The sequence below is a fragment of the Myxocyprinus asiaticus genome, chromosome 6 (assembly GCF_019703515.2).
Source record: "Myxocyprinus asiaticus isolate MX2 ecotype Aquarium Trade chromosome 6, UBuf_Myxa_2, whole genome shotgun sequence".
Lineage (NCBI taxonomy): Eukaryota > Metazoa > Chordata > Actinopteri > Cypriniformes > Catostomidae > Myxocyprinus > Myxocyprinus asiaticus.
In genome coordinates, this window is record NC_059349.1 from 44573973 (window position 1) to 44702257 (window position 128285).

A 128285-nucleotide genomic window follows, 5' to 3' on the forward strand; every position below is an offset into this window, starting at 1 on the left:
AGTGGGTGTACATTTGAGGGTACTGCCCCAGCAGTGACAAGCTGTTGTACCCCTAAGGTATTTTTTCTGACAGTGTACATACATACTTGTGAATTTATGTAAACCCCTAAAACCTTTTTTTTTTTTTTTTTTTACATTCATTTCGAACGGAATATAAATGTTTATTTTTTCTAAAACCTATTTAAATTATTTTGAAAAATATTTAACTTGAAAAGACTGCTTTCTATCTGTCTTTTAAATTAATTAAACTTGGTTTGATATTTTTTCTATCCAATGCAGATTTTGCGGTTCCATTTTATGTTTTAAAAGTGTCTTCTCGGTGTGTGATGATTATATAGAGTGTCTTCCATCTCTCGCCTCACAGTGGCGTCCGTATCCTGTCAATCATCCCTGCTAGAGTCCCAGGGTTGTTTACAGGCACCGGCCAGTCAGGAACGCGTGGGAGCAGGAGTGCGCGTGGGCAAAGTAGGCGCGAGCGTGCCGGAGGAGTTCGCTCGCGCTGCGTCTCTGGAACAAGGAACTTTGACACACAACTCCTCAACAACACCACCAGTGACCCTCACGTTTAGCATTTTTCACCCAGTTTAGTACACGGAACACCTGGGATATCGCTTCAGGTATGTTCATATCTCGGTGATATGTGAAAATACGGACGGTTAAATGTGTTTTCTCGGGGTTGAGTAGATTTTTGTAGCGCGTTAGCAGTTTAGCAGGTAGGAATGAGAGCGGACCTTTTTCTTAGGTCTCCTCACCTTTCCTCTCTTTAAATAAACATATTTATACAGCATTTAACGCCGCTTTTCCTGGACAAGAAGTCTTTTATTGGCTTTTATGGTGCAAGGGAAGTTTGTAAGAGCACTTTTTGTCGGGAAACGCAAGCTGAGAGCTGAATCAGTCTCACACAGGTGAGTTTTAAGGAGTGTTGACTCACCTGAGGGGAGGAAATTCACCACCGATTATATAGTCTCTTCATTTTTGTGTCAATCTGGTTTTTATTTTATTGAATGGAGTTTGGACTCCTTTTGTGTAATGTTTAGGTTTGGGTTATTTTGGATTGTTTGACATTTTTCATTTGACATTGATCTGTCATTGCCTGAGACATTATTCTTCAGTTTTATATGTCATGCAAAAGGAAACGACAAGGTAATTAAAATATTTTTATGTCATATATTGATGGAAATGGTAATCGGCAATGACAAACTGTACAATTTCTATGTGCTGTCATTTAGCTAAACACTATGTACTTATGCATTGTGTTAAAACTGCATGACATCACACAACTGTAGCTTCCCAAAAAGTGAGAAAATGACAGCAAGCATTTTTGTTGTCATGCTGACCGGAGGACAGTGTGTTTGTGAGTGATTGTGTTGGAGATAGGAGGTTTCTGTGTGTGAGTGTAACTACTGTCACATGCTTTGGTCCTACTGTCTTGTTAAACTTGAATTTAGCATTATTTTGTATTAATTGACCTGACTTTCCTGTTTTTTCATTCACTGTATCTTTCCCATGACAAATGTCTGTGTTTTAAAGGCAGCTTTATTTACGTGTGTTTGTTCATATTCTTGTCAGTGTGACAGTAAAAGGTAAAACTCTTGACTCATCAGATCTCTCAAGAGAAAATCTGGGAAGTGTGTGTCTGGTCTGGCTCTTGTGAATGAAACATGGTTGTTCTTCTGGTCCAAAAACATGAAAGAAAGACTCTCTCTCTCCTCCTAAATATCCTGTGCTCAGACTGTTCACCACAGGATTTACACTTCCTGATGTCTTCGTTCATTGGATCAGGCTTGTGTTCAGTAAGCCAGTGTTTAGTTGCTGTGTTCAGCAGTCTCTGGCTATAATGCAGGTGTCATGATGAAATGAGTCCGCCCGTGAGATTGTAACCAGTTAAAACAATGTGTATTATAATAGGCACTCTGCATATTAACATAACTTGACTGGCTTCACATAAATAGCATATTTATAAACAATAAAACAAAACAAAAAAACATTCATGCATTAAAGGCATGTTGTAGGTTGGGATGTCCCGATACCATTTCTTTTTAGTACGAATACTGATACTTCATTTTTGGTATACCTGTATTTTTAAACTCCATAACAGTTTATTTCAATGTTATCATCAAAATGGTGTTTAAATAAATTTGTAAAAACTTAATCAAATGAAAATATAACAATGAATTTACAACATAATATTGTATTATTTTTTGTCAAACGAACTGCGTATATACAGAACCTCACAGCACAATCCATAAAACAACACTGGATTTATTTTTGTCAAATAAAGTGCTGCACTACTGAGATATTGCTTTAAAGGTGCACTCAGTAATTTTTTTTCCTCATCAAAAAAGTGTAACTCCTAAAGATAAGAAATGTAATTTTGCAATATATGTTGGATATCATGACCACTCACATTAAAATGAAGACTCCAGTCATATCAGTAACCTTATAAAAGCTGTCATGGCAGAATCACCATGTGTTGTTCAGAACACTCTCTATTGATGTTTTGTGGTAAAACAGAGCTTGATTCGGACCACTGAGATGAGACAAAGCAGCCAGTACCATCCGATGTGAGAAGAACACTACCATGAGGCCCACTATTGAAAATAATCATGCAACAAAAGCCCAGAGACAGATTCTAAACAGTTCAGAGTAATTCAGTCCAAAAATTAATTAGTCCTGGCTCAATCCCCAGGATACAACCCTCTATAAAGGTATCAAATTGAAGTCTAGAAGTGAGAGCCTTGTGGTCAGTGTAGATTTGACATATCGAGCTGTGGTGCTCATGTTAGAGACCTAGGTTTGAGTCCAGCCGGGGTCATGTTCCAATTCCAATCCTCGCTATCCCTCCTCTTGATTTTCTGTCCTCTCTCAACTATGTCCGTCAATAAAAGTGTTCGAATCACATGACCAACCGACTGCTACTTGCTTAATCTCAGTAACCGTCCTGTTATTTGACACTTATTGATTAAAGTAATCATGGCTGGCTGTGAATACTACATTTCTACAATGGCATCTGAAATGTAAAACTATTGATTTTAAATGATGCTGCATCCAAGCCGCTAGGTGTCAGTGTCAGTCCAAGATGACACAAAGTCAAAAGTTACTGAGTGTATCTTTAAATATAATACAATTACTATTGATTTATTATTATTATTAGTAGTAGTAGCAGTAGTAGTAATACAGTGAATATTACATAACTTTACAATAGTGATATTTCTGTCATACACTTAATTTCATTTAAATTAAGCTTTTATTTTGAAGTGTTTCTGTGTAAAGACGGTCGCTACCTAAGTGATTATTAAACCGCAAAAGGCTGCTATTTAATTAAATAAGTATGTACTCTGTATGTGCCTTGCACTACAAAGTGAATTTGACTCGATGCCAAGGAGCTCTAAAATGCTCGATGCTCATGACGGTGTTTTCCCTGTATGAGCTAAGGAGGAGCTTTAAAAGGTACGTGCTGCCAGCGTCAGCACAACACTGTCTCCACACATTCACAATAGGGCCGGGCAATAGGACGATGTAATTGGATATCGACGATGTCTTACAAAGATCCCGATGCTGATTGCGAACAGACGATGATCGACAATATCGGGAAATGGCTAAACCATGGATCTGGGAAGTCGGCAAATATATTAAACAGTGGCCAAGGTGTGAAACTAGCACCCGCCACCCGCCAAATGCAATGAGGCTGAAACCAGTTCGCGAGCTCCTCATCCAAATGTATTTCATGCGCAGATAATTTTGCTCATCTACCCACAACAGGTGGGCAACCTGTCTCAGAGTCACACATGACAAGAAATGCTGTTAGTCACAAAGACGCGCTTGAAGAAACACACTTCATTATATTTTTAAGAACAGACAAAAGAAAAGCCGTAAATGCTCGTGTCTAATTAGCTGTTTGTTAAGAGGCGTGCAGCACGAGCCTGTCATGTGGAACATTCTCGTGGACCACGTACATGTAAAGAGTTTTCACTCTTTTTTTCTCTGTTTCATTCATCTGAAAACTGTTTGCAAGAATAACGTCATCTGTGAGAATGCTGCAAATTATCTCTGATCATCTCGGGAGGTGCTGTGAGTTTAGTTTGCTTTATTTCCATGCTGTTGGCATGCATTGTGAACGCAACTCTGCAGGTTCAATAATATATATCTTTGTATTAAAGAAACATAGACGAAAGTGATTAAATCATAAAATAATACAAGACACGTTCACCTTGAACCTAAAATTGAGTTTTATTTTCTTTTCTTTAGGCAGCATTAACTGTATTGCCAAAACACAATACAAACACAAATTTGATAAGAACACGCATTTAGCAGCAATATTTTGGGAACACAAGGGAATTTATTAGGCTTTATTATTATGATTATTATTGTCTTTACATTTGTAATTGTCTTTAGTTCTTAATCTGTAGGCTATTAGTAATTTTCCACCTGTTGTCGTTGACGGATGCTTGCGTGATGGCAAATGGGGCTGTTGGAGCTGGTAAATGTTTGGATTTGGGGAGGTGGTTAAATAAGATTTTTTGATCACTTCATTATTTTATTGCTTTTTCATTTAAAGTGCAATTTGAATTTAGAAATGTCTAATGTTTATGTTTTTCGTGTTTCAATAAAATAATTACATTTTTAAAGTAAAATCAATAAAGCAAAAAATTCACCGACCCTCGGCAGGGGGGTTGACGTTGTAATCGGATATTGCAATGTTTATTAAGGCGATTATCGATTAAAAAAAAAAAAAACATTTTACATATCGCCCAGCCCTAATTCACAAGTGCTCACAAGTTGGTTTTAAATGTACACAAATCTGCTCAGGACACGTTTATTTTTTGAAAAAAAAATATATATATATTTATACTGCACAGAAATATTGTTGTCAGCTGTTTCCTCATAATTGCTGGTGTGCATTTAAGAGTGTGTGTAAATATGTAATATATTTTGTAATATTGTATTGTATTATCGGTTTGCTTGCAAAATGTAAGAACTGAAAAACACAGAATAAGAAATGTTTAATATCACGATATGTTGCTTAGGTTTTATTCTATTATGTGTAATAGTTATTAAAAGTATTTACAAATTTATATCGACACACATCATAAAAGGATTTTTCTAGGATTTCTAATCAGGCAGTGAATAGAGTACCCATTAAAAGTTCTATGAGCCAATGGAATTGCTATGAAGTCACATGGGAACTTGATTTCACCTGTGGACTCATTTGATCATGACACCGGAATGGCATTGAGTAACCAGTGAGTAGGGGTGGGCGATATGACTAAAATATTATATCATGATATGAATAATTTTATATCACGATAATGATATATATCAAAATTTAAAAAAAAAATTCTGGAAAATCAATAAAAATTGGTTTATAGATTAAATAACTATATTGTAATGTCTATTTTTGGATAATCCATTCAGTGAATTAAATACTTTATAAATGAAAACTACTCTTTTATAATTTTCTCCTTATTTGGATCTTGATTAATATAGTCAAAGAAAAAAAAAAACATACACTCAGCTTGGTTTTAAATCAACCTTACCATAATGCTAAATTTCACATTTTGCCACATTTCAGTCTATTATGTTGTTTTCCAATATTATTATTGTTATTATAAACTTTCCTCATGAAACTCAACATCTTCTCAAAGCAATGCAAAAAGAAAATCAAACATAAGAAAAACAATCCAACGAAAATAAACTCTTATAGGCTCTTAATTATTTCTCAAGTCATCTCTATAGAGAATATATAAATATCTGAAGGCAAACATGGTATGTTTCTTTTCTAATATCTTACATAATTGAACAGAATTTTAGTAAAAGGGATGATGTTTAGTTTAAAAACCATTTATTTTGGCTTATGACACAGTTTTGTTGCTGTTAGAGTGTTGGGCTGTCTATCCTTTTCAGATGTTTGATATTCTCCATAGCGCTGTGAGGTAAAAACAAAACAAAAAAATCTGTAAACTTCAAATGGTTCACGTAAGTTTTGTGGTCTTCTCCAAGATTGTGAGTAAACAAATATTGGGAAGCCTGTTGGACTCGCACGCACTTGCATGCTCCAGAGATAGCACGCTCGCGTGAAGCACAAATGAGTGTGTCAGATGAGAAGCATCTTTTGTGTTTTTGAAGCGCCGAATGCAAGATGAATGTCATAAAAACCTCTTCAGTTCTCTCAGTCTGACGTGAAGCCCTGCCCACTGATAGAAACGCACACACCCCACACATGGATGTTTAATTTTTTTTTTTTTGGGGGGGGATTTTTCCCCCTTTTTCTCCCATTTTTGGAATGTCCTCGTGGTCGCATAGTGATTCGCCTCTGTCCGGGTGGCGGAGGACGAATCCCAGTTGCCTTCGCGTCTGAGACAGTCAACCCGCGCATCTTATCACGTGGCTTGTTGAGCGCGTTGCCACGGAGACATAGCGCGTGTGGAGGCTTCACGCCATCCACCGCGGCAACCACGCTCAATTCACCATGCACCCCACCGAGAACAAACCACATTATAGCGACCACGAGGAGGTTACACCATGTGACTCTACCCTCCCTAGCAACTGGGCCAATTTGGTTGCTTAGGAGACCTGGCTCGAGTCACTCAGCACTCCCTGGGATTCGAACTAGCGAACTAGCGAACTCCAGGGGTGGTAGCCAGGGTATTTTACCACTGAGCTACCCAGGCCCCTTCACATGGATGTTTATTTAAATATTGCAATATACATGATGTATCAAAATCTCAAATGATTGACACTTTATATTGTCGCCATGATATATATATATATATCGTCATTTCGCCCAGCCCTACCAGTGAGTCTTTTTTACCGTGTCGTACTTTTAGTTATGAGCAGACCTACACTGAATCTGTGCCTGGAGAACTTTGCAGAAAATTTGAGCAATTTTTATTATTAATAGAATTTATTTGCTTTTTATAATTATCATGACATTTTCAAAGGCAGACCTCCCTATTGTGTGTGCTCTTGAACATTTAGAAAGAGTGAATGTTTTTTCATACAGAATACTAAAGGTCACAATGTCAGCTGACATACAGAAAATAATATGTAAACTTGGAAGCAAATAAATGATGTTGCCAATTTACATTAACACTCTGTTGGACTTCATAAACACTAAACTTCAAATACAAATGCAAAGGGTAAAGGTAAATATGACTTGAAGTCAGTATTGTGGAATATTAATCATGGGTGACGCCCTGCAAATTGGATATTTTTGGAATGGCATAGATAAACTGAAAACATTTGCTTTTGTATGAGACTGCATTCATGCCCACAGGTGTCATTATAAAGTCCAAGACCACTAACCCATTATTCAGCAAAATATAAACAAATAAATTACTTGGATTGCCTTTAAAGTATGTATGGGCGATAAAGCTTATTTTCTTTTCTATCCGATTCCAAGTACTGTCAAGGCTGATAACGCCGCTACGATACCATATGTCTATTACATGTATTTTTTTGGCGACTTTTCATACACCTAATTTTGTTTATCATTTATTAAAAACAGAACATTTTCAATCTTAACAGATTTTAATTCAAAACAAATGCGTGCTGTTTTCGACTGCTTGTGTCTTTCAGCATTTCTGCATGAACCAAAGGAGAAATGCATCCAATCATATGCAACTATTTGCTTAATTTTTTTTTTTTCACTTTGAATCTTATGAAATTCAATAGTTTTCAAGGTAAATAATGTAGTCACTAGCTTAGTAAAAACCTTTGGTACCAACATTTTTGTGCGAGTATCAATCCTCTCGATACAACATCAGTATCTGATGATACTTTTGGATCTATCTGCCCATCCCTACTTAAGTCAAATTCAGCTTCTCTGCAGCCGTTCCTTGGGTTGAGCTCAGTTACTTTTGTAAGTGGCCTGGTATGCATAGGTTTAATGAAATCAATGTAGAAATTTGCAGTATGTATTGTAAAACTTCTATATTATTTAGAAAATTAGCCTATTCCCAATTTAATATGATTCACAGATTTATCTGGGGTCAAACCCAAGCAGCCTGTGAAAATAAATATAAACTATATTTAATGCAAAACTTATTAAAGATTAAAGATTTCTATAGCTGTTTCATAAGTGTACTGTATGTATGTGGTTGAGAAGAGCAAGAGTGTGGGCTTGTAAAGGTTTGAAGAAAATCACTGCAGTGCCACTTGTACGTGTGTACAATTTATGTCTGACCCCATCATCGTGTCTTAGGGAGAATGTTTAATAGAGTTGCTCATATGCTTTGAGGCAGTCAAAGATACATCAAATGCTCTATACTAGTAAGACAGCATGTAACTCAATGAAATATAAGCAAAATCTCAACATAAACATTAAAAAACTGTCCAAATAACACCATGGCAACTGTAGCAAAACTTCATTAAATGTCGCTTTTCCAACCAGAGCATCTTTGCACAACTGCATGAGGATGAAGTGCACCAAGAGCTTGTAAGTTTCTTTTTCCTTGGATCTTAAAAATGCATAGAATTTCTGCTACTTCATAACCACTTAAGCCGGGCTTACACGGTGCGAGTTTTGACGCTCGGGAGGTCGTGAGCCCCCGCACACTTTAGGAGTCGGTTTATCTGGTAATCGTACAGACGCGACTTAAAGATCTGGAGAATTTCGGAGCAATCGCAAAAATGTTTGCACTGTTTATCATTATAAGACATAAAGCCAGAGGAGGACATTGCTTTCATTCCTTGTAGCTTGCGATTTAGAAATAAAAAAGAAGACTGGCATGGCGGGGGGCTACATTAACTGAAAACTCAACTGCCGATTTAAAAAATATATGGATAATTATTACAAATGCTGTCCGACATTTGACAGATTCAGATTTCGAAGGGAGGCTGTGTGATTTCATGACTGCATACGTCAATCATAATGACAGTGGGTTGCTGCCAGTACTGCATGATAATAAAGCGCACAAAATGAACAAGATTAAAATGAAAGTGCGCAAAATTTAATTTAATCTAAGCGCAAACATAACGTTTAGTGCAGAATTAGGGTAATTTTAGTGGAGTAGGCTACCTGTATTATTTAGCTTTAGATGTAGGCTACATCCTTCTCATCTGTGTCACTGCTGACATGTTGATAGCAGACATGCTGAAGAAATCTTGTACATGTAAATGCACTTTAAAGCCACATGTAGCAAAGTTTAAAAATCTTGTTTTAGGGCTATGGTTGATTTGACAGGTAGAATTAAAAATTATCAAGAGGTCGTGAGCTGCTCGTAAGCTGTTTGGCTCCGCTCGTAATTCCTCTCACACGATGCAAGCCGCAACTACGCGAGCACCAATGATTTCCACGCGATCTCTCCCGACTGGAAAAAATCGGTCGGGAACTCGCACGACAGCGAAATTCACACCGTGCACGCCCGCCTTTACTGAAAAAATGTAAAACTGCATACCTTGTTGACTTATGAACGCTTTATAATGAGACTATCAAACAGCTGCCGGGCCCTGCGTCGATAATCACCAAAATGATATACCTGTAGAAATGTCAACCGCTAAAAATTTTCAAGTATATTTTCTATCGCAGTTATGCAAAATCCCACTGCATGAAAGAGAATGTGCGTTATAAAAACCATTATTTTAAAATCATGATTTTTTTTTATCAGTCATTATACTTGCATTATTTTTGCATTTCTCATGGCCAGGGTTGGGCTGTAATGGAATACAAAATTCAGAATACAAAAATGAAGTAACCATATTCAGCCCTCGTTACGTTTTTAAGCACCTGTATTCAGAATACAGTTACTTCATAACATTTTGTAAGAACACTTTTAGAATACTTCTCTCATAATGATCACAACATAAGACTGTAGGAAAAAAATGATTGTCAATCAAGTTAGAAACTTGATTGTTTTTCTGAACAGTGCAGAAGCGAACGCTGCACACTTGTCCTCTCGCTCTTGTCCTCAAGCAGCTCCAGCGCATGAGCGGTGTTGCCAGGGTCACAATTTCATGCCAAATTGGGCTAATTGGAAAACACAATTGCAGGTTAAAATTATAGCAGAGTTATAGAGAGGTTTTTGGCATACTTTAAAAAAGGACCATAGTTGCCAAAAGGTTCAATGGTAGACACTAGATAATGAAAATACAACATCTTTTTCACAATGATTCTGGATTGAATATCTGGCAACCGCACCAATCAGCGTGCTGTCAGCTGTGCACCAGAATCAACACAGCCAGCAACATTTTTACACAAATATTACATTCCAGCGCATGATACATTGTATTCTGCGATCGTAATTGCGGTGTTAATACATTTATTGAAGATCTCATACGAAGGAATTCACAAACAATTTTAAAAATTCTCCCGGGTCCTAATGTCTGCCACATACACTGCCTGACCAAAAAAAAAAAAAAAAGTCGCTGTTTGGATTTAACCCTAACTGATGCGGTGTGTAGCTTCTCATTTCTTAAACTACCATGTCGGAAGATGTATCCCATGGTCGTGGAAAAGATGTTACTGTGTTTTAGAAGGAGCAAATTATTGGCCTGCATCAAGCAAAGAAAACAACTAAGGAGATTGCTGAAATCAGTGAAATTGGGTTAAGAACTGTCCAACGCATTATTAAAACCTGGAAGGATAGTGGTGAACCGTCAGCTTCATGGAAGAAATGTGATTGGAAAAAAATCTTGAATGATTGTGATCAGAGATCACTAAAACGCTTGAAGTTGCATCGTAAAAAATCGACAGTAGAACTCACAGCTATGTTTAATAGTAAAAGTAAGAGCATTTCCACACGAACAGTGTTTGAGAACTTACAGGATTGGGACTAAACAGCTGTGTGGCCACAAGAAAGCCACTTGTTAGTGAGGCTAATCGGATAAAACAATTTGCTGGGGAGCATAAAGATTGGACTGTGGAGCAATTGAAAAAGGTCATGTGGTCTGATGAGTCCAGATTTACCCTATTGCAAAGTGATGGACGTGTCAGGGTAAGAAGGGAAGTGCATGAAGCAATGTACCTCTCATGCACATTGCCCACTGTACAAGCCTCTGGAGGCAGTGTTATGATTTGGGGTTGCTTCAATTGGTCAGGTCTAGGCTCAGCAACTTTATACCGCAATAAAATGAAGTCCGCTGAGTACCTTAATGTACTGAATGACCAGGTTATCCCATCAATGGATTTTTTCTTCCCTGACGGCACGAGCATATTCAAGGACGACAATACCAAAATTAATTGGGCACAAATTGTAAAAGAGTGGTTCATGGAGCATGGGGAATAATTTTCACACATGAATTGGCCACCACAGATTCCTGACCTTAACCCCATTGAAAGTCTTTGGGATGTGCTGGAGAAGACTTTACAGAGTGGCTCGACTCTCCCGTCGTCAATACAAGATCTCGGCCAAAAATTAATGCAACTCTGGACGGAAATAAATATTGTGACGTTGCATAAGGTTGGTGAAACAATGTCACAATGAATGCGTACCATAATCAATGCTAAAGCCGGTCCAACGAAATATTAGTGTATGCAACTTGTTTTTTGGCCAGGCAGTGAACATTCTCTGGCTGTGCGACTTGCATACGGATGCGACTTATCTGTGTTTTAGTTCTCTCAATAATGTGATTTTGACCTAGTGTGACTTATAGTCAGGTGTGTCTTTATTTCTGGAAATACGGTAAACGCAATCAGCAAGAGGCGCTGATGTAAACAGAAATGGTGCGCAATGGCAAAACCCGTCCATCTAGCGCATGGTCATAGAGTGTCAATGTTCCGCCACCAATATTATACTCCAATATTCATACACAAAAAAAAAAAACTGGCATATTTATCTGATTTACAGCATGTCTTAAAGTTCTAATTTGCAAATTTGAATTGTCAATAACTCACCCTCCAGTGGCCAAACTGTAAGCTTCAAGGTCTGAGCAAGCACTCATTCATTAAAGTACCAGTATATATGTGATTCCCTTCATGCTGCAAAAAAGATTGGCCCTGAATCTAGGCATGATCAGCTGATCTCAAATTACAGATTTAAGATGAAGATCAGCCAATTTAGATCAGTGGCCGATCGATTGGTGCACACCTAATGCCTGTCCACAAATGCCAACATAATTTTCAAGCCTACCCAAAAGAATTTCATGGTCTGTGGTGTCGAAGGCAGCACTAAGATCTAAAAGCACAAAAAAAAAAAAAAAGAGATGCAGCCAAGGTCATATGATAAAAGCAAGTAATTTGTAACTTTGACAAGTGTGGTTTCATAGTTCACTACATTTTCTAGGATTTTAGACATAAATGGGAGATCTGAAATTGATCTATAATTATCCAATCTCCAGGATCAAGCTGTGGTTTCTTGATAAGGGGGTTAATAACTGCCATCTTAAAAGTTCTGGGGACATGTCCTAAAAATAGAGAGGCACGGTAGCTCCCACATGAGTGCGGCTGTAAAAGTGTGGGTATTTAATTGTGGGGTCCAAATTCCTTTCCTTTAATTTCAAGCATATTGATCAAGCAAGGCATCGTTGTTTCTAAGTGACTGCTAGTTCTAAACTGTACATTCAAAAGACACCTCTTGCTTCTACTCTATGCGGCAGCCTACACACTCTAGATTATTTTCAACAGCAGAATAAGAATATCAATTTTGTAATAAGTGACACAGGCCTAGGCTATTTCACAATTACACTTAGCTATATCACAAATATAGCTGGTGATTTTTTTCGTTATTGTCCCGGACATGCGGACAAGCGTTAATGTTGTTGAGTTCTGTAGTAGAGTATGAACAGGCCATAAAATGAAACCCGACCCATACCCGAGACAGTGTGCCCCGACCCAACCTGCCCGAATGGTAACATCAGATTTTAAGCCCGAACCCGACCTAAACCCGAAATTGCTCACTGTCTTGATAATTTTTTCTACTAACAAGTTCTGTTGCAATGGGCTGTATTTTATGTAAGCATCATAGGCAACATTCGTAACAGTATTGTAACACCGTTTTAACGAGGCATGGCAGCCCCTCAGCACACTAGAGCAGAAGGGAAAAAATCATAGCCTTATTATTTATCAAGCGCTAAAACTTTGCCTGGTGCAGAACAATGTGGTATAATGTTAAACAATGTAACAGTCAACTCTTTGTAGCCTGAACTTGTTAAGAACATTGAATCTTTGTTACACCTGTGCTAAAAACAATGTAGACGCAGTGCATGCGAAATGTTCCTCGACATGTGTTTTTGAAACTTGAAGTTCTTTTTGACTTGACACATAGCCATTTTCCACCAACATGGTTCGGGGGTGGGTTTCTGGGCCAGTGCAGATTCTCGAACTGTTCCGTGTGTTTCCACCGCTGTAAAGGCCGTTCTGCAGCAGAAAATCTGGTTCGCACCAGCCCAAAAGGGCATGCTGGTCTCTACAAAGGAACCCCACAACGTAATTGGTGGAGGGAGGGATTATGTTTCGTCACCAGGTAGTTTCCAAACAACAACAGTAGCTACCGTCTGCAGCATGGAGTACTTTTTCACTCAGTAACAACAATAAAACCCCTACAAAAATGTCAGACATCAAAAGATGCGGAGGAAATGAGCACTCTACTTGCGATATGGTCTTCTACGGAGATCCGAGATAAACTAGATTTCATAGGAAAGGAAAAGAAGTCTGTGAAAAGAAACAGCAAGAAATGATGCACACCAGCTTCAATCGGACGACTGACCAAATCTTAAACAAATTGAATACTTTAATGAGAGTACAGGGAGCATAAGAGACCCAAGCAAAAGTGGCAGTGGAGGGAAGAGTCTTGGACTCTTTGTTTGGACGCCATATTACATAACACTGAATTCAGTCTCACTTGATATAAACTCCCGAAACACTGCGTTCTCTGCTGCTGCTCAGTAATTAATTATATTTATATATTTATATTTATGCATTTGGCAGACGCTTTTATCCAAAGCGACTTACAGTGCCCTTATTACAGGGACAATCCCCCTGGAGCAACCTGGAGTTAAGTGCCTTGCTCAAGGACACAATGGTGGTGGCTGTGGGGATTGAACCAACAACTTTTGGCTTACCAGTTCAGTGCTTTAGTCCACTACGCCACCACCACTCCATAATTATATTTGCCAACTTTTTAGCTTTCCTAACACTCTCTTCTCTTCTTATTTTGTGCATTGTTTTGTTTAGAAAGAGGATTAATTATTTAGTTAGGAAGATCGCTGCTATCTGTTATGTAATATGGGTGGGATTCTCAATCAAGATGTAAACATAATATTATATGCTCTGGCTAAAATCCAAATATAACCATCTGCTCCATCAATCGTTAATAACGATTCCACTGTTACAGTTTAAAAGGTTTATACATATGTAATTACGTTACCTGTCATACGGGTGTAGTATCATCTCTGGCAATCTTGATGAGTAATGTAATAACGTTTGATTGCATTTCTCTGTATTTTTAAATATGTCCTCAAAAAACAGAAGTTAAAACTGTAGGCTACAAAAACACTGTGACGCACCATGTTTGTTTATGTTTGAGGTAGTCACGTAAAACTACCAAGCAGCCACGTAACCCTTTGTGTCACCGTTCGGCTCTCATCTCAGTGGAAAGCACGGCCGGTTTACGATAGGCTTCAGATTGCCTGGCCAGCACAAGAACCATGTGTTTATATAAGAAAACAATGCAAAAAAAGAGCAGACACATGCAAAAACACGTTCGTTGCGAAAGGCCCCTAACCTGTCCGTTCGCGCATGTCTTTTGAGTGAGAGCGCGTGTGCGAAACAACAAGTTCGGTAGGCCTGTTTATTTTTTCATTAATTAAAAACCTGAACCTGACCCAAATTTTAAGTCCTACTTCAAAAACTGACCCGAACTTGACCTGAAACCCAACTAGTTCTCGGTTCCCGTCAGGCCTGGGTAATTTTACAGCAGTCAAGGGGAAACCATTAGCAATGTACATGTGCTTGGATGAAATCACTCTTCAGTCATTTACCACATCACTTAGTTAAATAAGCAAGTTAAAGAAATGACCATGTCTGTAATTGCTAAACTGTGATTTGAGAGTTTGTTTTGGACAGGTTTACAACATCACTTTTTGTTTCACACTCAGACATCAGTCACTGGTATTTCTAATAAAATGTCTTCCCTCTCTGTCTCTCTTTCTCATTCAGCTGTATCCATATCAACCCACCACACCTCACTATGCTCCTTTCTTCCTGCTGATGACCTTTGACCTCTGACAGCGATGGCGGACCGCCCGTTGGCTCCTGGTCAGAGGTATATAGAGGTGGATTACGACTATGATTACAAATCCAAAGACCGTTTAATCACCATTAAACAGGGGGAATGTTATCTGCTAATAAAGAAGACCAATGATGACTGGTGGCAGGTGTGCAAGGAGGAGGGCAGTAAGCCCTTCTATGTTCCGGCACAGTATGTGCGAGAAGTGCGACGGGCTCTCATGCCCCCTCCAAAACCCCTCCCGCACACAGGGGCGGGGGCACGAGGGGGAACTGGAAAGATTCGGCCATCTGCCCTGGATATCCAGCGATCAGATGAGAAGAGCCCATCCCCCTCCACTGGGCAAAGCACCATGTTACTGCCACCCAGAGATGACAGGGGCAGCCCGGGCAGCCCCACAGGGCATGTCCCCCACACACAAATAAACACACCCCATGATTCGCTTCCTCAATTGAGAGCAGAGTCCCCAAGTCGCGAAACTGATGGAGAGAGGGATAAAAACAGGGAGTTGGAGAAGCGGGAACAAGGACGGGAAAAAGGTGCAATTCAGGAAGAGTTAGCCAGAGAGCGAGGAGGCTTGGATAAGAAACTAAATGACTCTGAGTCTGGGGAAGAGCTCAGCAGTGGTTCCACTGATAACCTGCAGGTGAGAATAATTTGTAAACCTCCATGCAGAGTACAACAAACACCCCCAGGGCTCCAGACTGCAACTGAAATGGTCGCAAATGCGACCAAAAATAATTGATTTAACATCTAGTCGCATCGGCGACCGTTGGGTTGTGTGCGTTCATATGCGGTTTCGTCAGATATCATCTTGTGAGTTATTAAATACATCTTTAGAGCACGCACCACCAGTGTGTCTCGTGCCGCTTTTCACCCGTTCTGTTGTGATGAGCTCACTAGTTGCCCAGCGCGTGAGGGTCATGAACAAATGACTCCTTTGAATTAGGTCTTTTTTATGAATCACCCGAAAAGAACTGAGGGTTTGAACTCAGGAGCTCAGGTTGGCAGTTTGTATCAGATTCACATCTGGGAGTAAATTTTTTGTTCTGTTTGATACACTTAAATTCTGCAGTTTTTTTTTTTTTTTTTGAGGTTCTATTTGATACTCTTAAACACCTTGTGGCGGTGTGAGCAGGAGACAGACACAGTGGGTCAAGCCTCGAAGAGGCGTTTACTGGAAATAATAAACATAAAATATCCAAGAAGGGTAATAAATAATGTCCAAGGTGAAAAGTGTCCAAAATAAAGGGAAATCTGGCATCCTCGCGGTGAAAGGGACGTTGTGTAGGGATAGGGAGTGTCCACAGGAGGATCCAGGAAGTGGGCCGGGTCAGGCGGCCGCATGTGCTGCCCTCCATGGCACAAGTGGCGGCAGCTCCTTTGGCAGCTTAGCTTCCCTGGGCCGTGGCATGTGTGAGGGGAAGGAAGCCTGCCGCGACATATGCTCCAATCCCCCAGCGTCGCAACTAACTCTGGTCTGGTAGCTGGTACCCTCCTCTCTCTGCTCCTGGACATGCAAGTACATCAGTGTGTGCACACAAAGAGATAGAACACAGTGTTGTAATCAAATGAGTCCGCCCATAAATATTTGTCAGCATCTGACGTCATAGCGATTCTTTGTGATTCCATTGGCTCATAGAACTTTTGATTAGTACTATATTCACTGCCTGAGTAGAAATCCTACAAAATCAAATATTGATGTATGTCAATATAACTTTGTAAATATGACATTTAATTACTTTTAAATCATATGTTACACATAATAGTATATCATGACAGCTATAGATTGTGAAATTAAAATTTCTTGTTCTGTTTGTTTTTCAGTTAGCTTACATATGGCAAGCCATGTGCCATATAATTACTGAACCACAATATTACAAAATAATTAACATATTTACACACTTTACAATCGTATATGCACACCAGCAATTATGATGGAAAAATAGTTGTGTCCTGAGCAGGTTTAAGTACATTTAAGAACATTTAGCTAAAACCAACTTTCCTAAAACATGTCTTTAATGCATGATTGTTTTTTTTTTTTTAAAACATTTTCATCAATTATGTTTAGCCAGCCGAGTTATTGTCATATCTATTGCCTCATTATCCGCTGTCCAAAGTTGCACCTCTCCTTGTCTCCAGCCCGCTCCCATTGTGAGGCTGGCTGAAAGACGGCCCTAAGAGGCAGGGCGACGAAGGTGAGAGGGTTGGGCGGGTCGTTCCGCCAAAACCTAAACAACTGTTTGTAAAACGTTCCTTTCAATGGCTCTGTTTTGAGCCATAGTTACTCAGTCAATTTTAGTTATGGTTATGTGAATAGATTTTCTCTTTTGCTTTAACTCTCTCTCTGTCTTTCTCACACACACACACACACACACACACACACACATACAGGGTCACACTACCTCTCTTCTCTCTGAACCTCTTATTTTTGTAATCTCCTCCCTCTTTTTCTGTCTTTTACTTTGCGTCATCACAGCATTTCTGTTAAGCAGCGAATATTTGCTGTTTTTTCATCATGGCATGTGTAGGATGAGGTGAATGCCTTATTTTAAATTCGCTCTCTCACTTCTCTCTCTCTCTCTCTCTCTCTCACTCTCTCTCACTCACTCTCACCCTCTCTCTCTCACCCTCTCTCTCTCTCTCTCTCTCTCTCTCTCTCTCGCTCGCTCTCTCTCTCTCTCACACACACACACATACACAGGCCTGCTGCAGTCTCTGGTTATCAGGTTTACAATGTGATATGCTGTTGTAGGAGACAGTGCTCTGAACTTGTTTGACACAAACATTCTTGTATATCCTCTTACTGTTTTACTTTCTCTGATGCAATTGTTCCTCTTCTGTGTGCAATTTAGTGAATATATGGGCTGTTTTGAGTCAGTAAGGGATGCAGTGCAGTGTAAACAGTTTTGCTGAAAAAATTGTTTAGTGGCGGCTACAGTACCACGGGACAAAAAACTGTTAAATCTGAGTTGTGAAAATTCTCATCATCATTCTCAAACCCCTATGACTTTCTCTCTCCTATGAAACACAAAAGGAGATGACAGTCACCATTCACTTTATTTTTTTTTAGAAATGAGATTCAATGAAAGTGAATGGTGACTGAGACTGTCATTCAGACTAACATCTTTTGTGTTCCACAGAAGAAAGAATATCATACAAGTTTGGAACAACAGTTCCCATGTATGCTCTTTGTGATATACTACCTTTAATGGAAACTGTAAACATTGAAAATCTCCAAACCAAAATATGGGTCTTTGCTCTTTGAAACTGCTTGAGCAAGGCGTGTTCTGTTTGTGTGAATCTGTCTGTTAATGTGTGCGACCAAAGGTCACTGACAGGGAAGTGGAGAATTTTGTGAACTGCACGCCACACCACAATTCCTCTCTTTTTTTCTTTCTCTTTGTTCATCAAAGTGGTAACTTGAAAGTTTGATGGAAGAAAAACTCTCAGTCTGCTTTCACAACCTCATCAAAACTTTCAGCTGTGAGTGTATGTGTGTGTGGGGGAACCAAAGGATTTTCTCTACGTTGATATGAAGATTTTCTTAATCTCTCTGAGAACAGAGGGTTAGTGAGAAAGTGTTTGGGTCAGGATTTTCAGCATAATGTGACTGTGTTGAATGGGAGGAGTAAGGGAGTGTTGATGTATTTGTGTGTGTGTGTGTGTGTGTGTATGTATGTGTGTGTATTGGCACTGGCTCTAGCATCTTCTATCCAGTGTTTCAGTATCAGTCGATTGCAGCTGTGTCTCCACGTTATAGGATATTCTGCACTGAACAGCACTGCAAAGACACCATGTACCCAGAGGGACCGGTAAGATAGATACAGATACACACACTTTCCATTTGCGCCATACATTAAATTTTTTTACATACTGCAGAATTGAAGCAGATGAATGCACATAGCCCCAATTACTGCACAAAGAAACAATAACTGCATCTGCCAGAGGAAGGAAAAGCATTTTTTCTCTCACTCTCTTGCTTTCTCATGCTCTCTCTCTCTTTGACTTTCTCCTCTCCCTTACTCAAACATTTAAGTCACAGGACCATCGACAGCTTTATGTTTATGATGCACGTTTATGTTTCCTCTCTTAGCGATGCAAGTGCAGTTGAGCTTGAAATTCACACACTAACACGGGACTCTCTGTAGACATGCGTGTACACATACACAGAGAACGGCAGTTTCTATCAAATTAAGAAACAGAGTGGGGACATGTAGTTAAAGTATTGCCGAAGTTGCTGTGACTGGGTGATGTGACCAGGATGTGCATGTGTTTGTGTCAAAGGCAAAGCAAGTGTGTGTGTGTTTGTGTGTGTAAGTATAAGCGAGTTTCTAGCATGTGTATGTAATGTGCATTGTTCTGTTACATAACAGCTCAGTGGACAGCTGGCCTGTGAAAGACACACACACAACAGCAAGAATACGCCCAAATAATAAAAAACATGCACTAATGCAAAAAAAGATACACATAGCTTTTACTCATCACATTTGATCTTAACACAAACAGTTAATACACACACAACACACTACAAATCATTGGCACAAATGTGAGTTTTTAAATGTGGCTTTGCATTACACAGCGCTTCAATAATGTGATTGTAAATAACAGTCTGAATTCTGATTCCTCTGCCCTGATACAGATAAAACGCATAAGCTGTTTTAATCTGTTTGCCCTGTCGAATGAATCTTGGTGTTCAACGGGCCTATTTCATTAGAAATTACATAATGCTATAATGGTAATACTGCAGTGTTACTGTTAATACGACTGACTGTAAACAATTGGATCACCTTTCATCATACTCAGCATCACTTGCGATCTTTTCACAGCTTTATTTCAATCTTCACTCTTCTTGAAGTGAAATTAAGTTTGGGTCATTTTATGTAATGTCCCCCTGGAATAAATGCACAAATAGGATTGTGATTTTAATGCTAATACCTATTCTCTTCTTAGAAGGCAGCTGTCAGCTCAAGAGTTTAAGCTGTCTTAGGCTTTGTGCATATAGTTGACTTTAAACCACAGTTAGGGTCACGATTTTGAAATTTAACTGATGATTAATGGTCAAACACATAATTGCGATTATGACCATTAATTGTCTGTTTTAGGGCTTTCACGATTATGACGATTAATTGTCAAACAAATTGTCATGCTTTTGTCATAGGTGTATGTGTGCTTCGTTAACCTTTACAAGTAGTTTATCAGGCGCGAACCTCCGCAGACGGCGCATGCATCACAGCTTCAAGTCCGGTTCAGAAGTGGTTTCTTTACGCGCTCTTCAGGAGCTGCACTCAGTGCGGACCGTAGTGTTGCTGAGACAGTCGGAGAAACTCAAACGCACCGTTCATTCCCTTTTTTGGGTTATCTCAAATAACCGCGGTTAGATCAAATATCTGCGATTAGACGATTATTTAATAGTCACCACAGTGTTTAAAGGGTACCTTCTTATGTCCCAGTTTAGTGGGACATAATTCTGAGGAATAACTTAATCACAGGATTTTCTGAAGTTTGCCATGTTAATGGCATCACATCTTTAATAGATAATCAGGATTTTTTTTTTTTTTTTTTTGAGGCACTTGAGTAGCAAGTAAAGGTTTATGTTGTATGTTCATTTAAAATAGTTATATCTGAAAAATTGTCAGAACTAATTACTTATGAATGGACAGAAATTATGATTACCAAGTCTACACACATTTCTGCTAAACTTCAGTCAAGCCAAATTCAGATTGTTGCCCTTTAAGAACTTTTAAGACTTTTTAATTTGCTTTATTTATTGTTTTGCCCAGGGTTACTTGCCTTGTAGACTTGCCACAACATCAGTATTTTCACACTGGTGCGGTGTTCACATTCAGACTGACTAACAGAATTACCGCTGGTTGGATGCTAAGTGTTACTATATGGGGTCATTTTTGTTAAGCAATAGCCTACACAATAACGCAAGGCAATTTGATTTCAATCTTTGAACTTTAATTTGTATTTATTTTAACTAAAAATTCAAATGAAACTGAAAACAATGGTGCAATTAAAATGTGTGGTGTTCAACTTTTTGAAAGCTGGCTTTTCAACAGTTGTGAAGGGCAACATCTCTTTGGCAATGAACCTAATTCATCTGTGCATTCTCTCTATCATGGGCTACCGGTCGGGTATTTCGTTGTCCGGGCAAATGCACTTATTGTGGGTTGTTTCGGGTTTAATGTTGGTGTTTTATTACCTTTCATCCCAGGACCCAGTTTAGCTGCTTCAGAAGGGTGATGACTTTGAATGTGTGTGAATAAATTTGTTTCGTTCCCTCCTAGTGATGGGCAATATGCAAGAAATATGTTCACAATATTTTTATAAAATAAAAAAAATATCACAATATCCAATTACATCGTCAACCCCCCGGTGAATATCTTGGTTTAGTGATTTTGCATTGAAAATTAAATTCATTTATTTCAAAAACTAAAAAATTAAATCAAAGACATTTCTAAATTCAAATTGCACTTCAAACAAAATGAAAAGCAATTAAAATAGCGAAGTGGTCAAAAAAAAAAAACGACAACAAAAAAAACATATATAACCAGCTTTCCATTTCCCATTACGCATGTATCCGTCTATGACAACAGGTGGAAAATTACTAATACAAATTACGATCTAAAAACAATTATAAATCTAAACATAATAATTATAATGATGATAATGATCACTAAAATATAAATCATGGTTCGAGGTGAACGTGTTGTTGTATTATTTTATTGTTTAATCACAGATATATAGTCTATATATAGAGTGACCCTGCAGAGCTGCGGTAACAACGAACTGCTCTGTGGAAATGAAGCGAACTGAACTCAAAGCACCTCCTGAGCTGAGATGATCTGAGGTCATTTGCAGCATTCTCATAGACTATACTATTCTTGCAAAAAAAATTCAGAAGACTGAAATAAAGAGAGAGTGAAAACCCTTTACATACTCGCGTTCCACGAGACTGCATGCCTCCGAACAAACAGCGAGTCAGACGTGTACATAGACGGCTTTTCTATCATGTGTTCTTAAAAATATAATAAAGTGTGTTACTTCAAGTGTGTGTCTGTGTCTAACAGCATTTCTTGTTTGATATTTGATACGTTGGTAAAGAACATCTGGCTTTCAATGCGTTATTTAGGTTAATTTATCATGGATCGCAAACTCTTCATTAGGCAACTATTCTTTATTTAAGGCTATTGTATTGATATTGTAAATTCCATTCATAATGTTTCCCCCTTTTACCCGGTATAAAATTTCACACCATTGTTGTCCCTTTTACAGAGTAAAACCGGTAACACAGTACACCGTGGCAACTCTATTACCTAGTGCACCCTGGGTTATATTTTCACATTTACTATTACATTTACTCAGAGTTTAACCTGACCTCTAAGCTTACTCAGCCCAACGTGGCAACACTTTACATGCTCCCATTCAGAAATGCACTGATTAATTCTGTGACATGCATACTCCAGTACTGTTAAGGTTCAAAGGTCACTTTCTCTAAGGACTGTTTAGCTTCATGGGTCACTCTTAAGAAGAAGTGGGATTGAATGGCAAAATCAATGTCCCATCATCGAAGTGACCTCTACCCAGCAACTGACACACACACACACACACACACACACACACACACAGAGGATTATTCTTCATAAAGTGAGGAGCTCTTCATGGTTGGTCAGTTGTGTCTCTGAGTGGATTAAGCTTTAATCATGACGTGTGTGTGTGTGTGTGTGTGTGTGTGTGTGTGTGTGTGTGTGTGTGTGTGTGTGTGTGTGTAGTCTATACATGATCACAGAGGGCCTAATTGTATAGGCAACATCACATACATCAACAAACTAGAAACTGTGTGTTTGTTACCCAGAGACGACCATTTGTGACCAAGAGAGAGAGAAGCACTTAAAAATTATTCTTTCAAACATTAATAGATTACAAGAAATTGTGTCCTCCTCCATTCATTAGAAAAAGTGCACTGATGCATGCTTGGGTACTTTGGCCTGGTTTGTGATATAGATCTGGACTGGCTCCAAATATTTCAATGTAGACATTTTTTGTTTTACTGTGTTTTGAGGATGATATTTAAAGGCATGAATAGAATTTTTATCGCTCTTATTCTCTCTTTCCCTCCATCCCTCCTTTCTCTTTTTCAGTTTGCTTTTCTTTTGAACATTTCTTTCTTTGATTCACTCAGTCCTTTTTGTGGGCATATTAGAGAGCGGCATAGAAACACTCACGCACATACATGTCTGATGCAGTTTTGTTAGGGCATGTTGGTTTTGGTGGGAAGTCTACTAATGTCAAAAACATGAAGAGTGGTGTAGTGGAATGAGGGAAAGAGGAAGACAAGGTAAATGAGAAAGCAGTGGCAGTGGACAGAGATTTAGTGGTAAAGTGAAAGAAACAAATTAAAACACTGAGGTTTGAAATTAGAGAGAATAACTGCTGGCCCTGGGCCAGTGTGAGAGGGTTTCGGGCCAGTTCACGAAACTGTTAATTGCCCAATTGGGCCATTGCTCGTAGACTTTTTTTTTTTTTTTATATCCTTTTAAGGGCACGCTCACACTGAATGCGTTTTTCAGTTTTATTCCTATGCATGCACTAGATGAACATCTTTGACTGTTGTGCCTCATCTTTGACCGTTGTGCCTCGTTTTTTCAGTTTTTTGTGGAGAAGCACTGTGTGTCAAGTTAAAAAGAACTGAAAAGACACCACGTTCTTTTTTATGCAGCTAGCTTTTGATTTTGTGCAAGAATGCATTCTGCCTTGCAGATGCCTTTTTTTTTCTTTTTTTTTTTTTTTAAGAAAACTTAACTTTTATGAAAAATCTTAAGTATTATTGTCAATATATGTCAGGAATAATACTCAGATAAAGATAATATTAATTAAACACACAGCTTCACATGTTTCAGGCAAAGCCTGTTTGCCGGCAACAGGCTTTGCCTGACACTAGGTAAAATAAAATAGCTTTTTTTTAAAAATATATATATATATATATATATATATATATATATATATATATATTTGTGGTGTTCCAATGATAATACAAGGCAAGTAAACATCGGAACTACAGGACCGACTGTGCCAGCAGAAAACATCCTTACCTTTGAGCCCTATGCAATTAAAATTGAATTGATGTTACAGAGGTAGAGAACAGAGAGGGAAAAATAGAGGTAGACAGTGAAAGAGATGTATAGGGAGAGGAAAAAAGAAGTGATAGAGGTGGAGAGAGAAATGTAGTTCTAGACTAAGAGAGGCAAACTGGAGGAGTTAGAGGTAGAGAGAGAGAGAGAACAGAGAGTTGTAGAGGTAGCTTTGCTCTCTTCTGCTCCCCAGGGTTTCTGTTCTGACATGCCGCTTGAGCACATACGCTTCCTCATTCCAGCACTCGCATTTTGCTCGCACTCCTACTGACACACTCATAAAGATACATGCTCATTCTGTGTAGATGTCTTCCTGTAGCCACGGCTTTGCACACACAGCACAAATGAATACTGCACCTTATTCTGCTATTGACTTTGATTGGGGGAAAAAACAATTACAAAGATTAAAAAATGTTCACTTACAGCTTGCCATTGTACCAGTGTTGCCTTAAAAAAACTTGTATTTTATCAGAGTTATGAGTATGAGAGCAGTCTGAATTAAATGTGTTGAGATCAAATGACTGGGAATGGTGAAATAATACAAAGGCAACACATTGTTCTCTTGCATTGTCTCCGCTGGCTGCAAACAAAAACAAGCAATGTATGAACCAGTGGCTCTTATGAGCCAGATCTTTTTAATCAATCGGTCAAAATGACTCATGAAAAACCCCCAGTCATGCCTAAACATGAACCAGTCAAACTTAACATGCTCCTTCGCTGCAAAAGCAGAATTATGTGGGAAATACTGTATTATACTCAGTATTTGAAATATTCATTAAATGCAACTAGATTTTCTTTTCTAATGAAAGACTGAATTAATTATACATGAATTATCTCCATATGTGGTTGAGACTACTCTTTAATAGTTGCAATAAAACTGTCAGACAACATACTGCTGTTCAATGGAATGGGAATATCGGCCAATCAAAGAAGGACAAATTTTAGGAAGTTATGCCCAATAATTTAAGTAACATAAAACCTTTAGAGAGGGGTGTGTTTTTTTTTTTTTTTGTCATCTGAGCGCAGTTCTTCTTTTAGGTAATTGTTCTCATCCACTGCCCTAAAGGGATAGTTCACCCAAAAGTTAAAATTATGTCATCACTTACTTAATCCTATGTTGTTCCAAATTCATATGACTATCTTGTTTCTGGGGAACACAAAAGATGTAAGGCAGAATGTTAGCCTCAGTCAACATTCACTTTCATTGTATGTAAAAAGATTCAGTCATCGTGAATGATGAGTGAGGCTAACATTCTGCCTAACATCATCCCTTTTGTGCATGTTCTATAGAAGAAGTAAGTCATACGGGATTGGAACAATATGGGGATAAGTAAATGATGACGGCACAATTTTTTTTGTGAACTTTTCTTTTTATAATAAAATTCACGCAATACAGGGTGAGCATTGCGCCCCCTGCTGGATGTATTTACATTTAGTCATTTAGCAGACACTTTTATCCAAAGGGACTTAGAAGTGAGGCACTTAGCAAGCAATTTGTCATACAAATGTCAACAATATCTGCAGTATCGCACTGCCAAGTTCTCAGAGTAGCTGGAGTAGTGTAGAAGCTAGCACAGAAGAAAGAGACAGACAAGGAAAGGTGTTTTTTATTTTTATTTAATTTAATTATTTATATTAGTAGTAAGTACAAAAAATTGATTTACACCATAATCAACATCAGGCTGGTTTTATAGAAGCACAGGAGTGCCATTTACAAAAGAATGAAGGAATAAATTATCAATCTATTAATTTTAAATATGTGAATAAATAAACCAGTTTATAAATGGACGAATAGACAGACACATTTAAATGTGAATAAATAAAACAATTAAAAAATGTACAAATAAAAAGACATTTAAATGTGTTTATTTAATTCATGTTTTAAAATGTAATTATATTTAACAATAAAATTGTGCATTAATAAATCATATTTATTTAATGTTTAAGATATCATTAAATGTAGCAATAATTGAGTACATTGAGTCTTTTAAATTCACTTTTTAATGCACTTTAAAAGCACCTTTTAAATTACCTTTTAAAAAGGTATTTGCCAGTTGCTTTTCCTCATCCATTTGCCAGTGGCTTTTCTTTTTCGTTTTGCTTTTCCTTTTCTTTTCCTTATCCTTTTCTTTAACCAACTGAGAATCGAGTTACAAAAATGCCATTGGACTGCTGACTCATGAGAGTAACCAAATGAACTTTCAACTCAGTTATAAGACACACCCCCGCTCCCACATGCCACTCGAAGAGTCGGAATGATGGTCAGCTGATGATACAGAGAAGGCAAGAGAGCTCACTTTTGTGGAGCAAATGGCAGTGTTTAAACTAATGTTGTGTATTACTTATGTGTATTATGAAAATAAAAAAATACATAGATTTTTCCACACCAACCTGCTGTGTACAATACTGTACAAAAGTCTTAGGCACATAAGATGTTTCACAACAACATTGGTCTTAAGATGGTTATTTATTTCTTCAGCTTTAGTGTGTCAATAGGAAATATACATTTTAGACTTCTAAACATTACTTTTGCAAATAGAATAGAATAGAAGAACAGGGAGCCCTGTAATTGAGACAGCTGAAATAGATAGAACTGTGGCCAATTCTCCAAGAACTTGGTACATCCTATCTGCCAACAACCAAGAAAAACTGTGTCCAGGTGTACCTAGGAGAATTGGTGCTGTCTTAAAGGCAAAGGTGGTCACACTGAATATTGATTTAGCTTTTTTATGTTTACTGGACTTTGTATGATGTTAATTGATAAATGAAAACTATTTATGTAATTATTTTTGAAGACATCCTCACTATGCAACATTTTTCACAAGTGCCTAATACTTTTGCACAGTACTGTACATCTGTTTATAATGTCGCAAATAAAGTTTGTGCTTCATCTTTTGTTGTGCTCATCTTCATAAAGATGTTTATTGACTAACAGGCGCTAGACACACAGTGAATACGCAGTGAATACATTCTTTTATCACATTGCTCTTTTACAATCGTCGTTTGGGTTTTATGGATTTAACATTTTGAATTTGAATTTTGAATAAAATATACATTTTAATTGTTCCTGAATTGATTATGTTGTAGGCAAAATGTAATTGACACGGATAATGGCAATTAACATGTCAAAGATGTTTGAGATAAAATGTCCAAGATTTAGGCCAGACATTTTCCAAGAGAAGAAAGCAATAACCAACAAGTGTTTTACCCCTTCACTGATAGAATTGTTTGAAATGAAACAATCACTTAACATGACTTTTACTGGAAGATAAAAAAAGACCTTCTGGTTGTGTAAATGAAAGATAACACTTTATTAAGCGTTATAAACAGAAACAGTTTAGCAAAGTTTCATTGTGTCCCAGTGCACAGAAGGTAGCCTACAGTATATTGTTTAAGACAAAGAAAGGAAAAAGTTATGATTAATCTTTGCCAAAAAATCAATGCTTCAACGATACCAAACACGGCACAAATCAGAAGCCAGCACAAACGATGGAGACAGGTGAGAGTGATTGACATGGGGTTTAGCCTGCTGAATTTCACGGCTCCCAAATCTATCTTGTTTAATACCAAGAATAGAAAACGTTATGATGTTTCTTTTAACAGGACAAATCGAGCACAAACGAACGACATCGGAGTGTTTTGGAGTTGCGTCGCTTCTCCTGAAAATGTTCATGCTATTTCTACGGAAGATAAATATTTACAGTGTTTCTTTTAACAGCACAAACCGGAACAAATCGAGCACAAACGAACGGTACCGGTTTAGAGCAATTTGGACCACATGGGGTGGAGAGTGATGTTACTGCTTCCAAAAAGTTTCTTGCTATATCTAAGGAAGGGAAATAATTAGTGTTTCTTTTAATGGCACAAATTGAGCACAAATTAATGGCACCGGTTTGGAGTGATTTGGACCACAAGGGGTGGAAAGTGATGTCACACAGTCAAAAAAATTATGTCTAATATCTCAAACACCGAACCAGCACAAATGTTCATTTTTGCGGCACAAATGAATGGTATAGATTTGATAATGATTTAATTATATGGGGTGCCAACTTCACGGAGGTTACTAAAGCAATTGCTTCTCTGCACTGCATGACCTTACAGCTATTCACCTGTTTCATTACTGTATGACTGCTCTCTCTGCTATATTTGTGAACAAAGTCCATTTAATGTACCTTCTGTGCACTGTGAGATCATCGATCATAAGCACTGGGAAATGATGAAACTTTGCTAAACTGTTTCTGTTTATAAAACTTAATAAAGTGTTATCTTTCTTTTACACAGCCAGAAGGTCTCTTTTTCTTCCAATAAAGGTCATGTTATGTGACTGTATCATTTCACACAATTCTAGCAGTGAAGGGGTAAAACACTTGTTGGTTATTACTTTTTGCTCTTGGAAAATGTCTGGCCTAAATCTTGGACATTTTACCTCAAACTCCTTTAACATGTTAATTGCCATTATCTGTGTCAGTTAAATTTTGGTTATAACATAATCGATTCAGGTACAATTAAAATGTAAATTCATTCAAAATTCAAAATGTTAAATCCATAAGAACCAGACTACAATTGTAAAAGAGGAATGTGATAAAATAATATGTACATTGTGTATTTACTGTGTGTATAGCTCCTGTCAGTCAATAAACATCTTTGTGAAGATGAGCACAACAAAAGATGAAGCACAAACTTTATTTGAGATGTTATAAACAGATATAGGCTACACAGGTTGGTGTGAAAAAAATAAAAAATAAATAAAAAAATAATAATAATAATATATATATATATATATATATATATATATATATATATATATTTTATTATTAATTTTTTTTTTTTTTAATTTTTGTAATACACAACATTAGTTTAAACACTGCCATTTGTTCCACAAAAGTGTGCTCGCTTGCCTTCTCTGTATCATCAGGTAACCGTCATTCCGACAGTCCGTCTTTTCTCGATCATACACAGGCAATTATTTTTATATACAGTGGGTGCCTGGGTATCTCAGTGAGTATTGACACTGACTAGCACCCCTGGAGTTGCGAGTTTGAATCCAGGGCGTGCTGAGTGACTCCAGCCAGGTCTCCTAAGCAACAAAATTGGCCCGGTTGCTAGGGAGGGTAGAGTCACATGGGGTAATCTCCTAGTGGTCGCTCTAATGTGTGGTTCTCTCTCTCGGTGGAGCGTGGAGAATAGCGTGGGCCTCCGCACGCGCTACGTCTCCGTGGTTACGTGTTCAACAAGCCACGCGAAAAGATGCGTGGATTGACGGTCTCAGACGTGGAGGCAACTGAGATTCATCCTCCGCCACCCAGATTGAGGTGAGTCACTACGCCACCATGAGGACTTGGAGTGCATTGGGAATTTGGCATTCCAAATTGGGGAGAAAAGGGGAGAAAATACATCTAAAAGGGATCACTGAAAGGGGATGTACGTTTTCTTCAGTATAAGTTCTGGAAAGTCCATCGGGTTTCTCCAGCGACGCCGTTGCCCTTGCTCACCTCCGTCGCGTGTTTCAGTTTGGGCCGTGGGTTGGGAGGCTGGTTCTGTTCACAGCATCTCGTTTACCGACTCCCATCCTGGACATGTATCACTGTGCATGCTCAGGTAGGGCCGTGTTCAGTATTTCACAGCAACAGTGAACGAGCCACCATTAACTTCTTATATGTTTCGCATCCATTTCTTGTGCACAGGGTTCACAGATCCAAGTAAACTGCTCGTACTGTCGTCCAATGACAAGCTGTCTTTCGAGTGGCACGTGGGAGAGGGGTGTGTCTTATAACGGAGTCGAAAGTTCATTGGTTGCTCTTATGAGTCAGCAGTCCAATGGCATTTTTTAAACTCTATTCTCAATTGGGAAAAGAAAAAGGAAAAGCAAAACAAAAAAGAAAAGCCATTGGCAAATGGATGAGGAAAAGCAATTGCCAAATACCTTTTTAAAAGGTAATTTAAAAGGTGCATTTAAAAGACTCCTTCATGTACTCATTTATTGCTACATTTAATGACAATTTAAACATGAAATAAATCTGATTTATTAATACATTTATTGTTAAATATAATGAAATTTTTAAACATGAATTAAATAAACACATTTAAATATCTCTTTTTACTTGTCCATTTATAAATTGACATTCAAGTTTTTATTTTCAGATTAATAGATTGATAATTTATTCCTTCATTCTTTTTTAATTGGCATTCCTGGGCTTCAGCTGGTATGAATTGACAAATGGTAAAAGAAAAGGAAAAGTCAAGTAATAAAAAAAAAGCAACTGGCAAATGGATGAAGAAAAGTAATTGCCAAATGCTTTTTAAAACACAATTTAAAAGGTGCATTTAAATATGATTTATTAATGCACAATTTTGCTGTTAAATATCAGAATCAGCTTTATTGCCAAGTATGCTTACACATACAAGGAATTTGTCTTGGTGACAGGAGCTTCCAGTGTACAACAATACAAAAACAATACAAAAACAGCAGCAAGACATAGATAATAATAAAAATAGTTATACACATACGTACATACACACAGACACATACGTAGTGCAGTCTAATACAAATCTGTTATCTGTTATGTACAGTGCAAATACAAATCTGTTATGTACAGTGCAAATGTTTTTTTGTTTGTTTGTTTTTTCCCAGAGGAATGAAATGGTAGAAGAGGTTGGATGTGTTGGATAAATATAAAAAAGACTAAACTGTGCACATAATTATTGCTCAATGGGGCAGTATAACTGTTCATGAGATGGATAGCCTGAGGGGAAAAAACTGTTCCTGTGTCTGACGGTTCTGGTGCTCAGAGCTCTGAAGTGTCGGCCAGAAGGCAACAGTTCAGAAAGGCCTTTTTCCTCACTCTGGAAGTGTATAGTTCTTGAAGGAGGGGCAGGGGGCAACCAATAATCCTCTCAGCAGTCCAAACTTTCCTTTGTAGTCTTCTGATGTCTGATTTCATAGCTGAACCAAACCAGACAGATATTGAAGTGCAGAGGACAGACTCAATGACTGCTGAGTAGAACTGTATCAGCAGCACCTGTGGCAGGCCGAACTTCCTAAACTGGCAAAGGCCAGTTTTCTGTGAAGCACAAGGCAACAGAGGTTGAAAAGTTCTTGTTTGTGCGGGTGAGGAGATGTAGTTCATCCGTTTTGTTAGGAAGAGAGTGGAGATTCGCAAGCTGAATGCTTGGCAGCACTGTTCGAAAGCCGCGCCGACGGAGTTTGACCAGCGTACCGGCTCATCTCCCTTGCCTGTGTCTCCTGAACAGCAAAGCCGCGCCTCCAACTAAAATGTCCAGCAAAACGCCTGAACATTCAAAAACCGGGAAACGATTGTCTGGTATAAGATGTTGAATGTTCAGCAGTTGACTGGAAAAAGATTACTAAACACAGGACAAACAAACAAAAACAACAAAACAATAGGAGCGCTCCACACCGAGGCGGCCATCCGCGGTGCCATCATGATGTCATATAATGACATTTGAAAACATTAATTAAATAATCACATTTAAATGTGTCTTTTTTTTTTTTTTTTTGGTAAATTTGTAAATTGGTTTATTTATTCACATTTAAATGTGTCTATTTATTCGTCCATTTATAAATTGGATTATTTATTCACATTTTTATTTTCAAATTAATAGATTGATATTAATTAATTAATTCCTTCATTCTTTTGTAAATGGCACTCCTGGGCTTCCATAGGTTTCACAAGTGGTTTCCCACCAAAAACACTGTATATGTGAAATACATATGTGTAATGCTTGAATTTCAATTATCAGGAACAGACTTTGTGTTTACATATTTTCTTGAATACTCATTGTATTTGTGTGTGCATTTGTGTTTAATTATAGCCTTTTCCCTTTTGTGTTAGTTTTCCAGATGCCATTGTGATGTGGGTCTTTTTCCAGTGTAGGGTCCTTATTCAGTGTGCATGTGACATGCTTTTTATTTGTGAGTTTCCATAGTGGAAACTAGTTTGTTGTTTTGTTGTTTCATTGCAAAGTGATGGTTGCCTCAGGCTTTATTCCTTGATTTACCATCACTATTCTTCTTTTAACACTCATACAAGTGATTCGTTTGCATATTGGACATCATGATTTGAATGAAGTTGCAGTGTACATTCATCATACAGAGGACATTGCAATAGAAAGTTGTCTATTTATTATTTCAGTGCACATTCGTTCTCTCTTGTCACATTAAATTCAAACTGCAGACTTGGCTAAAATATGATTTATTTTGCCATGGAGCTGTAATTACAGCAGCCCCGCTGCTAAATCGTGGTGGAGGAAACAGTGACTACATTTTGTGAGAAAGTAGCGTTCCTGTTTATATGCACTGTGTAAACCACATACTCTTTACACCCATATACATGCTCAGTCAGTAAGCAGGTTCTTCACATACATTTAATTTCCCTGCGATGCTCATGTAAATAACAATCGTGGCATCATAGGAAGACTTAGCAATTTTATTCACCATTGCTTCGCTTTATTTCCAGATAATCCAGAGTTGTTGCTGTGTTTGTTTTCTTAACTTTCTATTGCGACCTGCAGCAGAATTGTGCTGCAATAGTGGGGCTTACCTTTTACATAAAACTCCCTCAATGTACGAGCGCATATACGTGAACGTGAGGGACCAGTGTAATATTTTACATTGGTGAATGTAATATTTTACATGGGTGAATGTAGTATTTTACATTGGTGTGTGTATAAATGGGTATAGTTTATAGTGTATGTGCTTTTCTCACTGTACAACAAAGAAATGTTGATTTCTTTCCACTTTGTTGACTTGTTGCTCCATCCTGACATTTGTTATCTGTTCTGTTCACACACATGCACACTCTTCAAAAACCTGTCAGAACGCTGCTCATGCATTTACTTGGCCACATAAGCCATGTTTTCTGGGAGAAACTGGGGTGTGTTAAACCACTTTCTCTTAATCCCTTAAACGGCATAAGAAAATCAGCATTCTTGTTTACATGACGTTTCGAAAGTTCCATTTTCTGCAAAAACCATGGAATAAACAGTTTTCTTAAGTGCATTTTCAAATGTGGTCACAGACTCGTACAAACTCACTGCTGGTAAAGGATTAAGGGGTGATCACACAACTTAATGTTCAATTCAAACGCATCCAAACATGGAAGACTGGAAACGCAAGCTCATGCAAAGTAATTTCGCACAATACAGAGGAAGTTCAAGATTGGCGAACTCTGACCTACGAATCTCAGTGAAGAGAAGACGTGTAACCAATAACAGATCGAAACACCACAGACTGACCTCTGGGCTCAATTCAAAGGATGCATATTTCAAAGCTGCGTCTTTTTATTGGTGCTGAAAAATGATTAGATTGTATATTCTAACATTTTAAATATTATATTATTTGTGATTTGTGATTTATTAAAGCCAGAAGACCTTGCACGAAATCATATCCTGGTTTTATGCAATGTTTGAAGTAATTTCACATGCTTGAAGCCTAGTGTGACTGGTGTTCCATATGATGCCATTATCCTCTGTGTGGCTTAAACAGTTAAGGGCCATCCTAGTTCCACACACACACACACACACACACACATACACATGCTCACACTAAACACTTTGAAGCTCATCATCATTACCTTGTTTCAGACTGCAGTGCTGCAATGCTTTTACTCTGGAAGGTAGAACTTGACTTGAGTGGTTCATTTGCATTATAATTTTGATAAACCAATTCACAAGCTCTTGATTCGATCACACACACACACACACACACACACTCCACACTCCCTCTTTCTCTCTCTCTCTCTCTCTAATGTGCTAGTCATAATTTAAATTACCCGGGATGCTGTTGTGTAACAGTACTTATTAAACGACAAGTTGTGGAGTTCATTAACTAGAAACAACTTTTGCATTGCCAAAGCATTTGCTAAGAATAGTGCTTTCTCATAAATCCTCACCATTCATTCTTTGTTTATCACTGTACAGCACTGTTATCGATGGAGTGTGCAGTTTGTCAATTATTTTGTATTGTCCTGCTCTATTGCTTGCAAATCTCATAGAATTCTCTCCTGTGGTAATGGAAGAGAGTGAGGATTCAGGTGTGTGTGTTGGAGGGATCTGGAATGTGATTGTACAGGTTCTTCTATAAATAGTGTCAGGTTTGAATGATAGTCTCTCTGTTCTCTTTTCCTCTCTGAATGTGACTCCCTCTCTATTTTTCTCTCTCTCTCAGTGTAGTCCCATTCTCTTTCATACATAGAAATAGAAAGAAATACAGTTATATTTGTACATATGCTGAAGTCATGTGAACAGTATTAGTATTCTTATTGTTGTTGTTTTTGTTGCCATGTTAGCAGCTATGCATCTGTATTAGTAAAGCTAGGGCAAACTTTGAGGCAGTAGAAAATTTGATTGCCTTTATCACACATTCAATTTCTCCAGACTATGCCATAAAGCGCCATTAGAGGGCAGTGTAATTAAGTAAAGGTGCCCAAATACGAAATAATTTGCCCATTGTACAAAGGGGCCTCTGTTTGTTCCTGGGAGGCAGCAGATGCCCTAACCCCACCATCACCCTAAATATGTGGAGCCTGTAAGGCTGAGTTTCTCCAGACTATGCCATAATGCACCAGTAGAGGGCAGTATAATTTAGTAAATGTGCCCAAATACTAAATAATTTGCCAATTGCACAAAAGGGCCTCAGTTTGTTCCTGGGAGGCAGCAGATGCCCTAACCCCACCCTAATCGTAACTATGTGGAGCCTGTAAGGCTGAGTACCCTGCTAGGATCAACCAGAGGCACCTTTCTCCCATCGCAAACTAATTTACGGTCACTTACACACACGCATGGAAGCAGATGCTGCCTGCGTAGTGCAAACACTGTGTTCATGAGTCATTATGTTGAGACGTTTAAGAGTCAGCTTTCGGCTCTCTCCAGATGCAGAGGATGATGAAGTTTTCACCTACAGCAGCACACAGGTGAGACTGAGTGTTATATGGCCTGCATGGAAAAATGCATGATGTGTGTATATGCATCTTACATGGGGTTGTAACTTTATCGTGTCTGTATATGGCAGTCATGTATCGAGGTCTTTAAAGTATTTATTTATATTTGTATGCATGATTTGCTCACATGCACTATATTTTATATTTCATTAACATTCTCAACAAATAATGAAGAAAGTTCATCCAGTAATACTACATGTTATAAGATATTTTGGAAGGCTGATTTCAGAACAGTGTGGGTGTCATAAATGTTTTGGGCAACAGTGATAGGCTAAATGAAGCTGACGAGCCTCTGTACCTTCACTTATCTCATGTTTTGCTTTGCTCAAAGAATGTAATTTTTATACCTCCACAAAGTGGTTCAACAGTGCCTTGTACCTTTTATGTGGTGTTTGAGTGGATTTGAACTGAATTTGAAGTATATGTTTGCGAAGTTGAAGTTCTCTAAATAAATGATGAAATCTTTATGACATGTCGAAACGGCATGTTTGGACTTCATCTGTGTAATATCTATGATGTTGAAACTTTAGCACATACACTTTAGCCCTTACACTTCTCTTACACACAAACGTTTTCAAATGTGATGTTCCCCTTTCTCTTCCTGTGTTGAGCAAAACATTATGTTTCTTGATTAATTCTGTGTGATAAGAATTGTAAAAATATGTATTTGATTAGCATTTTCAGAAGTATATACCAGTGCTTGCAAAGTGGCAAAAGAATATTGTTAATAAGTTTAAGGTAAGCTTGGGTTTTTGGCTTTTGGTTCGGTGTAAATCATAGGGGTCATGAAATACTTCTTTTTTTATATATATATAATTTTGTTATCTTCCCTGAGGTCCACTGATAATGGTAAAGTTTTGTTCTCCCCCCCCCCCCCCCACCAAAACTATAATTTAGTAATATATGATCATTTTCCACCCTGTCTCTGGCTCGCTGTCTGAAACGCTTAGTTTTGGCCTAAACGTCTCCTTAAAACTCCAATGTTAACACCCACTGTTATGATTGGCTAACATCGTGCAGTCCCTCAAATACACAGTCATATTTTGAAACTCAATCGGTAGAAAAGAACAAGTTCCACAACATAAAACTAAATTTCAGAGTTTACACATAATGTACACCTAACACATTGCATCCGAATAAATTAAACTGTTCACTCAAGCAAAACGGCACCATAAACTATCAGACAGTCATGACTTTTGAAACATTCCTTAATGGAATTGGTTACATATGATTTTGGAGTCGGGTCCAAGAATGTTTTTTACTGCCTCATCTTTCAATAACAGTTCCTTTGCAAAGCTTGAATAATATTGTGACTGGTTCAAAAGCAATCCATGCTGATATGAGCCGAAAGCAGAAGTGGAATGGACCAGAACAGATGCGTTTTTAAACGGATCAAAACAATCAAAGACGTCCATCTAGTGCATGTTTACATAGACCAACAATTAAAAATGGCGCAGATAGGTGTAAAAAAAGCATCCAGGATGCGTTTATACTCAAAACAGTAAGACCCAGAATGGGGGTCACCTTTTAAGAGTTATAACTTGACATCATGTCTTTTAAAAGCGATGCGAGATGCAAGATCAAGGAAAATTTTATTCCTCATGTTATGACCCCTTTAAATTCTGCATCAGAGCTGCTGTGCTGTTGTCATGACACTCAGCGTGGGTCTTGTACAGTGGACTGAAAACATAGTCACTGTGCACTGTGATTTTCAAACTTCAATCTTTATAGTTTCTACTTTAAAAATTTTTAAGTAAACCAGAACCAAAAGTAGACAGGAAACCTTAGACTGAAATTATCTACAAAACATAGTTTGAATGGAGTTTGTATGTTCTGGCTGAATAGATTGCAGAATTAAGCGGTTCAGGATATATTAATTGCAGAATTAATTGTTCAGGCTGAATTTATTGTGGAAGGTTGTTCCTATTCTTGGAAGTAGGGGTTTAGAAACATCCTACCCACAATGTTTGAGGAATATCAATGCAGTTCTGCCTTGCAAACACTGTAATTAGCAATCTAGCTATCTATGAATCTATCTGTCAAACATTCAGTCTGTTTGTCTCTCTGTTTATGTAGCCTGTGTCTGCAGGACGGGGTAGGCCTGATTCTCCTGTCTACACAAATCTTCAGGAGCTGAAGATCTCTCAGTCCTCTGCCCCACCACTGCCGTCCTCTTCTCCACTTCACACCAATGGCGACTGGGAGACTCACAAAGACCAGAATGGCAGACACTTTTACTACAACCGCAGCACGAAGGAGAGGACCTGGAAACCCCCCCGGGCACGGGACAGCCTCACCAGGAAAGAGGAAAGACAAGGGATGACTGACGCTGAGGTACACAACAACACAAATGCACGCACAACTCTCTTAATGCACATGGGAGATTAGACAAAACACCCTTGACACATTAAATTTTTAGGGGTGGACCAACAGTTTTTGAGGCCAGTTATAAGTATAATAATACTTCCTTTCCTCTGGTACTAGGCAATACCGATACCAGTATTTTTTGGCACTGAATATATGCCATAGAAAACATTCATGATAAAACACCAACCCCACACCACTGACATTTTGTTTTCTGCTCCCTGCGTTTCTTTACATGGCAGTGTTTACACAATGATCTTTGTACATATTAACCATGGTAGGTATCAGAGCATTTTTAGAAGTTTCGGTTTTAGTAAATGAGCACAATTTTGTATCGATACCATTATTTTTTCATATAATCTAATCATATTATTGACAAAGGAAAAACACCACAAATATCCTCTGTGGCCTTCGGAAATGCATGATGTGAGATCTCTCTATCTCAACCTGAGCTGTATATATATGCATGCAAAGCATTCTGAGTGATTGATTTCCTCTTGTTCTGTGGGTGAAGCATTGATTTTGGTGATGGTTCAAATTCCTCCTCTGTAAGAGTTATGTCTCCTTTTTATTGTCTGACATATCTCCCTCTCTGAAATAACTCTTTGACTTTATCTCTTTCTCTCTTTCTTTTTTATAATCTTTTTCATCCTTCTTTTCGTGATTGGTTTGGGAAAGACTCTGTCTTCGGAGGAGAACTGTCTGGGCAGCCAATCAGATAGCCAGTATGGTTCGCTCCCGAGAGGCTGGTCTGAGGAAATGGATGAGCATGGACACACACTGTATGTGTCTGACTATACTAATGAGAAGGTACAAACAGACAGACAGACACAAACTGTGTGTGACTATACTAATGAGCTGGTATCTCATTAAAATCTCTGTTTTAATCTACTAATGACAAGATATACTTTACTAACTTTTTATTAACAAATTGAGATAATCAGGTATGTTTATTGCGTTGAAAATAAACATATGTTTTCTGTGGGCATGCTTGGTTTGCCTCCTTTATCTGAAGTTTAACTTACTGTGGCCCAAAAAATTATTTGGACACATATGCCAAACTGACTGTTTGCAGATGGAACTGGGTAAAAATATAGAGTTTCCAATGCTTTGCGATCTTCATTTGAACAATCTCGATATCGGTTCTTAAATTCCAAGATTGATCTTTCACTGGTAACCCTCTATAATGCAAGTAAATCTCATGCTATGCAACTAAGAATGTCTGTGATTAACCACTGGCTAATAAATGTTCAGATTTTACTCACCAGTGATTTAAGTATAATAGTGATGAACAAGTTATTAGCACCTTTCACTGCGTGTTGAGAGTAAAAGTGTGGCTTAACTAGTTCTGTGTCCAAAGACGAGATCCACGGATCCATATGTCATTGAATAATGTCTCTTTTAATACCCTTTAAGTTTTTTACAGTCAGTTATTGATAAAAAAAAAACAAAAACATTTAATTCTAATCACACATGGATGCGCAAAAGAAATTACGCACATTTCTCGTTATATGCGCTTACTGGCTGATGATGCTAGTCTTAAAGAGACAGTACCAGTTAAGCACGTGTTCTACATATCAATGTAAATACTTCTAAATAGGACAAATTATGAAAGTAAACATTATGATGAAAGTAATGATAAAATATAATTTGTAAAATTAATATTTTCGAATTGTACCTTGAAGGGTTGCTTTCAAGATGGTTGTCAAGAAGGTTCAGTATAGTAGCTGAGAGAGAAATTCTTCTTCTAATATGTCAGCAAAATGGACATTGTAACAGAAATGTACCCATATGAATTGATATAGAATTGAATCGAGATCGGAAGTGTGCTCAATATGTTTGGGCCACTGTATGCCCTGTTCTAAGCATTTGTGTGTTTTGTAATTGTATGTAGTGGCTCAGACACACAGATGAGCGAGGCCGACTTTATTACTACAGTGCAGATGGCTCTAGATCTGAATGGGAGCTTCCTAAAATTGGTCTAAAAACACAGGTGAGACTAACAAATGACTCTGCTGCTTATCAGCATTTAAAAGACATCCTGTCAGTTTTAGATCAGTAAATCCCAGAAATTCTGTTAATCCCTTACTGTTATTAAAACTGACTAATCCTGGTTGCAGTGCACTTTTTGGTACTTCAAAGTGTGTGAATGAATAGCTTGTGTGTGATTGAAGTTGTAAGTTCATAACTTTCAGTTATGAATGTATTTAAATGTGTGTTTGCCTGTGTGTTATACATGATTACCAGTTCTAATGATGGCGCCTCTTTTACCTTTTGTCCCCCTCATTTTAGTCTAACCACTCCCTTCTGCTGCCAGGAGGTGGGGACTCACACAAAACTCGCAGTCTTGACCGGAGACTGCCAAATCCCATTCCAATCAGCAGGACAAGACACAGCACATATTCCCCGGAGTCCAATGATAAGGTAGACACACAGGTATATACATATATACTAAAAGAGACACTAATAAAATAATGACATCACACAACTATATGGGAGACAACACAAATACATGAATACTAACATAAAACAAATAACCAGATACATTGTTTTAAGATTATTTTTTCTTCAGTTTGTGGTTAACCTCTTATTTTATAGTCTTGAAGAATGTATGGTGTTCCCATCATAATAAAACTGCTGTGTGGATGTTTTTTTTTTATCCGAGCTGACAAAATGTATACAGATACTGAAATCAGTTCTGGGTTATTGGGTACTGTGTGCTTTAACTGACTCCCACCCTGATTTTGGTGATAATATTCACAAGTTCACAATGTGCTTTATGTCTGACCGAAGATTAAAAAGAAGTCCACCAAGGACCGGCGAATCTTTCCACTGCGGCGCAAAGGCACCGCCCGCTCTCACCCCTATAAGCCACAAGTCAGTGCTGCCCCACCCTTATGTCCCGGCTACCAATCACATCAAATGAGATTCTGCATGCACACTTCCACCAATTGCAACTCATTTCAGTGAACATATTCTGTACAATGTGTGTGTCCACCGGCCATATTGCATGAAAATTATACTCACATTTACAGTTGAAGTTTACATACACTTAGGTTAAAGTCATTAAAACTAATTTTTTAACCACTCCACAGATTTAATATTAGCAAACTACAGTTTTGGCAAGTCGTTTAGGACATCTACTTTGTGCATGACATGAGTAATTTTTCCAATAATTGTTTACAGACAGATTGTTTCACTTTTAATTGACTATATCACAATTCCAGTGGGTCAGAAGTTTACATACACTAAGTTAAGTGTGCCTTTAAGGAGCTTGGAAAATTCCAGAAAACAATGTCAAGCCTTTAGACAGTTAGCCAATTAGCTTCAGATAGGAGGTGTACTGAATTGGAGGTGTACCTGTGGATGTATTTTAAGGCCTACCTTCAAACTCAGTGCCTCTTTGCTTGACATCATCGGAAAATCAAAAGAAATCAGCCAAGACCTCAGTAAAAAATTGTGGACATCCACAAGTCTGGTTCATCCTTGGGAGCAATTTCCAAACGCCTGAAGGTACCATGTTCATCTGTACAAACAATAGTACGCATGGGACCACGCAGCCATCATACCGCTCCGGAAGGATACGCATTCTGTCTGCTAGAGGTGAATGTAGTTTGGTGCAAAAAGTGCAAATCAATTCCAGAACAACAGCAAAGGACCTTGTGAAGATGCTGGAGGAAACAGGTAGACAAGTATCTATATCCACAGTAAAACGAGTCCTATATCAACATAACCTGAAAGGCTGCTCAGCAAGGAAGAAGCCAGTGCTCCAAAACCGGACTACAGTTTGCAAGTGCATATGGGGACAAAGATCTTACTTTTTGGAGAAATTTCCTCTGGTCTGATGAAACAAAAATTGAACTTTTTGGCCATAATGACCATCGTTATGTTTGGAGGAAAAAGGGTGAGGCTTGCAAGCCGACGAACACCATCCCAACCGTGAAGCATGGGGGTGGCAGCATCATGTTGTGGAGGTGCTTTGCTGCAGGAGGAACTGGTTCTCTTCACAAAATAGATGACATCATGAGGAAGGAAAATGATGTGGATATATTGAAGCAACATCTCAAGACATGAAGTTAAAGCTCGGTCGTAACAGTTACACCAGTTTTGTCTAGAGGAATGGGCCAAAATTCCAGCGACTTATTGTGAGAAGCTTGTGGAAGTCTACCCAAAACATTTGACCCAAGTTGAACAATTTAAAGGCAATGCTACCAAATAATAACAAATTGTATTTAAACTTCTGACCCATTGGGAATGTGATGAAAGAAATTAAAGATGAAATAAATCATTCTCTCTACTGTTATTCTGTCATTTCACATTCTTAAAATAAAGTAGTGATCCTAACTGACCTAAGATAGGTAATGTTTTCTATGAATAAATGGCAGGAATTGTGAAAGTTTAAATGTATTTGGCTAAGGTGTATGTAAACTTCTGACTTCAACTGTATCATCCTGCTTAATGGTTTAAGAAATGCTTATACACCGGTGTAATCAATCACATGTAATAAATACTGTATGTTTTAGTTATTGTTTGTGATGTGGTGTTGATTAACATATTGGCCGGCATTGATCTAGATGCACTGTATAAGCGCAGTGATTTATGACTGTATTGACTTCTGATAACTTTTTATTGATTAGTGTTTGTTGGTTCATTACAGTGTTTATATAATTCTAATAAGTTTGAATGTAATTTGCTGTTCTCTTGTCTAGGACTCCACTAAAGCAGGCTCACCCGACTCTGACTCTTCCTGCCCTTCCTCTCCCAAACCCCCCCACTCTGTTAGTATCAGCATAATCCCTCTGTTCCGTTACATTCTTCTCTTCCTGTGCCTCTTATTAGAAATATTTGTTTGTCATTTTCCTGTCCTGTATTCTCCTCTATCTTTATTCTGAGTGTTGACTGTGCTTAATGCTTGTAGTGCGTTTGTATAAAACCCTCTTAACCATGGTAAAATCACTGTAACACACATGCTTGAGTAGCTTATTATGGCAATATAAAGCACTATACGGATGGGATTATTTTTATATGGGGACATGGGGTAATGTTACCAGAGCTTCTCAGTAATTATAATCCAGTGCGGATCAGTCATGTCAGTAATTTTTTCTGACTTTTTATGGACTGCGTGTTCCAGCGGCGGTAAAAAAAAAAGAGCAGGTTTTACCTACTACAAAACGCCCTGTAACAATTACCCCTGGTAGTATAAATCCCGAGCAAATTGACATGTTAACAAGCCCTTAAATCTGCTCTTTCCCACCCTTGAGCCCTTTAAATATTGCTGTTTCTTAAGTTCTCCAAATGTCTATCAGAATACACATAATTTGGTACACATAATAATTTTGTATAAAAAAATTTAAGAGATGTAACCATTTTTAAAAAATGTTTTACATCTTTTTCATTTGCGGGTCAATTTTGATCCAGGCATCAATTGTGGCTTTACACATGATACTATTTAGATTTTTTCTTATAAACACTTCACTTACATTAAGCCTCTTTCTCATACTAACTCATACATTTGTTTTTGTCTCTCACTGGGACTGTATTGACGGTAAATATTAAAGACGCCCGCAATAATGGTTACTTTACAGACATATGTCAGGGAAACGAATCCTGTCCGAATAGGGCTCAAGACACCAGTGTGACATTATTTTATTTATTATGAATTACAATAATATTTATAATAATAACAATAAATATTTCAGCCAGTAATGTAGTTCATTAGCCTTACTGCTAGCTGTTTATGGATGACAGTCAATGTAGCAGTGAAAGAAAGAACAACTTGGTGCATCAATATAAAATTAATTTGATGGGTGTTCACAAGTGTTTCTTTGCAAAATTTGCAACAGCTTCAAACACAGCGTGTCCAATCAAATTTTAGAGGCAAAATTATCTGTTTGCTGGTTGTGTCTTATGTACTACTACTCTCTATATGCTTCTAAATACCAAAACATTGTGCATGTAATTTTTCTTTCGTGGTTGATCAGTCTCTTCCATCACTGGACAAGATCAAGCTGTTCATTTGGGGTATTGCTGTTACCGCTTGCTGTTCATCGCTATCACTGCAGTCTGTATTTGTTCAGTTTGTTCTCTTTCTGTTTACTCACATCAGTTTCTCTCTTCTACCTTTCAGCTGTCAGAGAAATGTGGCACTTTAAACATGACAAAAATCACAGAACATGGAAAAAAGGTCAGGTAAGTAAGAAAGAGTGACAGAGGTGGAAATGCTCACATTGAGATGACAGAGTGAACGAATGCCCATAACTACAGTACTGACAGTGTTTTTAGTGCTCTGATTGGTTTATTTGCTGTATATGATGCCCACAGGAAGAACTGGACCTCATATTGGACAATTTTGCAGGGTTCTTCACTACTATTTAATAAGAGCCAGGGAAGCGGGGCTGGTTGGGTGAGTAACTGCTTAGGCTTTTGGGTTAAAAGTAGCCCATGTCTTGCATGCCATGTGTTATGTATTTGAACAGTGCTGGGTAGATTACTTGTGAATTGTAATCAGGTAATGATTACAAATTACATGACAAACAAATGCAGTCAGTAACGTAATCTCATAGATGACATTTTTGGGGTAATCTAATCCGATTACTTTGGGGTTATTTTTGGATTACTTTCAATCTAATTCAGTTTTATTTTATGTCACATGCATTTGATTAGGATAATCATTTTAACATAAAAGTACAAAAAGGAAGAAAATATATTCCATTCTTTATTCTAACAAAAAGAGCTCATGACATTTTGAAAAACTAAATTAGACATTACATGCATTAAATATTAAATCTAACAGCAATGACATCAAGGTAATTTTAAGTTCATAAAACAATAGCAGTATTATGAACATTAATGACCATAAAATCAGCAAAATGATCATAAAATGAATGAAAATGAATGACCATGAAATCAACAGCAACGATGTTACCTAGGTCAAAGCTTTACCTAAAAACACTGAAACACTTTTAACCCTTACTGCTTACTGATAGTCCATCAGCTATTCCAAAACTGAGGTGCAAGATATTATCTTTTGAACAGCAAGCGTATTCTAAAAGAGCAGAATATTTTAAAACAGCAAAGTTTCACCGAGTCACACCAGGAACAATTGTGTCAAGTTTTATGTCAAGTTTCATGCAGTGGACTCCACTGCATCAGCAGTAACAATAGAGTGATGGGCTTTGTTCCATATTGCTGCACATTTTGCAGTTGAACTATTGTGTACCCTGCGGGCAGGACCCTTAGAGATGACATCTACTAGATCCTTTGAAGCAATTAAGTTCAGTGTGTGAGCACACCGTTGGTGAGGTAGTAAAAAATAATATATGTTTTTTGTAAATATATTTAGTTCATTCAATGAACCTCAAATCAACAGAAATTGCATTGCTAGGTCAAAGCTAACAGCTCAAACTCTGACACACTTACTTTTAAACCTTACTACTTAGTAGTAGTCCATAACCTATTCCTTAGCTGATGTGCATATCTTACTGTTGTAACGTAAAAGGAGCACATGCTGAAAATGTTCATCTGTGCACTTCAGGGTAAGAATATGAAGAAACTGAAAATGATCAATTAATTATTAACAATTTACTGTGTTGCTTTGTTAACATGTAATCATGTAATCTATAAAAAGTAACTAGTCCGATTATGAATATTTCAAAATGTAATTTAATCTGATAGCAATACTTGATTTTTGCAATCCAGATTACATGTAATCTGTTACTATCCAGCACAGTATTTGAATGTATTTTATGCTTGTCTTTCTCACCAGTTTGGAAGAGAACAAAAGCTGGAGTTCAGTGTGGATTTGAAAGGAGGGTCAGTGGATTGGGCATCTAAAGACAAATCTAGCAAGAAACATGTTCTGGAGGTAAACACACAGATAGAGCTCATGTGAGATCTCACTGTTCTTGTAAAGTGATTAGCAATTACAGAGTTGTTTGAGGGTTGTTGTGTCTGTGCTGGCCTAGCACTGTGTAATAATCAGGCATGATGCGAGAAGTTTCCAACATCAAGTAATTTCTCTGTACTCACTGAAAGCTAAATACTGCGTGGAGTGACAAATTCAAAACCAATCAGAATATCTGTTGTTGAAACAATGCTGAGTGAAGTGACAAATTCAAAACCAATCAGAATATCTGTGGTTGAAAGAGGTCTAAATGTCACGTTGAACTGTTGATTTGGTCATTCCGTTAATTTACCTGTGTTCTTGTGGTGTGTGACACATATTGTTTGATTTTATATGTTGGTGTAGCTGAAGACCCGGCAGGGGATGGAGCTGCTCTTGCAGTCAGATAATGATGGTGTCATCAATGATTGGCAAAAAGCCCTGAATGAAGCCATAAACACCCATGTAAGTACACTAATTTATAAGATTACTCTTCTACATGCCCACACAGTTACAGACATTTACAGATTTAGTGTCACAGACACTTGACCATTCTTACGTGTTGCAGGCGTGGGAGTCTGATGAAGCCATTGAAGAGGACATGCCGGAATCTCCTGACACTGAGAAACATGACAAAGAAAAAGAGCACAGAGACTCCAAGAAAGGCAGAGGTCTGTGTGTGTGTGTGTGCGTGTGCGTGTGTGTGTGTGTTACCTATCCCTGAATTAAATACTGAGCATCATGAGTTTGCCATTCTTTAAATATACTTCAACTTCCATAATGCTCTAGCTATGAAGAACTCAATCAGCATGGACAATTCAGACCAGAAGAAGACCAAGACCAAACTGAAGAAGTTCCTCACACGCAGACCAACTTTACAGGCCGTCAAGGACAAGGGGTACATTAAAGGTACCACACACACTCAAACTCACTGTTATATCCAAATCGGTTGGTCACAGGGATATCAGTCAAATTCAAACGTCATGTTTACTGTTAATCATTATATCTTTTGAATTGTTGTTTGATTTTCTCTCTCTCTCTCTCTCTCCCTCCCTCTGTGTAGATGTTGTGTTTGGCTCCAGTTTGAGCAGTCTTTGTCAGAGAGAGAATTCCACTGTTCCGCACTTTGTCTGGATGTGCATCGAACATGTGGAAAAAAATGGTATATTTCTGATCAACCTCTAACCTTAACGAACTAGTTCTGGCCCTAAGAAAGACAGTATCCCATGTGAGGTTGAATGGTTGACCCTCTAAGTCCTAAAATTATCCTCCTCTCTAAACCCTTCAGAATCCTTGCACTCCTGTAACAACTATAAACAGTGGGGATCAAAAAAGAGTCTACATTGAAAATCTGGGATTCAAAATGTAAACTTGGTAATAAATCTTTAGGATTATACAACATTTAAAACATTATGAAATAAAATTAAGAAGAAATATTAAAGGCACTACTTCTAGGTCGCTAATCAAATAAGCAGATTTGTGACATTGACCATGTCAACTCCTTGTAAAGGTCTGGGCTCAGTTGCAAGAAACCCCTTAATTTAAGAAAACCCTTGGTTGTAATTGCAAGTGTATTGTCACTAAGGGTTTCTTAACTTAAGGGGTTGTTTGCAACTTGCTGCAGATTTTCTTGCTTCCATTAAGGCACACAAGATGCTCTTTGGAACATTACCAAATCATGCTGGGATAACATGGATCATTAGGTTTAGTACAAACTCATGCTTGAGTGCATGCTCTCAATAAAGCAAAAGGGGGAAATACCAGATACTTAAATGTGGAATTCATGTTAATTTTTCAATTAAACTTTTTACTCAAATTTTTATGCTGCTAATATAATATGAAATGAAGAAATAAGTACGAAACTTACATGCATTCTGATGTGTTGTGTTGCTTCTTTCTGCAGGGTTGGAAGTGGATGGTTTGTATAGAGTCAGTGGAAATTTGGCCATTATACAAAAACTGAGATTTGCTGTCAATCATGGTAAGTCCTGCCTTCTTTCACACCTTTACGTATGTCTATAAAACAACAGTTCACTTGGATTTTGTGTCACTGTGATCCTAACAAATACAGATGAACAAGTAGACCTGGGGGACAGCAAATGGGAGGACATTCACGTGACCACTGGAGCGCTTAAGATGTTTTTCCGCGAGCTACCAGAACCTCTGTTCACCTACGCTTTCTTCAACAATTTCATCAGCGCTATAAGTAAGTGGAGACAAATTAAATGTGTATTTGCCCGTCTGTTTGAGACAGAAATGTAATGCAAATGTAATGCATTTTTGTGTGTTTGTGTGTAGAAATGCCAGATTATAAACAGAAAGTTCAAGCTGTTAAGGATATAATGAAGCAGCTGCCCCCGCCCAACCATGACACCATACAGGTGCTCTTCAAACACCTGAAGCTGTGAGTAGACACCAAGGACTTGGAGCAACTTGAAAATAAATGTTTTGCTTGATTTGAGCTGAAGAAGCAAAATTTAAAACACCATTGTTGTAATATTTAATTGCTCATTCCTCTATATATGTTATAATTTTCCAAACAGTGTTGAAGATTTTGGTCTTTCCCAGTAGATAACTGTACTAGTATGCCTATTAACTATATAGAAAAAGCTGCTCAGCTGCCACCAAGTAGACCTACTTCCAGTAAAGTGACTTAATGATAGTATACTCTATATTGTCCAACAATTTTTTTGTCTTTCCTGTTGTTGTGAGTTATTGACAAATAACATTAATTTTGTGTTATATTGTATATACACAATTGGGGAAAATGTATATTTTAAGTGCAATAACAGTTCTAAGTTTGTCACTATTTTTAATCACCTTTTTGCCTTACTAATATACCATATAATCTCAATTCATTTGAGGTCTTAAAAACTGCATGCCTAACAGAAATGAAAATGCTGTTTAAAATAGTTTTATATGGAATATACACTCACTGAGCACTTTATTAGGAACACTATGGTGGTGCTGTGCATTCTGTGATGCTATTCTGCTCACTACAATTGTACAGAGTGGTTATCTGAGTTACAGTAGCCTTTCTGTCAGCCCGAACCAGTCTGGCCATTCTCCATTGACCTCTCATCAACAAGCCGTCTCCGTCTGCAAAACTGCCGCTCACTGGATGTTTTTTGTTTTTGGCACCATTCTGAGTAAACTCTAGAGGAGAGGTGCCCAAACTAGGGCCCTCGGGCCAAAGTTGGCCTGTGATGAACTTTGATTTGGCCCACCTTGCCATAGATGACAAGAGGGGAGAAAATAGAATATATATGTATGGCATTGATGCAGCTCTTTGTTTTTAATTAATCTTTTTGTTTTAACATTTTTTGTTTTATTTTTGCATTACAAAAACTATAGCTTATTCGAAAAGTAGAGAGTATAAGTGATTTGATTTTCAGTGACCTTTAAATAAGTGCTGTCTGAAAGTTCGCTATACCAGGAGCCACCCCAAAATCTTCACTATGATTTGCCAGCTCCAATGTCAGAGGTGGGCATTCAATACCACAAGACAGAACCTAGTTGGTTTAAAAGGGAGCGGGAACTGAAGTAGTGTCAAGAAATGACAGGTAATTAGGTGAACTTGCGGAACAGTGCGTACAGTCATCTGAAATGAAATATGGCTTGAACGTGCACTATACATTGTGCTGCATTTCATATCCGACCACTGAAGCGCACCCGTGAAGCAGGCTTGATAAAGTCAGGTGAGGGAGCATTTCAATATAAACAATTGTTCCATTCACTCCAAACACTGCACAACATTACGACAAGCACTATAAGTGAACAGACCAGTACTCTCAAAAATCTTTTTTGAGAGTACTGGTTTCCCTATGTCTATGATAAGAAATATCTTTAAAATCTTTGTCACAAAACAAAACAATATCCTACTTGATAGTATTACATCATGCCATTGTATCTTCATCTCTCCAAAACTGCACAGAACTACTGTGTGTTCAATGTGAGGAGATGCGCTGTTCTTAAAGAGACAGTAACCATGTTTTAAGAGACACTTACATTTAGTCCTTTAGCAGACATTTGAACCAAAGTGACTCACAAATGAGAAAAAGACACAACATACATAAAACAATTATATTGAAATCAATTATGTGCACTGTGCAAATATAGGACACTTGATGATTTTAATTTTAGAGTTCTGTGTGTTTTGCAGTATTAATATTTAATTTTAAAATAATACAGTTTGATATATGCAACGTTTAATTTTGCCCACTGCCCTCAATCAAGTTTGATTTTTGGCCCTTCAAAGGAAAAAGTTTGGGCACCTCTGATCTAGACACTGTTGTGCATGAAAATCCCAGGAGTTCAGCAGTTACAGAAACACTCAAACCAGCCTGTCTTGCACCAACAATTATGCCACGGTCGAAATCACTTAGATCACATTTTTTCTGCATTCTGATAAATGAATAAGTAGGTGTATAGGTGTTCCTAATAAAGTGCTCAGTGAGTGTAGTTGTCACACTTCAGGGCAATGCTGTGTTATGTCAACTGCCATTGTGTGTTTATGAAGTGCTTTGTTGTATGTTAATTGGCTTCTTTGATAACTAAATAATAAAATGCTTCTAAAAAGAAAAGCAAGAATGGTCACATATTGACACTCCTTCTTGTCTCTCTCTCTGTAGTGTGATACAGCACGTAGACAAGAACAGGATGACCACTCAGAGTGTAGCAATCGTGTTTGGCCCAACACTCCTGCGCCCAGAGACAGAGACAGCGAATATGGCAGTGCACATGATCTACCAGAACCAGATTGTTGAGCTCATTCTTATGGAATGTGAGACCATATTTGGAAGGTAGGTCACACCTACAGCAACCCTTTGACCAAACTCAATGGGCCAGGTACTGCTGAAGACCAGCCTGTTCTGGAGAAGCCAAGCAAACAGCACATTGACTGGTAGTCTGAACACTGGACATTTTTTGGTGCGTTTACATGAGAGGACCGCCCATATTAGAAAAAACTCCACCCATCCTGGCTTCAACATTGAAATAAAAGAAAAACATCTTTTCCGGTATCTTTATTGGACTAAATTGTGCAGTTGAGCATAAGTTCTTGAGTGCTTTCTACTTCATTGACTGGATTAAAAAAACACATATATAAACATTTGCCACCCATTGGACTACGTCATTTTTGGAAAATTTTTTGGACAAATCGTACACCAATTTGGACCAACGAGAGCTTAAAATGTGAAAACAGCGTTGCTTCAGGGAGAAATTTTAACTTCATTCTAGGTTTCCTTTCATTGCTAGTACTGCAATTTGCATTAGATCTGAGCTGGAACAAGATTTCAACTGACTGACTACCACGATGGATATGGAATTTATTCTTGACTGAAAACTCAAAAATCTCTGTGGCAATGGATTACATTCTGTTCTAGAATGCTGGCACTGACTACAGAGATAACCCCTGCTGGGAAACACACCTGAGTTACTACGTTCGACTTTGTAGAACACAAACACGCAGTCACATACTCTTTTTTTTGTTTTTGTTTTTGAGTCTTATTTTTCGAGTCTCAGTCTTGAATCTCTGTTGATAGTAAAATATCAAAGTGAGTTTCTGGATGTACAGCAGACAACTCTTTCAAGTGTATATCAGGTAAATTTCAGACTGTGTGAGTGTCCCCTCTGTGGTTCCGTAGAGACACATCAGAATCAATGTGTGCAGGACACATTTAACCCTGTGAGAACATTAGACTTGCTACTGTTCCACACCAGACCCAGCAGTCATGCATTGAAAGCTGTCAGTCTACTGAATATTTGGATATACCTTGATCAGGGTACTAGCCTTATTAAATTTTTTTGTGATTGAAAACAAGGCTCTGTGGGATTGACACCCCGTCATTTCAATGGGTTGAACTGTTATAGTCCTTGGTCTTGATCATTCAGCTGACAAATTAATGTTTCATATATTGTCAAAATAAGTTAAGACAAAAAAATTGAACAAAAAAATTCTGGAAAACATGGGTTGTGATAATTAGACATGACTTGTGACATTTTAATCATTCAATCCAATGAACAGACTGTGTCTATCCTTCACAGCCTTGTTTTCAAACACGAAAGCTAATATGTGGCCTCCACCATCAATAGGGTCTATATACAGTGTGCTGTATATAAAATGTCACTCGTAAATATATTGGTTAGTATTCCAGTTTTCAAGCTTGTACTTGAATACTGGACCGCTCTTTGTAAAGATGAGTTTGATGATACTGTGTGTGTGTGTATGTGGTGAGTGAAAAGAGGTAAAATCGGCACAGTTGTATTATTATAGACATATTGTTTATTTTATTAAGTATTCTTATATAACCCAGGCATGGTTATTTGGCTGCTGAATATAATTCTTTAAACATTCTGCTGTATGTTGCAGAGCTTTGTCTTGATCATCGGCATTGCCAGGTCATTTTTCCGGGGCTTCAGCCCCAAATGTTTTGACTGTAGCCCCGAATGTAATTTTAAATGTAGGCTATGCAATAATATTGCTACAACCCCCCCCCTCTAAGCCCCGAACCTCCTCAAATCCTAGAAAGGCCCCTGGTCTTGATCAGAATAAAGTTAAAAAGGCAAACTTGTCACCATTTGGGTGTGAGTTTCTCCACCAGGGGGCAGCAAATAACAGGTAATCGCACCACGGTAGTTTTGTTTTTTGATGATAACAAATTCCGTCTTCAAATTCTGGTTGGATGAGCTGCTTTCAAGGCTGTTATAAAATGCCTGTAAACCCACACCTGTGATCACACATTCTATATTAATGCGCAAAGTTGCAATTTTGCTTGGCAACAGCAAACCCCTACAGTAAGGATATTGAACTATATTACTTGCCGGAAGAATTGTTTATTCTGATTATTATTCATGGTAAATGTAACTGTTTATCGAACATTTAATTGTTTTTTAACTCTCCTTTGCATTGTGCACCTTTAAATGTGGTAAAATCTTTGTAACGCACGCCCTCTCGTTGCTTATTGTTTTAAAATGTAAACCTACCATTGCGTCTTTTACCTGACAATTAATTTGATCACATTTTGTAGGGCAGCTGTTTAGTTAATGTTCTGGTTCAGACTTTTGTTGTGTGTTAATGTAAACATTATTTTTATTTGTTTTTATGAACTGAGGAAAGAGTCAAAATTATTAGTCAATAGTAATTGAAAACATTGCACAGATCAATGTAGAGCAACTGTGTATTATGTGAAGAATTAAAATTAACATTAAAAACAAAATATTCATCATCGATATTCATCAAACCTGTTAAAGAATGAATAAGTAATTTGAAAAACAAGCTGGTGCTTCACTTCATTTTATTTTATGGGGAATCATAAAAAGAAACAAAGGACGAAAAATTCAACAAATTATGGATTTATCATAACCTTGTGGAAAATTTGACATTTATACACAATGCAAAGTTGGCACAAATTAAAACAAACATAGATAAAATGGGTTGACGAATTTTGGTTTCAGAATGGCAATTTCAACAACAGTACAACAACATAAATTCATGCTCTTTATCACAGGTTTAAGGGTCAGTTAATTACTGTGAAACTGTTTAAAAAGTTCTGGATTTAACTAAACTGGCAATGGTTTCCAATGATTGCATGATGGCCTTCTGACTCGCTCTGTGGTAGTATAAAATAACGTGAAATTATAAAACTAATACTGTCAAGTTCAGCTTTACATACTGTATATCAGGGTTTAAACTCCTTCGTGGCACTGAGATTAATTCTAAAATATAGAATTGTGTTAAACTACAGTATTGTGTATTACACATGAAATAAATAAAGCAATACAAAAATAAGACATATAAAAAGGTTCTAAAAATGAAACACATTTGTCACTGATAATAATACTGATGGTACAATCAGACACAATATACACATGCATACACAAAAAGAATAAACAATTAGAAATTCATTGAAAAGAATAATACTGCTGACATAATCAACATTTTTTTTTTATTCTATACGCCTCGACAAAGTGCTGCTTTTATCGTGGCCTCCTCTAACCAACAAAAGAGAGAGATTTGCTTTCCTATACTCACTAGTGTATCTTTCCTTTGCAGTCATTTCACATACTGTCTATATTTGCCTGCTATAAAATAAAATAGGGCTTTTAGTCATATTGGGTGATTTTGGGATGCAAGAATGTATTGTAGCTACTCAGCAATGCACCTTCATAATCATTAATAAATGAGTGAAAACATTATCTAAATGGATAAAAAGGGTTGGAGGCCTTCAGCTGTACACTCACTTTATTTATTCAATCCTATACCCCAATTGTAGCTTGGTGAAATAATTTTTAGCTTTGCGATTCATTACTTAGTTCAGCTATTTGTTTTATCAAATGGTTTCAAAAACGAGGATAATAAAAAATGGTCTAAAGCAGAAAATGTTTGGAATTCTGAATAAAGATATCTTGACAAAACTTCATAAAATTGATTTAATAGAGCGAACAACAAGTACTGCTCACTTCACAAACCATTAACACTTCTTAACACTGAAAATCTGTAGGAGCGCTATGTAAAGCCACTCGCACCATTTAATGGTGTGCCATTTTGATTATGACAGGTAGGGGGCAGTGTTACATTTTATCTTTTGACAACTATGTATCTAAAATTTATGTTGTTGGATTATTGACCAGTGTTTACATTTTATCTTATTTAAGTTATTGGTCAGTTAACAAAGTCTAAATTGTCCAGTCTGACTGTGGAGCAGCTAACTATGTTAAAATCGGTGAATGGCACTTACAGCTGGGCGGTCTTGCATAAGGCTGTGGGTGTGCAGTTCCTTAGAGCATCTTCTATGAACACCAACACACAGACTGACACATTACAACACAGCCACACAAAGGTAAATGAAATGACATACATAAAACTGGCTTACAGGTTGAGACAACAAACACTTTTCCCTGACTGAAGGTTTTGGCGTCATGATTATGAAAAGTCACATAATAATTTAAAGAAACCGTCTTTAAAGATCCATTCTGTTTCTTTTTTTTTTTTTTAAACAGTAACTGACAAATATTTTGGAGTGCTTGTTACAAACAAAATTATTAAAATGAGTAGCTTGTTACAAGTGATAGTTTAAATGCCAATTAATATATCGATAAATGGCAAAAAGCATTCCTATGAAGATCTTGGTGAGTAATGATTCATCTGATTTGTTTCTCAATTATTTCTTAATCTTTATAGATGAGTTCTAAATAGTGAAGTGCAATCTAATTTCATTCATAAGGCAGACAAACAGTCAGATGGCAAAACAAGAGGCAATACTAACAAGAACCTGCCTGGTTAACAAAATAATAATACTGAATGGTATCTTAAACTTGAGGCATTAAGTATCCAAGGGTGAATCTCATGAAGAAATGTCTGCGTCATATTGCACCCCAATTAAGAGAAAAAAATATAAGAAGTTATATTTTGTATAAAGATAATAAAGCTTATTTTTTAAAATATTTGCGATATTTTCTTGACAGTTAAGAACATTTCCCTCCCAAACTGTCATTACTCCAATGCAGGAAAAAAAAAATGATCATACCCAATTAGGGATGTGCACGAGTAATCGACTAATTGAGTACTTGTTCTGCACCTAGTCGACAAGTAAAAAAAAAACCTACTTGAATACCACAAATTGATTTTCCTTTGCGCATTTGCCTGCTGTATGCGATGCTAAATTATACTTAAATGAAAAAATTAATAATTGTATACTGTACTTTCCCTCTAAATCTTTCACCAAATCTCTGAACATCGCATTAAAGTATTGTTTTTTTTTTTTTTTTTTACAGTTGGGAGGGGGACAGGAATGTGTTTATTTGTAATGAAAATGGCACGTTGCAAAAAAAAATTTAAATTATATATTTTTTAAAGATGACATTTTGTTTTTAGAGATTCACCGCTGTAAGTAAACCAGTTATACCTGCAGTGCAGAATTCAGTTTTGTTTCTCAAAACTTTAAAATACTGTTTTCGTAAACTTCATTGGCAATATAAAGATATAGAAATCTGACTGTACATACAGTGAAACAAGAGAGAGCAACAAAAAAAGACGTGAACACTGATAAATTGACATACCAGGGGCGGTTCAGTAACAAATCAAAGCAAAACAAACTTTTGAGTCCTAAGAAGTCTAGTCATGTTGGGATTTTTTTTTTTTTTTCCTTGTTATAGTTGAATACTTTTTTTTTAAAACAAGGAAAATGTTGTTTGTAAATCAGGCACACCTGGGTTTTATACACAGTATCCATAGCAACTGACAATTGTAAGTTTATGATGAAGAGGTTTCTCTCTTTCCTTAGTCCCACCTGAATGAAAGATCTCCTTTATCTCCTTCAGACATTTTGTTGCTTCTCTGTTGTCATCTCTGTGTTCTCTTCATTATTAGAGAAATTTCTGTCCTCTTCTGCATTGCCTGACACCTCCATTGATTCCTCAGTTTCCATGGCATCCTCCATTTCCACGGTTTCCCGCACTTTCTCCTGTAAAGTGTCAATATCTCCAGGCTCCACCTCCATCACCATTTCTCCTTCCTCAGTCTCGTGTTCCTCATACCTGCTTTTCTCAGTCTCGTGTTCCTCATGTCTGCTTTCCTGGTCGTCTTCTCCTCCTACACTCTCATCCTCATATTCCTCTCCTACTCGAACAACCCGTATATCACTCATGTCCAGACCAGAGAAATCCACCTCTTCCTCCTCCTCTCCATCGCTCTCTCTCTCATCAGAGTCAAGCTGAGAGGGAGGTGTGGAGGTGCTGTTCTGTTCTGGTGGCTCATAGGTGTCTCTCTTGCAGTAGGAGTATCTGTGGTTCATGTGCTGAGAATAAGACCCGGAGTGCGAGAAGCGTTTCCCACACTTATCACACTGGTAGGGCTTCTCTCCGGAGTGTAGTCGTGTGTGCTCGATTAGGTGATGCTTGTGTTTAAAGGCCTTTTTACAGATGACACACGCATGAGGTCGCTTACCTGAGAACGGTGATGAAGTTGGTAAGCAATAACAGCAAGATTTTCCCCCAAAAAAGTGTACTTGTATAGTAGAAATGAACAATTACAATGGCCCCGAGAAGTATTTTGGGTATCATGTCATAGCAGATGTTCCAGATGTATCTTTTCAGTTTATTTGTTTGTTGTATTTAAAAAAAAATATTCAAGTGTTTAAGTTTAAAGTAACCCTTTCAAGTTATTTTTAATAGGTAAAATGTAGAAAATTCTACCAAACAATTTGGGAAAATTTGCTTCAGACAAGGTGACTTTAACTGAAAGGTGAGTAGTTTGCATCCCTGATTAGATAACAAAACATCAAACCATGTGGCATCTGCAAAGAAATGTTGCTAGACTTTTTTTGGAACAAGAACCAACTTCACTTTTAGATGTTTTTGCAGTTACTTGTAGACAACTTGTCTCAAGGTCATTTTTAGTGGATGCATGAAGTAGTTCATCCTCAAGTACCTATGTAAACTTTCGGGTAACATTTTACCTAACATATCCGTTTTTGTTTCACAAAAGAAAGGTCATGGGTTTGGAACAGCATGAGGGTAAGTAAATGATGACAAAAAATGTGTATATATATATATATATATATATATATATATACATATATATGTATATGTATATATATATATATATATAAAGTCATATAAATAAATATATTTTATATATATATATATATATATATATATATATATATATATATATTTATTTATTTTTTCATTTTGTGGATCTCCTTAACGACATGTTCCACTAAGTTTTACAACCAGAAAGTTGTCCAAATACTTAATTTTGGTCCGTATATCTATTGTTTCATCATTTAAAAGCTAATGAGCTTCTTTTTTGTGTCAAAAGTGTGCTTGTGAAATCTATCTTCAAAATAAACCACAATTGTTTTAATAATTTGTTATTGAATGCAATGATGTTTATATATTTTGAAGTGTATAAATACTTAGGGGGCCACTGTAAGTCATATGTAGTGCATGCTTGTCTGTGTTTTACATACCTGTGTGTTCATACTTGTGTCGCAGCAGTGAGCTGCTCTTCTGGAAGATTTTATCACACAGATTGCAGGCGTATAGGCCACTGGAAGTCTTCCTCTTCTTCTTCATGAGAGGTACATCTTCATCATTCAGGTCCTCTACCCCTGACAGACAGTCAGAAGCAGTGTCCGCCACATTCTGAAAGAGACAAAATCAGAGAACAAGAACAATAAGAAAGGGAACAGCAGACCTTTGTTAAAGGAATAGTTCACCCAAAAATGCAAATTCTGTCATTAACTGGCCCTCACGCAGTTTAAAAACCCATTTCACTTTCTTCCTAGGAACACAAAAGGAGATGTAAGGCAGAATGCTAGCCTCAGTCACCATTCACTTTCATCATGAAATGGTGACATTCCGCCTAATATCTCTTTTTTGTTCCATGAATAAAAGAAAGTCATGCAGGTAGGGCTGGGCGGTATGGCGATCGTGGTGATGATATAAAGTGTCAACTGGCAGAGATTTTTCTATTCCACCTATATTGCGATATGTAAATATCTGTGTGCGTGATGCTCTACCTGGTTGCACGTAAGACTGATAGTGAGAGAGACAAACAAATATGGAGAAAGATGAACACACAGGACCACGGGACAGCTCCGATCAAGTTAATCGCAGGAGGAGGAGGTTATTTATTGCGTTAACAGGTGCTGTTTTCTTGAGAAACCCTTGATCACATTGTGACAGCAGCCATAGTGCGCCAGTATGCTCACCACTATTGATAGAGAGGAGAGTGATGTAGTCGATTCAGGTATGGGGATTATTAGGAAGCCATGATAGATAAGGGCCAATGGGGGAATTTGGCCAGGACACCACAAGAAATGCCCTGGGATTTTTAATGACCACAGAGTCAGGACCTTGGTTTAACGTCTCATCCGAAGGACTGAAGGTGCCTTTTTACAGTGTAGAGTCCCCGTCACTACACCGGGGCATTAGGACCCACACAGACCACATGGTGAGCACCCCCTGATGGTCTCCCTAATACCTCTTCAAGCAACAACCTTAGTTTTCCCAGGAGGTCTCCCATCCAGGTACTAGCCAGGCTCAACCCTGCTTAGTTTTAGTTGGCAACCAGGCAAGAGCTGCAGGGTGATATGGCTGCTAGATACGTGATGGAGGGGTTTGTTTTAAAATCAAAACAAATGCTTATTTTCAACTAGAGAGAGTTTTTTTTTCTTGGATTGAAATACGATGCAGCATAGATAAAACAAATTAAATATTACTGTTGACCATTTTTTTATTTCATTTTTTTTTACTTTGGACATAGTTTTAAATTAAAAAAAAAATATTTATATTATTTATATAACTTTTTGAATCTTTTTCCATTAAAATGTGTAGGCTATATCGTCATATATATTGTTATTGGCCAAAACATTCCACCCCATTACATGGTTTATTTAATAAAGATTTTTAAAAACAAATATATAGTGATATATACCGTTACCATGATATAAAATGACTCATAATTATATAAGTTATATAAGATTTTGGTCATATCACCCACCCCTACATGCTGGTTTGGAACAACCATCTCTTTAACATATGTGCGTATTTGATGTCCTTACCAGACAGTTGTTGAGTATCACCGTCCCCTTTGTACCTGCCGAGGCATTATCAGTTGTCTTGATATTAGAGTTGGTGGTGTAGGTGTAGGTGAGCTGAGGGATGAGGATAGTTTGTTTGTTGGTGGATAATGTGGCTCCGATGCACGGAACACCGCCTGGCTCTGCTATGGCAACCAGTGTTTGCAATGGCCCCGTCACAATGTTTAATGGACTCGTGCCGGCCTGAGCCACATAGATGGTGTTGCCTGGCAACGATTGTTTCTTGAGGCAGGCCAAGTTGAGCGGCTCCTTTTGGTTGGAGATTGGCTGCTTAGTGGTGGTGTTGGCTTGAGTAGGGCTGGACTTAGGGACCGAGAGGTCCAGTGGCTCAGACTGCAACTCCTCCTCTAAGTCTTCTGTCTTTACAATGACAAGATCATCGGTGGAGAAATTGGTTGTAGATGAGTCAGGTGAAGTGGCACTGAGGGTTCTATTTTGGGTTTCCTTTGAGGTGCCATCAAGAGCTTGAATAGCATCGCAGGTGTCTTGGGTTGAGTTCTTTTCTTGAGACGCATCCGTGGGGTCACATGGGGTATTTTCCTTGGTCTGGTGAGAAAGCAGGACATTAGTAATACATTTTGGAACAACTGATTATTGTTTAAATGCATTATTAGTGACCACCTTGTTACAGTTAGGGAAATCAAAAGCAAAAATTAAAAGCAGCTGGTTTGTCCTCAAGGGATAGCTCGTCCAAAAATGAAAATTGTAATAATTTACTCACCCCCATGTTGTTCCAAACCAGTTTGAGTTTCTTTCTGCTGTGGAACACCAAATTATATGTTTAGCAGAATGTTAGCCTCCGTCACCATTCACTTTCATTGTATTGGAAAAAAAGATGCAACGCAAGTGAATGGTGACTGAGGCTGTCGTTCTGCCTAACATCTTTTGTGTTCCACAGAAAGTCATTCATTCAGGTTTGGAACAGATATGACATATTTGGATGAACTGTCCCTTGATTTGTGTCCACATCTGCTATTCACACATACAACAGCTTTTCATCTTTTATTCGTTTTTCTACCATTCACACATCAGCACCAAAATGCAGTTAAACTCTTGTGATGTCATTTGCTGGAAATTACCTTTAAACTATCATACTGAATCACCTGGCTGTTGATCTGTGTACACATCGTTCCTGAAGGAGGCTAGATATTTTACCTTAAGTAACAAGAAATAAGTAACCTGTAAACCCTTTAGTTTCACCATCTGTCAAATTTGATGACATTTTTTGACTCGAGTCACAGGCGTGGCGTAATCTGTCAAAACTTTGTGACTGACCCAAAGCAGACTCAGCGTGTCCTGACCTTGTACGTGAATGATAAACTCACCGCTTTGATCACACTGAATGATACTTTTCTGGTAATGTTACAAACTCTCATTCTGGGAAATTGCCAGAGCTGATTTACGGGTATTTCCCAAATGGTCCTGTTCACACATTACCTCTAAACAGAAAAATTGTGTTAATGTTCCAAGAAAAAGCTGTATGTGTGAAAGCGACTACTGTCTATTATGTTGTTAGTATTAATTAATCAGTAATATTTACTAGAAAAAGAGAAATAATTCACTGCACTTCATTTATTTCTTTGTTCAGTAACACTTAATAAGGTTCTATTTGTTAATGCATACCACTTTTAATAAAAAAATGTATTGGTATGTTAAAATGAACATTTACCAAGATTAAAATTTAGATGAGAAATTCTGCAAAAGTATTGTTCTTTGTTAGTTTATGTTTACTAATGTAGGTAACTAATGTTAACAAATACAACCTTATTGTAAAGTGTTACCATTTGTTCTTTAGTTCTGATATTGTTTACTCTAATAATTACTGGTATTGGTATAGACTAATACAATTTTGGTATCATGACAACTAGGGATGGGATGACATTGTTATCTCATGATTCGGTTCGATGTACAATATAAGGTTCACAATTTGATATCATTTCAGTGCGTTATAACAATACTTAAATGACAAAGTATGAAAGAAAATTATTTATTTTTTTAGAAATGTGAGCAAAATGCACATAATAATTTCTAATCAGAATGAATTTCCCTAAAACACAATTTAAATGCTTAAAGTTCAAATAATAAGTGATTCCAATATACTTTTTTCTATAAGAAATCAGGTGCAGGACAAGCAATATAACAGAGCAGAACATGTCCTGAAAAATATGACAGGTTGCAATCTGGAATATAATTCACGTTTTTGTCATCAACAGGAAGGTCCTGCAATTTACAGTTCAAAGCAACTTTTTTACATAATTTAAATGTAATTGGTGTCAGTCGGTCAAACAAACTGCACACTAAAAAACAAATGCTTGCTCACAAACAGATGAAAACATCAGTCATAGAGATAGTAGAAGTGTTTTTATACAGCCAGTTTAAATATTCTGTCCATCATAACATTATTGTTCTTACAAACTCTAGACCGCTGTCAAACGCAACTCCTCACACGCCCACAAAATGACGTTTCATCACACTCGTAGTAAAAACATTCAATCAGTGAACTGGATAATCAGTGCAGAGCAAAAGAGAGTTGCGATATTTAAATCAATATTTGAGTCCTTTTTTTTTTACCATATATCTACACTTTCACTTTCAAAATGTTAAAGTGGACATTTATGGTAAAAAAGGATTACAAAAGGAAAAAATATTACAGCTCTCTTTGCTCTGAACTCTCTTCTCACCCACACTTATCATATCGCTTCTGAAGATATGGATTTAACCAGTGGAGTCATATGGACTAGTTTTATGTGGCCTTGATGTGATTTTTGGAGCTTCAAATGTTTGGTCACCATTCACTTGCATTGTAAGAACCAACAGAGCTGAGATATTCTTCTAAAAAATGTTGTGTTCAGCAGAAGAAAGAAAGTCACACATCTGGGGTGGCATAAGGGTGAGTAAATGAGGAGAGAATCTTCATTTTTGGGTGAACTATTCCTTTAAGCCATTATTTTGGCGGAAGACGGTTCTGTTTGTAGTAGAGTTGACAATGCCTTTTAATGCAGAGAAATGCTCTCATCCACTCTTCTGCCCACAAAAACCCAGTGTTATGAGGTTACTTTAGATTTCGACAGTAACAGCCAAGCATATTTGGAATTATGCAAATGTGCAGTTAGTAAATCTAGAGCACTGTAAATTTAACACGCTCAGCTGATCAGCCTCACATGTGCTTTGAGAATGTGTAACACTACAGAGAACAGTGCTGCACACATACAGTAAGAGCTGCGTGTGCGAACTATTTATTTAATTAAATCACAGCCTTTGCGGTTTAATAATCGCACTACGTCATATCGTGATTTTCGGTTTTATTTCGATTAATCATTCAGCCCTAGTTATTTCGAAATTCTACATATTGTCCCATCCCTAATGACAACCCTAGTTAAACAAAATGTGTTTTGTACTTACCTTTTGGCTGTTTTTCAGGTTGCTTGCAGCCTTGAGCAAGATTTTCTTGGAACGCATCCTCTTGTACCACTTGCTAACCGCCTCTAGAGGCAGCTTAACTGACTTGGCAACCTGAGACAGCTGCTCCTCAGTGGGATGAGGGTCCTGACTATAGGCCTTCAGGAGAGGAAGGAGGCGCTCTGCTGCTCCACTCTTATCCTTATCCAGTAGAGAGGACAGAGAGATAGTTTTAGGCGACCCATTAGTGTCACCATTCAGAGAGTCAAGGAGTTTAAGTTTGCTTGGGCCACTGTCGCAAAGCAAACAACTTGCATAGTTATGGAAGTTGTCTCCACACGCAACACCACTGTGAACTGTTCCCGAGTGTGAAACTGTGTTATTTGCAGATTGTTTCCCTTTCTCTTTATTTCCCTCTGTCTCCATATCTTTCTCTCCCTCCCTCTCCATTTCAGTCTCAATCTTAGATGGAGAATCAGGTTCAGTTTTGATTTTGATGCTCGATGGCACATTGGCTATCAGGTTTTGTTTACAAACATCAGACTCTAAGGAACTCGTATTTTCCGTTGTCTCTCTCCTCTCAGTTTGTGGTACAAGCACTGTATTTGTAGTCTTTTCTGGGGTTGATTTTGTCTCTGTGGGCTTTGTCTCCACTGTTGAATTGCCCTGTGTGTTGGGATTGGCAATAGCTACTTGTCGAACCACGAGACTCTGTGTTCCATCTGCTCTCCTCACCAACAGTAAAGATTGCTGGGTGAGCTTTGGTTGTGCCGCACGGGCTTGGGCCAACCTGGTAGCCTGTGCGGGGGTTAGTCTGATGATCGATGTAGGTTTGGTGGGGTTTCCGGCTTGGACTGGTTTGATGATATTTACCTGTGTAGGTTTTGCATTGAGAATACTTGATGTTTGGGTTTCAGTCAAGTTGGACTGTGCTGAATGAACCTGCACCACTTTTGGCTGTGTGACATCAGACACAGTAGATTTTTCCTGTGCCGTAACGGCTTGTGCCGCAGTGGGCTGTGTCACAACAGGCTGTGTTGCGTTTACTTTAACTGCATTGAGTTGTGAGTCTAATTGGGGGCTGTAATTGATTATAATTTTGGCATTTCCATCTTGTCCCACAACCGGCAGAGAGATGGCAGAGATCACCTGTGGCTGTGCCTGCTGCGGCTGCAACACAACTGCTTGTGTCTGCGTTTGCACTTGGCCTAAAATTTTGGTGTTCGTTCCATTTACATTGGCACTAGCCAACACCTGCCTAAGAACATTACCATCCATTGCCATATTCAGCACATTCTGTAAGTCACTAAGATTGATGCTGATTGGCTGGACTAGCCCGACAGTGGGCACGACCAAAGTCTGCACAACGCCTTGAGCATTTGTGGCTGCAACTCCATTGGTGGTTATAGTTGGTGTTGCTGACACAGCTTTGGGTTGATGTTCAACAGGCTCTTGTTTGATCTGCTTCAGGGGGAGTTGCTCTTGTAGAGGCTTGTTGGTAATGTCCACCTTCTCTCTCAGAAGAATGTGTGTGGGGTGAGAGAGGGTAATGTCTGCTTTCACTCCAGGCATGCGAGGCATACTGTTGACTGGGTTCCCGCCTGCACACTTCTTACTGCTGATGTGTGAGCTGTAGGACCCAGAGTGTGAAAAACGCTTCTGGCAGTTAGAGCACTCATATGGCTTCTCACCTGGATAAAAAGAAAAAGACATGCATGGAATTAGACACACAGAGATAATTAGAGAATTACATAAATAAAACCTATTGACCCCATTTCCACCTGGTATTAAGATGCGTTTTGGATAATTCGATCACATGTGGTCAGCCCTAAATACAGGTCTAAATGGGGTCTGAAAAGTTTTGTGATCAGATCACAAAAGCCACATATGAATGTGGTCAAAAATTGCATTTGAGGTGTAAACGCTAATCCGTCCTGAATGCATCCTGGCAGCAGTGAAGCGCCACTCCTCACGTGTCAATCAAACGCTGCGCTAAAACAAGTTTTAAGTTTGCCAGTTATGAGCTGTTTTAAAAGGAAATATCCATCTGATCGGAAAATTAAAAAAAGTGGATACATATACAATCATGAGAGCTTCACGGATCTTCTTCGGTGTGACTGATATCAACACAGATGACAAGCACGAACACCTCAAACTCCTTAAATACAGGTAATCAGTAGTGTAGTCTAGGGCATACGCAGGCATATGCCGTATGCCCACCTATCTTTCAAAGGATTTTGCGTATGCCCACCTAAAATGAGTTATGTTACATAAGGCCCCCAGAACAGCGAGGAGGCTTTTGACCCATAAGTTTTAATTATACTTATGTGATGCCGTAGCACCGTTGAGTGAATTGTGATTATTTTTTATAAATAAGTGTACAGAGATTTTCTTCACAGAGCAGCGGGAGGCGGGATCACAACTGAAGGCACAGGCGAAAATAAGACGGTTCAACTTAGCTGAGCTACCAATCAGAACGTTCGCTTTAAACACGATTCGATATTTTGTAACCAATCGTATTTTGTTTCAAAAAGGGGCGGAACATTTCTAGTATGTTCTACTAGAACAGTGAGATGCGCCTGCAGCGCTGGAGTAATTATTTTGCACTGTATATTTACCTTGCTGTTAAAAGTGAAAATATGAATGCTTTTAGATAAAAACGTATGCTATTAAACTTTGGGAAAATACTGAGTGTCACTGCACCCGTGCTAGTTTTTTATGCTCTTCGCAGATGATGAGTTGTCCCGTAATCATATCAAATGCCATTTTTTTCTGTCTTTTACTGCTGTTGGTGGTGCCTTTTTTTCCTCATGATATCAAATCATCTTAATTTATATTTCTTAATAGGAAAGCTGTACACAGAAAATAAAATTTTTGTACACAAATAAAACAAATATTCTGAGCATTAACTCTTATGCACTGTATATCGTAATAGAAGATAACATGTTAACGTGAACATTACTACACTCAGTCATACCTATACAATTTATTATATATGAGGTTATGTACACTGGCAGCCAAAAGTTTGGAATAATGTACAGATTTTGCTCTTATGGAAAGAAATTGGTACCAAAGTGGCGTTCAACAGATCATAATGTTTAGTTAGGACATTAATAACATGAAAAATTACTATTATAATTTGAAAAAAATTTCAGAACTTCTTAAACTACTTCAAAGAGTTCTCATTAAAAAAAATCCTCCACGTGCAGCAATGACAGCTTTGCAGATCCTTGGCATTCTAGCTGTCAGTTTGTCCAGATACTCGGGTGACATTTCACCCCACACTTCCTGTAGCACTTGCCATAGATGCGGCTGTCTTGGGCACTTCTCACACACCTTACAGTCTAGCTGATCCCACAAAAGCTCAATGGGGTTAAGATCCATAACACTCTTTTCCAATTATCTATTGTCCAATGTCTGTGTTTCTTTGCCCACTCTAACCTTTTCTTTTTGTTTTTCTATTTCAAAAGTGGCTTTTTCTTTGCAGTTCTTCCCATAAGACCTGCATCCCTGAGTCTTCTCTTTACTGTTGTACATAAAACTGGTGTTGAGTGGGTAGAATTCAATGAAGCTGTCAGCTGAAGACATGTGAGGCGTCTATTTCTCAAACTAGAGACTCTGATGTACTTATCCTCTTGTTTAGTTATATCTGGGCCTTCCACATCTCTTTCTGTCCTTGTTAGAGCCAGTTGTCCTTTGTCTTTGAAGACTGTAGTGTACACCTTTGTATGAAATCTTCAGTTTTTGTTTGGCAATTTCAAGCATTGTATAGCCTTCATTCCTCAAAAACAATGATTGACTGACGAGTTTCTAGAGAAAGCTGTTTCATTTTTGCCATTTTTGACCTAATATTGACCTTAAGACATGCCAGTCTATTGCATTCTGTGGCAACTCAAAAACAAAGACAATGTTAAGCTTCATTTAATGAACAAAATAGCTTTCAACTGTGTTTGATATAATGGCAAGTGATTTTCTAGTACCAAATTAGCAATTTAGCATGATTACTCAAGGATAAGATGCTGGAAATGGGGCCTGTCTAGATTTGATCAAAATGACTTTTTTCAAATAGTGATGGTGCTGTTTTTCACATCAGTAATGTCCTGACTATACTTTGTGATCAGTTGAATGCCACTTTGGTGAATTAAAGTACCAATTTCCTTCTGAAACAGCAAAATCTGTACATTATTCCAAAGTTTTGGCCACCAGTGTATGCAGGGCTCCAGACTAAAAAAATGATATAGGAGCCATTGGCTCCTAAACTGAAACATTAAGGAGCCAAATGGCTTTTTTTTAGTCACCAAATCACAGGATTGCTCGATTTAGATTGCTGTTCAGAAACAAGATCGAAAACCAAAGAAAAGGAAGACAGCTGATAACCCATTAATCAGAGGTTTAATAAACAGAATATATTTTTGAATACAAGTTTGCATTCCCTTTTGTCTCAAATGTTCACACCCCTTTCATAATTTATACAAATATAAGAGATAAAAGTTTTTTTTATTTTGTACTGCCCTTCAGAATCTACATGACAGATAATTACTAGTATGCATATCGTAGTGTGTTGCCTTCCTGAGCATCAATGAATGTTTGCACCTTGTGTAATAGTTGTGTACAAGTCCCTCAATTGTCCTAAGTGTAAAAAGCTTGATCTCATATATATATATATATATAATTTTTTCTTTTAAATATTGCTTTAGTCTTTCTTTACAGATAAAGAGAGTGAATCTGATTCAAACTGCTAACCTGAGCTCCTGAGTTCAGACCCTCAGTTCTTTTCGGGTGATTCATGAAAAAGATCCAGTTCAAAAGAGTAATTTGGTCACGACTCTCTCACGCTGGGTTTGTTGTTGCATGCGGTCCATCGAGCTCTTCAGAAACAGAACGGGTGTAAAGCGGCGCGAGACACCCTGGTTGTGCATGCTCTAAAGATGTATTTAAAAACTCACAAGATGATATCTGAAGAAACTGCATATGAATGCACACAACCTGACAATGGTGACTAGATGTTAAATTATTGTCACCATCAATCATTTTTGGTTGCATTTGCGACCGTTTTAGTCGCAGTCTGGAGCCCTGGTATGTATTAGCTTATTAATTCGAGTAAGTATAAAGACAGTTTTACTGTTAATTAATCAAACCTATTTATTTAAAGAGATGTTTAATATCAAGCTATAATAGTGTACTGTAAACCTTACCCTGACATACATTTTGTAAGTTCAAATGAGTCTATGATAAAAACACAGTACGCCCACCTCTTCAGTCACTACTACACCACTGCAGGTAATACACTAAAATAATGTATAATTCTGCTCGAAATGTTGCATTTGTGCTTAGATTTAGTTTGAACCGCATCTGGGAGAAACAGTGCTTGCTTTGTCTTTTCTGACTTTGTTGCACTTTACTATCATGCAGTAACACACCGACTTAGTGATTGATGTCGTCATGACACAGAGCTCCTCCCCTCCAAATCCGAACACAAGTGGTCAAAGAGACACATTTAAGTGACCAGGTGTAAACAGCGACCAGTGTGTCACCTGACCACATGTGATCGGATCACCCGAGACACATCGTAATACCAGGTGGAAACTAGGTATTAGAGAAGTACTACCTATTAAAGAAATGTTCTAGGTTCAATTTGAGTTGCGCTCAATCGACAGCATTTATGGCAAAATGTTGATTACCACAAAAATAATTTCGACTCGCCCCTAGTTTAATTAAAAAAAGCTGTTACTGTAAAGCACTTACAATGTAAGTGAACGGGGCCTGTCCATGAACGCAAAAGCAAAACACAAAGGCCTTGTTCAGACTGCCACTAAAAATCAGATTTTTTGCATATCCAGATTGTCCAGATCTAGAAAGCAAAAAACCACATGAAATCAGATTTTTCAGAATCTGATTCAAACCACATCGGGAGGTGGTTTCAAATACGATTGAAATCTGATTTTTTCAGATGCGTCTCAGTCCGGACACTCTGGCTGCTCAAATCGGATTTCAAATGGTCTTTTACGTCACTCTTAACACGACACACAAAGATGACGTCAAAAATCAGTGACTGCAGCACGGAACATTACAATATTTACCAGTCTCCTCCGTCGCTGAAGTCTGAATATAGCCAAAGTAACGTGATATCCTTTACCGAGATTAAAGGGTTTTGTTGCCATGACAAAATAGTTGTAATATTGGATAACTTTAAACAGATAAGGTTTAGTAAGCGATTTTATCATATTTGTTTTTTTTTATTTTCATAATGTTTAAATCTTTAAGTAGGCTTTACTTTTGAAACTATGCGTATTTTAGCGTTTATGGACTGGCCCCATTCACTTGCATTGTAAGTGCCTGACGCCTGGTTTATAGCTAGCTTGAGCAAGGCGTTTGCGTGACTACAGCTGCAGACTCACCAGGGTTTTTACAGCGTTGCAGCAGCGGCTCTATACAGAAAAATAAAGTGCTTTCTATGTAACTACAATAAGTGTTTCCTTACTTAATGATCATAACTTATACAATGGTTGTCGGCTTCCACCGATCCTAGATCTGAGACGCTTGAATCGTGCACTGGCAAAACAGCCATTCAAAATGTCGCACAACCGCCAGTGGGACTGGTTTGCATCAATAGATCTAAAGGATGCTTACTTTCTGTAACGGGGTTCGAGAAAGGAGGAGGCGGGAACCGGATCAACACTCAACAAGTCTTTGATTATAACATGACATCAAACTGGAACATAATAACAGACGTTGATCACGAACACACACACAGCTCCGTGTGTGTCTCTCTCTCCATCCAGCACTCCCGACTCCTCTTATCTCTCTCCTGCTGATTGTGCCGCTCAGCACCAGGTGCGCACACTCACAGCCTGGCCACGCCCTCCTCCTCGTCACATACCCCCACCGAAGGGGAGGAGTTGCCCCTTCGGCCATGTTGCCGGCTGGTTTTCCCCGCCTTCTGGGTACCTGGGTAGGATGAGGGGAGGGTAGAGGAAAAGGGGGCTGGAGAGACAGAGAGAAAGGAAAAAAAAACTCTGGTTCCCGACCACGCTGCCATTTGGTTCTTGGTCAGCTGGGTAGCGATCCTCTGCGATGCCAGGCGATGACACTGGACGTCGCCTCCTTGCGGACAGCAGCTAGCTCCTCTGCCTCGCTGCAGATGTCAGCTGCTGCTCCACCTCCCGGCGGACGGTGGCGAGCTCCTTCTCCCTCTGGTGGATGGTAGTGGCTCCTCCGCCCTCTAGCAATCGGCAGCAGCTCCTTGACTCCCTGGCGAACAGCAAGCGAGCTCCACCGCCCCTGGCGGACGACAGCAGCTCCTTTGTCTCCTGGCGGATGGCAGCGGGCTCCTCCGCCTTCGGGCGAACCGCTCCAGTACCACCACATCAAACATCCTCGGCATTACAGCGGCGAGGGCTCTCTGACGGTGCGTCTTCCTCCAGTCTCGGGTTTCGGCACCAGTGTAACAGGTAAAGTTTGGGCAAGGAGGAGGCGGGAACCAGCTGAACACTCAACAAGACTTTAATTATAACAACATCAAACTGGAACATAATATCAGATGTTGACCATGAACACACGCACAGCTCCGTGTGCGTCTCTCTCCCTCCAGCACTCCCGACTCCTCTTCTTATCTCTCTCCCGCTGATTGGGCCGCTCAGCACCAGGTGCACACACTCACAGCCCAGCCACGCCATCCTCCTCGTCACACTTTCATATCCGAATTGTACCGCATAACATGCTGTTCTTGAGATTCACGTTTGAGAGGATGACATGTAAATTCAAAGTCCTTCCCTGCAGATCATCTCTGGCCCCGTGCACATTCACAAAATGTGTCGATGCAGCATTCGCCCCTTTGAAGATGAACGGCGTACGCATTCTGAATTACCTCGATGATTGGCTATAACTGGCCCGATCAGAGGCTCTGCTATTTGAGCACAGGGACTTGATACTTCATCATTTAAACAGCCTGGGTCTCAATGTCAACTGGGCGAAAAGCACACTTTCTCCCAGCCAACAAACCTCCTTTTTGGGGGTTTGACCTCATGAGTGAGCGTCTCCAGACCATTCACCAATGTCTATCTCAGTTCAAACTGGGGAAAGCATTTCCACTGAAGTCTTTTCAGAAAATGCTGGGTTTTATGGCAGCAGCATCCACCGTCATACTGTTAGGTCTTTTAAAAATGAGACCTCTCCAGTGCTTGCTCAAATACCATGTACCGAATCACGCCTGGCGTAGGGGGCACATGCGGGCCACCGTGACTCACCGTTGCCTGGCAGCTCTAGCACCATGGACCGCTCCAAACCTTTATCAGCAGGGTGTGATGCTGGGTCAGGTTTTCAAACAAAAAGTGGTGAACACGGATGCCTCTAACACGGGTTAGGGCACGCTGTGTGATGGACAGATGGCGGGGGAATGGAGACTTAATCCTCAGACGGTTCTGAGGATTTGGGAAATGTTTGGCAAAGTGGAAGTCGACCTATTTGCTTCCGCAGAGACAGCCCACTGCCCTCTTTGGTACTCCATGTCCCAAGCCTTGGCCCACAAGTGGCCAACGAAACGCAAATATGCGTTTCCACCGGTATGTCTCCTTCACTCTGTCATCAGCAATGTCCGAGAGGACAAGGAAACGGTTCTGTTGGTTGCGCCAAAATGGCCCAACCAGCCATGGTTTCCGGAAATTATGGAGATATTAGGCGGCCCTCCATGGGAAATACTGCTGAAGAGGAATCTGCTCTCTCTAGTGCAGGGCATGATTTGGCATCCCCAGCTGGAGCTGTGGAACCTACACATATGGCCCCTAAATGGAGCACAGCAAACGAGCTCAAATTGGCTCAGTCTGTAATGAACACCATTTTGTAGGCTAGAGCGCCATCTATGCACTAAAATGGATTGTGCTTGTAGTTTGGTGCTCTTCATGCAGCAAAGACCCAGTGAACTGCTCCATAATGGAGATCCTTACATTCCTTCAAGAGTGGTTATACGCAGGTCTTATTCCGTCAATGCTTAAGGTCTATGTAGCAACAATCTCTGCATTTCATGCCCCAGAGGCTGGCTCCTCTATAGGCAGACATGATCTGATCATAAAGTTCCTTAGGGGAGCGAGGCTCTTGAACCCCCTCGCCCTGCTACGGTTCCAACATGGGACTTAAATCTGGTGCTGAGGGCACTCACGAGCCCCCTGTTCGAACCATTGGAATCTGTTGAATTACGTGTGCTTTCTTTAAAGCACTGCTGTTGGCTCTGGCCTCAGTCAAACAGGTTGGTGATATACAGGCACTGTCAGTTGACAGTTCATGTCTGAAATTTGGTCCGGGGCTTTCAAAAGCCACCATCAAACCCAAAAAAGGCTATGTGCCTATGGTGCTTTCCACGCCCTTCAGGGCTCAGATAGTGTACCTACAAGCTTTCTCTTCTCCACCATCTAATTAAGATGAGGAGCAGTTAGCGCATTTATTATGCCCCGCATTTACTAGCATTGCACACGTATGTGGAGCGCACTCGCCAGTTTAGACTGTCAGATCAGCTCTTTGTTTGTTACGGAGGATGCACAAAAGGAATGTCTGTCTCCAAACAAAGGCTCTATCACTGGATTGTTGATGCGATCGCCCTCGCTTATGAATCACAGTGCGTGAGATGCCCTATTGGCATAAAGGCGCATTCAACTAGAGGCATGGCTTCCTCATGGGCATGGACAAATGGTATATCCCTACAGGATATATGCTTTGCAGCAGGATGGTCTTCGCAGAACACACAAAGTTTTATATCCTAGACGTGGCGTCCATCACTTCGCAAAGTTCTTTGTCTAGAGAGCTTACTATACCATCACCCAGCGGGTGAGCCTGAGCTCCTTATTACGGGTGGGCTACCTGTTATAATTTTAATACAGCAGCCTGTGTAGGCCGCTATCCAATTTACTCCCACTAGAAGTCACAAGCACTTCCAACAGAATAAAACCTCCCTCCCTACCTCTGGTTATGAAGGGGTTAAATTATTTTGTGTGTATTACATGACTCATATAGATCCTCAGATTAAGATTAACTTTCCATCTGGTTTTCACCAGTTGGGGTTATTCATTTTCATACACACTTGAAGACATCATAATAAGTCACCGCCCGAAGGGCCCGTGACCTCATATACATATTCTTCTACGTGTTTCTACCCTGGTACATCATAGGGTGTGACGCTACATAGTGCAGCATGATGGTTCTCCATAGCGTTCAAATGCAATGTCGAGTGAACTGAATAGACAGGGAACGTCTCCAGTTACTCATGTAAACTCGGTTCCCTGAGATTAAGGGAACGAGAGATTGCAAAACTTGGCTGCACTACTACTTTAGAGTTTTGAGGTACGAGCATGTGTTCTTGTCTTTCAGTCAGAAAATTCTGAAGAAATGGTGTTTGAGTGCCCACTTATATAGGGCAAATGCACAACTAAAATTGCAGGCTCAAACACCATTGTCAATCATAAAATTGGCGTTATGATACAAGGGCTTCAACTGGGTCATGGGAAAATAATTCCCCATTGCATTCAAATGCAATGTCTCGTTCCCTTCATCTCAGGGAAAGTTTACTACATGAGTAACCGGAGACATTTTCAGTGCTAAGAGGCTGCAGGGGGAAAGTGGTAGATGACATGTCACACAAAACTATTCTATAGAATAACTGACCGTGGCAAGGTGTTTTTGATTGCCTTTATTTGAGCAAGACCTTTCTGATGGGGTTGTAAAATGTCACTGACATCTTTTGAAGTTTGCACAAATATAGTCTGAATGGTCTGCAGTCTGGTACAAATGGTTACACCATTAGACACATTATCATAATGCATGCCAACATGACAAACTATGTCATCAAATGTTAAAAATTACTGTAGTAAACTGTTTGACAATGGGTAATTTTGGCTACTTGTTTTTCTGATCCTACATTAATGTCACTATTGAGACCCAAGCCTACTGAGCATGTCTGCACTAATAAACAAACTCAGTATGGCTTTATGAATGTTTGCAGTTTGTTCATTCAATTACTGATTGGTTTAATTCTGTCGCATAATATTTGGGTTTCGACGAGAAAATGATGTTCATATTTCATATAATAATCGGACAAGGCCATAATATTGTGAACATGAGGCACAAGTTAACATGGACACATTGCTGGATAATGTGCACAATCTCACACCGAACAGACACCGATTTGAATATGAAGAGGCTGCTGTGTCTTAACGTCATCTGGTAGCTCAAACTGATTAAGCGCTAGTGTTTAGTAAGTTTACATTGAATGGAGAGCAAAATATTAAGTCAGGAGCATGATTTTCGGAATCAACAAATTTGCTGCCGGTCGTTCACATCTGGTGTAAAACGGAAGGTCTCCAGTTAACATGAAAACCATTTGAACCGTAACACCGGTAAACAAAGCACTGCATTTCTCCAGTACCAACGAGATAAAGAAATTCTAAATTTTGCGACCACGAAAAACATTTCAGTTTACATAGAAATGCTGGATAATATTTCACAAAGGTGTTATGAGAAGATAAATATGAAGATAAACTTAACTGGTGGATCAAGACCAATCTAAATTTTGTATTACATTGAATGTAACACTGTCTACTTAAAAAAAAAAAAAAATGTAATAAATGAGACTTAGTTTTGGAGTATTCAATAAATAAGAGCCTACACGCAAGATATGAAAGCAGTCTTACATGCTTATGCGAACTGTCCCAAGTCCAACTGCTTTACGTAAACAAAGTAAAAAATGCTAGTGTTGTACATTTCAAAATTCAATTTATTGTCATTCAGCATTTACACGTGTACAAGAGAAAAAAATATTTTACTAAAGGGCCAAGACAGAACAGAAGAACACGTACAAACGGGAGAAACATCCAGGTAAACATTAGCGTGCCATTTGAATGTACCGTAGACTTTAGCTGGCCATCACTCATCTGTATTACTCCAGTAACAACGGGAGATATATATTTTACAGTTCCTAGATTTATCTTAAAAGACGTGATCAGAATACACCCAGCTGAAAGTTTTTTTTCTTCAGTAGAGCTGTTCAGCCATGACATCAAATTGTAGGTGAACCCGGAAGTCTAATTCACCATTGGATCCCTCGGGATTTTCCTATGGTTTTTTATAATGGGGGTTTTGAAATTATGAGTTAAATAAGGTCTGTGGCAAACATTACTTGAAGATATGTGGACATTTTGTTCTACAACATAAATTACACACTTTCATACCTCAAACGTGAATTTAGAAGCCGTTGTGTTATTTATTTAAGTATGTAATTAAATATGCCTTCAAAATTTATGTTTGAGGTACGAAAGTGTGTAATTTATGTTGTAGAACAAAACGTCCACGTACTACTGCTATTACTGCTTCATGAATACTGTGGATTCGGACATACGACTCCATTGGATACTGTTTTTGGCATACCATTCACCTTATGCATCAGTAAATTTAGTGCGCAGCTATCTTTAAAAAAGTTTCTTTAAACTTCCGGTCTAGCGTTGTCTGTTTATGTTAAAGCGTGATTAGCTAGTGAAGTGGATTTACAGTTTATAGAGTTGCCAAACGTTATCATGAGTATTTTAAAGTGTTAAGGGGATGTCATAACAACTGGAAGCAGAGGGGGAGATTTTAAAACAAGAGTACTTCATTCATAAATACACAAGATCCTTCCTTCACATTGTGGAAGTACTCGTATGACTCTGTGCTCATGAAACTCTACGAGACAACACAAAGTCATAAAAAATCTCTCTGTAGAACTTATGTAGAATCTTATCATGTCATGCACCCATTGCATTATAGGTAATGTGAAAAAATTTTTAAGGTGTCAGAAAACGAACATTTACAGTGACCACAAAACACTTCACTAGCATTTTCACGTAGTAAAGGGGTGGTGCAGACTCACCCCTTCAAGTCTTGGCGAAAAATACTTTGTGTTCCCACACGTAATCCATTTTGATTGACTCTTCTCAGTAGCTTCAATGCAATCCGGAAGTTAAGAGACAAAACATGGAAACGCAGAGCGCTGAAAAAGGACGGGGCTAAATAAGGTGAATATGCAGTAGTAGGGAAGTATGGAAACCCCCGCTGCACTGGAGCTCACGTGACACTGTGCTCTGATGTGCTGCTGACGCTCCCGATGTGAATGCTGTAACCTGTTAACATGGGTGCCGAAAAAAATCCACTCTGCTCACGCGCTGCTCACACTAGCGATGTTAAACGGGTGTAACTGTAACACTTTTTTTTTTTACTGTAACGTTTTTGTTTGTTTTTTTAAAGGAGGGATGAGTCGATTCTTTCTTAATTTTTTATTTATTTATTTTTTTTTATAATCAACATTATGCCACAAATGCTGTTAATTGCACTTAAATTGTATGGAACCTGGAACATTCCTTTAATAAGAAAAACAAATGTCATCAGCGTTTTAAAGATTATAGAGTCCTATATGTTTAGTAATAGGAAATTATTAAGCATAGTAAAAATGTTGGTTGGTATTTGAGGAATGAACAACCTTTTTACAAATGAAATTGTTAGACTATAGACTTTTTTACCCTGGGTTACTGTAATCCTTGGCTATCTTGTTCCATTCTCACACTGTTCATACTTTACCCTGAGTTAGGTTTTGAGATTTCACACTCTATGTTTATAAACCCTAAAAGGTTCTTATTTGTATATTTGTGAGGCTTATTACATTGACTGGACGACGTGCGATGAGCATGTGACCCATTTTATTACTTGCTTGTTCATCTTGTCTTAATTCTTCTGAAAAATAATATTGTCTCTTCATCACTCAAGTTGTACAGTCGTTCAACATTTTTCCCTCAGCCACTGAAAATAAACAGCACATGAAAGTTTCTGCAACTTTACAGAGCATATTAATATTTAATGAGGTAAGTATTGTTTAGTTTCTGATTGGTTGTCCGTTACTAAACAACTTGTTGTAACAATCTGGCACCGCATAATTTCAAAATACATAACTTTGGCAGCTCAATTTCACGGTCACCTCACAAAAGTGGGGCTAACCTTTCTCTAGCCTTGTGCGACCCTACGTCCATATGTGTGGACGTTGTAATTTGGCTTCGCTATATGCAATGCATAATTTTAATTAATTTAAACTGACTGAATACGGTTCATAACACTCTAGACCAGACATGGGCAATTTACGGCCGCAGGCCACATCTGGCCCTCCACATGGTTTAATCTGGCCCACGACTCATTTATCCTAAAAGAGTTTTTTCATTGGATATTTCAGTCATCTTGCATTGGGACCTAACGTGCCTCCACAAGCATTTATCATGCTCAGGGTTGCCAGATAAGAGATGAAAACCCCAAATTAGAGATTTATACTTGCGCAAATTGGAAAATATTCTGTCGAAAGTTATGTTTATTTTGTGCAATCTGGCAACCATGCATGGGAGCGCGCTCTTTCTAGCTCTCGCTAGTGCGACATTATGCTCAAGGAAAAGTGTTATACAGCCACTTTGCGATTCTTGAGACTGCTTGTGCTGTTTGGTGCTACTAAGTTTGCAGGTTAACCTTCTCAGTGGTGAGCTTTAATAAAATATAAACATAGATCTCAGCATCATTGACACGCGGAGGGGTAATCATTGACATGCGAGCAAAAGCAAGCGAGAGATGAATATGTATTTTTTTATTTGTGTAATTTTGAAATGTCCCTCGCACCTGTATTTTAATTTAACTCTTTCAGTAATCATTTATCATAGTCATGCAGCCTGTTCTATTCAGTTATGTGCTGAATTGAAAGCCAAACCATAGGCGGACAAACTATTGACGAGACCCGCATCATGACCCTTTCAGTGTGTAAACAGGTAATGTTTTGAGAATAAAATGAGTAAACTGGCCCGCTTTGTGACAAACAAAGTTCTATAATTTTCGATTTTTTATTATTTTTTTATTATTAAAACAGATTCCTGATGTAGGGAGTGTTAAATTGAATAATAGATTACCAGGGAAGTAGAGATGGTAAAATAAATAATTTATAATTATGCTCAGCCTTTATTCAGTTTTTTTTTAATGCCTGATAGAAATGATCTACCTTTGTAGAGCAATACAATACTTTAGACAATTGCAGAATAATCCCATCAGTCACATATACACTTCAGAAAATTGAGTACACAACTATTTCTGGGCTTAAAAGATTCAAGAACCAAAAGGAGTACAATGTGGCCCCCTATGCACTACTTAAAGCCCGATGTGGCCCCTGTACCAAAATAGTTGCCCAACCCTGCTCTAGACTGTCATTTAAGGGTTAAACTTCTGGCACACCGTGTCACAACAACATGACGTTGATTTTCATGAAGCTCTTCTATGGTCGCAGAGCTAACAAAAGTGCCTCTGATTAGAAAATGTTTTTTCATTGAAACCTATTTGAGTGTAAAGACTTTTGAGTGTAAAGTTAAAAATTGTTTAACTTGGGTCAAACATTTTGGGTAGCCTTCCACAAGCTTCTCACAATAAGTTGCTGGAATTTTGGCCCATTCCTCCAGACAGAACTGGTGTAGCTGAGTCAGATTTGTAGGCCTCCTTGCTCACACATGCTTTTTCAGTTCTGCCCACAAATTTTCTATCGGATTGAGGTCAGGGCTTTGTGATGGCCACTCAAATACCTTGTCTTTGTTGTCCTTAAGCCATTTTGCCATAACTTTGGAGGTATGCTTGGGGTCATTGTCCATTTGGAAGACCCATTTGCGTCCGAGCTTTAACTTCCTGGCTGATGTCTTGAGATGTTGCTTAAATATATCCACACCATTTTCCTTCCTCGTGATGCCATCTATTTTGTGAAGTGCACCAGTCCCTCCTGCAGCAAAGCACCCCCACAACATGATGCTCCCACCCCCATGCTTCACGGTTGGGATGGTGTTCTTCGGCTTGCAAGCCTCACCCTTTTTCCTCCAAACATAAAGATGGTCATTATGGCCAAACAGTTCAATTTTTGTTTTTTGTTTTCCAAAAAGTAAGATCTTTGTCCCCATTTGCACTTGCAAACTGTAGTCTGCCTTTTTTATGGCGGTTTTGGAGCAGTGGCTTCTTCCTTGCTGAGCAGCCTTTCAGGTTATGTCGATATAGGACTTGTTTTACTGTGGATATAGATACTTATCTACCTGATTCCTCCAGCAGCTTCACAAGGTCCTTTGCTGTTGTTCTGGGATTGATTTCCACTTTTGCACTAAATTACGTTCATCTCTAAGAGACAGAATGCGTCTCCTTCCTGAGCGGTATGATGGCTGCGTGGTCCCATGTTGTATATACTTGCGTACTATTGTTTGTACAGATGAACGTGGTACCTTCAGGCATTGGAAATTGCTCCCAAGGATGAACCAGACTTGTGGGGGTCCACAATTCTTTTTTTTCTGAGGTCTTGCCTGATTTCTTTTGATTTTCCGATGATGTCAAGCAAAGAGGCACTGAGTTTGAAGGTAAGCCTTAAAATACATCCACAGGTATACCTCAAATTCAGTACACCTCCTACCACAAGGTAAATGTCTAATTATCTAAAGGCTTGACATCATTTTCTGGAATTTTCCAAGCTGCTTAATGGCACAGTGAACGTAGTGTATGTAAACTTCTGACCCACTGGAATCGTGGTATAGTCAATTAAAAGTGAAACAATTTGTCTGTAAACAATTGTTGGAAAAATTACTTGTGTCATGCACAAAGTAGATGTCCTAAATAACTTGCCAAAACTATAGTTTGATAATATTAAATCTATGGAGTGATTAAAAAATTAGTTTTAATGACTTCAACCTAAGTGTATGTAAACTTCTGACTTCAACTGTATGTGGACACCAGTTTTTAGGAAAACGATTTGCTCTAGAAAAATGTTTTTTTTTTATGCTTGTTTATTAGGTGCTACTACAAGTGGTGGCCAAAAATATTGGCACCCTTGGTAAATATGAGCAAAGAAGGCTGTGAAAAAAACATCAGCATTGTTTATCCTTTTGATCTTTCATTCGAAATATTCACAAAAAATCTAACCTTTAATTGAAGTAAAAAAATTGAAAGAAGGGAAATATCTCATTATTAAATATTTTTCTCCAAAACACGTTGGCCACAATTATTGGCACCCCTAGAAATTCTAATAAGTAAAATATATCTGAAGTATATTCTCATTCATATTTTAATTTTTTTTTAGTGCACCTGGGTGACTAGAAACATAAAATTGTTCAGCCATGACTTCCTGTTTCATTGGGGTATAAATATGAGGTAATACACAGGCCAAATTCCCTTAATCATCAATCACAGTGGGTTAGACTAAAGAATATAGTTATGATGTGCAGCAAAAGGTTGTTGCGCTTCACAAAATGGGAAGTGGCTATAAAAAAAATAGCCAAAGCATTGAAAATGCCCATTTTCACCATCAGGACAATAATTAACAAGTTCCAATTAACTGGAGATCTTAAGAATTGGCCTAGAAGAGGACTTGTGTCTATATTGTCTCCATGCACAGTGAGGAGGATGGTTCAAGTGGCCAAAGACTCTCCAAGGATCACAGCTGGAGAATTGCAGAAATTTGTTGGGTCTTGGGGTCAGAAAGTCTCAAAAATAAATATCAGACATCATCTACATCACCACAAGTTGTTTGGGAGGGTTTCATGAAAGAAAAGGCCTCTGCTCTCATCCAACAACAAACTCAAGCATCTTCAGTTTGCCAGATACTACTGGAACTTCAAATGCGACCGGGTTCTATGGTCAGATGACACAAAATAAGAGCTTTTTGGCAGCAAACACCAGAGATGGGTTTGGCGCACACAGAGATGAAGATGTACCCAATGCCCACGGTTAAATGTGGTGCTGGATCTTTAATGTTGTGGAGCTTTTTTTCTGCCAGAGGTCCTGGACATCTTGTTCGGATACAATGCATCACAGACTCTATCAAATATCAACAGATAAAAAATCTAAACCTGACTGCCTCTGCCAGAAAGCTTACAATGGGCCCTGGTTGGATCTTCCAGCAGGACAATGATCCAAAACAAACATCAAAATCAACACAAAAAATGGTTCACTGACCACAAAATCAAAGTTCTGCCATGGCCATCCCAGTCTCCTGACCTGAACCCCATAGAAAACCTGTGGGGTGAACTGAAGAGGAGAGTCCACCAACATAGACCTCAGAATTTGAAGGATCTGGAGAGATTCTGCATGGAGGAATAGTCTCAGATCCCTTGCCAGGTGTTCTCCAACCTCATTAGGCATTATAAGAGAAGATAACAGCTCTGATATCTAGGCAAAGGGAGGTTGCAAAAAGTACTGAATAAAAGGGTGCCAATAATTATGGCCAATGCGTTTTGGAGAAAAATATGTATTTAATAATGAGGTATTTCCTCTGTTTTAATTGTATTACTTCAATTAAATGTTAGATTTTTTAATGAAAGATCAAAAGGATAAACAATGCAGATTTTTTTTCACAGCCTTCTTTGCTCATATTTACCAAGGGTGCCAATATTTTTGGCCACAACTGTAGTTACAAATCAAAAAGGAAATGGAAAATGCACACAGCAGTCACACTCGGGTCTCAGCAGGCTAGAGCAAGGTTTTATAACCCAGGGTTAGCTGTACTAACTTCCTTCATAAATAACAAAAGTCAAAAGGTTGATTTACCCAGGGTTACTCCGGGTTTAAAAACCTATTAACATAGGTTTAGCAAAGTTTGAAAAGCTTTAAAGAGCACTGTCAAAATAATTTCTGTATGTAGTTTCTGTATGCAACTGACCACTGTGAATGCGCAGGTGCTCTTTCAGGTGATGTTTGTATTTGAAGGCCTTGGAACATTCTGTACATTTGAATTTTCTGTTTCCACCAGACTGAGAAATAGTCCGCTGGGAAGAAAGAGAGAGAGGAGGGTGGTCAAAACGTTGGTTGAAAGTACTTATACAGAATAGTCTTAAGCCTAGTGTACACTACACGACTTGCAGTTGGCACCCTGTGACTGTGTTTTTTTTCGTCGTGCTGGTGCGAACACTACAGGACTGATCGCAGACTGGGTGTTTCAACTACACGACCATTCATCCTCGAATGAGGCCCTGTGTTCACCTGGTATTTAGATTAGTTTTGGGTGATCCGATCACAAGTGTACAAGCAAGACACATAACCATTACACCTGGTCATTCTTTTGACCACTTGTGTTTGGATTTAGAGGAGAGACTCTCTGATTTCATGAGGACATACATCAGTCATTACATCTGTGTACTGAATGATAGATAATAAAGCGCAAAAACATAAAGAAGCGCTAAAAAACGGCGCAGTTTATCTTAATAATTCACAAACATGACGTTTAGAGCAGAATTCTGAGTTATTTTAGTGCTATACCTGTAACTGAGCTTCTAATCTGTGTCCTTCTCAAATCTGTTTCCCTATTGTGCATGTTCATTCATTCGCTTTTTTAAATTTTCAGATCGTACACTTATTTCCCTTTAAATCCGCATATAACCGGCAAAAAACTTTCGTTACAGCTGTCTATGGCATTCGGTCCTGTTTCAAACGATTGCCCAAAATGCATCTTAAAATGAAGATGCCGAAATTCATTCACAAACTTGCGCTGTTTATTCTTGATAACATGTCAACAAGTATTTAAGAACGGCTTGTTTTCCCCTGTTTTCGTGCTTATTTGCCAAAAAAAAAAAAAAAAAAAAAGGAGAAGAAAAGAAAAACAGCTGAAAATAATAAAGACAGCAGGTAGTGAGATGTAGGTGATGATTTATTTTATTTTTTTGTCTCCAGCTTCCCAATACCTTGCTCTTCTCATGCACTCTCAATATTTCATTGGCCGTTGCTCATTGTCAATCTCTCGCTCATCGGGACAGTGCGCACATCTGATGACAATGTCAAGCAGTTTTAATATCTGTCGTAGCATCTGCGACTAGTCTCAGCATTTCGCAGGAGAGCGCACACTATAAGACCATTGGTTGTGAGATCTGAGACTTCTCGTCGCGGACCAGTCGCACACTCAAAACATCAAAGGAGATGAGCTGGAGTCGTGTAGTGTACACTTTGCTTTAGGTGACAATTAGATGTGACTGTGAACCAAAGCTCTGTGTAATTTCCTGTGTAATCCTCACATAAAGGTGTGAAGATCATAAAGGTGTGACTGGGGTGGCGTACCTGCTCCCGGACATGTCTGTGTGAGGTCATGTGACGGACGAGTTGTGTGCGGTAGGTGAAGGTGTAGCTACAGATGGAACAGCAGTAGTTATCGTCACTCTTTTCATGCCGCAGTTTAATGTGTTCCTTCAAAGAAGTGTGACGCTTGTAACCACGAGAACAGTGTGGACAAGTGTGCAGATAAGAGAATGCATCCGGGGTACCTGGGAGAAAAAGAGAGGGATGGGTGGACAGATGATGAAAATGATGAATTGTTCAGTGCACTGGTATTGCCCAGGTGTAAACGGGACATATGTGATAAACTGTAAAGGAAAAGCTGATAGAAACTAGTAGAGACGAAAAACTGAGAAGGGTGGAGAGAAAGGTGAATGTAGCGAGACTGAAATGAAAGATGTTTGTTGGATGGGTACCGTTCTCATCATGGACCCCTCTCTCTGGCGTGCTCTGGTGCTCCTCTGGGGCATCTGGGTAAATACTCGTAGTTTCCGCCTGTTTTTCCTGACCGGCCACTTCCTCATCAACATCATCATCTGCCTCCTCCTCAGTGACACACTCCTCTTTTAAAGACAGAGGTAGATCAGATCAACTACAACACACACAAATGCCCTTCTCTGTTATAGGATTTTCTCAACTACTGCTACCAATACTATTTTGTGGATACCGAGTAAATGCACCAGTACTTTATTTTTTGTACTCACCGATACCTGTATTTTTAGTAAAGGTGTCATTTTTAATTCGATAGATAAAATTGGTCAAGACAAACTTTGATGTTGGCTTGACATAGCCTCGCCAAAAGGTTTAAACTAGTTTTAAAAATTTGATGGTTATACAGACATTACAGTAAGACAAACAGCCAGCTTGCAAGCTGTCTCTGCTCTGACAGCAGAACAAACTCTTTGTTTGTTTTTTTGGCAGTTGGAGTTTGAATTAACGAGCATTCCTTTGGCCCGTTTGAACATTCCATCAATGTAAGTCTATGGGGTTTTCCCGATTTTTGAAGTCTGATTAGTTAGAAAATACATGGCACACTTTTCAAGAACAGTCTGAAGAGCTATACCAAGTTTGGAGGATGTTGCTTGAAAGCTCCAGGAGTTAGAAATGTTGGTCTCGGTTTAGGAATTTTGAAAAAAAAAAACCCTAAACCAAGTTTGGAGAATAACAGTACACTCACGGAGTACTTTATTAGGAATACTATAGTCCTAATAAAGTGCCCGACATGGTCTTCTGCTGTTGTAGCCCATCCGCCTCAAGGTTCGACATGTTTTGTATTCTGAGATGCTATTCTGCTCACTACAATTGTACAGAGGGGTTATCTGAGTTACCATAGCCTTTCTGACAGCTCGGACCAGTCTGGCCATTCTCCATTGACCTCTCTCATCAGCAAGGCATTTCCATCCACAGAACTGCCGCTCACTGGATGTTTTTTGTTTTTGCTGCCATTCTGAGTAAACTCTAGAGACTGTTGTGTGTAAAAATTCCAGGAGATCAGCAGTTACAGAAATACTCAAACCACCCCATCTGGCACCAACAATCATGCCACTGTCGAAATCACTGATATCAAATTTTTTCCCCATTCTGATGGTTGATGTGAACATTAACTGAAGCTCCTGACCCCTCTCTGAATGATTTTATGCACTGCACTGCTGCCACATGATTGGCTAATTTGAAAATCACAAGAATAAGTACTGTGGGTGTACAGGTGTTCCTAATAAAGTGCTCAGTGAGTGTATGTTGACTTAGTCAAGCCAACATAATTCCAAAACAGTGGCCTGACTGATGATTTGAAGGTAGCGTGTTTAATGTTTTCATGAAGTATTAACTCAACTATCACATCAAATACAGGTCATTATAGCTAATCACCAAGGCATCATAAATTCATAAAAAAAATGTTTTTTTGTATAACAATGTATTGGGTTAAACATTCAAAATATATTAATCAGTTGGCTTGATTAGAATAGTAAACCTTTTTAAGTAATTTCTATGTATAACAATTGTCCTTGTATTATGAGTTCACATTTTCTTTTTTTGACATCCATTCAGTGTTGGTGCTGAACAATGTTGCTGGGTGTGACCCGTTATAGTAACGAGATGTCTTTTTTCCATTATGAAGTAATGTAGGTAACGCTTTTATTTTTCAGTAAACTCCTTGTGCATTCCTAGCTTCCGCATCAAATATATTTACCACCTTGAAACAGACACACAGATGAACACCTAGATGTACAGAAAAGCACATAACCAACCTGACTGGAGCCTAGTTAATTAAAACCCACAACAGGTTCAAATAAAATTGAATAATGTATACATTGGATTTGGATGTTGGTTAGTAACATGCAGCAATTTTAAGTATTAAGCTGGTGTGTATTTATACAGTATATGACTGGGAAATGGGCCAGTAAGACCAACTTCTATGTGCTATGAAGGACTGTAAGGACCAGGTGACATATTATGTATGAATAATGGCCTGGAGACAGAGAAATGACCTCACACACACCTGTTCCAGCTATCTTACCATAATACCCTCTCACAGACAGTCATTCCAGTCATTTAAATTTTTTTCCATGACAAGCATAGCTTACTGTCCAAAGCACCCAACCCTCCTAGAGTCTCTGCCATCATTTACTCACCATCATGTTTTTTAAAAACCTTATGACTTACTTTCTGCTCTAGAACACAAAAGGAGATGTTAGGTAGAATGTTCATTTACATAGCATTTTTTTTTTTTTCCATACAATGAAAGTGAACGGTGACTGAGGCTGTCATTCTGCCTAAAATCTCCTTTGGTGTACCATGGAGGAAAGAAAGTCATACTGGTTTAAAACAACATGAGGGTTTAGTACATAGTAACATCATTTTCACTTTTGGGTGAACAGAACTATCCCTTTAAATAAAGGCAGCTTTGAGATGTGACCTGGTGGGAAAAACACATGCTCCAACTCATTGGTAGCATGTTGTAGTGCAAGTGCAGACAACTACAGTTCAAATATGACGTTATTTGACCTAGTCTATGTGTCATATACCCTTTTCCCCTCTATTATTTCCTGTCCGATCCTTTTAAGACAAAAAGTCTATAAATTACATATAAAAATATATAAATTCAGATGAGCACCGAGAGTATTTGTTGCACTAGACTGACCTTTGACCCTTATTTCTTCTATCATAGCATCTGGCCCCAGTCTGCCATCTGCTGCAATAAAGTAAAGTTAAAAAAAATAAAAAAAATAAATAAAACTATTTATTTATTGTTTAGATAAATTATCATTTTGTTCCATTTAGTTTTAAGGAGATATTTGATTTGTTTTCATTGTTTGTTTACTCACCATCCTCTGTGCATGCACTAGAGAGCTGTTGTGCTGATTTGAGTTGGAATACTGAGGCCTTTTGGTCAGGATCATCAGGAATACTGTCCTCCTCAACAATGTGCAGTTTGTCTTCATCATCTGAATCCGAGGTTGCCTCCGGCACACTGCTAAAACTCCTTACTACATTAGAGAGAAAGAATGACCTGTTCAGTTTAGGTTCAGCAATGTTCCCAAACTTTCATTTGCAGGATTATCCACACTCTCATTGAATTGTTGGCCATCTGTTATCCTGGTAAAAACAGATTAGCTCCAAACTAACACACCCATTTACACCTCTCGAGACTATTTCCTGTTTGCAAATGGAAGATTTTGTTTTGTGTTGATGTCTCTATTCAGTAACCGTTACAGTATTTTTTAGCCTTTTGTGTCTGTGTACAGATATTGACCCATAATAATTGACTGTACATCTAAGCTATTTAAGATTCTTATGAACAGAGGTTACATGCATCGTTAAACATGCACACACACTCGCATCCCTGAGGCACAAAAATATGTGCACACATACAATTGCAGGTAGAATTGGTGCCTTAAAGACAGGAAGTGAGATTCACATATTTTTAGATCAGTGTACAGTGTGTGTATGCATGTGTCTATCTGCAGAACGGTTCCAGATGTGCATGTATCACATGTGTTTTTTTGAATACACAGATTGTGAATCTGATGTTTAAACATGCTTGGTTTATAAGGAGCACGTCCAGTTTCTTATAATGCCTTTACTGCTGGCAGAATTAGAGGATGTCAACAGGAAGTGATGTAAAGGTGTTCAGATTATGAAAAAAATAGTTCCTGTTTAAGATTTCTATTCTTTCACATCTGTTGTTACAAGGTAATTGCACATAGCTGTGGAGGCCAGAATGCTGCATCTGAATTGACATCAGGGTCAGAAATTAACAGAGGCTTGGGGCAAAAATGCTACTAAAAGTGATAAAAATGCCCTGGAATTTAAAATGTGGGAGCAAAGAAATTGTATTCTAGGCCTAGATATACATATCTTTGCGTAAAACATAAGATATAATTACTAAGATCATTTATTTTAATAAATTGGTTAAAGTATTTGACCTTTTTTATATGATTAGAAAACATACCGCCTTATAAAGGTAAAAAGTGTGTGGTGAATAAGGGTGACTTAAATTTTGATCTAGAGCTCTCTGGTACTTTTTTTTTTCCATTTGAGTCTTGTATGCCTTTGAAATATGAACAACAAATGAGTAAATGATGACAGAATTTTCATTTTTGGGTGAACTTTGAATGACTCTCCAACACATTTGTGCTGCTTTTATGGGTGTGTTTGCACAGCACCACCTGAGTGACAAAGTATTGACAGGTAGAACTGTTCCAGTGTGACCTCATAATCAACACAATCAAGTCACCATGGCAACCCCCATTTCATGTGGCATTTCCTATTATGAGGTGATTTGGCTCGTTATAGAGTGCACCTGCTGCCACCACACACCCAATGACTTAACATCAGACACACACATGCAGGCTCTAGGGTTGGGCGATATGTAAAAAATATTTTAGCGATAATTGCCTTATTATTGCTATATCCGATTACATTGTCAACGCCCCTGCCGAGGGTCATTACATTTTTTGCTTTATTGATTTTGCTTAAAAATTTAAATACAAATAAAAGCAGAGAATAACCAGATGATTTCAAGTCTCATGTAATCGCAGTTTTCTTGATATCGATTCTTAAATCCCAAGATCGATCTTGCAGTCTGTGGCAACCCTCTATCATGGGGATTAACTTGTTCTGTGTGTCCAAAGACGAGATCCATGGATCCATATGTCATTGAATAATGTCTCATTTAATACCTTTTCTGTTTTTTACAGTCAGTTGCTGATTAAAAACAAACAAACAAAAAATAAATATTTAATTTTAATCACACATGGATGCGCTAAAGGAATTACACACATCTTCTCTTGTTATATGTGCTTACTGGCTGAAGCTGATTGTCTTAAAGAGACAGTACCGATTAAGCACATGTTCTACATATCAATGTAAATACTTGTAAATAGTACATATTATAAAGTAAACAATAAAAATTTAACAAAAATATGTATGCAACATAATATTTGAAGACATTAATTGATGGAATAGACTGATTTTTAACATTTTTCAAAAGCTAAAATGTGACCAATTTGATGAAAATCTAATGATAAAATATAATTTGTAAAATGTATATTTTCGAATTGAACCTAGAAGGATTGTCTAGAAGGTTCCTTTATAATTAAGAGTATTAGCTGAGAGAGAATTAATTTTATATGTAAGCAAAATGGACATTGTAACAGAAATGTACCCATATGAATCGATATCAAATCGAGATCAGAATCGAATTGACAGCTTGTGAATCGTAATCATGAAATCTGTATCAATACCCAGCCCTAATATTATTTGTTATTTGTGATACACTGCCTGGTCAAAAAAAAAAAAAAAAAAGTCACATACTCTAATATTACTTTGGACCACCTTTAGCTTTGATTACGGCACGCATTCGTCGTGACATTGTTTCGACAACTTTATGCAACGTCACAAAATGTATTTCCATCCAGAGTTGCATTAATTTTTGGCCGAGATCTTGTATTGATGACAGGAGAGTCGAACCACTCCATTAAGTCTTTTCCAGCACATCCCTATGACTTTCATGCTACCTAAAGCACTCTTTCACAATTTGAGCCTGATGAATCTTGGCATTGCCGTCCTGGAATATGCCCGTGCCGTCAGGGAAGAAAAATCTACTGATGGGATAACCTGGTCATTCATTACATTCAGGTAAATGACCAAAGAAAATGTAAAGGTAGTCAGCTGACTTCATTTTATTGCCACATAATGTTGCTGAGCCTAGACCTGACCAATTGAAGCCCAGATCATAACACTACAGTGGGCACTATAGATGAAATCACTCTGATGTCACACCGCAGGAAACTCCGCTTCCGGGTTCTTTGAGCACCAGATTTCAATGGTGGAAATAGGCAACACTGCAGTTTTAATAATCTTTTAAGATTTACAGAATGTAATAATGTCTGTTAATGTTAATAAATGTTATAATAAAGGAATATCTATGGTTAACAGTGAAGAAATTATGTAGGTTCTTTTCTGAAATATCAGCAAAACAAGTTTAAACTTGGTTCAATGAGCCTGTATGATCATGTCGGACATGAAACAGTTTGATGAGTACACATCCTCACATGTTTAACACGCTCCTAAAGCCTAAGAAATGTGATACATAAAAATAAAAAATATGTGTCTTTACTGCTTAAATTATTAACCTACACACAATAAATAATAATTTTCTTATTATATAAGAATCTTACTTCAATATGATCACATTCCATATCAAAACGTAATAACAGCCGTTTTTGATTGAACAATATTATTTACTGCATTCAAAATCAATGCAAAGACATCATTTTAGCAGTAAAAAATCTTTTTTATTCACTTATCCTTTCACAAACAGTAGTCCATGTGCTGCAGTGGTGGAGACGGGTCCCGTTCCTACCGTTATATCGTAAGTGATCCTGATCATATAAGATCATCATTAGATCATATTTGACCTCATATCTGTCACAGTGACAGCACTTTGGAAATTAAAAACAGCTGTTTGTGATCTGAGTTTGTATGATTTCTTTGTAAAAAAAAAAAAAAAAAAGTTCATATCCACCAACAGCTGCTGCGGGTCAATTGTGTCTAATATAGCAGACGCAATAACAATGACGGTGACCCGTGAAATATCATCATCAACCCTGAATTTTTCCTGATGCAACGATCTGGTGGAAATCTAAAGAAGCCCTAATCTGTGGGAAATGGGGTGTTTCAACCCCACAAACAGCACTTTTTGGGCAGTTTCAGCACAGTTTGAGCAAAGCGCCATCAGAAAGCAGTTATTTTCCCAGCTACCAAAAAAACCTGGAAGTGACGGGGCAGAGCGTTTGTTTGTAAACAGTAACTTTATCTATGCATGATGGGTGCATCGCTTCACTTCTTACCCTGACGTGCCCATCGCTTTGGAATAGGGTAAATCTGGACTCATCAGACCAAATGAACTTTTTCCTTTGCTCCACAGTCCAATCTTTATGCTCCCTAGCAAACTGAAGTCGTTTTTTCTGATTAGCCTCACAAACAACTGGATTTCTTGTGGCCACACAGCTGTTTAGTCCCAATACTGTAAGTTCTCTTCGCATTGTGCGTGTGGAAATGCTCTTAATTTCACTATTAAAAATAGAAGCGAGTTCTACTGTAATTTTTTTTACGATGCGGCTTCAAGCGTTTTAGTAATCTCCGATCACGATCATTTGTGATTTTTTTTTTCGACCACATTTCTTCCGTGAAGCTGACAGTTCACCACTATCCTTCCAGGTTTTAATAATGCGTTGGACAGTTCTTAACCCAATTCCATTTATTTCAGCAATCTCCTTAGATGTTTTCTTTACTTGATGCAGGCTAATAATTTGCCCCTTCTGAAACACAGTAACATCTTTTCCACGACCAAGGGATACGTCATCCGACATGGTTGTTTAAGAAATGAGAAGCTGAGAGACAGACGTGTGAGACACGAGCTCTGCAAACTTTGCTAGTTTTTTAATTATTTTCATGTTGTGATCCGGTGAGATTCGATACACCCAATTACATACTTGCTCTTTGAGGTAAATATGGCAAAGAAGTCAAAATTCTCAGACTCTGGAGACATTAAAAGACACTTACGTGTTCAAGCTGAGGCCACTGACGGGACTGCGGACCGGAGACTCGATTTGGACGGCACGTCGGGAGAAGATATTCAGCATCAGTTGTCCAACATGTCGGTGATGCTGACGAAGGTTCTTGCTGACTTGGAGGATCGATTACAGCGATGGAAACAAAATTCTCTGAGTTGTTTACAAGAGTGACAGAAGTTGAAAAACGAATAGATTATCTTGAGTCATTGGAAAGGGAATTAACCGCTAATCCGCCCGCGTCCAAAACAGATTTGGAATTAATTTAGGAAAAACTGGAATATTTCAAAAATATGAGCCGAAGGAATAACATACGAATTGTTGGAATTCCTGAGCATGAAGAGGGCAGAGATATGGTGAAATTCCTGGACGAGTTTTTCCCGAGTCTGCTGGACATAACAGGCCACAAGCTGGAAATCTGCGAGCTCACAGAGTCCCGGCTCGCAGATCTGCTGAGGGAGATAGGCCTCGATGCATTCTGGCCAAATTTCTGAAATCATCCGATAAAGATCTTGTGTTGCGCCAGGCGAGGAGCAAAGGGAAGCTTTCTTGGAAGAACCATAATATTTTCTTGTTCCCGGACTTTGCGAATTCCACGAGAGAAACGCGATCGGTTCAGGGAATGCAAGAAACTCTTACATCAGAAAGAGATCTAGTTTGCTCTGATGTTCCCGGCCAAACTGAGAATAGAAACGAAGAATGGTCGCAAAGTATTTACTTGTCCAAAACAGGCACTCTCCTTTATAAATACATTGGAGTAAGCTATTCGATGTTTCTTATATTAGTGGACTGACTCGCGGTTCAGGAACTCTATTATCTGAGGAAGCTGGGTGCCATTTTTGTTTCTTTTTGCGTTGACTCCGCCTAGCGGCTGGAGTTTGTTTTGTGGCATGACTCCAAGAAACTTTTGCATTGACGGAAGATTTTTTTTGTTACACTGAAGTTCCCGGCCAGATCGAGAATGGACACTTTGAATGACCACAAAATATCTATATGCTCACATAAAGGACGTCTTTTATAAAGTTGATGGGCTGAGTAAGTTATGGTGTTTTTTTTTTGTTTTTTTTGTTTTTTGCGCGGCCTCCGAGTTAGTTTGGCTCTTGATCATCCGAGGAACCGGTATGCCGGTTTTGTTTTTCGCGCTGGCTCTGCCTAACGGCTGGAGCTTGTTTTGTGGAATTAAACTACTTCGGGACAGTTGTGGTTAAATATGCTTGTTCTTTGTGCTTATGCCTCCTAGTAGAATGATTACCTCATCTGCTGCACTCATAACAGCTGGTTCACTGAACATTTGTTTGTCTGTCCGAGGAAACTGAACGGCTTTATATCAGCTGGAGTTTATTTTGTGGAGGAACACACCTTCAAGACAGTTCTGTGAATGAATCTACATGTTTTTTCTGTTATTCTGCCTGTTGGTTGGGGTATGTTTTACAAAGTATTTTCTGTTATTGTAATTGTGCCTCACAAAATTTGTGCAGAAGCACCGGACTCGAGCAGTCCGATGGCAAAGATGTCACGGGGGCTCTCGTAAGGGCATACATGGACTCTTTGAGTTTGGAGGGATTGTCGCCGGTTGGCGCTGTCGTGCGCGGGGTTAATGCGCACGTTTTTCTTTTTTCTGTTTGTTTTGTTCCGGGAGAAGTTCGGGGTTTGATTGTTGCATTAATGGGGAATGTGGTCTGTATAATTTTGTTTTTGACACACTCATTTCTTCTTATTTTTTATTATATCAATATGTCAAATGTTAATGTGAATGGGTTATCTCTCTCCACATGGAATGTAAATGGGTTGGGGCACCCCATAAAAAGAAGGAAGGTTATTTCTGTTCTTAAGCGCAAGAAATATGATATAGTGTTTCTTCAAGAAACGCATCTTTCCCCGCAAGAAGCTGAAAAATCTGGGAAGATATGGGGTGGGCATATTTTCTTTAGTGCTGGCTCAAGTAAGAGCAGGGGAGTCATTATATTGATTAATAAACATCTACAATTCAAATGTCTCAAAAAAAGAAAAGAAATGAGAAGCTACACACTGCATCAGTTAGGGATAAAAGAATTGTTGCCAACTGAAACATAATAATCACTGCAATAATGATCCAATCATAGGCTCAAGTATCTACTTATTTAAATCCAAACAGCTACTTTTTTTTTGGCCAGGCAGTGTATATTATTTACTTACACCAGAATCCCTCCCACATGACATCATATCCTGGTATATTGCGTTTTCCAAAACAGTTTGCGTGCTCAATGCCTTGTGTGACCATCCCTTTAGGCATGAAATGTAGTGTGCTTGTGTGTTTATGTTTGAGTGTTGTGTGTGTGCATGCATGTGTGTCTAGGGACATAATCAATTTAGAATAACTTGGGAGCAGCTGTCACCTAAAATTGCTGTTTCTCCCCTGCCTTTTGCTTAAAAGGAGCTCTCATGTACACATGACCCACGTGAGACCAATTAAACACTGTACCAGATCTACGCTATCAGTGCATTTTCTTTCTCTCATCCATATAAACTCATTCAACATATTTCTGTTTCGTCCAGTCACACGAACACAAGTCCCTCCCTACAACCCTCCCCCACCCTTAAAAAAAGAATGAGAAGAACCCTCCCCTTACCCTGAGAAACGTTCCCCCTGCCGTACAAAGAGGCGGCAAACCACTGGGAGTGATTAGCATGCAAAAAGAGATTCCCAGCAGTCACAAGCCCCCCCTATACATGCACAGAGTAAAATGTGAAAAGCTCTTTAATGCCCTTCCATTTCCCTTTTCCATCAACAGGGAAGTGTGAAAAGAATCCTGGGCTACAGGTGTTCGTTTTGTCTTTGTTTGTCCCGCACATATATTTACTTGCACCATACCTTTACAACACATTGACACGTGCATAACAAACACTCTGGGGGAGAGGGTGAAGATTAAGTGTGAGATGTAGAGAAAAATGAGAACAATATGATGAGAGCAATATAATTTTTCTCTAAATAAACACTCTAGAAAGAAGCAGCTAAAAAACTGCATATGACTACGAAATCTACAGAGCCAGTCAGATGTGTGTTTGAGGCCCTGTTTACACGTTATTAGGATGCGTTTTGGGCAATCTTATCACAAGTTTTCAGGCGAGAAACATCTTCGTTTACACTTGGTTGTAATGTGTCTCGTAACATAACTTGTGTTCAGATTTCAAGGGGAGTGTCTCTGATTTGATGACTGCATACATTACTCATTACTACAGTGTGTTCGAAAGCATGCGTGTTTACGCTACAAGCATGAAGTGAAGTGAGTGAAACTAAAACTGGATGAAGTGGACAAATCTTAAACATTTTGGACCCTATTTACACCTGTCCTTAGCGTCATCTCGTTTTAAATGGATCACCTGAAATGCATTTAAATACCAGGGGTTAACATGGCCTGTAAATGTCTGTCATCCACAGGAAGATGCCATTTATGGCTCCTTTGCATCCAAAGTGACAATTAATTTTCAACAATATTGTATTATTTTTAGCAAATGAAGTGCTTTTATACAGAACCTCACAGCACAATCCAAAATACCACTTTGTAGTTATTTTTGTCAGATAAAGTGCTGCACTACAGAGCATCACAGATGTGAGATATTGCTGAAATATTATACAATTACTATGGATTTATTATTACTATTAGTAGTATTACAGTGAATATTACATAACTACAGTTTTCTGTCGTACTTCTTTTCCATTTAAATTGAGCTTTTATTTTGGTGGAAGCATTTACTTTGAAGCCCTTTCCCTGTGTGTGTTTTGACATTAGCTTCTCACTTCCGGAAAAAATGGTCACTATGTGACCAAATGTGATTATTATACTGCAAAAGGCTGCCATTTCATTAAATAAATATGTAGTCTGTATGTGCCTCCCGCTATAAAGTGAATTAGAACTCTGCTCACTGTCATCTGCTACAAAAAAGCGTGCAATGCTCATGATGGTGTTTTCTGTATATGAGCCAAGCAGCTCTAAAAGGTATCAGCACTTTGTGGCTTTATGTCTGCACACTGTCTCCACACATTGACAAGCACTCACATTTGAAGCACGCAGCACATGCAAACTTTATATTTATCTCATGAAATCGCAGTCTTTGCGGTTAAATAATCTCCTTAAGACATAATGTGATTTTAATTTGTGTGCTGAATGTTTACATAATGACATACGTACATCAGATGGTATAGTTTTTGGTATTGGAGCATTTTTACAAGCACGAGTACAGGTACATGAGCGTGGTATCGGACCCGATTCTGATACCAGTATTGGCATCGGGACATCCCTCAATGTTTTAATAGTTACTTCTGGGTGTCCATTACAATAGACATTAGCTCAGAGTTATGCCATATTTTTTGCCTTATGTCACATGCCACCATGCTTAATTTTATTTACATTTGTTTTGTTCAAAAAGTAACAGTGTGTGAAATTACACTCATGGTTTTTTCATAGCAGCATCTAATCTAATAATTCTTTGTGATTTGGGTGACACCTTTAAAAACACCAGAGAAAAGTGATGTCCACTTCACATGTATCTTGATTATTAATCAATATTAATATTATATTCTAACGTAGCATAAATATAATAATATTAACAAGACAATAAGGATAATTGCACATTGTTACTTTTGATCAAATTAATCATATATCTGTAAATTACCAGACTTGAACTATTTAAGACTGTTTACAGTTAATGATGCATAACAATTGAGGGAAACGTAAGTAATAACATATGTATTACTATATATATACTCTTTGAATTATTATTATGAGATTTATTAACAGGGTGCATAATTTTTTCTAACTTAAACCAGAGGTTGGGTATTCCTGAAGAGTCACACACACAGTCACACACAATAACTTAAAACCAGCATGCTGCTGACCAGAGAGAGAAGAGATAAATGCTAACATGTGTGGTTGTAGAGGTCAAAGGTTGACTGAAAAGGCCAGGGGGGAGAGCAAGGGAAGGAAAGAAGTGTCCTCCTTTGAAGCACAGGCCTTTTTCATCTAATGTCAAATTTTTATTGAAAAAATGGTTCACCCGAATCAAAAGCCAAAACAACAACATTCTTCTTGTTTCACTTTGTCTTACTGTAACATACTAAAGGCAAATATAGGGAGATGTACATTTATGTACTGTTCACCTATTGCAATAGCATGTCCTCTCTACTAGCATTGAGAGAGGACTGCAGCACTGAGTCCACACATCAGTTAAATACAAGCACATCAATGACTTAACCACAGACGCATACAAACATGATGTGTGATGCGACCCATTTTTCTTGAAACATGAGGCTGACTAACTGGACCAATGAAAATAAGCCTCGGATGGACCACGGTGTGACTTCATTTCCGAATGCCTCCCACGTGCAGTAACGCCCTAAATTCGTATGGTCTGTTGGACATGTCAAGCGCGAGTCCTCCTGTGAAGCAGTGCAATGAAGAACGCAAACAAAAGTTACGCCGCGCTTACGTCACGCATTGCGTTCATCACACAATACATCAGTCCGCGCCAAAAACCTGTTCGCCGAACTCCGGCTGTGTATTTATATACCATTGATACCCCATTAACAGTTGCTCAGATCAGTCAAAACCAATTACAACATGAGACTAAGCTGTGTATCACGCGTGTAATTACGCTCGACTAAGATAGAAACAGTGAAGCAGCTCCTCCCTGGACCTGTCCGCGCTGGGATGTATAGACTGCCTTTGTTCCCCTACAAATTTAAACATGACTTAAATACGAGCATATGTGTGTATATCTTACGTACGAATATGCATTACTAAGGCACGCCAATAAAAGCACCTATGTAGGTGTTTCGTCACCTATCCTACCTGGCTCGTCTCCGACATGCGAGATCAGCCGCCCCGCCCTCACTGCAGCAAATAACGGTCCACACCGCCATTACATAAATACCTAACGGGGAAAATAACTGGGTAACGGAGATCTGCTTTATTGCTGACCAGAAACAGCGCCAACAACCACCTTATGCGCGACTTTAGTTCCTTAGAAAACCAGTCCGAGCACTTTAAAGACACTGAAACTGGACACCCGAGCGAAAAATAAAAATAAACCAAACAATCCGTGTTCCAGCTAAGAGAGGACGCCTTAAATGTCACCAGTGGATGAAAGCGAAAGAAAACAGAACCAGAAATATGAGCTGCAGGCACACACGGGTGTGATGAAAACGATGCCACATGCACGTCTGATATCAAACACCATCTTCTCTCTACCTGCACAAGTTGCCATTTGCTGTTGCGTGTGCTGGGCGCCTCGTCTCTCTCGCTTCTGTCGGGCAGATCGCGTTTCACACACCGTTTCCTTTCCGCCGTTTGTGTAATCACTGCTCTGGAGACGAGAGGAGTGTGATGAACGGTTAAAGAGGACATTGGCTCGCTCCGTTGTCTCCTCGCCGTTCAGGTAAACACGTTGACGGCTCCTGTGCGCGTTACGTCGCGGGCGGATCGACGCTCGTTGTCATACGCACGTACAGGCAGGAAAAGGTACTAGCGCGATGCTGCCGTTCATGACTGCACGGTGGACTATATTACCAGATTACTGGAGAGGTTATTTAAAGAGAGAGCGACATCTAACCATATATCAACATTCATTCTGTGCGGGTTACCAGGCGAGAGAAGGAGACTATTGCATTACTGACCATGCAAAAAAAGAAAAGAAAAAGTAAACTAGTCATTGTAGATAATGAAGTGCATAAAAGCTATCATTGAAGAAATTAACTGGATAAACCTGATTATGGATTTTCTTGATAAAACTGTCTGCAGTTTTTAACCCCAGACCGTTGCTATAACTTGGTAATGTCAATAAGTGCATGTAAGCAAATAAATAAATAAATAAATAAAAGTCTCCAAGAACATTCAGTAACGCTGTCGCTATGTTAGCTCATAATTTCGTAGTACAGTCTTGCACCCATAATGGAAGAAGAAAAAACATTTTAAAAACTAAGTGTGTTCTTTAGACTACTCTAAATAAAGTAAAACATATATTTTTTTAAATGGGATATATTTATCTAAAGTTGGCACGCAAATTTTCATTTACTTTTTGGATGTAAGACATGACGCTATTGTGTCTTAAATTACATTTGTGAGTAAATGATGATGGAAATTGGCTTATGGCACCATCAGTTGTCAAGAAAAATAATAAAGATGCGAAACCAAGTTCTTTCTCCCAGGGCAGCTGATATTAACTGTAGAGCTGACTCATTTAAAGAGACAGCACTGTTTGCCTTACTCTGCTCCACACGTTTTTGATCAAAACAAACGCTGATAGACCACATTGTGTCTGGATCTAAAGTTGTTAAATGAACATTCAGCTCTGAAAGTAGCTATTGCATGAGAAAAGACGTGCGTCCTTCCGTATAACGGTCCGGACAGACTCAGGTATAACGGTGCAGCTCACACTGGGACAACCTACTCTCCAGCTCCCCAGAACTTCCTTAAGTCGCCATTAAACTAGTCCAGAGGTGGAAAAACCATCCGGGCCAAAATTAATACAACTTTTTTTTCTCCTTCGTTCTCGTATGTGCGATCTGATTTCAGCCTGTGGGACTCACCGTTGTTGCGTCGTGGCTGTGACTGTTTTCTGCGCTGACACCTGGGGCCATCCGCCATGATTTTTGCACAGTCTAAAAGCACTGCCTCGCGGAGTAAGCCCCCTAGCTCTCCCCCTCCATTACCCCCTCCCCATAGCAGCCCCCTCCGCACCTGGTTTACGACATTCTGCTTTACGACATCACCTTCTTATGCTGGGAGAACACCTCTCCCTCTCCAAGCAGCCCTCCACCATATTTTTTTAAACATGTGTCCAGATATAGCTTTAATGTAATAAACGTTTTTTTCCCCTTTTTTAAATTTTTTTTTACTAATTTTTAAAAGTTTTTCCCGGCCAACAGGTTTATTGTAATATCGGCAGCGCCCCCGACAGGCAGGAAAGTCCGATGACGTAGTTTAACCCTTTAAAAGCCAAGGTACAAATCAGCGTGAGTGCAATTGGCAAATAATGAACATAGGTGCCGGAAGCACACAGTTTCAGTGGCGTATCCAGGACATTTTTACTGGGGTGGCCAAGATGTGGCACAGACCTAGTGTGGGGTGGCGATACTGGGAGAACCTTTATGAATGGCACATGATCAAAATGTGTAAATATCGCATTGCTTTGCTTCAACATCCACACATATAGAATAAATGAATTCTTAAACTCATGTTAGCATTCACTGAATTGTTTGTATTCAATATCAGACTGTTGTTTTGACATTTGACAGTTTTCTATTCCTGTTCTATTTCAACCTATTACAGTTTCTGGGAATCTCTGGTTATTTTAACATAACATCCATTTTTAAATCAGTAATTGTTTAGGAAAAGTCAGTTACACATTTTTAAGAGCTATTCTCATTGTAGAGAATTAATCTGCGTATAACATCAGGTATAGTGTATAATCATATAAAGATACAGGTACAGGTGATAACTGATTGAGGCGCAATTCAATCAATCATTCAATCAATTATTCATTCATTTATTAGCTATAACTGCACTGTCCAGCAGAAATATTGTTAAATTGGGTACAAATCAGTGTGTGAAATTGGCTATGAGGGCTTATAGGTGTCTGTCTGGAAACCCCAAAATTGCAGATTGAGTGCTGTATACAGTAGAAAACAAAACTCTATTTACAGTGTCTACTCAGGTTTATTTTCCACATGTTCTGATAGCTTCAATTACTTTAACTATTTTATTTGGTAATATTCAGTCAAATCATTTGCGGCATTTAAGTGCAATTTGCCCTGCCTCTGCATATTTTAAAATGTCAAATAAGGTATAAAAACTTTGAAGATTTTATTGGTCTGACTGACCAATAACACACATAAAGAGCTCATAAATAACTCATGTAAAGATTTAAAGTACAGTCACAGCACAAACCCTTCCATTTCACACACAGGTTAGCCATATATATAACTTCAGCTATTGAACATATACATCTGTAAAACGCTTTACACATTAAATCAGAAAACATGGCATTTCATATTTCATGTCAATATAAAGATAACATGCTGAATGTGGTGTAGGGTCTAGCTTACTCTTTAACCTAGCTACTGTAACAATGAAAAAATGTTTTCACATTCACATGGAAATTCGGGATAAATTAAACATTAGATTAGATGAGCATACCTCTCAAATAACAGCTTTCTTTTTGACCACAAATCGACGTCGTCAACTCATTGGAAGTTGGAGGTAGACGCTAGCTCGTGTCAGCTTCGTGCTTCTGACTGACCATTATACTCCAGACCTGGCGCCCGCTGCCCGCGACCTGCGGAACCTGCCTGGCCACACATACTGCATGTATTCACATCTGAAAATATGATTTATAATATGGTTTAAGATGTAAGCCTATGTAGCATACTCCAAGCAATGTACTACAAGGCTATAAGCATACTAATTTGAGCAAAGTGCTTAATTGAGAAACAGCAAGCTAACCAACTATTCTCTGATTTAACTGGCTTTATGAATGAGTTGGCAAGCAAGCTTGTTGAGCTCAAGTAGAAACAACTGATTTGCCCAATATTGGGTAAGTAATGTTATCAGACAGCTAACTAGCTAATATCTAGCTCTTTAAAATGTACAAGAGCAGCGTTCCATTACAATGTGTGTGTGTATGTGTGTGTATGTGTATATATATATATATACACGTTTATAAGACATTTCATTGAATAATGTTGATTAACATCCCCCAAAAATGTCAAATTCAAACTGTAAACTGTGAACAATTATTAAGCATAGTTGGACATAAGATCTCAATTCGCTGAACAGTGGATACCTGGTTACACGTGTATTACCTCATCAGTTTTTCGAAACAAATGACGGTTTGTTGAAACCTGCCGAGTGACAACTGTCCCACCTGGCCAGAATACGTAGTGTTTAACAGATGGCTGTGAATGCTGCAGGCCGGAGATATCCAAATGGGGTGGAATCTCTAAAACAGGGCGGGTTTACTCGAGAGGGGGGCGGGGTTACTCCAAAAGGGGGTTGCGCCAACTCGTAAATGGGGTGTCACTTCCACAAACTGGTTAGGGAAAGGGTTAGGTTAGGGGCTCTTTGCTGGCAGTTTGGAGCTCTCGTCCCTTTTTGGAGCACTGCCTGCAGCTATATTTTTCTCCAGACCTGAGATCACCAAATAGGAGTGGAATCTGCAGAAGTGGGCGGGGTTATTTCAAAAGGGGGTTGCGACAACTCCAAAACGGGTTGTCACCTCGACAGACCTGGGACTTATGCAAGGATCCTATTTGTGGACTTCAGTTCAGCCTTCAATACCATCATGCCTGATCTTCTCTCAACCAAACTGACCCAGCTCTCTGTGCCCACCCCAATCTGTCAATGGATCACCAGCTTTCTGACAGATAGGCAGCAGCTAGTGGGACTGGGGAAACTCACATCTGGGACCCTCACTATTAGCACTGGTGCTCCTCAGGGATGTGTTCTCTCTCCACTGCTCTTCTCCCTGTACACGAATGACTGCACTACAAAGGACCCCTCTGTCAGGCTCCTGAAGTTTGCAGACAACATCAACGGTCATCGGCCTCATTCGCAACCGTGACAAGTCTGCATACAGATGGGAGGTTGAACAGCTGGCTGTCTGAAGTAGAATACCCACAAAGACTCCATTGTGAAGAAGCCTCAGCAGAGGTTGTACTTCCTTCACCAGCTGAGAAAGTTCAACCTGCCATTGGAGCTGCTGACTCAGTTCTACTCAGCCGTCACTGAGTCTGTCCTGTGTACATCTATAACTGTCTGGTTTGGTTCAGCCACCAAATCAGACAGAAGGAAACTACAACAGACAGACAGGACTGCTGAGAGGATTATTGGTGCCCCCCTGCCCACCCTCCAAGACTTGTACGTCTCAAGAGAGAGGAAATGAACAGGTAGAATCACTCTGGACCCCACACACCCTGCACACTCCCTCTTTGAACTGTTGCCCTCTGGCCAGCCCTACAGAGCACTGAGTGCCATGACATCCAGGCACAAGAACAGTTTTTACCCTCAGGCCATTTTCCACATGAACAATTAAACTGCCTCAGGACTCCCCCATAGTGCAATAGTGTAAATACCTGTCTCATGTACATATGTAAATTAACATATTTAATTCAATAATTCAATAACTGTACATACCCCCTACCTTGCATATACATTACCACTTGCACATGTACATACGCCATTCTGTTATATGTCCTGTTATTTGTATGTCTATAAAACAAGGTAAGAGTATAAATATTCTGTCTCATTGTAATGTTCTGTGTGCACTTTCCTTGTGTACGTGAGAACACTTGGCATAAAGCTCATTCTGATTCTGATTCTGATTCACTTCCACACACGGTTATGGTTAGGGAAGGGTTAATTTAGGGGCTCTTTGCTGGCGGCTTGGAGCTCTCACCCCTTTTTGGAGCTCTGTCTGCAGCTATATCCTTCTCCGGCCAGTGGTAATTTATTTTCATTACAGACAGATGGACAACTGGGTGAACAAAGTAAAAGTAATAAAACATGTTTTGTTTGTGTTTTGAAACGTGTGTAAATAAAAAAATTAAAAAATGGGGCTTGAGTCAATACATCAGTGGCTTAAGCCCCCGAAGCCTCCCCCTCACAACGCCTCTAGGAAGCGATTAGATGAGACAAAGTGTGCTCGTGTGTTTAACTTCAATGTGGATATATAAGAGATAATCCCAGATTTAATTACAAATTCTGTGTACCTAGGGGCATGTCATACACAGTAGCTATCTGTGCTTGTATGTGCATGTACTTATGGATCTGTGTTTGCAGAACATTATTATAGCTGCAAATGTTCTGCACACACATACCAGTTTGAATCTCCCGACTCTTTATGCACATAACCAAAATAAGTCACAACAATTAGTCAAAATGCTCTTTATTGGTAAAGATTATTTGGAAAATATGTCCACTTCTAATATTCATTAACTGTCATAATGATGGGATTGTACTTTTATGGACAAACCAAAAAAGTCTACCATACACCAAATAAAGTGTAGTCAGAATGTATGGAGTCACTATTTCACCATCTCTTGGAGTACACTGCAACTCTGCTGTCCTCTGCTGGTAAAATAGCATAGATAGTACCATCTATCACTAGCCTACACATGTGAGGGCATGATGGTGCCTATTTATGTCAAAGACAGTGGCGTATCCAGGACATTTTTACTGGGGTGGCCAAGATGTTGCACAGACCTAGTGTGGGGTGGCGATACCGGCAGAACCTTTATGAATGGCACATGATCAAAATGTGTAAATATCGCATTGCTTTGCTTCAACATCTACACATGTAGAATAAATGAATTCTTAAACTCATGTTAGCATTCACTGAATTGTTTGTATTCAATATCAGACTGTTGTTTTGACATTTGACAGTTTTCTATTCCTGTTCTGTTTCAACCTATTACAGTTTCTGGGAATCTCTGGTTATTTTAACATAACATCCATTTTTAAATCAGTAATTGTTTAGGAAAAGTCAGTTACACATTTTTAAGAACTATTCTCATTGTAGAGAATTAATCTGCGTATAACATCAGGTATAGTGTATAATCATATAAAGATACAAGTACAGGTGATAACTGATTGAGGCGCAATTCAATCAATCATTCAATCAATTATTCATTCATTTATTAGCTATAACTGCACTGTCCAGCAGAAATATTGTTAAATTGGGTACAAATCAGTGTGTGAAATTGGCTACGAGGGCTTACAGGTGTCTGTCTGGAAACCCCAAAATTGCAGATTGAGCTCTGAATACAGTAAAAAACAAAACTCTATTTACAGTGTCTACTCAGGTTTATTTTCCACATGTTCTGATAGCTTCAATTACTTTGAATATTACCAAATAAAATAGTTAGTCAAATCATTTGCCCTGCCTCTGCATATTTTAAAATGTCAAATAAGGTATAAAAACTTTGAAGATTTTGTTGGTCTGACTGACCAATAATACACATAAAGAGCTCATAAATAACTCATGTAAAGATTTAAAGTACAGTCACAGCACAAACCCTTCCATTTCACACACAGGTTAACCATATATATAACTTTAGCTATTGAACATATACATCTGTAAAACGCTTTACACATTAAATCAGAAAACATGGCATTTCATATTTCATGTCAATATAAAGATAACATGCTGAATGTGGTGTAGGGTCTAGCTTACTCTTTAACATAGCTACTGTAACAATGAAATTTTTTTTTCACATTCACATGGAAATTCGGGATAAATTAAACGTTAGATTAGATGAGCATACCTCTAAAATAACAGCTTTCTTTTTGACCACAAATCGACGTCGTCAACTCATTGGAAGTTGGAGGTAGACGCTAGCTCGTGTCAGCTTCGTGCTTCTGACTGACCATTATACTCCAGACCTGGCGCCCGCTGCCCGCGACCTGCGGAACCTGCCTGGCCACCCGCGGCCTGCTCACACAGCTTCAGTCCCACCACTACTATAATAGTCAGAAATATAAAACTGACCCTGGGTCAGTGTGGCTCTAAATCAACAAATGACCTGAGATGTCATCTTTGATTGACAGGTGTTTCTATTGGTTCTTCGTTCTTGTGTTGATGAACATGATGAACTACCAATCAGTTCTGGGGCGGCCACAGGGTGGCCAATGAGATTTCAGAGGTGGCCCAGGTCGCCACTGGCTTCTTTGCCATCAAAACAACTTGACTTTAATCAAAACAAGACAAACTGTTTTGGAAACTCTACCATAAATCAAATGTCTGTAAAAGTACTACTCATTGTTATTTTGTCAATGTGATAATGACAGGTTTGTGGGCAATGGAAGAGTCAGGAGACAGCATACAGTTGAGTGTTTATTATAAACTTCAGTTTCACTATATACACACACACAAACAAACACAAAGCAAAAACGGCTCTAGGGGGCCAACTCAAAATAGCTTTCTCTCGAATAGATCTGTTGCTCTGGGCCACTCTTTCTCCCTCCTCTGGCGAGCCTTATCAGGTGTCCGCCATCACTATAATGAGAGACAGGTGTTAGAGTGATTACAGGCCAGGTGACGAGCATTACCGCTTTCCCTCTCCCGCAGACAGACACATGACCACGCCCCCCCATGCCACATACCCCCGCCGCTGACTCAGGCCGGAGCAACATCTGGCCTGCCTACTCCCCCCTCATTTCTGGAGTGAAAGTCAGCCACAACCATCTGCGCCCCCGGTCTGTGGATCACCTCGAACTGAAAGGGCTGAAGAGCCAGATACCAACGTGTGATCTGCGCGTTAGTATCCTTCATGCGGTGGAGCCACTGCAGAGGCGCGAGATCGGAACAGGGGGTGAAGGCCCGCCCCAGTAGGTAGTAGCGGATGGTAAGAACAGCCCACTTAATCACAAGACACTCCTTCTCGATGGTACTATACTTTGTCTCCCTAAAGGAGAGCTTGCAACTAATAAATAGCACTGGCCATTCCAGTAAATTGGCATTAACGCAAAAATGTGGTGTCACATGACGTTAGCCTGTGTTAATCATGACGACTGCATACATCCATAAAAGCCAATTTATTGTACGTGAATATGGATTGATCTTAACGGCATATAGATCAAACATGACATTTCCAGGAGTGCCAACACAAATATCTCGTATCATGCACATCGACAAGTGCACGGAGAACAAATGAATGGCCACTGTTGTGATTAATTTAATCGTGGTAGCCATCCGTGTATTTATTAAAGTTGCTTTTACACACCATTCAAAATAATAGACGGCAGTCACGGAATTAGCCCACAATACAAAAAACATAATTTTTGTGCACAAAGATGTTTTAAATGAAAAATAAATACACAATACTAGGAGAAAAGCTTCAGTGTCCTTTTTTGACACACTAACAGCCCAATTCTATAAAATTATTGTTTAGCTTACTTTAGAAAAAATGCCAGCAAAATTCCTTGTATTAAATAAAATAAATTACCAAACAAATAAAGCATTAATTTAAAAAAATAAATTACCAAACAAAAAAATAATATTGTTAGGCCTATATATTTGCCTTTTGTTTACACAAACTTAAATTAGCCTTACCCTGTTCTGTAGGCAAAAAAGTTGGCTGAATGACTGAATGTTCTACACTTTTTTCAAGACTATAAACTATCAGAACTATTTGTCCAATGCGGAGTTCACTTTCAGAAAACCAGCTTTATAACATTTTAAAACTTTTAAATATTTTAAATCTAAACCTCTTTACCTCGGAACGCATTTGCTGAGCTTCTTAAGAAAATGTAAATTGCATTATGACGCTAAAATTAATTTTAGATGATAATCAAGTTCAGTTGGTCGTTAAAAGTTGCTGGACAAATATGCGGAACTTAATGCATTTGTGATGGCAATGCTTTAGATTTAGATGATTGTTCAAAAGAGCCTATTGAATATCAGGAATGTATCATATGTAAACCCTGATTTTACACCGCATCAGTTTTTTTTTAATAGCTGTGCACACAGCACACACACATCAATGGAAGGTCCTTATACTAAGACGAAAGTTTCCCCACTACTTGGTGCAGGTTGCCAGCTTGAACAGGGCCATGACGATTCGCTTTTGGGTCGGAACCGGTGGCAACCTGCTATAGGCGCAACATCAGGACCAATATTACAGTCCTATCAGAAGGGACACTGCTCCCTTTTGATTGCAATTCTTCGTCTTCTGATTGAATTTGTGAAATTAAAATGACAGTAAGCTGGCTAATTTAAATGAATTGTCTCAATACTCTCCCCATTTTACCAAAACTTTGGAGGAAAAAACATTAGGGACATCTGGGAGGCGAATTAGCAATAAACACACATTTCTGTATGGAAACGGCTTAAGGGCAGATTCATTTTGCGATAAACCAAAACGTATGCGACAAAGTGTTATTTTAGGCATGACGTAATCACGCACACCATTTTTATAGATAAAAGGCCATTTGAATTGAAACAGGCAAAATTTCGCTTTTTTTTTTTTTTAGGCATTTTCACTTTGTGATAACAAAATAGCGCGAAAAGTGGATGGAAACTAGGCTAGTGATAATTCATTACTTCTTAGATGAAAAGACACTGCTCTCTTTCTGCAAGAATAAAAAATACTTTTTGCTGCATTTACCAGAATAAAAAATGTTACATACAGTCCAGTTGACAGTGAAAGTGAATAACTGGTATTTATTATTCAAGATATTGTACACTAATACAGTGTGATTTAAATAAGTTAAGCTTTGCTTTTTCATTTAAATACTGCTTCTAAATCAATATCAGATCACAGCCATATTTTACTATTGTCCTCTGAGATGAACTCAAGCACATTCAGGCAACGGGTTCCCATGGAAACGCTCATTCAGCATGCCAGCAACACCTGAAACACATAAGGGCAAAACGTAAGCACACTTTGACAGTCATGTACTTAGATTAGTACAGCATTTGAATAAGGATTATCTGTAATGCGGTGCGCTTGACTCTGACTGACATGAAATGGCTTGGTAAAACAGACAGTAGCTTTAAGACAGACACTGTTGGCCACATTCAGTAGTCGAACGGACCATTGGGAAGACATGTCTCATCAGAAACAGTATTGTACAGATGCAAACAGGTACTCTGATGATATCATACAATGCTGCACAAATTTTTAAATAACTTTCATTTTGTTTCCAGTACTAAATATTTAACTTCTCAATAAAAACACCCTTAAAATGATTTAAAAGGTTTTCTGAGAAGCAAAATTGCTTTGATTAGATTTATGTCTGCAAAGATAAAAACATTTTGCCAAGGGATATTCAAGATATATTCTTTGAAAACAAGTTAATATCTTAATAAATAATGTTTCTTCATTGTGCAGCATCTAACCTTTGGGCACATGTTCAGTTACAGTCTTATCTCTTATAATACAGTTTCTCGTACCGTTAAACGCAGTAATCACGTGTCTGGATAGGGAAATGCATTTTTTTTTTTTTTTTTTTTTTTTTTTTTACATACAAAGTCAATGCCAGGGGTAAACACAGTTGAGAATTCAATTACATGTTACAAAATTAGGAAAATGTCATAAAGATGACATAGTGAGACAGTTTTGAGACTGTCCAGGTAGGATTTAAGATCCTTACAAAAAATGAAAAAGTAAGTCTTAGTACCCTGAAATTTACATTTGTGTAAGAAAAATTTTGCCAGAAAAATAAATAAGTTTATCAAAAAATATTGGTCCTTTACACTTATCAAAGTTGTGATGACCAAATAAAACATCTTTGTATAATAAAAAAAAACAAAAACTCTGTGATAAAAATATATGTACAAATATACAGAAATCCTTCCAGAACAAAGTTGTAATGTGCATTCCCAGAAGAGATGAGAAATAGATTCATCTTCAGCACCACAGAAGGAACATAAAGAGTCAATATCTGGAAAAAATCATTTTTTAAGTAGAAATTAACAGTATAGAAAAGATGAAATAATTGATAAGATACATCCTTAACCTTATTTGTTATTAAGTATTTTGATGACAAAGTCCACACTTTCTTGGAAGAGAAACTCTTATTCTGAAATAGTTGTCTAATTCTTCTGTTCTGACCAGAAGAGCTAGATAAGAAACAGATATTCCCAATCATAGTATCAAAAGGATGAGCTATTGACAAAGAAGAGTCTTTAAGAAGTGTTATGGCCCCATAAGGAATGGCATCCATTACAATAGCAAACTCTCGTGGAGTAACAGGTATATTTACATATTCAGAAATTCTGAATAAGAATACAAGTGACCATCAGCACTAATTAATTGAGACCAAAATAATATTATTATTGACCCAATCTGGGAAAAACAGAGACTTATTTTTATAAAGAATATCACAGTTATTCCAAGTAACGGTGAGGGCTAAAATTATGTTTATAAATCAGGTGCAAGGCCAAAAGCACTTGTTTATGAAAATTTGAGAGTTTAAGGGGCAATTTAGTGATGTTATAGTTACATATCAATAAGAAAGTGAGACCTCCCACCTTAGAGAAAACAAGATTAGGAAGAATATTCCAGAATGAATCAGCGTTTGTTAAATACTGTTTTAACCAATTAACCTTGAAAGTATTATTTAAGGAAGAAAAATCTAGAAAATTTAGACCACCACATTCATATTTATTTATAACCACAGACTTTTTGACATAGTCCCTCTTATACTTCCAACATTTTCCTACTTCATATTTTAGTAACTCCCAATTTAGACCAAATTTTTTGACAGATGAAGCTTTCACCCAGTAGTATTGAATCAGAAAGGAGATTCTTCTTTTTAATTCATCATGTTTAAGTAGAGATGAATTAATTTTCCAGTAAGAGGCTCTAAAACCTGTATTCAAGCGTTCTGTAGATAGAGAAGTATAAAGGAAAATAGTGTGGTGATCCGTTAAAGGAGAAGAAAGAATACTAACTGAAACATTGTAATATTTAAAAGAGTATGGTTCAAGCCAATAATCTATTCGAGAAAGTCTTGATTGATTCTTATTACCCCACGTGTATGACTTAGCATTTAGAAACTTCTCCCTCCAAATATCAATTAGATCAAACTTCTCCATGAACCTTACCAATTGCGAATTAGGAGATGCAGACTGTTTAGGAGGGAATCTATCAAGATTATTATCGGGGCGGGCCTGGGTAGCTCAGTGGTAAAATATGCTGGCTACCACCCCTGGAGTTCGCTAGCTCGAATCCCAGGGCATGCTGAGTGACTCCAGCCAGGTCTCCTAAGCAACCAAATTGGCCCGGTTGCTAGGGAGGGTTGAGTCACATGGGGTAAACTCCTCGTGGTCGCTACAATGTGGTTGCCGCGGTGGATGGCTTACCACGTGATAAGATGCACGGGTTGATGGCACATTGCGATTTGGGCATTCCAAATAAAAAAAAATAAAATAAAAAAAAAGGATTATTATCAGGAGTGATATTAAAATCTCCACCAATACAAATTAAAGCATCTGGAAGTGTATTAAGCCATAACAAAATATGTATCCTATCTCTTCTAATAACAAGAGAGGTATTGTTCCCATAAATGTTTATCAATAACACAAATAATTTTTAATACTAATTACCAATAAAAGAAAGTGCTCCTCAGGATCAATATAAATCTGTAAGACTGATCCTGCAAATTGGTTTTTCATTATCATTACACCAGCAGAATGCTCTGAACCATGAGCCATCCAAACATCATTGCCCCATTGGTTTTTCCAAAACTTTGTATCATTGCAAACAGAGTTTCAAACAGTTTTGAAAGATTTAGCATACAAAAACAACACTTTGCGCTTTACATTATCACGTAACCCCCTGGGATTGAGAGAAACAATTTAAATAGTCATTCGAAAGAACAGAACAAGAATAACAGAGAACAAAAATGAGCAGAACCCTTGAAGGATAAAGTGCATCGGTAGCTGACTAACAAAGTCAAATGAATCTTCGGCATAAGCTCACTTATTGAGCGATTATGCAAAATGAAAGCTTACACCCACCAAAATCAAACAGGTATACCGTGCTTAAGGTGGATAAATTTCAGACCCATCAACGAAAGCACGGCCTCCCACGAAGTGAGCCCTCTTTTCCTCCTTTCGAGCCTTATCAACAGCGAGCCAAAGCAACTGTCTTCTATCCCGATCCGCCGTGATAAGATCTTCAGTGAAGCGAAGCTGATTAGCACGAAGAAACTGCGATGTCCTCGCTGCCTTCCACACCCCGTCTCTCGTCACTCGCGAAGAAAATGTAATAATGACGGGTCGAGGACATGAACTATTCTGGAGCCTCCTTCCAATGTGGTGAACTGTGTCGATTTTGTCTGCTAGACTGCATCCTCCCTCAGGGAATGTAGCTTCACAGATACGGATGGACTCTGCTCTTACATCCTCTCTTTCTTTCTCAGTTACACCTTGTAAATGTAGATTCCAGTGACGGGAGTATCTTTCCAAGTCAGTGAGACGTTGTTCACAGAATCCCATCTTCTCTTCAGTGTTCAATCTCGTTTCAATGTGACTAACTTTGCCTTTGATGTAATTTAATTCAGCACATACGAAATCCACAATTTTTTTTTTTTTATACAGTTTCTGCTCCCCCTAACTCTTTGAGGGATGGCCTCTTCATCCAATGAAATCGTCTTATGCCTCCCTAGTTTCATCTTGTTGGTCACACACAAAACATCCCTGTGAGATGAAGTATGTGCACTGCTACAGGTGCTTTCCCTTATCTAAAAACTCCCTACTAATTAGCTTGAGACAGGCATCCCGTCTCCTCTTGTTTCCCAAGGTCTCTCACTGTCTGCAGCATATCAGCTCATTTTCCCTTGACACAGTAAGGCCTTACACAGAGAGAAACTGCAAGCTAAGCTGTTTTCCATAGTTTCAAACTGCATCAGAGTAAATCAGAGTATTCAATCAATAAAATAATTATTAAATATGTAACATATTAAACACTGATTACACATTGTCATTTTAAGATCATTGCATATTGCATACATAGTAATTCAGTTATCAAAAATGGATCAACTAAATAATTAAATAAAAATATTCCATAATTTCTTAAAAGACTGATCAGTGAATTTTAATGTTTGCACTTACACAAACACATTTGTTTTATGAAATACACAACATAAACACATTTGTCCAATGAAAAGGTGCAGGGGACGAAGTTTTTATTGACAGTTTTAAGTCCCCGCGTATTCTATGCATATGGGCCAAACAGAAACTGAATTTCATTTTATCTTCCAGGAAATTCATCTGCATCGAGTTCATACAACTGCCTAGATATGGACTATCTGGATTATCTAGGGGAGTAGACAAGTTAAATCGAATATGAACAATGATGTTTGAAAAAGTGTTTAAAAAAAAAAAAAGAAAGGGTTATAGCTGCACTGGTCTAATGAAATGATGGCCACGAATCATACAGATGTCTTTTCGCTGTTTATTTTGTCTCTCTCTCTCTCTCTCTCTCTCTCTCTCTCTCTCTTTGTTCAGCAGACACCGTGAAAACTACAAGAAAATAAAAGCATACAATGTTCAAAATATGCATTTCTCAGTCCTTTTCAAGTCTCTCGTGCAAATGTTTGCTGATATGCAAGTCTGAACATGTTCACACAACAGACATATAACAAATCCAATGAGATCAATGATAACACATCACATTATTTATGTAAAGAGATATAAAGCAACATAATGCACAATAAAAAACACACAAAAATAAATTACCATGTGCGCCTCTTAGACCACATGCAGATAAAGGTATTTTCGGGGCTGTATGTCATTCTTCTGCATCCATGTTAGTTCTGACCCACAATGACACAGTCCCACTCTCAACTCAACTCTGGTCATGTGACCCATTACACTTCATTAAAATAAACCTTACTTAAAGAACCCCAAACTTTAACCAAACATTTCAATGGAGTACATTTTATAAGTATTACCCTCTAAACATCACATTCATAATTTTTTTTTCACCTTTTAAAGACTGAATGAACTCAAATTAGCATGAATTTATGACAAACGAATAAAATAAACATCAATGAAAACATGTCTTTGACAGTTAAACTCCCACCAAATTACTATAATTTATGATAAACTTTATGCAAATATTTGAATAAATCTAGTAATTTCAAACCAAATTCCAGAACCAAATAGTCTTTTTTGTTTGGGGGGGGTAACATTTTAATTGTGAACGGATTTTGTTGTGTGTGTTGGGTTGGCAAATGACAAAAGCAACCAGGTAAGTATACGGTGCAAAAGTAAATTTTTTATATCCCCATAACAAAGTCAATGATAAATGAGTAAAGAGTATTTACATATAATACAAAGTATATACGAAACCAGAGGGAAAAGGGACATGAGTGGAGCCAAAGAAAAGAATCAAAACAAAACAATTCTAACTCTCATTTTTAACCCTCTAATCTAATTAAATTGTCAGTTCAAACAGAAGCACAATAAAGAAATAAAACAGGTCTTCAGCACTGGAAACGCCAATATCTAAACTATTCTACCTGATCCCAAAAACATCAAAAGGTACAGAGGTTTGCACTCACTCCTAACCTAGGGTGTTTAATACAAATTTAACAGTCTACATGATGCATAGTGTATGTCACGTGACATCTTACCAGTCCACTTTTCCACTCTGGTTAGAAGAGCAGTGAGTTATATAAATAACACCAATGAAAAGTCACATAAACAGTGAATGGGTAACGAGTGACTAAGTAAATCAGTACACAAAATGAACATGCAGAGTCACAATGAGCCAGTAACAATACACAACCGGGAGCTAACAGGCAAAGCTGTAATTGATCGAAAAAGGCTACAAACACATGAATTCAACCGGCTTTTAAAAGGGTAGGAAGCACCATCCATTAGTGGAGAGAGAGATCTGATGTTATCAGGGTAATGAAGATTAGCAGCTCAGAAAACCAATAACAGCAACCTAATTAGAGAGTGTGAAAGAGAGGGAAACGGAGAGGAAAGAAAAACAAGCATGCATACACATACATACATATATAGGGACGTAACAAGGTGTCTAGAGTTTGGTTCCATTGCATCAGATTTTAGTGGTTTTCTTCAAGTACAACTAATTTATGAATAGGACGTTCGAGAATAGATGGATGGATTAACCCTTGGGGTCATTGATGGTGTCGGTGGTGAGTGGGAGGCTATTTATGATTGACATAGCTTCATAGAAGAATGTTCTCAAAGAAGCATCATCTAATCTTCCAGCGCTCTGAGAAAGGACCCAGTTTAGGACGCTCCTAACTGTCCTGATCTGCTGTTCCCAAACACCTCCCATGTGACTGGCATCAGGAACATTCATAGTGAAGTCATATTGCTTTTGGGCTAGGTAAGCAGTTTGAAAGTCCACTTCTTTCAAAGCCTTTGTAAGCTCATTTTTCGCTCCAACAAAATTTGTTCCTTGATCCGATATGATCTCTCTTACAGCTCCACGGATAGCTATAAAACACCGCAAAGCATTTATGAAGGCATCAGTTGTTAGATCTTCCAACATATCTATGTGGATTGCCCTTGAGGAGAAACAGGTGAATATGAGGCCATATCTCTTATGCTCTTTAGGACCTTGCTTAGAGAGAAATGGTTCAAAACAATCCATCCCACAGTACGAGAATGGTGGAGAGGGATCAACACGGTTAGCAGGTAGATTCGCCATCTTTTGTGTCTCTGTTGGCCTGCGAGCTTTCCTGCACGTAACACATTGCTTAATGTGGATTGCTACATATTTGCTGCCACCAACAACCCAGTAACCATTTGCTCTCAATTCATTAAGGGTTTGTCCTCAGCCTTGGTGCTGAGTTTTTCATGGCAGTAATCTAAGATAAGATGTGTGACCACATCATCTCTAGGTAGGATTGCTGGGTGTTTTGAGTCAAGAGGTAAGGAAGCTTTCCTTAATTGCACTCCTACTCTGAGAACACCATCTTGCAATACTGGGTCAAGTTGGAACAATTGATGACTATGTGGCAATTTGCCATGACTCAATATTTGCATTTCATCTTTGAAGGCATTCCTTTGTGCCAATTTTACAAGCACGATACCGGCATTTCTCCTGTCTTAGACATTTATGGGTTTTACTGTTTTGTCTCCTTTTGTTAATTGCTGGATACGAGCGACAACATTCAATGTTGTATGCCATTTTGAAAACCGGTTAAATCTCTCCAAAAAATAATCTTTTGCTACTTTTGTTTGTAGTACCTGCATCATTCTGATTTCAGGATCGCCCAACAGAAACTCTGAAGTTGACTTTGGTGTGACAATCTCTCTTTCCCAAAGAAACTTGGGTCCAGTAAGCCACTTTGAACTAATCAGCTCTGACACCTTGAGGCCTCTGGAAGCGTGATCCGCTGGATTTTGATCAGTGTCTATATAGTGCCACTGTGCAGGGTCAGTTGCTTCTCTGATTCTTTGGACTCGATTTGCCATGAAAACATGAAACCTACGGGCTTCATTGTGATGTAGCCCAAGACTACCTGTGAATCTGTCCAAAAATACTCTTGGTCAATTTTGTGCTCCAGCTCCTCTTTTAACATACTACTGACAGCTGAGGAGATCACTACAGCCGTTAACTCAAGCCTAGGTATGGTCACAACCTTTGTGGGTGCAATCCTTGCCTTGCCAATAACTAAGGAGCAGTGCACTTTGTCTTCACTCAACACTCGGATGTACGAGCACTGACCATAACCATAGCTACTCGCATCTGAAAAGTGATGGAGTTCAATCCTCTGAATCCTCCCTAGGTTTTCAGGAGCAAAACATCTTGGAATCTGGAGGTTTTGCTGATTCTTTTGATCAGGGGTCGGCAACCTGTGGTACGCGTGCCAGCATTGGCACGTGGAGGGGTAATCTGGCACGCCAGCAATGGCGAGAGAGGAGTAGACTATTTTATTTATATGAAATTCTGCACCTGCATTCCAGTTTGCATCTTGATGAAATCCTTCCTCATGATCATGCAGCGTGTTTTCATCAGCTGAATGGAAGGTTAAACAAAAAGTTAAAATGTGACAAGACTGCAGTACACCCAACAGACTCGTGCAGCACGTGCAAGCCATTCACGCTTCACGTAAAGTTAAAACACGCCCGCATTGATTCAGTCAGGTTGCGCAGATGACAGCCTACATTCCGTGTTTCATTTGTTTCTTTTTGCTTTCAGAAAAATACGGGATGTAATAAGGAAAACACCACTATTAAACACCCTCCTTAAACCATGGTCACACTCAAAATTACATTAAAGGATTAAAAGAGAAAACATAAACCCACATCGTGGTGGGGTTCAAAAATCTGAGTCTATTTCCAGGTTTAATTTATATTTTTAATAAAGTTTTAGGATTTTGCAGATGCGATTCACAGAAAAGGGCTAAATAGTTGATTGGATTCTGATGTGCGAATGGCTTGCACGCGCAGCGTGAGTCTCGTCACATTTTAACTTTTTGGTTTAGCCTCCCATTCAGCTGATGAAAACACTGTGTGATCATGAGGAAGAATTATATCAAGATGTAGATTAGAATGCAGGTGCGAAAAACCTCATATAAATAAAATAGCCTGCTCCTCTCTCTCCTCACTGTTGCTTACGTACTCTGTGTGATTTTGAAAAATATACATACATAATTTAAGAAATATTTAAGATTCCACACAATTTGGTCAGTGGTCAATGACCAGTAGTCAAATAAGCAAATGTGTGACATTAACTGTGTTAACTCATTTTGTACAAAAGGACAGGTTTTCTTTCATTTAAGCACTTTCACAAGATGCTCTGTGAAAATTCACATGCAGGATCATGATTATATCATAATCATCGGGTTTTGCACTCAAACTGTTATGCTGATAATATCATTTGTAATAAAAAATAAACGATTAAATTAGAAAAATGCAAAATAGAAACATTTTGGGGTGGACATCGGCACAGCCATTAACCAGGAAAATAAAAAATGGCACTCCATGTCAAAAAGGTTGCCGACCCCTGCTTTAGATCATACAGCCAGCTCGTCCATCGTGGCATTAACTCTTCGGGCAGTGGTTCATCCTATTCAATGCCCTTTTGGCATATCTCCTGTAGTAGTTTCTTTCCTAGTAGGAGGAAGGGAGCCAGGAAGCCTAGTGGGTCAAACACAGACGCCAAAGTTGAGAGGATTCCTCACTGTGTTGCTGGTTTCTCATCCAGGGCGACTTTGAAGGAAAAGGTGTCACTATTTACACTCCACTTAACTCCCAACACGGTCTGAACTGGGAGTTCATCAGAACTGATGTCAACATCCTGAACTCCACTGGCTCGTTCACTGACAGGAATTGACTCCAAGACATTTCTGTTGTTGGAGATTAACTTGTGGAGGTGCAATCTCCCTTTTGCACACACATTTCATGCTTCTCTCGCTAGTTTGATAGCTGTGTCCACATTTTTTTCACTAATGAGGCCATCATCAACACAGAAATGTATTTTGATGAAGCTGGCTTCTGTAGAATACTCCCTTTCATTTTGGCATTCAAGATACTTCATTCCATAATTTGCGCAGCCAGGAGAGGATGCTGCTCCGAAAAGATGGACTTTCATGCGATACTCCTTTGTATCGCCATTTTCCCACCACAGGAACCATAAGTAATCTCTGTCTTCCTGGCTTACATGGAACCTGTGGAACATCCTTTCTACATCACAGATAACTGTGACTGGATGTTTGTGAAACCTGCAGAGTACTCCTGACAGCCCATTAGTGAGATCAGGTCCAGCTAGCAAGTGATCATTCAGAGCAGTGCCATCATACTTGGCAGAGCAGTCAAACACAACTAATTTTCTCTGGCTTTCTAGGGTGATACACCCCTTGGTGAGGAATATACCACACGTTTCCTGCCTTGGGTTGGTGTTCAGCTCTCTCCGCATCGCCATCCTTGAAGACAACTTCCATAAATTTAACATAGTCATCCTTGAATTTGGGGTTTTTCTCAAATTTTCCTTTCAGACGCTTCAGCCACATCAGAGCCAGCTGCTTATTTTCTGGCAGTTGTGCGCGTGTCTTAAAGGGGAGGGGCATCTCCAGGTGCCCCTCTGAATTCTGGTGTATTCTTTTGTAGGGCTTTACTGGTTATTTAGATCAGTGTTACTATCAGAAATAATTAATCATTATTTCTTTAGTTATTAATTAATATTTAAATTATCTACGAGCCAAAAATGTGTGTCAGAATGTTTGTGAGGGGTCGCGTGTGTGTGTGGTTAGTACGAGAGAGAGAGAGAGAGAGAGAGAGAGAGAGAGAATTAAGTGACGGCCCTAAAGCCGATTTCGCGATCGTGGGAGAGAAAGCAGCTGTTAGTTTATCGCTCAGAGACGCGGTGGACGGCTCGTAAAAGTCCCGCGTTCTTTGACTCTTTAATGGATAAACTCAGTTTGCCGGTCTCACCCGCGATGGTGAAAATGCACAACAGTCCAATTTGGTTGGACCACAATACAGCAAAACAAATTCGTGATAATTAATACCCTGAGTATTAATAATGAACGGACATGGTGGTCTGTAAACTGTACAAGCAAAAACCTTGAAACACAAGAATAGCACACTATAATATTCTATCTCTGCCCAGACGTAAACCTCTTACTTGAATCGCATGAAGATGCAGAATGTGTGTTCATCCGTCCTTTAACTCAGACTCGGTTCCTCGAGGCTCGGGTGATGACGGGAGGCCGTTTCCTCGCTCTTGTCGGCGGGCACGGCTGCTGATTCTCGGCGGGCTGGCGGAGAACTCAGAAATGTCAACTTGATTGAAGATGGAAGAGAAATCTTTAATCTTTTCACTTCTGCAGGCAAACGGATGAAGATGCGGATTGCTCGGCGGTCTCCTTCGGATCCATTATAGTGTTCGGTTGAACACAGAGTAATCTCAACTCGTCCAGCGAGATGGAGATTGTATGGCCACAGTTTCAAGTCAAGTCGTTACTTCCTTGTGCCACAAGACTGCACCTGAGAGCAGCGATGAGCTGCATCTATACCCGGCGAGCAAAGTTGCTGGAAGCAAATCCCTGAAGCATTTCAGAAGTATTTCTTCTACTGATGATGTCATGGTTGAGGTGTGTTCTGTCGTGTGCCTCACCCAATAGGAGTTGAGAGTTCGATCCTTTAATGAGCAAGGCTTCATGGGATTTGTAGTCTGTTTTGGACACCCTTTATTTGATTTTGGCGCGATTTTTATCAGTAAGATTTACGACTTGGTATGTGGGGGCTGAGTTAGGTTTTACGACTGTGTTAGGCCTTCCTTTGTCTTCTATCTGAATACATGAGGCCCAACACTTTCATTCAGTAATTGCATGAACTTTATGTCATCTTGTGATATGCTTTTTTCCCCTGGGTTTGTATCTCTAAAGTCTGATTCAAGGGCTTTGATGACAGTGGCAGGTTTCAGTATTGGAAGTTCCTTAACGGATACACGATGACACATACCTGTAACTTCTGTTGACTTTCCAACCCAGGTCCGTCCTGATGGCATACGGCTCTTCATCACCTCCTGTGATAACTTGTCATGGTGCCAATGCTCTTGAGCAGTCGTAACCTATCAGGAGTCCAACCTTAAAATGCATCAACTTTGGTATTTCCTGTGATATTTTATTCAGATGATTCCACCTTCTGGCAGTTTCAGGGGTAGGACTGTGGGAACGTTCAAGTGGGATGAAATCTCTGGTATAGGCAGGTGGCAAGTTGATAAAACTTTGAGAGGAAAACCCTCTAACTCTAAGCCCCCTTTCACTCTAAACAATGGAATCTTTTCCCATCATAGTGGTAAGCTTTAACTTAACTGGCTCTAAAATTGCCCCCATCTTTTCACATACCTCTTGGTCTACAAAGGTGTTGCTACTCTGTGTATCCAGTACAGCATAGACCAAGTTCTCTGTCTCAGGAGTGGTGGTTAAAGAAATCCATACAGGCACAATCATGGATGTACTCCCACTGTCGCCTCTGTCTACGCAACAGGAAAGGGAAGATGTGTTTTCTTCCACTTGTATAGCATGAGAAAATGAGTCTGCTGCAGAAGAAGGACTGTCTTCATGAAGTGGTGTTGGATGGTGTTTCTTACATATGCTACAAGTAGATTTACTCTTGCAGTCCCTTGAATTTTGTCCTTTCCTAAGACAGCCAAAGCACAGGTTATTGTCAAATATGAACCTTCTCTTGTCCTTCACAGGCTTATTGGCAAATGTTTGACATTTGTGGATGGAGTGACTTTCTCCACAGCACATGCATGTGACTGGATTTGAACATGAAAACGAAGTGCTTACTTTATTGTATCTGTTTGAATCCTTTGAGTTGTTCCCCACAACACTGTATGTTCTCAACACTGTGCTTCATTTATCTGATGCTTTCACATTTGTGATGAATGCATTAGCCTTTGAGCACTTAACTTAGATTAACTTAGCTTAGGCTTTTCTTCAGTTGGCTTCAAGGCATGAAAGGATGTTACAGGGTTGCATGCTATTTCTGCTTCTTGTGTCACGAAATCAGCAAACTCCTTGAAATGAGGGCATTCCCCTGTTTGTCTCAACTGCATTGTGACATGACGGTTCCAACGAGATGTCACCCAATCAGTTTTTGTAGCATTCTTTGATTCTCTTCACAGTCATTTAACACCTGAAGCCCCTTGATATGTGGCATGGCATTGCTGCAGGCTGTCAGAAAATCACTGAATTGTCTCAATTTAACGGACTCCCTCGAGCTAATCTTTGGCCAATTATTCAGTTTTTCTCTAAATGCGCTGGATTACAAATGAATGACCATACGGATAATTCAGTGTCTCCCATGCTTGATCATAGGCTTCGTAATCCTTTCTGTAGAAGCTTCCTTCCAATACAGATCGTGCCTCACCACTGACATATTTTTGTTGGTAGAACAACTTATCAGCTGGATTTGTGCATCGCCATTCTATCGATGCCTTTAAACTTGTTCTCTACTCTAAGAACTTAAGTGGGTCCCCTGAGAAAACTGAGGGCTCAGGTGCAGGAAGTCTGGTGAGAACCAATGTGTCATGTAAGGCTTGTACTATTTATGCTTCACAGTTAGTGCGGTTTGTTTGTTCATTGTTATTGTTCTTACATGTTTGATCCTTTTTAATTTCTTTATAAGATACTGGAGGACAATTGGTCACCTCACTGTGTGCTGTTCTACTTTCATCACTGGACTCACCTGAGTCAGCTTCAGAGTATGCCTTGAGCTTCGCAGCTATTACTTGAAGATCTCGCTGATTTTCCAGTCTTTTAAGTTCTTGCCTTTGTGTAGCGATAGCCTCCTCCATCTTCATTTCGGCCTGCTTTGCAACCAACTGTGCAGCACACACTGCTCTTTTTGCTGTGATGCTTTGCTGTTCTGATGAGCAGCTTGAACGGTGACTACGAATAGTAGATTTGGAACTTATAGTCCCAAATATTGACTGAGCATTCTCTCTATCAAGCACCATACGAATTCTTGCATCTTCTGCCTTAGCATCAAATTCCTCTTGCCCCACTTCACTCGTACGTACTTTCATCAGCTCCATCAAATCTTTTGTTACTGCCGTACAGGAATCAATTTTTCTTCTAATCTCAGTAGAAGGTACTGATTGAGATCATATAATTTCATACACATTTTTCACTTGTGTTTCCAGCCCTTCAACATTATACATCATGTCACCTAAGACTTGGTCGGAGCAATCATCCTTAAGTTTGCTATGTGTAGTTCTAACTTGTTCTTTCCTGCTTTCATATAGCTTGATGAATTTGCTCTCCTTCTGAGAAGCCTGTTGCTGCTTAAGCTCCAGCATTTTTGGAGTTAACTTCCTCTCCCATGAGGATTTCCTGGGTTCATCTCTTGTTGAAATGGCAGAGGTAGATTCCATCATCGCTAATTGATGTGATTCTATTTTAACGTGTATATCACCTATGAGTGACCCTAATCTTTCCCTTTCAACATCATTAGTTTGAGATTTTAATTGTTCAGTTAGCCTAATCAATTCTGCTTGAATGGACTAAATTTGCTCACTAGATTCACCACCTTTTCTCTTATGATCTCTGTGGACTGACATCATAAATGCTTTAGCAAACACTTTAGTACATAGTTACGCAACTATTATCTCAGATCAAAAACACCCTTAGCACCATTCACAACAATGTCACTAGTAAAGCATAAACAACAATTAGGCTGTAATGATAAATCAATCAAAGCAATATAATGTACAATAATTTGTTTTTATTTTTACAAATGTCTAGGAAGATGTAGAAGTAGCACAGGCAAACCTGCTGCTGACTGCAGAGCTGCACTTCTGCTTGAAGACAGTGATGAAATGAAACAAACACTGTACTCAGAAGCCTGTAGACGTCACCCTCTCTTGGTTGGGTCGCAGTAGTTTCTTAAGCGGTGTCAGGAGCCAACACTCCCTTCCTCTGTGAATTGGCAAGCCACTTCTCCGACGTCTTCTCTGTCCACGCGATGCCCCACGCGATCGTGCTTCCTCTTCTTACCCAACCGGTGCCGTTCCTCACTTTACGCTCTCGGCATTGCTGGCATCACGTTTTCACTATAGCTGCACTGGTCTAATGAAATAATGGCCACGAATCATACAGATGTCTTTTAGCTGTTTATTTTGTCTCTCTCTTTTTCCAGCAGAAAACTACAAGAAAATAAAAGCATACAATGTTCAAAATATGCACTTCTCAGTCCTTTTCAAGTCTCTCATTCAAATGTTTGCTGATATGCAAGTCTGAACATGTTCACACAACAGACATATAACAAATCCAATGAGATCAATGATAACACATCACATTGTTTATGTAAAGAGATATAAAACAACATTATGCACAATAAAAAACAAACACAAAAGAGGATCTCGTGAGATGGAGAAGTGAGGGGGAAAATGTAACACTAAATTATTTTGTATGAAATTTGAGTTTATTAAACAAGTGACCCCATGTCAAAATAAGTGGGGAACAGCTGCTCACCTTGACGGCTGATCTATCACTAGTTTTGCCATTGGAAATGTATCGCTCCATGCCATCATGGCTAAAGACTGAAAAAACCTTACCTTCTGACAAATCTGGATTTCTGCTGAGGTACACAGATGGTAGCCCCCCACCCCCCACAAGATGCCGCCCTGGGCAACTACCCATGTCGCCCTTGCCTAAATCCACCACTGGTAGGCCCACTGCAGCCTCAGATTTCTGTTCATGGCTGTCAGAAGTTGAACCCGACATGGTCTTCTGCTTTTGTAGCCCATCCATCTCAAGGTTCAACATGTTGTGCATTCTGAGATGCTATTCTGCTCACTACAATTTTACAGAGTGGTTATCTGAGTTACCGTAGACTTTCTGTCAGCTCGAACCAGTCTGGCCATTCTCCGTTGACCTTTCTCATCAACAAGGTGTTTCTGTCTGCAGAACTGCTGCTCACTGGATGTTTTTTTTGTTTGTTTTTGGCACCATTCTGAGTAAACTCTAGAGACTGTTGTGTGTGAAAATCCCAGGAGATCAGCAGTTACATGATATACTCAAACCAGGACTTCCGGTTTGGTGAGCTATGGAGTAGGTTGCATTTCTGGTCGCTCCTGCAGAGTTCATCGATTTTATAATTTTTTTCATTTATTTACGTTATCCACCCAGTTTATATGTATTACTTCATTTTTTTTTTATTATATTGAATATGTCTTGCTCGCGGAAGAATGAAGAATAAATCTGGTAAAGGTGCTAACGCGCCGTCGTCACATCAGTGGCCTACTCCATGTGCTACGCCTGCGGCTTCACAGTCTTTGAGTGACCCAGACGTTCAGGCGGAGCCACCGGTCGACAACACGGCATCTAAAGCTGAACTTTTATCATCAATACATAAGGACATCGCGCAGACATTTTGTTCCGAGCTGCAAGATATGTTGGGGGACGATTTATCTACCATTAAGAGTGAGCTGCAGGCGGTGAAGGTCGAATTCACCAATACTATGGCTATGGTGCAGGCTGACATTTCGGCCATGAAAAGTACGATTAAGGACATTGAACAGTCATTATCGACCTGTACTGATGATGTTGTAGCCATACAAGAAAGAGTGGATTCTCTTAATGCGGAGGTGAAGCGATTGGAAGACAAATGCGAAGATCTTGAAGCAAGGTCCCGCCGTAATAATATTAGAATTGTGGGGGTTCCTGAGGATACACTTGCCTCCACTTCTGCGGTTTCTAATTTACTCAGGGATGTCATGCACCTTGACAAAGATATCCTTGTAGACCGATCGCACCGTATGCTGCAGCCTAAACCCAAACCCCATGATCGTCCACATGTCATAATTGCTAAGCTCCACTACCATTCGGATTGTGTGGACATTCTGCGTCAAGCAAGGGAGTCGAGGCAGTTCAAGTTCGGGGATGCAAATATGTCTTTTTTCCTGGACTTTGCCTCTAAGGTGGCTCGTGCCCGCAGCGTTTTTGGAAGTGCGCAGCTCGTATGCATGTAATGTATGACGGTGTTGAGAAGCAGTTCAGTCGGCCTGACGAGGCACAAGCATATATCAAGTCTCTATTATCGTGTGTTGAAGGACTGAATTCATGAACATGAACATGTCAGTGGCTTATGCAACTCACAAGCTCTCGGTTGGTGAGCTGGGATAATATGTTGGGCATTTTTCTTTCTTGTTTTCTTTTTTTTTTTGCTGTTGATTTTGGAATACAGGTCACCGTAGATTGGAAACACTGGTCATAATCTATTTTAACTGGTGAGTAGAAATGATAAGGATCCGTAATGACTGTGGGATACAATGTGACTGGGTGGATCGGAGAGTATATTCGAGGATACATACTATGTATATTACTTGTTATAATCTGCAGGGGCTCCACTGAAAGGTGGTAGTTCCTTTATCGTAAGTATTGCTTATTCGAGTTGGCTCCCTTTAGGGTCTGCATAGCAGTTCACAGTGTTTGGGGATGTGGACCTTAAATGTGCAGGGGGGTGGGCTATGTTTGTGTGCTTTGTTGGGCGATGTTTGATGTTATGTAATGTGTGCCCTGGTGTGGAGGTGTCTCTTGTGGGGCTTTTTTTCTTCTACTTTCTCTTTGGGGGATCAGAGTTTACTTTCTTCATATTGCATAATAAATGACTGGTTCACTTAGTAGCTCTAGTAATAGTACCAGTGGATCCTCCATTCGAGTTGGAATGTTAAGGGTATGGGCAATCCGGTTAAGAAGTATAAGATTTTCTAAAACCTGAAATTTCTTAACAGTGATATTGTCTTTCTACAAGAAACCCACTTAAGAAATGAAGATCATTTGAAGCTCAGGGCTCTGTGGGTAGGTGAGGCTTTTCACTCTAACTTTCTAAGTCCAGAGGGGTAGCTGTGTTAATTAATAAAATAATTCAATTTTCCCTCACCACGGTCATTGTGGATAAGAACGGCAGATATTTGATTATAGTAGGCATGTTAATGCTGAACCCCATGCTGTTAGTGAATGTCTACGCACCTAATTTTGATTATCCCAATTTCATAAATAGGCTATTCGAAACCCTCCCCTCCTGGAATACTCATAAGTTGATTTTTGCTTCTGATCTTAATTGTGTAATCGATCCTGCTTTGGACTGGTCAAACCCTCGTGTTCTAATTCCATCTTCTATGTCCAGGGCAGTATTAGAGTTTATGGCTTGCAATGGGTGTGTAGTTCCATGGAGGTTGTATAATGCTCAGGCCAAGGCTTTTTCTTTCTTTTCCTAAGTACATCAGTCATATTCCCGTATTGACTATTTTTTATAGATAATAGTTTTATTCCTAAAGTTTCATCAGTTAAGTATCATATTATTGCTATCTCTGATCATGCCCCCCTTAGTGTGGACATCCAGCTGTCTGCTCGACCCCGCTATTCACCACCTTGGAGATTTAACTCTGTTATCATCGGATAATAATTTTATTGAGTTTATCTCTGCGTCAATTGATATGTTTATGGTGACTAACCAGAACAGCGAGACTTCCTGCTCTTTATTGTGGGAAACACTTACGGGGACAAATTATTTAATATTCTGCCCAGTTAAATAAGCTTAGTACTGCTAAGCTGCATAAGCTCAATTGCGATATCTCCAAGCTGGACCAACAGCTAGCATGCAGCCTGTCTCCTGAGGGGTTTAAGCGCCATATGGATTTGCATGTTGAGCTGGATCTTATTACAACCGGGAACGCGAAGCGATTATTACTGCAGTCGCGCAGCTCGTACTACGAGTATGGTGATAAGGCTAGCCGTCTTTTAGCACACCAACTTAGAAGGAGGGTGGCCGCACGCATGATCCCACAGATCAAAGACCAGCATGGTGCATTAATATCTGATCCAGAAGGCATTAACACCATTTTTAAGGCCTTCTACTCTTCATTATATTCATCTGAATTTCCTTTTGATACCAGTGCAATGGCTTCTTTTCTTCAAGAGTTAGATGCCCCTGTAATTGATGCAGGGGTCTCTAGTGATCTTGATGCTCCCCTGAGTATTGAGGAGATCGCACGGGCAATTCGAACTATGCAGAGTAATAAAGCACCTGGCCCTGATGGGTTTCCCACCAAGTTTTTAAAGAAATTTCAGGATAAATTGGCCACTTTACTTTTATCCATTTATTACGAGTCTCTAGAATGGGGATCTCTGCCAGAGACACTTTCTCAAGCTTCCATTTTATTACTTTTAAAGAAGGACAAAGATCCTACTTTGTGTAGCTCGTATAGACCCCTCTCATTACAGAATGTGGACGCTAAGATTTTGGCAAAGGTATTGGCTACTCGTCTTGAAAAGATACTCCCGGGTATAATATCAGAGGAGCAAACGGGTTTCATTATAGGGAGACAATTGTTTTTCAACATCCATACTCTCTTTGATATAATTTACTCTAAATATACCTCGACTGTTCCTGAGGTGGTAATTGCTTTAGATGCTGAAAAAGCATTTGATCGTGTCGAGTGGCCGTATCTTTTTGCCGTGCTTTGAAAATTTGGGTTTGGGGAGGCCTTTATCTCATGGGTGCAGCTCCTGTATGTTCAACCTCTGGCATTTGTACACACCAATGACTCACAATCGGAATATTTCAAATTAGGGCATGGAACACAGCAGGGATGTCTGCTTTCCCCCATGCTGTTTGCTTTGGCTATTGAGCCATTGTCAATTGCTTTGTGGTCCTTCTCGGAATTTGAGGGAATCACTCGCTCTAATATTGAAGTTAAAATGTCTCTTTAAGCTGACGATTTATTGCTGTATGTTTGTTTGTGGATTTGAGTACTGGTAGTGACCAGGGAACAGCCTCCACGGCTGTGAGTACAGGCCATGATGAGGGAACAGCCTCCATGGACATGGGCACTGGCAGTTGCCGGGGAAAAGCCTTCATGGCTGTGAACACAGGTATGGACAGAGAAATGACCTCCGTGGTCGTGGGCACTGGCAGTGGCAGAAGAACGGCCTTTGTGGCTTTGACCACAGGAATGGACAGGGGAATGACCTCTGTGGTTGTGGGCAGTTGCAGGGGAACAGCCTTCGTGGCTGTGAACACAGGCAGGGACAGGGAAACAAACTCCATGTTCGTGGGTACTGGCAGTGGCAGGGGAACAGCCTTTGTGGCTGTGAACACAGGCAGGGACAGGGAAATGAACTCCGTGGCCGTGGGCATTGACAGTGTCCAAGAAACAGTCTCAGTGGCTTCGAGCACTCGCAGTGACGGGACCGACCTCTGTTGTCGGGGGCACTGGCAGGGACAGGGGAACAGTCTCAGTGGCTGTGAGCCCTTGCAGTGACTGTGGAATGGCCTCTGTGGCTGTGAGTACTGGCAGTGACCGGGGAACAGCCTCCTTGGCTGTGAGCACAGACCGTGATGGGGGAACAGCCTCCATGGACATGGGCACTGGCAGTTGCCGGGGAAAAGCCTTCATGGCTGTGAACACAGGTATGGACAGAGAAATGACCTCCGTGGTCGTGGGCACTGGCAGTGGCAGAAGAACGGCCTTTGTGGCTTTGACCACAGGAATGGACAGGGGAATGACCTCTGTGGTTGTGGGCAGTTGCAGGGGAACAGCCTTCGTGGCTGTGAACACAGGCAGGGACAGGGAAACAAACTCCATGTTCGTGGGTACTGGCAGTGGCAGGGGAACAGCCTTCGTGGCTGTGAACACAGGCAGGGACAGGGAAATGAACTCCGTGGCCGTGGGCATTGACAGTGTCCAAGAAACAGTCTCAGTGGCTTCGAGCACTCGCAGTGACGGGACCGATCTCTGTTGTCGGGGGCACTGGCAGGGACAGGGGAACAGTCTCAGTGGCTGTGAGCCCTTGCAGTGACTGTGGAATGGCCTCTGTGGCTGTGAGTACTGGCAGTGACCGGGGAACAGCCTCCTTGGCTGTGAGCACAGACCATGATGGGGGAACAGCCTCTGTGGACATGGGCACTGGCAGTTGCCAGGGAAAAGCCTTCGTGGCTGTGAACACAGGCATGGACAGAGAAAAGACCTCCGTGGTCGTGGGCACTGGCAGTGGCAGAAGTACAGCCTTCATGGCTGTGAACACAGGCATGGACAGGGGAGTTACCTCCGTGGTTGTGGGCAGTGGCAGGGGAACAGCCTTCGTGGCTGTGAACACAGGCAAGGACAGGGGAACAACCTCCATGGTCGTGGGTACTGGCAGTGGCAAGGGAACAGTCTCAGTGGCTGCGAGCATTGGCAGTGTCTGGGGATCGGCCTCCATGGCTGGGTGCGCTGGCTGCGACTGGGGATCGGCCTCCATGGCCAGGTGCACTGGCAGCCACTGGGGATCGGCCTCCTTGGCCAGGAATGCTGGCAGCGACTGGGGAACTGTCTCCTTGGCCGGGAACGCTGGCAGCGACTGGGGATTGGCCTCCTTGGCCTGGAACACTGATAATAACTGGGGAACGGCCTCCGTGGCCGGGAACGCTGGCAGCGACTAGGGAACGGCCATGGCAGGTGTGGGCGCTGGCTCGTTGGCCGTGGCAGGCGTGGGTGCTGGCGCCTTTTCCGTTGCAGGCGTGGGCGCTGGCTTGTTGCCCGTGGCAAGTGCAGGCACTGGCTCGTTGGCCGTGGTAGGTATGGGCACTGGGCACTGTCTCATTGGCCGTGATAGGCATGGGTGTTGGCTGTGGCAGGCA

At 39.1% G+C, this 128285-nt stretch overlaps 2 protein-coding genes across 8 annotated transcripts; one reads left to right on the forward strand and one right to left on the reverse strand.

The window, feature by feature from the left end:
- Positions 1 to 472: 472 nt before the first annotated feature.
- On the forward strand, positions 473 to 52733 carry LOC127442778 (rho GTPase-activating protein 12-like). 3 transcript variants are annotated; one of them, XM_051700957.1, is made up of 18 exons: positions 473 to 617; positions 15095 to 15810; positions 37336 to 37593; positions 38302 to 38433; positions 39518 to 39616; positions 39916 to 40059; positions 42333 to 42401; positions 43751 to 43812; positions 43945 to 44026; positions 45389 to 45487; positions 45872 to 45970; positions 46074 to 46176; positions 46295 to 46414; positions 46569 to 46667; positions 47409 to 47486; positions 47577 to 47711; positions 47804 to 47909; positions 50137 to 52733. In XM_051700957.1, the coding sequence occupies exons 2-18, from the start codon at positions 15169 to 15171 to the stop codon at positions 50309 to 50311; spliced, it is 2502 nt and encodes an 833-aa protein (XP_051556917.1). In that variant the 5' UTR covers positions 473 to 617; positions 15095 to 15168; the 3' UTR covers positions 50312 to 52733. The 3 variants fall into 3 exon arrangements, with proteins under 3 accessions (XP_051556917.1, XP_051556918.1, XP_051556919.1); XM_051700958.1 differs by having other exon boundaries at positions 39916 to 40047; XM_051700959.1 differs by lacking the exon at positions 38302 to 38433.
- A 50-nt stretch (positions 52734 to 52783) lies between these two features.
- Positions 52784 to 98332, reverse strand: LOC127442774 (zinc finger E-box-binding homeobox 1-like). Of its 5 annotated transcripts, none has more exons than XM_051700948.1 (10): positions 98245 to 98332; positions 85929 to 86090; positions 85745 to 85792; positions 83022 to 83168; positions 82612 to 82814; positions 81224 to 81329; positions 62515 to 64202; positions 59074 to 59658; positions 57478 to 57652; positions 52784 to 56450 (listed from the first exon to the last, which is right to left on the reverse strand). In XM_051700948.1, the coding sequence occupies exons 1-10, from the start codon at positions 98300 to 98302 to the stop codon at positions 55822 to 55824; spliced, it is 3801 nt and encodes a 1266-aa protein (XP_051556908.1). In that variant the 5' UTR covers positions 98303 to 98332; the 3' UTR covers positions 52784 to 55821. The 5 variants fall into 5 exon arrangements, with proteins under 5 accessions (XP_051556908.1, XP_051556907.1, XP_051556909.1 ...); XM_051700947.1 differs by having other exon boundaries at positions 85745 to 85795; XM_051700949.1 differs by lacking the exon at positions 98245 to 98332 and adding an exon at positions 96908 to 97145 and having other exon boundaries at positions 85745 to 85795.
- Positions 98333 to 128285: the final 29953 nt, after the last annotated feature.

Bases quoted from the DNA above. Each gene is read 5' to 3' on its own strand.
- LOC127442774 (XM_051700947.1), bottom strand. From the start codon at position 98,302: ATGGCGGATGGCCCCAGGTGTCAGCGCAGAAAACAGTCACAGCCACGA. The intron at 85,796-85,928 runs GTGAGTAAACAA...ACTTTATTGCAG, and splicing joins TAGTGCATGCACAGAGGATG to CAGATGGCAGACTGGGGCCA. The intron at 81,330-82,611 runs GTACGCCACCCC...CTTTCTTCCCAG, and splicing joins ACAGACATGTCCGGGAGCAG to CGGACTATTTCTCAGTCTGG.
- LOC127442778 (XM_051700957.1), top strand. From the start codon at position 15,169: ATGGCGGACCGCCCGTTGGCTCCTGGTCAGAGGTATATAGAGGTGGAT. The intron at 15,811-37,335 runs GTGAGAATAATT...CTGTTTATGTAG, and splicing joins GTTCCACTGATAACCTGCAG to CCTGTGTCTGCAGGACGGGG. The intron at 46,668-47,408 runs GTATATTTCTGA...TTCTTTCTGCAG, and splicing joins CGAACATGTGGAAAAAAATG to GGTTGGAAGTGGATGGTTTG.